This window comes from Scomber japonicus, chromosome 13, assembly GCF_027409825.1.
Source record: "Scomber japonicus isolate fScoJap1 chromosome 13, fScoJap1.pri, whole genome shotgun sequence".
Taxonomy (NCBI): Eukaryota; Metazoa; Chordata; class Actinopteri; order Scombriformes; family Scombridae; genus Scomber; species Scomber japonicus.
In genome coordinates, this window is record NC_070590.1 from 20,439,081 (window position 1) to 20,563,505 (window position 124,425).

Below are 124,425 nucleotides of genomic sequence, written 5' to 3' on the forward strand. Positions count from 1 at the left end.
GACCAGTAGTGTATGTGTACATGTTTTATCTGTATATTTCTATCCAGATGAGTGACAAATTAAAGAAAAAACCAACAAAGTGTGTTAGTAAGGTATGGTGCCACTACATGCCATCAGAACAGCTTCAGTGCAGCTTGGCATTATCTGATGCCTTCAGGTCCATGTCCATATATAAGCATTTTCTGATTCAACACCTCTATGGGCTGGACGGCCTTGCTCATTCAAAAATACGGTGTGACAGCACTGTGGTTGAGGGTTGGTTACGTTTAGACACAAAAATGTCTTGGTTATGGTTAAGGAAACATGGTGGTTTGGATTAAAAATATGATTTTGTTAAAATTAAGTTACCCTTGTCATCATAGTTTTGGTGATAACAACTTGGTTATGGTTAGTGAACGACTGCATGGGTTAGACCAACAATGACTATTGTAAGGAAATTGGAATCTGAAAACTTCAGTCTCCTATATTAAAACCCAACATTTTGTTGATGCATCCTGACCTCCTCACCCTGCAGAAAATGTGGCTATATAATCATGTCACTCTGTTTCCTCTTTTGCTCCCAGTGGAAAACTGTCAAACTTTCGATGGCTGCTAGAGGGCTTTGTCACTATAACTTAAACTCATGTTGTTTTGGGGGTTTTGCTGAAATGACTGATACTCTTGTTTTCCTTGAGAGAAGAGTCTCACTCACAGAAGAGCCCTAACCAACTGATTGGAGTGCAACAAAAAGGACATGATCTCTCACTGGCTTCCCACCATCAGTCCATAATGTCAATAGACTGAGCTAAAAATATTGCAGCTGTTGATTTTGCCTAGGTCTATGTGATTGTTGATGACTGTTTTTAATGAATTTTCAAACATCCGATTTGTTTTCATGCAGAAAAAACAATTGGATAATGTGAGTTTACCACAGATAGAGCTATGCTGCATTCATTTCTCTAAATACTCCTAAATAATCCACAATGTGAATACAACATAAGCCACTATTAAATCCATTCAACACAATGGCTGCGTTGACAATAATTCCTCTGTTTCTCCTCCCAATCCTTTGGGCACTAATCACCTCTCATAGCCACCACTGTTTCCTCCTGTCGTCTTTGTCGCTGTTCACGCCTCCGTCACACAAAGCGCAGTGTAGTGGAAACGACGGTAACCAACGAGACAGGGATGCTGACATGCGCCTCGTTTTTCTCATCTATGGTGAAACAGCTTCATGTTTTAAGCCTATTTTAATAGCTATAGAGCAAATATTACATTTAAATTTAATGTCATATCACATATTGATACAAAATAAATAAATATAAGGAGTTACATTCAGACTTTCAACATATGCTCATTATCCTATAGCGGCTATAGGATAATAGGATAGGATAATATAGCCTATAGCCTTGAGACACATATTTCCCATTTTTTTTCAAGTAGGAATTATTTTGTTTTATGTATTTTTGCCATTTTTACCGTATATTTGTCAACAGGACCAACAACTCATCAATAATTTGATTTAAGTTGATTTAATTCTAACAGCACAAATAGATCTCTCTGGAGGTCGTGTAAGAAGCAATAATGTGACAAAAACAAGACAAGACATGCCTGCCAACAATAATATTCTGACGTGCTGCCTATTAAACAAGCAGATACATGAGAACAGTGGCAGAAACAGAGTCTCTGACATTCAAGATAATCAATAATCATAAATGAATAGAGTGGCAGGAAACTATGTGTGGCTCCTGATGATGTGACTGGAATTCATGGAAATTAAGATAATGAAACAATAATGACATTCAGTAACGCTCTTATATAAGCTACACAAGCTGTAATTGCTTTTTTTTTACCTTTATGAGTCATATTTTGCAATAGCTACCTGCCAGAACAAAATCCAAGCATTATGCTTGATATGCTCACATCGTGCACGCTACAATACAGTTTCAGCCTGTTTAAAAGCAGGGATATAAAAAAGTTAAATCATTATATTTAAAAAATGTTTTGTTGAGGGATGCAATAAATATGCCATTCAATTAAAATGACAAAATCATACTGAAAAAACCCATTAGAATACTTTCCCCTCATGTTGAAAACACTGAATCTTTATTAATTTACAATAAGTCCAATTAAAAAGAGACAGTTTGGTCATCATTCAGACCTGATTTGGGTCTAATGGTATTTATCCTAAATGTATTGTGCAACTTGAAAAACATTATTTGTTCATGTTGTTGTTTACAGTCATTAACATTAGGCCTATTTTCTATATTTAAAACAAATCAAATGAATGGATGAGAAGTAGAAAGTGATTATTGGAACCATGTGCAGTGTTAAACATGAATGTTGTTATTAGATGAACTGTGCGAGAGTATAAACACATGAATTTACATGCTGTCCACATGATGTTCTTACAGGCCAACAAAAGACACAGGTATCACTAATAGGTATCACATTAATGATGGCTATGTAGTATTAAAGTATCCAAATAAGATATTGCGGTGTGACAATATTCATACTCAAAAATGAAGCAGCTAAAAGGGAATAAAGATATGATTGATTTTACTATTTAAAACCTGCGCTTTACTGAGACAAAAAGCAATGAAAAAACAAAACAAATGTGAAAAACATCTATTGCTGTTAATGTTCACAGTTATTGTGGACCTCACATACATTATTTAACCATTTAGATTAAACATTTAGAATATAAGGAAAACAATTGCACTTTTAAACTAAGCAAGCATGGTCATTTCCATCATTATAAACTAAATAATGAGATTCATTTACTGAAGCGCTGTACTTCAAATATACAATATCTCATTGGTTCATAGAATACGTGGCATGATTATAAAATAATAGCTCCTTCGCTTCAGAGATAACATTAAAATCCTGCTTATACATAAAGTCACCACTAATATTCTGACAATTCTGGCAAAACACAATGCATGTTATTTTCCTGGTCACCTAAGAGCATCCAGCCCACTACAAACATCAAAACCAAGGTTCACCTATTGAATGTATTGATTGTTATAAATACTTAGGACTCTGGTTCACTTTTTAAAGTCCATGTGGAAAAACTATCAAGCAAACTAAAAGTTAAATTAGGATTTCTGTATAGAAATAAATGCTGTTTCTCTTTTGCTGGTCGCAAAACAATAGTGCAATGTACAATCTCTGCCTTTGCTTGATTATGGTGATATTGTATGCATGCTTCTCCCTCCACCCTAAAGCATCGTGATTCTGTGTATCATAGTGCACTTCGCTTTATAGCAGGTGTTATAAAATTAAATTCCTTATACACCACTTCTTACTTTATGAGAAGGTGGGTTGGTCTGCCTTAACAGACAGAAGGGTGCAGCATTGTACAGTGTGCTGTTTATCTACAAAGCCTTATTGGAAAAACTTCACCTTTGCTCATTGATTATATGATCTGTACCACTCCCACACACAAAACTTGGTAAATGTGGTTTCAAATATGTTGCTGCACAAATGGAACGAGTTTTAGGGTTAGGGTTTGTAAAAGGTTGTATTTGCCTGCTGTCAATCATGTTTCTTGATGTTTCTCTTGATGTGTAATATATGTTTGACTTGTTCATTGTCGTGTGAATTGTGTATTATTGTACGTGTGAATTTCTTGTACACAGGTATCTCTTGAAAAAGAGATTCATATATCATTGAGACTGCCTGTTTTAAATAAATGATTAAATAAATAAATAATAATAAATAAATAAAACAACAGCATAATAATTAAGCATGCAATGTACTTTTTAAATGCAGAACTTTGACTGTTATATTTTTAACTTCTCTAACTGTACTTCACTCTCCAAGCCTGTAGGTGGCAGTATGCAATTTCTTTATAATATTTGAAACTCATTTGACAAGAAGAAGACACTTTTAATCACATGACGTAGACATTAGATAAAAGTTGTTGCGCATTTTAGGTGATTGGGGTAAATAACTATTTTCAGACTTTTATAAACACAGGACTTATTTTGGATAATTGAATGTACTGTATTATATAAGCCATTTTGATCCGCACTTCAATCCAGATGGTGGCGGTAATGCGGCTATAAACTACCGCCAACAAACTACCAAAGAAGAGGAGGAGGAAGAAGAAGAGAAAGAGCAGGAGGTGGAGCAGGAAAAACTTCTTCCTGAATCCAACAGATACGAAGGTGAGTCTCTTCATGGCATAAATCATGAAATAGTAATCATTTATAAAAGCACTTGTGTAATTATTCATTTCACATTTTCTACCATTAAGGAAATGGTTTAACTTTGTGTAACCTTCGCGTTATATTCCTGTTTAAAGCCGTTTTGGTGTGCTTATCTTACTGTCGTAGTAGTGTTAACTATCAAAGTTCAAAGTTTAAAAAGTTACAGTCGTAAACTTCAACGATATTACTGACATTATTCTTGCTAATGACACGTGGAGAGAGGCTGTGAGATATTAGACACATTGTTCATGACGTTTTACCACAAAGCGGAAGAGAGAAGACAGACAAGACACCATAAATCTCATTGTTAGGCCGCGTGAAGGTAAAGTTGGGCTTTATAGGGCCTGAGTTCTAATTTTGGACCACAGAGGCACACATTGCAGCTAAACACATAGAGGTTGACGCGCTTCACCTCCAGAGAGAGAAACCTTTCATTTTCGCGAGGCATTGTATTACAACTGGAGAGGAAACCCATTACTAGATAACTTACATTTCACCTGCTCACCATAACCGGAAGCTAGATTATTATCCTGTGTTCCAACACCTTGAGATCAATACCCTCAGGAGCCATAAGATACATATGACTAGAAAAACAAATATGTCAGCAATTTTCCTTCTCTGCTTTACCTCATATTTCAGTCCCTCGCTAGATTAAATAATCCAAAATCCAGAAAGCTAATATAGTAATGCAGAACAGCATAAAATAACATCTACTAACAGAAGCTCAGCACATTATAACATTTTACAGTGATAAGGGCAAGAAAAGGCATGGTAGTGGTGATTGGAGTGATACTTGCATGCATTAAAATAAGTTTGCAAATACATGTTGAACAGGTTTGGTGATCTGGGTGTTGACTGAGTCTTTTGCTTATATTAGGTGGCTGAGGATGTCATTGTGCATATGTTGAGAATTGATATGCTGTTTTGTTTTGTTTTATTTTTTCCCATGTTCTTCTGCAGGTCCAGACAGGCCACTGTTCAGATACCACGCCAGGTGGAAAGAAAAGTGATCACTGTGCTTGTCATGTTACCTGTTAGCTGACTCTTTCTATGACATCATGGACGACAGTGACTTAATGGATAGGGTCACGCCCTCGGGCAGCTCCCTTGGGGATGCAGTGTCTGCTGGAGGCCAGAGTGAATACGTTGAAGAGGAGGAAGATGAAGATCTCTACTACATCCCTGAAAGAAGACCTTCTCTTGACCTGGGGACAAGTCCGATGGATACTAGCCAATGGTAACGAGAGATTATTTTATGTACTAATCCCACTTTACAGTAGCAACTTAATGCTACTGCAAATTCTGAACAATGGGTCTAGTAACTAATTAAATGTATCTATTTCATCCTCTAAATGTTTCCATCATCAGTACGTTTATTTTTGTTATGCCCTGAAATATGTACATACAACAGCAGCAGGGTTATTGTGTATTTTTTATACGTACGTATGTATGTATGTATGTATGTATGTATGTATGTATATACATACATACATACATACATACATACTTGGTCTAAGCAGAGTCGATCCATTAAAAGAAAATGGGAAAATGTTTTATAAAAATACAAAAAAACAAAACAAAACGAGAGGGTAGAGTGTGGCTGCTTATCTGGTACATGGAATAGAAGCTTGTGATTGCTTGTTGTGTGGCCACAAAGCAATCGAAAAACTGATTTTCTGTTTTTCTTTCTTTCTTTCTTTTTTGGCAGGCATTATGTGGATCAGGCCAACTCCCCAGTTCTCAGCTACAGCTCAATGTCAAGTGAGAAATCAGAAAAAATGGAAAAAATCGATGAATCTTTGACAAGGTATGAACAGAGAAGCTAAAATCCATCTGTAAATTTAGGCATTCATCACAGTCAGCAAGTAGCTATGCTCATAATATGCATGTTTTAATACATTGCGCCTTGTTGTACTTTCTAACTCAGGGGTGTCAAACATACAGCCTGCGGGCCAGAACAGGTCCGTGAAAGGGTCCAATCCAGCCCACTGGATAACTTTGAAAAGTATGAAAATTACAGAAAAGTAATTCCAGTATTTCCACCCTGACCAGAAAACAATTATCTTAAACAATGAATACATATTTTAGTCATATTTATATAATTCATATATTGAACATCAATCAGCAGCTTCTGTGCAAAATAATCTGAAAAAACCTCTCAGGCTGTTCATCTGTTTTTATAAATAGTTTTATAGTAAAGTTGTAACATATATTCTATGTTATTATGTAATGGTTTTACTGGTCTGGCCCACCTGAGATGCCTGTATGTGGCTCCTGAACTAAGATGAGTTTGACCCCCCTGTCCCAACTAATGACATCTTATAACTACACTGAATATAATTCAAACACTTTTGTCATCTTGGTTTTAGCATCCAGCTGGTGAGAGCAGACTCATACTCTAGCTGCTACACCTTGGACAGTGATGACTGTGAAAACAGAATCCCCAAGTAAGAAATACATCCATGGCAAGCAACTTACACATTTTAGTGTGTGTGATTAGAAGGGTTGACACTAAAGTATGCTCATATCTCACCAGGGTTAGAAACAAAGAGGATACCGTCCCAGAGTCTCCTGACGCCCTTGTGTTAATACATGACCCAAATGAGATTAGGCATCCTTCCCTGACAGTGGAATTTACTTTCAAGGTCAGTTGAAATTAAGAAAGAAATTAAGTTTTAAAATGCACTCCCTCTAAGAAGGAGTATCATTGAATTGTATCCCTCTTTTGGAATCAGGCTATTTGTAAAACCCTTGGGATGCTGTCTGATGGAGAAATGCATTACTTCAAGAGGATTCTGTGGAGGCGTTACCCACAGTCATTCAATACTCCTCCCCAAAGCATGGACTTGTTGGACCTTGTGGACAGGTTGCTTGAGTGTTACAACTTGGAGATTTCTTTGAAGTTGACCAAATATGTGCTTGAGGAAATAGGGAAAAAGAAGATGGTTGATTATCTCCAGTCTTTATGTATCAGAAGTGAGTATGCCGCTGCATGTCTTAATGGTTTATAACTCTTAAATTGAACCAAAGGGCTGGTCGATGTATTTACACAAGTTCATTTTCTTTTTTCAGATGAAGTAAGATACGATTTACGTCAATCTCTGAAGAAGATATACGGTGAAATGGGAGGTGATTGCAGCAAGCAGGGAGAGATGAGGTCCTTTGATGATGTCTTTACCAATCTCAACATAAAGTCAACAAGTGATAATGGCCCAAATCTTGAACATGAGGTCTTGACAATAGGTAAGCTTGACAGCAACCGAAAGGAAGGGAAACAGCTTTCTGTCCAAGATCTCATGAGTAAAGAATGGTTGGACAAAACAAACCTAAGGTTTCTTTTGCTCACTGGAGGGGCCGGCTCAGGGAAGACGATGGCGATCAAAAAGTTAATCCTCGATTGGGTTGAAGAAAAGTCTCACCAACACGTGTCATTTTTGGTTCCTCTGCCGTTCAGGGAACTCAAAAAGTTTGAGGATAAGCAGACCTCCCTGTTGGAGATAGTAAATGAACTCTACCCAGAAACAAAACAATTGAGGGAAGAGGACTATAGAAGTGACGAGTGCTTAATACTGTTCGTCTTTGATGGCCTTGACGAGTTCTGCGAGAAGCTTGACTTTCACAACACCGAGCTTCTTGGTGACCCCACAGAAATCACTAGCCTGAACATCATCATGGTCAACCTCCTCAGAGGAAGGCTGCTGTTCCGCGACGTCTTCATGTTCACTTCTCGGCCACTGGTAAGGCGCTGCATCCCTTGGGACACGCATTATGATGAGCTTGACTTGCGAGGTTTCGGCGAATCTGATAAGGATGAGTACTTTAAGAAGAGGTTTATTAACCCAGATCATGCAGATCGAGTTATTGCATACACCAAGTCTTTCAAAACCCTCCGCATCATGTGTTACTTGCCCCTGTTTTGCTCACTGGTGGCAGACGAGTGTGAGAATATCTTTCGGGCAAAGGGTCTACAGGCAGAGCTACCCAGGAGCCTCACCTACATGTACACAAAGCTGGTACTGGCGCTCACGCGGCAGTATCGTGTAGATGGAGCTCCAGCTCTTAGCCCAGATGAAGAGAGAGACTGTCTGATGAAACTAGGAAAGACGGCCCTCACCATGATTGAAAAAGGCCAGTTCAAGTTGACCAGGTGTGAATGGAAAGAGGTTGGAGTCAGTGATGATGAGGCAGTGGTAAATAGCGGACTGTGCACACAATATGTCACAAAGCCATTCATCTTGTTTCAAGAGAGAGTCATAAGCTTTATCCACCCCACCATGCAGGAGTACCTGGCCGCCCTTTATGTGTTTCTCTCCTTCAGAAACCATGGGAAGAACATTTTTGAGCAGCAGCTGAAAGACAGGTTCTCACGGATGTTCAAGGGACACAAAGCGATGGAGATGTACAAGAGCGCTGTGGACAAAAGCTTCACTTATGAGGATGGCAAACTGGACATGTTCCTGCGTTTCCTGTTTGGAATGGTGCTTCACATTAACGTGGACCTTCTCAAACCGTTCTGCACCAACTCTGCGAAGTGGCCAAATATGGTCGATGATGCTGCCTCCCTGATCAAGAAGAAGATCAAAGAAAATCAGTTTCCTGGCAGGAATGAAAACCTACGGCGCTGCTTGGAGGAGCTGGGTGTGAGTACCTGAGAGGCAACGTCGCTTTAAAACAATGAACACTGTACAAAATCATTGTGCAAGTATCAAGCTTTCACTTGAAATCCAATCATAGAATAAACAAATGCACTAATGAAGCCTTAAACCATTTAACAGCTAAACATGCATACACTGATGTACCAAAGATGTGAAAGAAAAAGGGATGTTTGTGTAGATTTACAGAATCCATAAGATATAAGTGGCCTTTATGTTTTTCCTCTTATACACAATCACAGATTTTTGATTGACATTTATGACTGCTTTCCTTTCCAGCCAGTCTACTCTGGTGCCTAAACTGTCTTAGTCTTAAAATTATTAGGGTTAGGGTTTATTTTTTTATGTACATATTTAGGGGAGAAGATGATTATTGCAATGGTGTATTTTAAAGTTTGTCAATTACTGTTAAGTTTTGTTAATCAGATATTGCTGCTTGTTGCTTTAATGTTGAGCATAGTGTAACATGTTAATCACATTGAATAACTTTTGAAAAGCATTTGTGATCCCTGTAGTCTCTGCCATACATTCACCCATGGTTATACAGGATATGAAAATACTCTATTGAAAAAAGAAAATGAACCAGTTTGTGAGTGGATTAATGGAATGATTGGTTTTTGTGTCATTATGGAGTATATTTGTAGTTTAGTAGTGTACACGTTTTAAGATAGCTAATGGCCAGCAAACACAGACACTGGATTGATACACAAGCATATCAAGTAGCGTAGCAATTTATTGTTACATTATTCTATATATATGTATATCAAGCAAGCCATTGTGCGGTACAGCCATGTAAATAATAGTAATTCAGGTAGTTTAGTACAGTTTTAACAAGCATTCAGTCCCACATAAAATGTTTCCTCTTGAGTCAAAGAAACAATCAGATTCACATTAAGAGGGTGATATTATCCTTCAGTTGCTGTTCAAGCTCAACTTTTTTTGTTTCCTTGTCTGTATTCTCTCCTAAAAGATCAGAAGGGCTCAATTTTTACATCACATTTTATCACCACTGGTCTCACTGAAGGAAAACAATGTGGTTTTCTGGAGCCCAGATTTAATACATTTAATGCATTAGAGCTCCTGCTGCTTCCATCTCAAGTGCATATCACACAATAGTAAAATTACAGATAATAACTCATGTCAAGCTTGCAATATAAACATGGCTCAGATATGCTTTTTTGTTTTTGTTTTTTTTGTTTTAACAGCAGTAACATAATTCAGGATCTTCTCCTTTTTCTTATACCACAATTGCTTTTCGATAGTGTGATAGACTTCTGCACCATCCCGATGGAGTTTGTCACTAAGCAGGTGAAGTTGGATGTGAGGTCTTCTGATGTGACATTTTTCAGCAGCAGGCTTCTCTGCAGGATTGTACCGTCCTCAATGGTTGATCTTTAACAGATGTCAATTATTATTCATTCACACATCTTTCTAAGAACCGTCTGCAACAACAGTACATTCCAACGCACGATGGATAACTGTGCTTTAATGGGTGTGTTAAATAAATTTCTATTTAGACTCATACTCACTCCTTTAATTCTGTTATTCTCCCATCTTCTTCAGGGAACAAGCCATTGACAAGCCAGTAGATTAGTGTTATATCTTCAGAGTCTACACAGGCATCACAGTGAAGCAACAGCTGCTCTCCTGTAAGGCAGAACACATCCAGACCCATCAAACACATTAACACTGGTCTCCCTTAAAAACAACTTTATAATAAAAAAAAAAACCCTGAGCAGTCACCCAATAACTGGGCCTGTCAGCTGTTAAAAGTGTTACCTGGTTTAGCTTTGACATGGATGTTGCGTGACCCAATGATCTGTGGAGCTCCATTTAAAACTGAAGGAGAAAATGTAGGTCAGCACTAAAACTACTAGATTATAGAAAAATCAAACTTTGTCACCATAAAACACAACGTACCTGGAGATCCATCTGCAAGCAAAAGGCACAGAGATCCTAAAACTGTTGCAAACATACAAATTAACAACCAATGTCATAATAATACAATGAAAACAACTTTTTAATTACCTTTGATAACGGATGACAGCTTCATACTGAGTCTTCCAGTGAGTGCTGATGACTGATGTTGGTGTGGTCCTTTATACTGTACATGTGTAGTCACAATTCACTTCCCTACACCCACTCACACTATAATTCTGCTTGGACATCCAGTTAGTGGGGATTTCCTCATGAACTGGGCCACTCATGTTTTTATAAATTGTTGACGCATACTTCATGGTTACACGTACATAAATCAAGCATTGTGACTAATTTACACCTTTCTGTCTTGTGATTTCAATTGTGTCTATATATAAATACAATGGGGGAAATAAGTATTGAACGCATTAACTGTTTTGTCATTACATTTATTTCCAAAGATGCAATTCATGTGACATTTCTTCCAGACACTGGTATTAACTCAAATAATCCACACATGAAAAGAAATCACAACATTCAAATCCATAAATAGTGATTATGTGGAATTAAGTGCAATAACACCGGAAGTATTGAACACACCATGGGAAAGCTGTATAGTTTGGCAAGGAAAGGCATCATCACCCAAATAGGGCACATCACCCAAATAACACTATGCCAACAGTGAAGTTTGGTGGTGGAAACATCATGGCATGGGGTTGTTTCTCATCTCAGGGTACTGGCAGACTTCATATAATTGAAGGAGCAATGAATGGAAACATCTATCGGCAAATTCTTGAGATGAACCTGCTGCCATCCACCAGGATGATGAAGATGAGACGTGGCTGGACCTTTCAACAGGACAACGATCCGAAGCACACGGCAAAGTTGACTCTCGAATGGTTTAAAAAAAAGAAAATCAATGTGTTAGAATGGCCCAGTCAATCACCTGACTTAAATCCGATTGAACATTTGTGGAAAGAACTAAAGATAAGGGTTCACCAGAGGGCACCAAAGAATATTCCAGATTTGAAGACAATCTGTGCGGAGGAATGGGCAAAAATCACACCTGAGCAGTGTGGGCGATTAGTTCATACATACAAGAAGCGTCTGGAAGCAGTCATTGCAAACAAAGGCTTCTCCACAAAGTATTAAACGAGTCTCAGATAGTGTATTCAATATTGAATCTTGTGATTTCTTTTCATGTGTGGATTATTTGAGTTAATACCAGTGTCTGGAAGAAATGTCACATGAATGGCATCTTTGGAAATAAATATAATGAGAAAAAAGTTGACGTGTCCAATACTTATTTCCCCCATTGTATGTGTGTATTTCATAGCTTGGCTTTACATAATGGAAACAGAAACTTGAAATAACAGGTACACAGAATCTAAACCATTTTGATGTTTATTAATGGATCTTTATCGTAACATTGACAACAACAAAAAAAAATGATCTCAGTAGCCTAGTCCCTTAAACAATGTGAGGGTCCCAGCAAAGAGACTGCATCCCTTTCAGGAAGTTGGCATTATGAGGCATGTACTGTGGTCAGTAACTTGCAAAAGACCGTCAACCATCACCTTCAAGCAAATCTGCATATAAAGGGACCTCATATTGAATAGATCACATGAAATTAAGACCATCATCATTTTCATACAGTTAAATCTTCATTCTAGTATGTTTTAACAGTGTTGACAGGGGTGTTAACAGTCACTGGTTTCATTTTATGTTTTGGTTTGTGATCACTGGGTCACTCCAATTTCAGAATTGTTGACCCAAACTGCAAAAACATATGTTTTCTCTTTTACTTATTGTGGTATTTAACCATACAGAGTTTCAGTTTTCTTTGGCCAGGCTTTATGATATCCATCTCTTACGATTTCTGTTGCCACTCCAGTACAGTGGAGATGAGTTTAAGTTTGTTATTAGGGCGCACAGCACTGAAAAATTAGATTAATATATTTTAACAGCAATGTATCTTTACAAAAACTGTGTGCACATTACCCTGAGTAACCCACACAACACTGTCATCAAATATGAGAACTATCTGCAAGGCTAGATACAACTGGAGGTAAATGAGGAAATCTTTCTTTCTGTAATTTGGGTGAATTGATGTTTAAAAAAGAAGAAAGTCGGTTGAGTGAGTGAAAACAGAAGACCATGTTTTGTGGACAGTGACATCCTAACTCACGTACAGATTTAATGAAGTGAGACATTGTGTAAGGGGTGAAGGTCAAAGCAAACATGACTGACTTGACTAATACGGATGAATACCCACAACGACATTTTAAAATCCAGCAACACTGAAAGTTCCATCCTTATGAGTACAGTATGAGGAATCCACCATTTACATAACACCCCCCCCCCCCCCCCCCCCCTCCGTGATGACAACGCTTCAACTCACATGGAGCATGATTTCAAGCGTATGGGAAACTCTCAATCATGTCACTTCAGTTCAACATATGGAATAAATGTTAACAACTATGACATGATCACATTTCATGACAGTGGCAGGATGATTCCAGAGGAGATCTTTGGATACTGAGTTCATGTATTTAGGAGGCACGGGAGAAAGTAATAATGATGATTTCCATTCAGTATTTATTAATCAGGTCTGATTGCCATCAGACTATAGGAGAAAAACTCCAGCAAGATCTTTCAACTAAGTATTAACAAACATTTAAGACATAATTAGTAAAAAAGCACCTCTAATGATTTCGAGAACCGCTTTACTAGGCCGTAAGATGGACAAACCAATTATTAAAAGGTGTAATGTTGTGTGAAACAAATCCTGGGAAATTGACAGACACCAAAATTCTGATTACTAATAAAATTCAAATAAACTGTGAATACAGATAATACAGTATGTGCCTATAAATATATACAAAAAGTATAGACACTTTTTTTTTAATTGACGTTTTAGTTCAATGTTAGGCCCCAAGTCTTTTGAGCCAGTGCATTATCTTCTCCGTACGGCATCACGTCCATGATGGGTCACTCCAGACCCAGTGCGTAGTTGATACCTTGCACAAATCCAATAATAACGGGCTGCCAGGCAACCAAGTACCGAAGCCAGTCTAATAGTTGTCCATACATGACATGTGGCCTCTCCCAGCTGTAAAAAAATAGGTTAAGTAAACAAACTTTTAACTGGGAAATTATGAAATGGGTGCAATATAGAACTGATGACACATGACCGAGATAAGCTATAAACTGTTTTTAGTTTGTTACCGGCATTATATATTGCATACAGTAGTTACGTGAAGTTTACGATCTGAACCACAAAAAAGGAACAGGAACTTGTTGAACAACCTATAAATGTTTCTTCATGTTACAAATAGCCTGCAATGAACCAACTGATAAATCAACCTAAATGTTACTGCCAACACTTCCTCTCAGTTACAAGGAAGACATTGGTTAGATGTCACCTGAGACCAAAAATGCCTGTTTTCAGTTTGAATGTGATGGTACTGATGGTTTGTGTGTGTCATCTGCTTTCTATACAGTCTGTGCATGTATATTACTCTATATGAGTGTGTGAATCGTTAAGATATTCAGTGGAAAACAAACAAACAATGCAGAAGACAAACAACAGGCAAAGCTTATATGCATAAAAAAGGATACGGGTTGCTAAACATCCTCTTCAGATCCACCTTCTCTTTGCAGTAGGGGCACATCTGCTTCTTTCCCACAATGCACCATCCTCTTATGCAGAACTCATGGAACCTGGATTTGGAGTTAAGGCTCAACAACCAAAAGTTGTTAACGTGAAAAATCTATTTCAATCAAGAAGTAATAACAGTTGACTTACCTTATAAAGACAGAAAATAACTTTTTTTAATGGTTTACAGGCAGTTTTGGTTTGTCTGATGGGTTTGCTCTCCACACTAGCAGACAAGGCATGTTTCAATGTGAAACTCTGAACTAATATTTGCAAAATTCAACTAGAAGATGATTATTGGAACTCAACCAATTTTGTATTTGTCGGATGTCAATATCCATATTTCAGAGGAGATAAAATACATAAGTTTTAATAACAATGCTGGTGAGGATGCCCAAAAGTGGTTCCATAACTGGCAGGACATTTAGCAGATTACCAATTAATATAATATTTAATTTAATAGTTAATAGTAAAAGTGAATTCAAGATTAACTGTAATTTCAAATATAAAGAATAAATAATCAAATATCAGACCAGATATCAAACTACATACTGCCTAATATGCTGGATCTGGTATCAATGAGTACGCGAGTCTGTGTAACCAATCTGAAACTCTGGAAGTTATTAATAAACTTTAAAGTAGTTTCACACCTGGATAAAATGGCATGTTTCCCAGAACTTTTTTTTTTTTTTTTAGAGCTGCAAAGAATGATTCACCTCCAGTAAATACCGCAACATTAGCCATAAGCTAAATGTTTTGTTATTTGGCAATATTTTACACTGGAATGTTCCACCAATACACAACATGCAGTTCTACTTGTCTGTAAACAACAAATTCTCTTTTGATTCATTTGATGAGATTCAGTTCAACTGTGCAAGAGGTTTGAAAGCACCAAAGAAAACATCTCCAAGTTTAACAAAATGTTGTAATTAAAAATAAAACTGCAAATCTGGGTATGAAAAAATATCTAAATAAGACTAGATAAGGTTTGCGTGTTGTTTACAATGTACAAGCAGCACATGTTAATCATTAGGGAAGTAATGTAAGTCCAGACAAACAGACTGACAGATATGATCATTCACATAAAGGTCAAGCTAAGTCTGTCAATTCCCCTTTGGGTCTCTATATACCTGTGTTAAAACACTCAACCACGCACCTGAACTTCTCTTTCACTGATAAAAGATATAGCAGCGTGAAAAATGTCAGCATTTCACACAAAGGATACACATGATTGCAGGATAATCTATAAGTGTTCTCAATTATCCCTTCCTCACTGACATCTACAAGGATGGGCTGACCGCACACAGCACAGATATTATCAGAGAGGTGCTTAGTTGGCATGCCGGATGCGCTGTAATACTGAAGGAAAGAGAAAGAGAGAGAAAAAATTGTCAAAATTACATTATAGATTACATCCAGGGAACAGAATCAGAGCGCCTGGAGCCTCTCTACTTACCCCAACAGTTGAAGCCATGAAGTCTGCACACATCTCTGCAAAGTCCCTTCCTAAGACCCCGTAGTACAGACCATAGAATAGCAAAGAAACACCAAAGTCCATTGCATCCTCTGGCTTTATCCTGGACAGAGAGGACAATGTGTGGATATCATGAATCACATTCATCTTAAATGTCCATAAAACACACATAGTATGTCTGATGTATATTTTTGGTCTACAAAACTAATATTATAAGTGGTTTCTCCAAATTCAACATTCAAATGCCACTTTTAATGACTACTGCAGTGTCAAAATTATTCAACCCCTTCATGACAAGCATCTTTAGTACTTTAGCACTCTTTTGCTGTTATGACCTGCTGCAAACGTGATGCATGGCCACACACCAGCCTCTGACAACGTTCCTGAGGGATCTCGGCCCCTTCCTCATGGGCAAAGGCTAGTATCTTCCAGGACTACTTCTGAAACCAAGCCTTAGTGGACTTTGAGGTATGCTTGGGATCATTGTCCTGTTGGAAGGTCCAATGGCGTCCAAGCTTCAGCTTCCTCACAGACGGCATGACATTTTCTCCCAGGATTACCTGATACTTGATTGAATCCATCTTGCCCTCCACATGCTGCAGGTTCCCAGTGCCAGAGGAAGCAAAGCAGAGCATCACTGAGCCACTGCCGTGCTTCACTATAGGCAGGGAGTTCTTTTCAGCGTATGCTTCATTCTTCCTCCTCCAGACATACCACTGATCCATAGGCCCCAAAAGTTCCAGTTTTGTTTCATCGCTCCACAGAACAGAATCCCAAAACCTCTTTGGCTTATTTATATAGTTTTGAGCAAATTGGAGCCGACTGTTCTTGTGCTTTTGGGTCAGTAGTGGTGTACGTCTTGGAATACAGGCATGGAGCCCTTCAGCGTTTAGTATGCACCTTACTGTGGAAACTGACACCTCAGTGCCTGCTGCCACCAAGTCACACTGCAGGTCTTTTGCAGTCAGTAGAGGGTTTTTGACCACCTGCCTCCTCAGGAATCTGGTGGCAGCCATTGATAGCTTCCTTTTTCTTCCACATACAGGTAGTGTAGCCACTGTTCCTTTAACTTTAAATTTGCAAACTATGCTTCCAACTGTATCTCTAGGAACATTCAGTGCCTTTGCTATTTTTTTGTATCCTTTTCCTTGTTTGTGCAAGGCAATGATATTTTCTCTGAATGTTTTGGACAACTCTCTTGACTTAGCCATATTTCTAACATGCAATGAAACGTCACCATCAACAGTCCAGGTATTTGAAGGGTTCTATCTCAAGCACACCTGATGCAACTAATGAAGCTTTATACCACACCTGATTGGCAAATGTGTGCTCTTATGAGGAATTCTATTCAGGGGGTTGAATATTTTTGAGACTGCAGTAGTCATTGAAAGTAGGATTTAGTGTTGAATTTGGATAAAATCCTTGTAATATTAGATCTATCTATCTATCTATCTTTATATATTTTTAATTATAGTGTGTTTGATGTCAAGCTAAAATCATTTTTTATAGATGGAAACACCTTGAAACTATTTTTAAGGTTCTTTTTTAATGTAATTTAAATCTCCATTTTTGTTAAGGCCAAAGGTTATGTATGCAAGGAAGTATCTTATCTAGGTGGCCTTTTTAGGTAGGAAGTGGAAAACCTTTGGCCCATCTCATTCAGGAAGAGAAGTCACTGTCTTTTTTTTCAAAGCATGCAGGGATTCCCTAGGCAATCCCATGATGAGAGATCATGATATTCAATGAGATCATCTGCTAAATGAGTGGTGGACAGATTCCTGTTTCTAAAAAAAAAACAAAAAACTGTTTTCCGGAAATTAATTTACAACTGAAAAATAAGACTTACAGGAAGACACCCCCTTCCCTCCCTTCCCCATTTCTAGTATAAATTGTCAACAATTATGTTTAGAAGCAGTAAGTCATGTTTGAAAAGGCATTTATAATAGTTGTGTGGCAGAATCACTTCAGTGCATCCTGTTATAAGACTTCAATTAACTGACTACTCAGGATCAACACAATCTATACAGAATCACACACACACACACACACACCAAAATTATTAGTAAAACGATTTTCCGATAGTGTCATTTGGACATAGAACTTTTTTTTAGTTTCACTTCCTTCAGTAGATTACTTTTCTGAAGCAGAAAACGTATGTACCCTTATTCTTGTACTAGCATTAGGAACAGACGGAGACAACATTTCCATTTTGCTGTTAAAAAGGAAGTTTCCGTAATGACTGTTCATGTTTGTATGTCACTGTGAATGATAACATTGTCTAGTGGCGATGTATTTTTTGACTTTTTAACACTCAACCTTTACACACAAACACCTGACCAGCTGTAGATGATACACCATAAGGTATGTTGATAATCCAATAATCATTTTAGTCATTTTTAAGTAGAAATTACTGCTTTCTAAAATGTGAAGAATTGATGAAACTTTGTGAGAAGTTATAAATTGAATTTTTGACTGTTTTTATATTATTATTATTATTATTATTCATGTTCTGTCATCCTGGTGGCTGCTGTGTAATGTACAGCTTGTCACATGTAGTGCTTCAATGCATAAATACACAACCAACTGCAGAGACAGACAGATTAAAAACAAAGGCTTGGGGATTCAGGTGAATGGTGGCTGTTGTGGGAGCAGTGATGATCAAAAGGTCGGTCAATATGGCAAAACAACATCATCTAGTGGCAACAAAGTACTACATGCAGGATCTGAAATTAATATGAAAGGATAGGCTGGAAAAGATGTAGTCTACAGTTGGAAGGGTTTTGTTTTCTGTTGTGTAACAGCCACTCTACAAATGTTTATGGAGTTTAATTGAGGGGGGAAATAACCACTACTGAAAATACTTACCTGAATATCAAGTTAATACCAAAAAGTGTAAACATGACGACAGTGTAGCCAACGATTCCTGTGGCATAGCTGATCTTGTAGAGGAGGAGGAACCACTTATACACCAACCTGCAGTAGGAAGAGAAGGCGATCTCATCAAATCTAAACAGGTAAGATATCTTCATTTCTAAAGTGGTGTAAGGTGTAAACCAGGCTTTTACCTCGGTGTGGTGCAGGCCAGCGGCTTGCGAGTGGCACGGTAGGAGACGTATGCTGTGATGACAGAGAAGATAAACCATGTGGTCAGGAACCTCCACCAGTGAAGTTTGGTAGTAAAGTAGAGAGGAACTACCCACATCTGGAACAGAGTCACCAGCTACAAGACAGCAGAGCAAGGATGTTAGAAGATGTGCACCAAGAACTTAAAAAAACAAACTGACACTGTGTGAACATGAAGTCAGAGACGCTACGTAACATTTTATATGTGGGATAGGTTGGAACAAAAAGGAAAATATCACATTTGAGGAATAAGTATTGATCCAATAATGTGCTGCCACACAGGAGTTAAAAAAACATAGAAAAAGCAAACTGATAAGGGACAACACTGTTAGTACATGTTCTCTTTGAATCTTACATTGTATGACTTTGGATGTCTCTGTTTCCACTGCACAAGGACTAGTTGGGCAATGACCAGGGTGACTATGAGGATCAGCACCATCTCTGCGTGCATGGCTTCATGGCCTTTATGTTTCGCGTGCATTCTTGCATGCTCCACCCTGTGGAAAAAAGAAGCACATACTCAACTAATGTTATGCAGCTAGGAGGCACATTCGTTGTTGATTCATAACAACACAGGGCAGGTGTGCCCTTAAAGCTGCAACTGGACAGCTTTGTAGACTGGAGTTGCTGATAGCAATGACTGAGAACTGATCAGCCTGGTCACATTATTATACCAAACACATAAAAGAGACTGAGACAGACAAACTATTGAATCTACAGTTGGTAGATTGTGTGTAAATCCATCTCCTTGAGTGCAATAACTGCATTTTGTTGTACACTTTTGTGGACTTTCCATCTAAATTCATTACAATAATCATACAAATCAATTAATAAATGGCAACAATAAATGCATGATCCATTAGAAGTGTTTCAAAGAGACAAACCTCCACTTCTCCTCTGGTGAGAGCTTGGACACATCAAACTAAAGAAAGAGAGAGGCAAATAATGATTAGTGTTGACACAATAAGCAGTGGTGAAAACTCATAATAGAGCTACACGCCAAAGCATCACTTTATTTTGAAGAAAATTACACACTTCACACTATAGGGGGGGAGGGGAGAGACCAATAATATAATCTGTGTGGATCCTGTGGTAATTTGAATTCTGTTTATGTGCTTAAACTACTAAATAACAAGACAAACAGTTTGTCACAAACTGGCTGAGCATCACACAGTTTACTTTGAACCCCAGAGAAAACACAAACACACCTAACTGTGTTAAACAGTTTTAGACCCTCCCAAGTTGTTGGGCTTGTTAAACTACTTTAGACTTAACCTAGAATGAAATTAACAGCAAGAGCCGATGCAATGTTATCTTGGTATTAGAGCTTCTTATCTGATAAAAAAAACACAATGATTGTTGGCTGTGGCTCCGTGACCACGTATCCAGCTAAGGGTTCACACCCATTTCTTGCCATCCTGCTGTGTATGCTGGCATTTCCCTGTTTGAGTAATCATTTACCCCTTTTTTACATTTTAACTGCTGTTTCTAAATGAAAACACTGTTAGAAGTAAAAACAACTGACATGAATGAAAAGCACACTTTCCCATTTCCTTCATATCAGATTAAAACATTTTGAAAGACTTATATGTCCTTTTTTGTAGCACTTTACAAACAGATGCAGGCAACAAGGAACATTTTCATTCATCACTATTTTGTCTACTGATTCTGTCTCTGCTGCAAATGAGGTAACTGCAGCCACATAACAGGTTGTAATAACCTTTAACAAACTCTCAGTTACTGTGGCATGTATTGAAATGCCACCGGAAGTAGTTGAGTTGCTTCCCTTGACTTGACACTGATAACCACTTCAGCACAGAGAAGGTAAAAAGGTGTGACCTTTGACCCTCATCAGCCACATCAGCTTTAGGTGCAGATATCATTAATAAAGCTGTCACAGCGTTTCTTGATGTTAACGTGGACATTGTGGTGGAAATACTTAAGAAAACTGTGCCTTTTAGGTCTCATTTCGCCTAATGACAACTAACAACACGGTTTGAACGTTAACTAGTTATCTTATCATGCTGAAAAGCTGTTGTTTTGTCGACTGAAGCTCATTCATTTGCCTTCAGTGATGAAATCACTTTATCCGCATACTTGAGCTAGGTAGCAGATGGCTAAATGGATGCTAGCTGCTGGCGCTAACTAAACTAAACCAGAGGAGCTAAAGCTAACACAGAGTTCCAATGTATCTGTTTAATCTGTCCCGGGGCTGTTACTCTCACCTGGATCGCTTCATCGTGATGCTCCAGTCCATGGTCGTGCTCTACACCATCAACCTCCACCTCAAACACCCCGGCCATTTTCGGAGTGCTGCTGCTTTACCGTTCCGGGGCCATTAGCGTTAGCAACTAAACTAAGACGGTCACTACCGGTGTTGGTGTACTGCTGGGCTTCAAAATAAAAGCTCGGGCATTTCTTTTTTCGGTTTTACTGGTTGAACTCATAGACTGTTGTACTAGAGTCCAATGGTGGCTCAATATGTTTGTCATTTGTGGAGCCCGACCTATACTGTTTTTTGGAGCTGATGCAGATGCCAATATTAGGAAGTTAAAAAAAATCCGATATCGATTCATCTTAAATGTACAGAATATATAGAAAAATGTATAGTGATCCCTTAAATGTAATGAAGGTGTGATATTTTACAGTTTAACAATAAACTTTATTGTATAAAATGACATCAGTGCACTGAAACAGTAAACTTATCTGGGAATTTAATAATTAGAGTTTGCTATGGATAAAAAAAACATCATATGCATACATTAACAATGAATTAAGAAAAAGGATCAAATATACATAAAATGACATGTGCATGTCTGAGATGTTTTTGTCTGAGACTGCAATGTTTATTGACCACTTAGTGAATGTTTTTTATACAAACTTGATGATAATTCTATCTTAGGTGTCTGTGTTTTCTTCTCTACCCCTAGCTCATCTATTATTTGATGTCTTACTTGTATACTAGTCACTCTATACTGTCTGTATGCTCTTTTTTTCAATTAAAAAAAGTGTGTTTTCTTCAGTTGTTTTTAATGTGATTATGTTGTTTTGTCCAATATAAATTCCTCCTGTGGGGGGCAATGAAAGGTGATCTTTACCCTCTTGTTGTCACTTGTTTATTGTTGTATTTTCCTAAATGATAAGTTTACTTGATTTTAATTTTTATTCCTTCCTTCTTTTGTTATTGTTTGTTTTCCTCTAGGTTGAAGGGAGGTCTGTTGTATAACCTGTGGATGTACATGTCAGACATGTTATTTTTTTAATCTGGATTTTATGAAGTATTATGTATACAAATAAAATACAATAACATCTAAACTGGGCTAATTATCATCATTCAAACCAGTATAATCTAGTCAAAACATCCTGACACTGAAACACTGCACACACACATCATGAATAGCCTACTTGTCTGTGATATTTGACTACTAAGACATTATCATACTTACTGTTCAGCAGTGTTGGGGAGTAACTACATGTAACGTACCCATGAAAAAACACAGGAATTTAGATTTTGTTTGGCTTAATAGCTACACTTACCCTAACAGCTGAAAAGATTCATTAGACAATTTGAAAAGTAATCAAATGGTAATTAGTAAGACTACTTAAGTAATTGAAATATTTACATTACTGAATTTTTGAATTTTGAATAGAGGAGCTAGAAATCTGTAACCTATTGCATTAACAAAATAGCCTTTCCAACCCTGCTGTTCAGTCATTTTTAAAATATACTTTACTTGAAAGTGCACATTTGTTTTTGAGAACTGCTACTGAAATGGATGAGTATAATTATAAAGGCTGTCATCCTAGCGTCACTGTATCCATTCACTGATTTACAGGCTTATTTATGATGCTGATTTTGAGGATTAAACTAATATCAACATTTATTACAGCAGTGAGTTAATGAAAGGAAGCAGACCCCTACTGTGTAACACTTTGCTCACAACTTAAGAGACATTCATATGTGTTAGTGGGAGCGTCATTATCATATGTAAGTTGATCAAAGTGCACAGATGAGGCAATCATGTCGCTGCGCCGCTAAAATCATTTAATAATTACAAGTTGAACCTGTTATTTGGAAATAATCCCGCCAGTTTTCACCCGGAAAAGACGACCGGAAACGACAAAGTGACAGAGTGCTGGGCTCTGATTGGTTGAGGAGTCTGCCGGCGTCGTCTCTGATTGGCTGAGCGCCTGACACAATGCAGTGTAACTGGCCTGCCCGCGTTGGCGCTCTCAGTTTGAGATTCAACTGTTTGTGTCGGCTGATTGTTCCCACTGTCACATCCAGCTGAAACATTGGCTCACTGTTATCTTTGAAGTTTCAAGCTTCCAGCTGAGAAGATTAAACAAAAAAGAAGAACCCAGCTGCTTCACTGCCAACATGCACGTAGTTAAGCGAGGTAAGTTAACTCACTTTAATATTCCTACTGTCTAACACAAAGTGATGCAATGTTGGGCTGCGGGGATTTGCAGATCCTTCAACTGTCTTAAAATGTATTGATGCTGTCATAAATGTTAATAATTCAAAGAAACACCATATTTATAAGGGTTCAGCTCAATTTCAGTGATGTTAAAATGTATTTCTATTTTTTTATGCGGTGAGTTTCCGTTGAGAAGCCAAACAAAGACCACAGTAATGACAGAACAAAGACACAGTTTATGTTTTAGGTTTTGTCTTCATCTTTAATACTCTTAAACTTTGAGCATATACACATTAGTTTATGCTTTGAATTGATTTGAAGTCTTTGTTAATCTGATATTGATTTCTAGTCCTTCTTCTTCCTCTCAAATGAACGTGTAACAGACTTATTATCGACATTTGTTGTTTGGCGCGAAGTAGCAAGTTGTCTTCCTTTTGTTGTCATTGTACTTATGTACACAGTACATGACTGAAGATTATGAATAAAAAAAAGGTCAGAATATATTTTGTATAAACCTAAACTGAGAACGTCCAAAGTGATTAAAGTGCATTTACCAACAGGTTGCTCTTTATATAGACATTTTGGTCAAACATTCATCCAAACATATTTTACTGCAGATCTTTCTTTTTGGGATGTTTTCTGTGGTATGTTTGGCTTTAAGATGGGAAATATCTTTTTTTTAAATTTTGTAATAAATCTTTAATTTTTACTTGCTTAACCATTATTTCCTGTGTGAAGAATGAATGTGGATACCATAAGAACTTAAGCTGTAAAGACTATTATTACACACTGATATAGTCATCATCATCTGTGGCTGAAGTTGATGCTATGATTTAGACTTTTTAATGAAGAGGCTTTTTGTCCTGGGGTTATTGCCTGGACCCTGTGTTGTTTTGATGTGTCCTATATGTAATGTGTATTATATGTCTTTGATAGTGTTTTTTAAAGAGCTCTGTCTGTTGTGAGATGTTGTGCATCTGTAGCAGTGTAAACCACAAACAAAGGAGAACAGAAAGTGTCACCTGTGTAATCTGGCAGAGGTTGAAAAGGAAATGCACTTTTTGTTCCATTGTCCATTTATATCACAATTTTAGATACTGTGTAGGCTTTTTCTTAAAATATGAATGCAGACTTCAGTACTTGTTTGCAGACAAAGTGTTTTATATAGCTCAGTCAAGTGTATGAGTGTGTTATGTTACAGCTGTAATATCTAGGGAGGAGCACTGCTCATATTTAGTTTGACATATGTTGAAGTGTATTCTCTTATCATGTTAGATTATTGCTCTTGTCTGGTGCGTGTGTAGTGTCTCCTAAGTCTGTGTGGGCTGGGCACCTTTTTGACAGTTTGAAAATAAATGACCTACTTAACAGTAACTGGTTAGACAGGTGTTCAGTGCTAGATTTGAGTTAATTGATCAGAGGAGGGAATCTAACTAAAAGCATATGTATTGATTGCCTCAATTATATTCAGGAATTACACAGAGAATTTAATTTAGAAATTAACCAAATAACAAAGCTGGAGGACTAATAATGTTGTCTTTTTGTATTCCAGATGGACGGCAGGAGGGAGTTACTTTTGATAAAATCACATCTCGCATCCAGAAACTTTGCTATGGGCTCAATTCTGACTTTGTGGACCCTGTAAGTTCAATCCACGTTAAAAAAAAAAGTCCACCGAGTTAAAGAAAACAAATAAACAACATCAAGTTCTGGATTGATGTTTCAGGCTCTATACTGTATGTATTCTATAAATCTCTATCCCTGTTTCTGTCAGACTCAGATTACAATGAAGGTGATCCAGGGTCTGTACAGTGGAGTCACCACCGTGGAGCTGGACACTCTGGCAGCCGAGACCGCCGCCACCCTCACCACCAAACATCCTGACTATGCGATCCTGGCTGCAAGAATCGCTGTGTCTAACCTGCACAAAGAGACCAAGAAAGTCTTCAGTGGTGGGTACAAGTTTTAACATCTCAAATGTACTGCTCCAGTGTAAGATGCCTGTTATGATACACGTCTTTCTGTTTTGCTGTTGTAGATGTGATGGAGGACCTGTACAACTATGTCAACCCCTTAAATAAGCGTCACTCACCTATGATCTCCAAGGAGACGCTCGACATTGTCCTTGAGAACAAAGCTGTAAGTCACATTTCAGTGTTATATTGTATTCAAGTCTTCACTGCAGTTATGTTTTGAGCTTCTTAACATCATGTCCTTAATTTTCACAGCGCCTCAACTCTGCCATCATTTTCGACAGAGACTTTTCTTACAACTTCTTTGGCTTTAAGGTAATTTCACTGGCCAGTTATATTCAACACTTCACGCAGATCCTTAGAGTATATGAATCTCATTTATTCTTTTGCTCTATAGACTCTGGAACGGTCGTACTTATTGAAGATTAATGGCAAAGGTAAGGGTTGCTTTTTCTAAAACTTATTGAGAAGCATACTTATGGCTGCACAGACTTCTTATTTTGACATTTTAATAGTTTGTTTTTTTGTTAACTAACCTGTTTTGTTTTATTGTTTGTTTTTTTCTGTAGTTGCTGAGAGACCCCAGCACATGTTAATGAGAGTGGCCGTCGGGATTCACAAAGGAGACATTGATGCAGCCATTGAGACCTACAACTTGCTGTCAGAGAAATGGTTCACCCATGCCTCACCTACTCTGTTTAATGCTGGCACCAACAAGCCACAGCTGTCCAGGTAAACACTGCAGACAATTCCAACGCTTGGTAGACTATGAGTGAGGTTAGGAAGGTAAGGAACTCCTTGATGCTTTATGTTAAACTTGATTTTTGGGTTTGGGTTTTTGCAGTTGTTTCTTGCTCGCCATGAAGGACGACAGCATCGAGGGCATTTATGACACACTGAAGCAGTGTGCCCTCATCTCTAAATCAGCTGGTGGTATTGGATTGGCTGTTAGCTGTATCAGATCAACAGGCAGCTATATTGCTGGGGTGAGTATAATGACAACTACAGAGAGTAAATCAAGCAGATATAGAGGAACTCTTTTGTATTTTGAAACATGTGTTTCTTGTTTTTCAGACTAACGGCAATTCCAACGGGCTGGTTCCTATGCTTAGAGTCTACAACAACACAGCACGTTATGTTGACCAGGGTGGCAACAAAGTAAGGTCCTTATTGTCTGTATGATGTGTAATAATACTCTAAATTGTTGTTCTAGAGACATTTGTAGTGGTACATTTAATCACCTGACTCTGTGTTTGCTTATTCAGAGACCCGGGGCCTTCGCTATGTACCTGGAGCCGTGGCATTTCGATGTGTTTGACTTCTTGGAGTTGAAGAAAAACACAGGTAAAGAGGAGCAGAGGGCCAGAGATCTGTTCTTCGCAATGTGGATCCCAGACCTCTTTATGAAACGAGTGGAAAGCAATCAGGTGAATATTGGAGGAAATTTTCTCCCAGTTTCAGATCCCACATAAGTTTCTGTTTGAACTTGGCAATATATTTTATAATCTACTATATACTATATCCTGCTCTTGTAGGACTGGTCCCTGATGTGTCCTAGTGAATGTCCTGATTTAGATGAGTGCTGGGGAGAAGAGTTCGAGGAGCTCTACACTCGGTAAGAGCAGCACATTAAATTCTGCTCTTAACAAACAGCTCATTTCTTCGCTTCTAACCTGTTCCATTAATCCTTTGTCTTCAGCTATGAGAAGGAGGGCAGGGTTAAGCGTGTGGTGAAGGCTCAGCAGCTGTGGCACGCCATCATCGAGTCACAGACAGAAACCGGCACACCATACATGCTCTACAAGGACGCCTGCAACAGGAAGAGCAACCAGCAGAATCTGGGCACCATCAAATCCAGCAATCTGTGCACAGAGATTGTAGAGTACACAAGCAAAGACGAGGTGAGGGGCAGACAATATTACAGGATATCTGAGCATTTAGCTGTTGTTGCTTTTGTAAACTTAATTTGAGCTGTTGCAGTGTTAAAATGTGTTTTTTTTTTTTTTTTTTTTTTTTTTTACCCCCTTCTATATAGGTTGCAGTGTGTAACCTGGCATCCATTGCCCTCAACATGTATGTCACCCCAGAGAGGACGTTTGACTTTAAGAAGCTTCTATCTGTCACCAAAGTCATCGTCAGGAATCTGAACAAGATTATTGACATCAACTACTACCCAGTTCCTGAAGTATGCTTTTTGTCTACAGTTGACTCTCTTTCAACCATGGAGCCAAGTTTTATGTGTTTAAATATTAAAAGATGCATCCTCTGAACCTCTGTCTTTACAGGCTGAAAGGTCTAACATGCGCCACAGGCCGATTGGTATCGGAGTGCAAGGTCTGGCTGATGCCTTCATCCTTATGCGTTACCCATTCGAAAGCCAGGAGGCCCAGCTTCTCAACATCCAGATCTTTGAGACCATCTACTATGGTGCCCTGGAGGCCAGCTGTGAGCTGGCAGCTGAGCTCGGTCCTTATGAAACTTACGTTGGCTCCCCTGTCAGCAAGGGAGTGAGTAGTTTCCACAATGTCTCAAATCTGTCCCAGGAGACACTTCATCAGTGTGTGCTCACATCCTGACTAATTTTGTTTTCCAGATCCTTCAGTATGACATGTGGGGCCAGACCCCGACAGATTTGTGGGACTGGAAAGCATTGAAGGGGAAAATTGCCAAGTAAGTCTTCCTGAATGTCAGCCTTGTTTCTGTCATCACTCATGTCACATCTACTGTATGTGGAGGCTGTAGATCATCTCTGATTCAGCTCTTTCCCCCGCCCCTGTGTGTCCTCAGGCATGGTGTGAGGAACAGTCTGCTTCTGGCCCCCATGCCCACAGCCTCCACTGCCCAGATCCTCGGCAACAATGAATCCATTGAGCCCTACACCAGCAACATCTACACCCGTAGGGTGCTCTCAGGAGAGTTTCAGGTCAGCACACTGTATTTGCTGTATTTGCAGTTTGTCTCCAAACTCATGTGTCCACAGCAGGACAGGTTTCTATATTTAATCTCTTCTTCTCCCACAGATTGTGAATCCTCACTTGCTGAAGGATTTAACAGAAAAAGGATTGTGGAACGATGAAATGAAGAACCAGCTGATTGCTCAGAACGGCTCCATCCAGGTGAAGGCTCATACTAAAATTTTAATTAAGTCATATCTGATTAGATTATTCAACATCACTGTTCTAAATTATCCTGTGGTTTAATCTGACTTCTAATATTTTAAAAATGTCTGACTTGTTCACAGGATATTGAAGAGATCCCTGATGATCTGAAGCAGCTGTATAAAACTGTGTGGGAAATCTCCCAGAAGACTGTCCTCAAGATGGCAGCAGATCGTGGCGCCTACATTGACCAGAGTCAGTCCCTCAACATCCACATTGCTGAGCCAAACTATGGCAAACTGACCAGCATGCATTTCTACGGCTGGAAGTTGGTAAGTCAGGACAGGGGAAACGCATGCTTTAGAAACTGAGGGGTAAGAGATGCTGCTTCTTAAATCCTTACATTACATTACATTTTCTTTTCTCCACAGGGCCTGAAAACTGGCATGTACTACCTGCGGACAAAGCCCGCTGCCAACCCCATTCAGTTCACCCTGAACAAAGAGAAATTAAAGGAGGCTCAGTCAGCCAAGAGCGAGGAGGAGGAGACCAAAGAACGTAACACTGCCGCCATGGTTTGTTCACTAGCAAATAAAGACGAGTGCCTGATGTGTGGCTCTTAATTAAAGTGTGGTTTACTGACACATAGTTGCATTCTTCTATTTTCATACATGTTTTATATACACCACTGTCTTCAGGTTTATAAATCTTTGCAGTTTTTATTTAAAGTTTGTTGGATTTTCATCATGATGTGTGTTATATGCTTGTTCTGTATAGAATTAATAGGATGAATTAATATTTACCAGTAGGTTTTTTTAAAATCAACTGTTTTGTATGTTTTGTAATATGTTGGTGGCAGCAATGAAATAACTAATGATATGGTCTGTATTTTAGATAAAATAAACTGTTTTAATTTAAATGAAGTCTTATTAGTTATTACATTATTGTAAAGAATATGTGAGCCTGCACCATGTACTATGTTTTCTAGTTCAGAGGTTCCCAACCTTGTCTGGCCTGTGACTACTTCAACTTTTCTCTTAAAACAATGCTCTCTCTATTTGTGACACATTGTCAAAGATGTATTTGTTTTCATAAGCCTGAATAGGTGTTACAAAAATCAGTAATTCACAAAAAAAGGAGCAAAAAACAACACAAACATAATATTGTGTTGTAAAAATATGTTTCCCCTCTACTTTCCTATTTAGTTAGTCCTTAAGATTTATCTTGTGACTCCCTAGTTCTACTTCAGACCATCATTGTTTGGGTTTCAACATTCAGGGAGAGAAATAATAAAAGGAGAATGGACAAGTTGGCTCTTTTACTAATTGAAGGTGTTGAGGACACTACACACAATAGTTCCCATTTGATAATATCTATAATACTAAAAAAAATGTTTTTTTATACAATTCTATGACAACACTTTCATAAAATTGGATAGAAATCATTTCACTTGTAGGTTTCCATTGTTGCAATGCATTCTGGGTAGTGATGTCAAATCAAGTCTTTGGTCCCAGTCTGTTTACGTCACAGTGAGACAAACATGTCTGTTCAGTCTTTTCAATTTGAACTCAAGCACAATGTCAGATAGGAGAACGACAGAGCTCCAAACAGCCTTCAAAATAACCATACAGTTGATTTAAAGTGAGGATTTACTGCTGGGCTGTTGTATTAGACTACAATACTTTTAGCAAGGATGATGATGATGATTTACTGGCAACTACTGGCAACAACTAATTTATGGCAGTTAGTATTTGTATTTCATCGACGTTTACAAGAAGCTATCTGGCAGACACCACACACACACATAGCAGACAGAGGAGCTCTGTTAGTACTGTTTCAGCCAAATAATCCAGCTCATTCCAGAGATACCATGGTGACCCCGGTTTGTTGGGGTTTTTTTCACAACGTTGAAGGTGATAAAAGTATGTGGCGATGATGATGATGATGATAACTGCAAAAACAGATGGTGGCTCAGGATAATTAGAAGCAGAAATTCACATTGCTACGGGGTGTACATGGGGGTGCACATGGAGGTCAGGAGGCCAGGGATTACTTCACTGCCCATTAGTTGAGTATACTCAAAAACCCTTTGCAACATTGCCATACTTTTTAATCAATTAAAAATGTACACAAGTTTTGTTGTGGAAAACTCAATAGTAAAAGATGACAAAAAGTCTGCAAGCAAATCATTATTATTATTATTAAAAATGTTTAATAAGAACAAGAACATTTGCTTCTGTTCCTCAATAAAAAGGCCAATGCTTCTTGTTGTTGGACTTGAGTATTAATACCATGGTACACCTTTATTATTTCTGGTGTCCTTAGGCCTTTATTGATAAATAACAGAATAGAGGATTAATAGGAATGTTGTATCAATGTGAAGTCTTTTTTACGTCAGGTATTTAATTCTCTGGATCAGCCAAAAGGTTTGTCTATAAACATTTTTCCATTCATTTCGAGAACATGTCATATATCTGGATAAATATTGATATTGTGATAGAAGAATTACATACAGTATACAGCCATAGAAGATTACATACCATATACACACATACACCAGAAGCATCCGCATGTGTTTTTAGCCTGGGGGGGGGCGGGGGGGGGGGGGGGGGGGAGTGAAACTGTGTGTCGTCAATGCATCCTGTCATTAAAACAAACATGTCAGACAGGTGGAGAAGTGATAACATCATCATATAGACAATACTGCAACAATGCCTCGATGTTTTTCCAGTGGCAGACTTTGGATGTGGCATGCCTTGGGGACAGGTGATGAATTAATGAACTGGTGTGTTCTTGCATGCGATCTCGTGGGACCAGTATGTGTAAAGCAAGCTGAGACCTGTACTGTCACACTATAGCATCAGGTGTAGGTCTGCCACAGAGGAGAAACACTAAAGCAACACTAATTCACACCCTCAGCCGTGTTTATGATAATAAAATGACATGACAGAGAAGTATTGTATTTTCAAGTCTTTTAATGGTTATTTCTTTTGTGATACATTGAAAATGAGAGCGCCCTATGGAGGCTCCTTGCTATTGAAACATGACAGTGAAGAAAGGGACACTCAGCACAAATGAACAGTGAATTCTGAATGTGATACAATTCTACCCAGTCAACTGACCAAAAATAAAAGACCCATTCTACCTTTTTAAGTGGTCTAATTGGTATATATATATTTCCTAATGGCACTGTAACCCTACTTTACTGCCACCAATGCTCATCAAAGTGTACCAGTGTAAATAGATTGTTATGGTAAACCGATCCCTTCTTAACATGTGATGAGAGGATTGTCAACTAAATGATCTCTGTCTTTCTCCAACACATGACATTAGTAATAATGAGGAAAAAGAAGCATTATTTCTAAAAATCTAATTTGTAATAGACTTATGACTGACTGAATGTTAATGACTAAATCTGACACATTAAGATGACTGAGAAGAAGAAATAAAAGATTTGACAAAATGAGAAGAAAGCAGAATGTCTCTCTCTCTCTCTCTCTCTCTCTCTCTCTCTCTCTCTCTCTCTCTCTCTCTCTCTCTCTCTCTCTCTCTCTCTCTCTCTCTCTCTCTCTCTCTCTCTCTCTCTCTCTCTCTCTCTCTCTCTCTCTCTCTCTCTCTCTCTCTCTCTCTCTCTCTCTCTCGACCTTTTGTTTACCTTATCACAGACCTAGTGTTGCTCAAGGAGGGCGCTATAGCAGATATCACTGTAATCTGGCCTGTAGCAATATGCATATTTATACCAAATGACTCTGAAGAAAGTGTGGTCCTTTCAGTGGAGAATCACTAAGTTTACGGGCTCACTAGCATCCCATCAATCGATCCCTCCCCCTCTTGGGAACCAAAGCCTGTATCTTGCGAGCTGCTGCTGCCTGTTGGTGAAGGAATAATCTTCTTGGTTCCAGGTCTCTCGTGGCTCTCCTTGACCCCAGACCTCTCTGTTATATTGCGCTCGAACTTCCTGCCTTTCACCCACCTTGCTTCCACTTTTTTCTCTTGCAGCTCTATGTCTTTGAAGCTGTTCATGACTTTATTTGTGTCAGTGTGTTCATCATCGACTTTCATGTTTTCAGTTTGTTCGGGGCTCATGCCTGTGTGTTTTTCATCCACCTTCTCCCCCGTGAGGGTCTCTCCTTCCTTTCTTGTTTCTGCCTCATCTTGTGTGCCCTCGACCTTTTCTTCTACGTTATTAAAACTTGCACCTGCTGCTATCTCCCCTTTCACTTCGCTGTCACTATTGTCATTTTTGTCTGTTTCCGCCTGTTCTTTTTTCTCTGTTTCCTTCTTATCTCCTTGCTCTACGTTAGCTCTGCCTTCCTCCATCTTCACTACATCACAGTCAGTTACCCGCTTTGATCCCTCTGCTGCGGGTTCGCCCACCTGATTCTGTTGGGCTCCTGACTCCTGCTTTATATCAACCTTTTCTTGATCCTCCTCTTCCTCTCCGTTATGCACTGTCACGTTAAGCAATGTATTTTTATCATCTTGTTTGCTATTAAAACCTCTGAAATTGTTCTTGGCACCAATGATGTATTTCCCCAGAAAAGAGGAGCTGTCCTTGGTCATTGCAGGGTTTCCATCTTCCACCAGATACTGATGCAGTAGCTTTATATCACTGTGCATCCTGCATATGGCTTTGTTCAGCTCAGTGATCCGATTACCAATATCTGAGGGAAAAATGCACATAAATGCATTTTAATGATAAATGATACCATGAAACAATGTTTTATTTTATGAGACAACTCGTTTATACTTTTGAAAATCTGACTGTGGCTTTAAAGCATACAAGCAGGTTTAGACACTGTGCAAATGATCAACTTATTTTTTTCTTTTCTTGATTCATTATGTCTTATTTATACATTTGAATCTTAAAAATCAAAGTAATTTTCCTCTCCTTTTTCCCCCTGTAAAGTTTCCAAAATTACTCTGACACTCTCAAGCTCCAAATAAAGTGTTTTTTTGATTGTATTTCCGACCTTTTAGACTTTTTATCTTATAGCCAGAAGTAGAGCGAGAGAGAGAGAAGAAGGACAGAAGAGAGAAGGGGGCTATGAGCAACAGGCCAACAGGTGTCTTTAAGTCATGACTCTCTGATGGATTGGTGTTAAAGTCACAGTTACCTTTCCTCTTGGTCTCCTTGAACTCCCTGCGAGCTGACTCGATGTAGCGCTGCACCAGAGCTCTGATCACTTGCTGCCGGTAAGGTAACTGGCTCTCATTAGATCCCTTTTCATTGGACTTAATATAAAACAAAACATAAAACACATATTTAACATCACATACTCAAGGGTATTTAGAATATTTTTTTATGAACTCCTGTATGTGAGCTAACTTACCATTGAGGTTATGGGAGGGTATTTTGTCTCAGAATTACAACAGCAGCAGCAGCAGATTCGTCTACAGATACCCCTGAAACAGAATTTGAAATTAGTAAATAAAAACAGAGAAAGACAATGAAGTCACACTGAAGGTGAAGATGCTTTGAAGCATTTAGAGGTCACCTTATAATGTAAAAGAAGGCTTTGGGTGAAGGGATGATGTTGAAGGGAACAGGCATGGTGAGACCCTCTCTGAAGTAACTGAGATACAGCTTTGACCGTGCAAATTTCCACTCTACATCTGCATCATCCTGAAATAAAAATGTATAGGTGTAAGTACCGGGTTTTGGTTCCTATACTTACATTGGAATGCTGACATTATATTTTCTCTTTACCTCAATTTTCTGAAAAGAGTTGGTGATCATAGCAATAAGCATGTTGAGGAGGACGATCACAATGACGAGTGTGAAGATGCCATACAGAATCCTTCCAACAAACTCTGCTAACACAAACTGTGGCATATCCACATAGTCCTGGTTGGCCACGCCAAACATGGTCCAGAACAGGAAGTGGAATGTCTCATTAAACCTGTGCAATGAGGAGTGTTATCATAATGAGACCCTTATGTACCATTATTTAATTAACAGTGGTGGTGTATATTATTTTCATGACCAAAACTCCTAATTAAAAAACTTTCAACATTATATTTTACAATTTGTACATCTGTAATAAAAATAACTATATATGCATTACTAATTAGCATATAGTATAGAGCCAGAGTGATACTGTTGTTTTTTAATGGCAATATGGAGATATTGCCACGGCTCGATGTCCCTCCACCAGATCACCACATGTCCTCAGACTATGTCTCTGTTTGTTGAACTGGAGATTATTTAAAAGGACCACTTGAGATAGTGTTGCTCTTTGCAATGACCTTTGTTAGGCTATTGGAAGAGCACGCAGAACTTTGTATGAATGTTTTAGCTGATTGTTTTATGAATGTGTTTCAGACACTCAGCAATTCAAATGGCAAGTGTTTATGTTCAGTTTCTAAAAAATGGAACAGATCTTTTTTTTGGACTTTGAGTTTACATGTCTCTCAGATTACCTTGTAGCACACTAAGCTCAGTAGCACAGTGTTTTTTTTTTGTTTGGTTTACATTTGACCTGCTGGCATTAAAGACTTTCTTTAACCTACTGAATGTGTTTTCTGGACTTTACATTGTGTGTTTGCTTTGTGTTTCCCTACTGTGTTCCTGTGCTTGCTTTTCCCTCCACACCCACCCTGTATTCAGTCTCTCTTTATCCCTGCCCTGCTGTGTGTGTCTTATCTAGCCATTCAGCGCCCCGCCTGCCCTTGTATCTTGCCACCTGTTCCTTATTGTTTCACTGGTTCAGTTTGTATTTAAGTCCTGGTTTTCAGTTCAGTTTTGTGTTGAGTTTTTGACACTTTGTTCTGTTTTTGTTCTTCTCTGCTTGCGCTGACCTGCCAGCCTTGTTTTGCCTGCATGAGACTTTTATAAAGTTTCTTTAGCCTTACTCAGCTTGCAGTCTCCTGCATTTAGGCCCACCTGCTCTGTTCCCCATAACAGATATTTATTTTTGAAAATTACAAAAATCGGATAATGAAATGTTGGCTGATATTACATTTTTGTACATAAAAACAAAACATACAAACTTTTTTGATAAGTGTCACCTAAAGAAAATATTAACTCTGGTAACTGACATTTCTTGTAACATTTCAGCGGACATACACTAATGCGATACATCTGTTATATATGCTAACCTTAACCAAATCACCCCCAGGCCCTAGCTTCATATTTAATGTACAGACATAAGAGTGGTATCACTCCGCTCATCTAACTCTCAGCAAAAGTATATTCCCAAAATATCAAACTATTCCTTTGAAAATGTTTCTGCATCTGTCCCTGTTCAGTCCATGTGAACACATACATTTGTAGGATCACAGCAGTCAGCACAAATAAGGACTAATTAGATAAGACTATTATCTTCTGGCTTACGAGAAACTGTATCAAAGCAGCTGGTCATGGCCGGATCTACCATACGGGCAATCTGGGCAAGTGCCCGGGGGCCATTGAGCAGAATGGGCCCTCAATAATGAGAAAAAAATGTGTAAAAATGTGTGTGCTTTTCTTTTTCTTTCTTTTTTTAGTTCTACAGAAACGCAACACAATCATTCTCTTGATGTTGACAATTATGGTCACTGTTTTTCACCCGACAGCAGCGTTATCCAATCAGAATAAAATAAAAGTTGTTTGGGGGAGATGAGCTTCAGTGCCCAGGGGCCCTTGATAATACTAATGCAACCTTGCAGAATTCAAATCAGAAAGCTTGTGTTGGTGTGTGCTAACCGGTGCAGTTTCATATTGACAACCACTGAGCTGAAACAATGATATGTAAGAAGCTTAAAATCTCGTATTCTTACCTGCCAAGGTGTGGAGAGATGACATACGGAACATAAACATTGTTGATGCCACAGAGGAAGGCTGTTCCAATGATCATCAGTATAAACATGAATCTGAAAAAGAACAAATGCCATGTGTACAATGTACCCTGAATTGTAGAAATGTGCAGGTGTATAATGCAGGGGGCAAAATGAAAAGGGCTCTTACCTCATCATATCATCAATCATCTTCCCTATGGAGATTTGCAGAGTTCCCAGAGACTCGTGGGCTGGCAGAATGTACGCCAGCCGTGTGAAACTCAACATGCTAGTCACTGCAAACAGCACCTCTGAAATCAGCTGGGGGTCCTCCTGATGCCAGTCTTTACGTACTGTGGGACAGTTTCACATGACAGACATCCTTTAACAGCCTTTAACACATCCAACAACCATTATGGATTAATGATCTGGCATTATTTTCTTACCAGTCTGAGTGAAGTAGACACACTCCTCTGTACTGTTAGCATCAGGACAGAGGACGTAACCTTTGAGCATGATGAGCACACGTAATGTAAAGGACGCCAGGTACATGCTGAGCACCATCATGTCCAAGCAGTTCCACCAGTCAAGGAAGTAACTCCGCAGCCCTTCAATCCACACTTCCTTACACTCATACCAGAAGAATCCTACATGAGACAGCAGAGTATGAACCTTTTATCCAGCATGAATTTCCTATATGTGGAGTTAGAAACAGACTACAGAGTACACCTACCGACCACCCACACCATGTGGAAGGAACTGTGCAAGATGTTCTGCTGCCTTGAAGCAAATATGTCTCGATACATCTCCATGGTTATTGATTCTCCGAGTAATGTGATGAGGAACCACAGGTAGGAGGCTGAGTGAAGGAGAAACTTGATCACAGGTATCTTTAGCAGCTTTCCTACCTGGTGAAACAACAAAAGACACCAATGCCTTCCTATCAAATGTCTTTTAGGATAGTCCATATTCCTAATTAGGGGAGCATTATACTTGCTATTATAATTTTGCCATCCCAGATCAGGACAGGATCAGAAACCTCTACATTTAGCGATTTTTTGTGATGTGACCTTTGACTTTGGTGCAATCCAGTATACAAGGCAGAGGAGGGGCATGGTGAGGAAAATGCAGACAGACACAAACAGCTTCCAGGCTGTCCTGCTGCCTCGCCAGCCGGCCAGGTTCCCACACCAGATTGATGACAGCACCTGCTGGCAGATTGGATGGGCTACAAACTGCGCAAAAACAAATACAGAGGGAGAGAAAAATTATGAACCTGACTGTGCAGGATCAAGTATAGTCTTCTACTCATTTCTGAACCTAACCACCTGCTTCTGGTTGTAGTTGACAGCGAGGCGCAGACGTGAAAGGTTGGGTATTCCCTCCTCAAAGGCCTGTTGGTCGAAGGAGTCCTGGCTCTGTTCTCCACAGCTGTTCAGAATAGTGGTCACCTCACTCTGGTTGCGACACATTCCCAGCAACTCAACGGCAAACTCCTGACAAAGCTCCTCAAGGCTCAGGTACTGAGGCTGCAGGAGAGAAGGCACCACAGCATACAATAAAGAACAACAGCAGCAGAGACACCCAACATGAATGTTGAAGAGGACGAGATCTGTCAATGTCCTCACACCTTGAACTCTGGCTCTTTTTGTGAGAGCTTGCGGAGCTCTCTGCTGAGGCTGAAAGCGCTGAGCATGGCGTCCTCAGAGGTGATGGACAGGTAGGCACGGCTGGCAATGCCGCGATAGGTGTTGATGCGAGACAAGGAGAACTTCAAGAGGTCATACTGCCGGCCGTTACGGCACTCCAGACAGGCACAGGACATCTTGTGTGGCCATGGGATGCCGTGACCTTTTAGGCTGAGCATGGTGACTATATCATACAGGTCTTTCTGGCAGGCTAAGGTCAGAGGAGTCACACCAGGGGCAAACTGGGAGTTATCAATAGAGTGGTCAAAGATGGCCTGAGAGAAAGAGCGCACGTCCATCTTGTTGCCTTTCTCCTGGTCCAGGCGGTCCAGCAGGCGCTTTACCACATGAGGTTGGTTGGTGTCTACGGCAACCAGCAGGGCCTCGTGAATCTGCCGGAAGTCAAACTTGACCCCTTGCAGAAGGGCATCCATGACATCCTCGCCTCCCAGGCGGATGGACAAGTTGAGGGCCTCCCTCCACAGGCGATCCTCTGAGTCATCCAGCTGTCGGATGATGCCATCACCGGTCTTCAACAGTCCACATACCAGTTCTGTTTTCCCTTCCTGAATAGCACCGATGAGCTCCGGCGGGAACTGCATCTTTTTGTTCATAATCTCGCGCCATTGTTCTGGCTGAGAGATGGAAAAGGGATGTTAGCAGCAGCATTAGATGTCACATATTTTTATAAATGCATGCCAGACCGCCAGGAAAAATAATAATATAATGAAAGTGTTGATAAAGACTTCAGATTTTTTAGGAGAATTTAGGGATACACAAAAAAATGTGTGACTAAAGACACATGTTCATTGACATCAAAGAAAACACAACAGATTAATAAATATAGGTATGTGTGATAAAATAAAACTGCTCAGAGGATCTTGCAGCATATTTTTGGATTTTGCCTCATTGGAAACACACCAAAAAAAGTTTGAATCAACTTAATGAATGACAAATTCAAAAATCATGCGTAAATAAAACTCTCCTTACCGTGAGGTTTTCCATCCCAGATGAAAAAGAGCACAACTTTGAGCAGCAGTCCCAGTGAAAAATGTGAAAATCCAATCACATTCTCCAAAGACATGAAATATATCCTGCCAGCTATTTAGAGTCTCAGAGATGAAGGTGAGAGATATCAGTAGACTGCACAGGCAGCTCCAATAGGGAGAGAACTGAGCACTTTGGTGTCCTGCGATCATGTGCTACCGGCTGACTGCATGGAATCAGCACCCACAAACTCAATAACACACTTCAAGTCCCCCATGGGACAAGGCCAATTAAAATGTAACCCGTTCAAAGTGTTTCATGCTTGGCTGAGTCCAAACCAAACTGTTTCTGCATTTAAACAGGAATTAACTCTGCTGTCCCCATTGGAAACAGTGCCATGGTACAATTACAGTAGCTCTTACTAAACAGGCAGCAGCTGTCATCGTTTTCCCAGAGGGGCTGGAGGGAGTTCACAGCAGTGGAAAAACAAGCCGCAAGTAAAAGATAGACTGATTATTTTCACTAGTATCTCTTTATATGCAGTTCTCCTCTTGGAGGTCCATTTCAGTACTGTTACTAAAATTTGTGTTGCACATTTGAATGTTTGTGTTAAATCTTGCTTTGAGCATTACAATTTCTTAATATTCTCTCTGCTTGGATCACAATTTTTATCTTCTATGGCTTTGAGAGTCTTCAGGCACATCAGGAATATCTGGCCATGTACTGCATGTGTGTTGAGAGTGTTTCCACCCCACACATTTAGCAGTTATTTTAACATAGAGACTGTGCCATCATCAGCAGTTTACTGTAAAATACAAATGTTGTGAAATGTTTGTCAATCAGATTGTTGATACCAGGCTCACCAAATGAGTAAATGTTACATTCAAAAGATTCCCAAATACATTTTAAATGCAGCAGTCTTTTTTTTTTTTTTAAGTCAACCCCCTCATAAATCCAGTTACCAGTCCAGAGACGTGTTTATCAGTCATCCTTCTCAACTGTAATTTTCTGGAAGTGAAGCCTGACTGGCTTCTTGTGAGCATAACTTTGCACAGCAGAGGGAGAAAAGGGACTGCGGGTAAGCTCTGTGTTGTGCTGAAATTCTTTTGGAGATACAGGAGGAAAATAAATATGTCGGTTTTATTCATGGATGCCAAATTCAGTTCCAAAGTTAATTTCCTCTCTTTTATTGGTTTGTAATCAGTCTTAAAGTATTTGGGGATAACAACAGGACTGTTCTGGTTTTTAACACAATGAGATGTCTAAACTGTCACTGCTTTGTAAACTCCTCTAAGTTATCATGAACATATTAGCCTTAAACATAGAGTAATAAATACAATTTGTCATCTTTGTGGTTTTCAAATAGTATTTTTTCCCATAATGCTCTCTATAAATCTTGTTGAAAACTCAAACCAAACAACATATTAATATAAAATTAGAACAAAACAGCAGTGTTTAATTACAACAGCAAAAAAGAAGATACCTACATGTTGTGACCTTTATGCAAAAAATCAAAGAAGAAAATATTTTCAAAAGGAATATTTACTACATTTTAAAAGAAATACTTCAATAAAGTACAATATAAACACATTTTAATTTAAAAACTCTGGAGTGAAGTCCACATATTCATTTTCTTTATGTGGTGTGAATTCATCCCCTTAAATGTTTTTCCCTGTTTCTAGGAATACTCAACTTAACAACTTCAATTCAAAAAAACTAAAATTAAACAGCATCATGTTTTGAAAAATGTCTGATAATATCTTAAAAATCCTTTAGCTGAACCACATTATGAGGTGTTTGCATTTGCTTTGAACACCTAGAGGTAAAAAACTATATACACATTACACCAAAAAAAAAACCCAACTTGCAACCAAACCCTCTGAAACCACATTAATTTTGTGCAAACCATGTAGTGTATGATTTTTCCTTTAAGTGATATTTCATTTTATTTTACACTTCTCAGTCAGTAGCACAAACTAAACCATCCCAAGACGCTAATGCAAATTCCAGAGTAAAATATCACTTAAGAAGTAAAACCACTGCATGGAGAGACGTATTGATTCCCCTCAGATCCTCACATTTCCTCCTTGGTGAAGCGAGTGATCATGATTTAACACTTGAACTATTGCATCATGATTGAAACATTTGAAATGTCTCTACCAAAAAGAAACAGGCCAACATACAAGCCAGTGAAACAACAACAAAACCACTGATGTATCTCAACACTTTTGGTAACTAAGTATGTGTGGAACATGTATGAGAGTGAAAACAATGATTTGTTATCAACAAATTAACACCACTCTTAAAAACAAACTAAAATTTGATCTGCAAATTCAAATGAAATTCAATGATGTCAATCATTATTCAGTTAAAACACTCAGTTAAAGCATTAACAAAAAAAGAGGAGAGAGTCCTCTATATTCACATATTACTCCTCAAAGACAAAGTTAAATACAATCAAATCCAATACTAAATGTAAAGAGAAACTCATGTTTCTCTGTGTATGTGAACAAAAAGTAGTGTTCACATTGTGACAAACAGTGCAGGTCAGTTCAGTAGGTTTTAGAGTTACTCCTTCCTTGATTCTGCATCCTCCTTCATCTTCTGCTCCTGCATGCGACTCCGGGTGGAGCCTAAGAGAAAGAAAAACATCATCACCATATTAGAGGAACTTACATCCACCTGCTACAAGCAACACGACAGACCGCAAGAAAACCTGTAGTACAATAATAAGGAATATCAGGCAAACATACAACTTTATATAAAAAACTGTTTTCACTTACTCATCTCTGCAAGCTTCTGTATCAGTGTAGAGTCTCCACCAGATTTGCTGTAAAATAAAATAAATAAAACTTAGTTGCTATATATGTATACACTACTGTAATATACATATTTACTAAAATTATATATGTTTAATTTTTAGAGAAAAATAAATGAGGCTCTTTGCTGTTTTAGAGCAACCAAGAAAATACAACAAAGCTGAAGGGTTATTGTTCTTTAAATAACACAGTATTTGACCAACCTGCCATCAGCTTCATCTTGCCCGTCGACATCGAATCGTAACCTCTTCAGAGGCTTTGGAGTGGTGCCGAGATCCAGGGTTCTCTTAAAGGAGCGTTCACTGCTGTTGACCATTTGATTGATCTTCTGGAACCGATTGGATGGCTGCAGATGAAAACCAAGCAAAAGAAAAAGGGTGAGCGAGGAAGAAATCACTGCCATGGCAGTTGTCAGATTGAGATGATCTTTTTAAATAGGCCTCAGAGTAAACTAAAGAGTCACATACCCCAAAAGATTCACCAATGGATACCAGCATTCTGTAAAAGCAAAAAACAAACATGAGAAAACTCATTTTCAAGATCTCTTTAAAATGATGAAATGAATGTGCATTTTATTGGTCTTTAAAACAGTGAAACAAGTTGTCATCAGTCTGCTGAGAATATGGAGAACTCACCTGGAGCGAGGAGTCATGATTCCAGGGGACATGCGTGCACTCTTCAGAGGGGAAATGTACACGTTGTTGCTCCCAGGCACACGTAGTGGCGAATTGGGGAATTTATAAGGGCTGCGTGGTATTTGTGGGATTGGAGAGAGGGTAGGCGGCTAGAGAAAAAAAACAAAACAATAATGAGAAGGTATAGTATACATAATCATTGCTCTGATGTATCAAAATCAAAGTGTGGCCTCTGACTGGGAAGGTTTCTCACCCTGGTAGATGCATACTGCAGGATGTTGGTTTTCAACTTCTGCATGAACACCTGGTTGTAGAAGACGATGATGGAGTCGTAGTGGCCCTCAGTGATTAACACATGCTTAAAAGTCTGCAACAATGACACAAAGAGACACATAGTTCAAGAATTACTTTATGCAATAATACAACATAGAGCCTGATTACATCAGATGGACAAATGGATGACTAAGTCAAGGATGTTTTTGAATCGTTGCATCACCTCTTGGCTGGCGTTGGGCATGTTCTTGTATGCCGTGACGATAGTCTTGAAACGCAGATCAACACTCTTCACTTTACATATGGCGTACATGGCTGACATCATCAACTAAAAAGTCAAGAAGGAGAGGTTGTGAGAAAAAATACAATAAAAACAGGAGGAGAGAACAAAGCGAGAGAGTGGTAGAAAAGAAAACTTATGTCTGATTACCTGGTCGAGGTGACGGTCTCTCATCAGGTCATATTCATGCTGCAGAGTGTGCTGGAACAGGGTCCATATTATGGGCTCCAGTTCAGGATGGGAGGACAGCAGGTAGGAGCAGAGCATCTTCAGCCTTGTGTAGGCCAGGCGGTACACTGCAGAGACAGAGAGCACCACAGACACAATTAGACACAGACAGCAACGGAAATAAAGAAAACACCTGAAGAATATGTGTAAAACAAGCAGAACAAATATTAGTTGTTGTTTTTTGTTTCTTCAGAATTTTACAAATGTAATGATTCATGTTAGTATTGTAGTCTTTTCAAGTTTATTAGATGGTCAAATTGGAAATCCATCAGTGACAAAAACGATGATTACTGAATTTTAGCTTATAAAATTCCATCATATTTGGAGAGTGGAAGTGGTCATTTTTCTGCTCATCTTTATTATATATAATAAGTTCAATTTTGTACAGTGTGTCTTGTGGCAACTATAAATAAACCAACAAATAAACTATGTGTCAGAGCTTGGACATAATCTTACATTTTTTATAGAAGAGGCTAAGAGAGTTAGACTTTGTGTGTCGTGGAGGCTGGCCAGCAGTCTGGGCGGCCGGCTGCGTCGGAGGCTGAGAGGCAGCTTGAGAGCTGGGGGACTCGGGGGCCAAGATACGAATGCCCGGGCGCACAGGGGACAGATATCTGTAAGGACACAGACACCAGTGTTGACAATGGAAAATATACTTTAAATGTGAACCACAAACCAAAGATAATTAGATAGTCCAGAATGTAATAAAAGAAGAGGTTCAAAAGTACAGACAGGATGTCTCGTAGTGAGGATGAGTCATTCACTTTATAACTACGTTTACTTTACTGTATTTTTCCCCTTGCAACATAAGAGATCTGACAATCAAATAGACAATCTCTTGTACTTCTGACTCATATGGTTTCGCAACAGCTAAATAAGATTTTAGGGTTCAAGGTCCCTGAAAGACAGAAAGACAGAAAGACAGAAAGATTTAGGGGGGGGGGGGGACTCACAGGTCAGCTGCGGTGTGGTTGTGCTGCAGTGGTTGGCTGTAACTAGCCGGGGTCTCCAGCTGTTCTGCTGCGCCGCCCGCATGCTCCTGTTTGAGCAGCTCAAACAGAGGGGAGCCCTGTGGAGACACAATCACAATAATTTACACTTAACAAGGCAGTTAAAGTGCATCCAAATCAGAATAAATCAATGTCAATTATCAATGTGTGTTTTGCTCCTTCACTGTAAATTATGTCAAAAAATAAGATTTGAACAATGCTGATATTAGAGAAAATTTCTTCCTAAAACAACTTTTATTACTGTACACCTAAAAGCCCTTCAAAAATCTTTCCAAACCTTTTAAAAAATGAAATACCAAAACAGAAATTGACATTAGTTACTGTAAATCAAAAGCACAAACTGATTTAAACTGAAGTTAAATTAGAGGAAAGGTCAGTTAATCCCCACAGTCTTAATGACAAGAAAGTAAGAGGGTTATGAAGGAACTTTCTATATTTATTTAAATGTATGTGTATGAAAAAATCACTTGTTCATAAAAAGAGAAAATAGGCTATTTTAATACTAGCATTTCCATAAGAATAAATTAATTAATTGCAACTAGTGTATATTATCTCATTAACTTCATGAAGAGTGGATCTGTTTGGTTTTGCTGTGAGCAACACAGAATCAGCACAAACAAGAAGTCATTTTACCAGAAGCCAACAGTTAAACGATAACAAGGGAGAAACACTGATAACGTTCTTCATTTTCTGTTGACCTAAACACACTCCCTACAGTACCTTATTTGAACAAATAGTCATGGAAAGTGAACCTAAACAATGATTTGACTTAGACATATATATCCAGCCTACACACAAAGTAATCCTTGGCAGCTATGCAACAACATTTAAATCCAGATTAGTAGACATTCAGTTAACGGTGAACGTGAATATCAGTGTGTACACACCAGGAAAAAGATGAGATCACATGAGAAAGTTGGTGTGATTTCCCACCAAGTGATGCAGGTACAGACTTGCTTATAGCACATTCTTCATGTCATGTTTGCCACTCCCTGCTGACGTCGCTGACAAGTTTCAAAACTATACCTGGTATTTGGCTGCTTTAACAGTGTTCGGTGACGTACGCAGGAATAGCTACCAATACTACAACTATTGATTGGTTTGTTTGCAATCTCAGTGTTCATTGTAGATTCATACTTAATTATCAGTTTAATAAATTAAAGATTATTTGTTTGTAAACTGAAAGAGAAACCCCTCAGACATATAAAATGTAATAAAGCCATGCAGTATACAGTATTGGCAGGCAGAAAATGACATTTCCTGCCAAATATATAAATTAGTTTCATGTCTTGAGAGGTTGGTATAAATACAGAAAAGAGAAATCCCCAATTAAATTCGTAATTTCAAAAGAAAATCCAATAATTATGTGCCACACAAACTTCTGATAGAGTCCTACTATTCATATTTCAGATAGGTGCAATAACAAAGCAATGGGAGGACTCTGGCCCTGGCAGAGGCTCCTCCCTTTGTTTCAACAGTCCAGTGAGTTCTTTGTGTTGGAGTAGTCTGACATGCAGCCTGCTCCACTGTCTCTCATACACAGTCAGGAGCAGAGTACAGCCTCTCGAGCAAAAGATCACCATGCACCCTCAGGCCTGCTGTAGGAACAAACAGTAGAACAAGAGACAGGAAGAACCACTCGACTGTTCAGAGAGCTGAAGAAAGGCGTGTGACTCAACGGTAATAAACATTTGAACTGTGGAGGACAACTGAAAAGGCAGTTATCTTCACCTGTCTGAGGATTACAGGACGTGCAGGAGAATTGCACAACTTTGGATACTGACGCGAGTATTTTGTGGAGCCGTTTTTAACTTAAAACCAAACAAACTGAGCATTCTTTAGCATTTCGAGGGATCCATTTTTCCCAACCAAATGACATGTAAATTTTCCCTGCCCGTTGCACATGATTAGAGAAACAAGATGGGATTTTTATGACTGACAAAAGGTGCACGACTGAGAAGAACTATTTATCACTGTAAATATTCAAAAATTACCAGCGTGATTTAAAGATGTCTAACACCAGCACACTCGCTGTCACCTGCAACAAGAGTGATGACTTCAAGTACCCTCTGTACAGCACGGTTTTCAGTCTGGTGTTTATTTTCGGACTTTTCTTCAACTTGTTGGCTGTGTACATTTTTAGCTGCACGCTGAAGCTGCGGAACGAGACCACCACATACATGATGAACCTTGTTGTTTCAGACTCTCTGTTTGTCCTCAGCCTGCCTTTTCGGATTGTTTACTTCATTAAACGTGAATGGATGTTTGGGAGTGAGCTCTGCAAGATCTCTGTGGCCCTGTTCTACACCAACATGTACGGCAGCATCCTCTTCCTGACCTGCATCAGCATTGACCGTTTCTTGGCCATTGTGCACCCGTTTCGGTCCCAGGCCATTCGTACTAAGAGGAATGCCAAACTGGCCTGCTGCACAGTGTGGGTGATGGTTCTTTCTGGAAGTATACCCACGGGGTTCCTCTTGGACACCACTTCACCCAGTCCCAACCACACACAGTACTGCTTTGAAAACTACTCTAAAAAACAGTGGAAGTCTGAGCTGTCCAAGGTGGTGGTGTTTATTGAGACTGTGGGCTTTATCATCCCAATGCTGCTAAATGTCTTCTGCTCGGTCATGGTGTTGCGGACACTGAAGAATCCCAAAACCATCAGCCGTGGAAGCAACCTCAACAAGGCTAAAATCTTGAGGATGATCATTGTGCATCTGCTCATTTTCTGTTTCTGTTTCATCCCCTACAACGTCAATCTCATTTTCTATGCTCTGGTCCGTTCAAATGTCCTAAAGGGATGCGACGCAGAACACGTGGTGAGAACCATCTACCCCATCGCTCTGTGCATAGCAGTGACCAACTGTTGCTTTGATCCAGTCATTTACTACTTCACCTCAGAGACCATTCAGAGCTCCATTAAACGCAAGTCCACAGTGTGGAACAAGGGAGTTAAGATTTTGGACCGACTACACACAAATAGCACGCAAGGCAGTCCAACTGTAACACCCAAAACCATAAACATGAGGACTATGAGAGCCAAAATCCTTGACAACGAGTCCACAGTCTAATGACAACTTTATTCTGTGACATGATAAATAATTCAGTGAGAATTGCTGGTGAAACTAAGGTGGAAGCAGAGTGGAGATTATAACAACAAACAAACACAATGGTTTCTAAGGAGTCACTTTCATATCTAATGGAAAGCACAGAGACTTTTGACTGGGACTTAAGACACTGATCCCTCTTCAGTGAATAAAAAGGGTGGATCCCGTCAAAGAGGGAAGATTTGAGAATAATAAACTGTGTTGTGGCATGAATACCCTTTGTCAGGGTAAGAAAACTCTTTGTCCTATTGAGGAAAGACTTTGTATTTATAATGTGTATTAATGGAAATGACAGACATGTAAGCCATAGTCATGTGCATGGTGCTGCAAATACTGTACATACCACCTTTTGCACATAACATGTCATTGTCATTTCAGTCTTATTTATCTGGAGAAGATTCTCCTTGAGGAAACTTCTGCTTTGGCAAAGCTGAAACAGTATTACAGCTCTTTTTAATGTACTGTGCCATTTGTAAGTATTTGAGGCCTTTTCTAAGGCTTTTAAGCACTTTATAGAGCACCATGTTCTGTAACAGCTTTACCCCTTATTACTAAAGTAAATAAAAGAATTATTAACTTGAATAAAAGGTTTGTTTTATGGAGTATGAAATGAACTAGTTGTTTGATTGAGTGGGGTGTTGTGAAATGTTTGACATTAGCAGGGTATTAATTGTCCAAATGTCACTTTGGTGTTATTCATTTTGTGTGCTACCAAATCATTTGTATACGCCAATTACTCACACAGGCTCCAAAAACACATAGCAGTTACTATGGGTGCCCACTGCTGTGAATGCACAATGACTCAGTACATTTCAAATGCAGATTACAGGTGTGGTCAATAACTGACAGCTGTATAACACCGGCAAACTGCAATAACACTACCAATGGCCTTATCTTAAATGGTGACTTATTGAAGTGTAGGAAGGGTGAAAAACATGTACATGGAGTGTGTGGAAGCTACATTTCTAGGTGAATTAAACAAGAGGAATTTTACATAAAAGTCCTAATCACACACCACATTTTGCGGGCTATTAAGGTTTAAGAATCACAACAAAAAACAACGCAGCATGTCAGCTCTCAGACTGACTACATGTTTGCAAGTGTTTTTCCAATGAACTAGCTTGAATGCATTTGAAATATTTGTTCCTTCCTGTAAAAGCTGTGAGCTGCAAGACCAAGCGCTACTACATTCCTGTTGAGAGGCTTTGCCCGAGGGTCCGCACTGACAAGGCTAGACTCATCACCTCCACTGCACTGAGGAGAAAGATTGTGAAACTAAAGCATGCGAGCAACAACATGTCTCTTTAGGGTGAGGTGCATTTACAACAAAGCAATGTGGTGATTTCTGCAATCTTAAAACAAATCCAGTGAGTAGTGGATAATATAAACTACATACAAGCATCCTGGAGACAAACTAAACTACCAGTGCTTTCTAATTTGCCATGTCTGGACATGTAATACAACCAGGCTTATTGTACCTTCAGTAAACAGATGGACGTTCTCACCTGAGCTCAAAATTAATCATTTGTCCAGTAACGATTTTATGAAGCAGAAGTAAAGCTCCACCTTTTTATAGCATGAGCATTTGGCTCAAACCTACTATTTAAATGTGAACACACAAAAACTTGATCAAGGTCACACAGATTATACATTACATGAATGTCAATTTAGAATACCGGTATATGTACACAATTATTGCTAGAATTGCTGAATTAAATTAAATGTATATATTATTTTGCTTTGCTCTGCTGAGGAGAATAAACCTTACCTGATTACTTTTGCTATCTATCTCCTTTGTTTACTAGATTTCATTTTAACATCCTATTACTCTTCATCAGTGTAAAGACTTGTTTTTAAGCTCTGAGCTTAATGTCTGTTTTAAGGAGTATGGTCTAGACCTGCTCTATGTGCCTTGAGATAACTTTTATTGTGATTTGGTGTTATATAAATAATGATTGATTGATGTCTGACTGATTAAGACACAGGCTTGTTCTTCTCTGAGAGTGCCGGTCCCAGATTTGACACATAAAATGACTTCATCCTGATCCTGTGACTACAACACCTTCTTTCAGTGAATTATCAACAGGCAGACAACAAGAGTTAATGATTAACGCCAGTCTCTCATGTACGTTTATAACAAGCAGCCATAAACAAGATTTCTGCCATGAAGGTAATCAGACCACCTGTGCTCCATTTAACGGCTGAATTCAGTTTAAATGAGGTGATCTGTATTTATATAGTTCAACATTTGTTCACATTTTCATGAGCTGAAATAAAAAAAACTACAACATGTGTGTAGTATAGAACAGAAGAAAAAGGGGGACAGGGAGTGAGAGAGATCCTGGTTTGTGTGTGTGTGTGTGTGTGTGTGTGTGCGTGTGTGTGTGTGTGTGTGTGCGTGTGTGTGTGTGTGTGTGGGCGTGAGCCACACCAATCATACGCAGGAACACCGTTTCAGCATCCTGACAAGTTAACCTGCTGCTGAACATCAGTGGACTGGAAACATAACTTCATCACAGGGTCACTGCATTGATGAGCTCCATATACTGGTGAGTGATGAAGTTACAACTTATCTGTTTCAATATTTTCTCCAGTAGAGCTTTGAAATGTGAGGTTTTTGTATATATGTATATATATTTGATTAAAAAAAACAGCAATTAACTGCATCAACATATCAAGGTTTGATAGAAATTTATAATTTCAAATGAAAAATGTTGAATTATTTTTTGAAGATCAGGAATAATATGTTTGTGTGTGATGTTTGTGCATGACTTTGTGTCTTTGACAGCAAGCCAATATTATACGGCTTTAAAAAAAATAGGGGTTAGGAAAGAGAAAATGTCATTTTAAATGCACTATAATGTCATAAACATAAAAAACTTCAAATGTATCAAATATTTTATTTTATGATATGTGTAATATTATTATTATTATTGAGAATGAAAAATGTTTTTATTCAGACTATGTGAAGGTTAACATAAAATGATGATAATGGGGATAATTTAATAGTATTGTTTAAATAATTCAAAGTATCATTAGGTTCATGGGAGCTCTAATGAGCTCCTCAGTGGTATTGATTCAACTCACACTTGAATTAGTCACAAAAAAGCCAATTTAGGTCAAACGACTAATAAAGAAACTGTAAAGATGACTTAACATTAGACCCTTCTTGATGAAAACAGAACAAAAGATTACTATCAGGTTTAAAAAACCAAACACCTTTGACAATCTCAACGAAAATGAAATGTGTATTTACAGCAGGGTAATATTATCACACTATAAGGTGTCTTTTTTTCCAACTCTGTAAAAACTGATGTTTGCCTGTTTTACAAGATCAGGATGTAAGGCAGTTAAAACTTGATTGAGAAAATCTGTCTTACTGTCGTCCTGCATAGCAAATATTAATTCAGCTGTGTCCGTAGCAGCAGTGTATTCATGTCATCTGTGCAAATTTACATTATTTAAGACAACGCTATTTTGAGTTCATGAAGTCTGTACTTGCCACTGGTTTAACTGTCCTGACTTAATTTCCTCCAGATATGAAAGCGACACAGTGAATTACAAGTCCTTTTGAGACATGGAGCTGTGGAATATGACCGATGTGCCAGCCAAGCCGGACTCGCCTCTGTCTAACTGCACTGTGGACACCAGCTACCGCTTTACCTTCTACCAGGTGTCCTACAGTGTCATCTTCCTGCTGGGGTTGGCCACCAACAGCCTGGCTCTGCGCAGACTGTGTCTATCTCGCTGCACCATGAACAGCACAGCCATCTACCTCATCAGTCTGTCAGCTGCCGACATGTTTTTTGTCATCTCTCTTCCCCTCAGGATTTACTATTACCACCAAAAGGCCCGAGCCTTGTCTTCCAAGACAGCAGACTCGTCCATTTGGACTCCCGAGGCAGCATACTGCCAGCTAACTTTCACCCTAAAATACATCAGCCTGTATGGAGGCATCTTCTTCCTGGTGTGTATCGCTGTGGACCGTTACTTTGCTGTAGTCCACCCGCTCGCATCCACACTCCGCAGGCTCCGTGTTGCACAGCTGGTCAGTGGTGGGATCTGGTGCCTGGTGCTGGGGCTCAGTGTGAGTCTGCCTTTGCTGCGCTCTGCAGCTGCCCGTCAACACCAGCCCTGTCTGCTGGACCCATCCTCGCAACGTCACCGCACTATCATCCTGGTGGCCTTGTGCTTAGTGCTAGGGTCATTTCTGCTGCCCACTCTGCTGCTTCTCTACAGCTACTGCCGAGTGCTGAGTGTGCTTCGCCAGCCGAGACATCGCTCCCGCAGCCAGCGCCGCAGCCGCCAGCACACTCTCACAGTCATTTACTGGGTGCTAGGCATCTTTCTGCTCTGCTTTGTGCCCTATCACATCAACCTGCTGGGATACACTCTGACACATGTGGGGCTGCTGCCCAGCTGTGTCCTAGCGAAGGTGACCAAGACTCTGCACCCTGTAGTGATGTCTCTGGCCAGCTCCAACTGCTGCCTCAACCCGTTAATCTACTACTTATCCAGGAGCCTGGTACACAAAGACGCTCCCAGTGGTGGAGGCAGTGGCAGCCAGTGACACTGATCATCATTTCACACCACTGCAGGCCATTTAAAGAGGACAATCTTATGATCACTTTATTGGGATGATTTGTGCATGGTGATGTGTCTTTATTGATCCACGTACAAATACTGCAGCGAACTCTGTATGTTTTAAATATATAATCTGTATTTTTGCATGAATTGCAATAGATTGAACCAGTTTTGTTTATTAATTTTTAAATCACACTGCTGAGTGCAGTATCTAGAGCATTGTGTCAATTATAACTGACTTAGTTATTTTGTTCAGTATATTTTATCAATGCAATGCAAGAAGAAGCTTATATGTTCATCTTAAATGGAATTTGTGTTACTCCTAGACTGTAGTAATATTTCATAACCAAAGATTTTATCTTCTCATGAACCAATAAAAGCTACATAAAGGTGGATATATTTACAGTATCTATGTGTCTTTATGACTCTTATTAAAATGCTACGGTCTTATTACCAGCATACTGTTGTAGTGCTTAGAGATAAAAACTGACCGTCCTCCATGCAATCCTCTCCATGATGAGGTTCTCGCACGTTTCCAGATGTTTGACGATGTCTTTGTTCATAGTGTGGTCGGCCTTGATGAAGCTCTCTATGACTTTGTAGAAGTCAAAGGCGGGGAGGCGGAACACATCCAGTATCCAGGGGAAACACAGGTCTGTCTCAGCCGAGTCAACACCTCCGCTCTTGTATCTACTCTCTAATCGTGAGACACACAACATTATCACAATGTGTTGCACAACAAAGATATTTAGTTATTAGTGTGCGATAACGTCCATTATTAACTTGTAAGCAAAATACGGGACACACCTCCATACGTTGCCATGACGACCTCCAAAGCGCAGGCCAAAAGTGATGAGTGGAATGTGGAGTCGTTGAGGAGTTTACTGGAATGAAAATCATGTGACTTAGCTCGAGTCAAATAACGCTTCACTACATATTAAAAACAACAGAGAGCATGTATGCACTTCCAATGTTCAGCTGAAGTGTAAGAAAGTACAGAGCAGCGTTGACTATCATTATTACCCGCCAGTTACATGAAAATTGAGGAAAACTTACCTGAAATTTTGCACAGACAGTCGCTGCTCTTCCTACAAAATAAAAACAGTATGATCGATTACAGGAAAGACAATATTAATATAAATTATTCACTTTATGTGAAGTGTGAGCTCTGGTGCTCTACTGTCAACAGAAAATTAAAAATGTTGAATAAACAAATTAAACAAGTCACTGTACCATTTTGAGCATTTCCTCCATGACTTGGTAATACAGCCTGACACCGAGGTTAAATCTCTGACAAGCATAAGAAATATATAAGTTAGACACACAATCATTCGAGCACAGCATGTATTGCCATTTTTGCTCACTTTCTTTTTGAGTGTTAGTTCTTACCTGCATGCCGAGAACTGTGCTCCGTGGGCCGACTGCCTGACCAAACCTCTGGCTGTAAACATGTCCGAGAGTCTCCAAACGCTTCAGCACATCCTGCGTTGGGTCCACTGTGCAATTCTGACCACGGGAGAGAAGGAAACCAGAAATCAGTGAAATGAAGGTCTAGAGATGACGTTTCATGAGACATTTTAATTAGCCGTGACAGACTAAAGACCCACTTTGAAATATGTAGCCAGGTTAGTAGATGGTTGGTCCCCACTCGAGATGAGATCACCCCTCAATTGCTGGATGGAGGTCATGGCAGCTCTGATGAGATATAACAAAAATCAGACGGTGCTGGAGGACAGACTAGGACATGAATACACAACAATTTACACAATTAAATATGTCCAAGGAGCAAAAAATTCTGAGAGCAATGTCAAAAATGTGGTTTTTCATTTGTGGACATATATAATTGTAAAGCATGGTTTTAACCCTCCATACTGTCTATAGATCTGTCTGTCTCTAGCTACCATGAACGTTTACTTCAGCAACTCCCACATGCACCAGTTGACAGCTGAGCAGCCGACAATGTGTACCAACGTGAGAAGGTTTGAGCTGTATAACAATGAATAACAGGTGAGTTTGCTCACCTGATTGGAGTCTGGGGAGGGATGAGAACAGCATCTTCTTCATCCAGGTTCTTCTTTGGTGTTCTCTCCACCTGCGCTCTGAATGCAGGAGAAAAATTATTAAAAACTTTTTATCTCAAATATTTTAACACATCAACCAGACCAACATGAAAATACTGGTGAAGAAAAAGAAGAAGTTACATTTCAATTTTAGGTGCAAGAACAGTCTCATCTCCATCAAAAAATAGCCGCCCATCAAAGTCTCTAGTCTTGAGGTAGTGCTCTTCATATTGTTGGTTGAGGTCATTCACCTGGGGTCAAAATGAAAGCTCAGGGTTAATCATAGTAAGATGTCTCCCCACATACAAAATTAAACATAAGCATCATGCTCCAAAATCAGTCATACACACACCACTGTCAAACTTCTATTTGTGGACATGTTGCTACGCTGTTTGTATGTGAATGACTCAAACTTGCATGTGTGACGTCATTCCCTGCTCCGACTTTCAAGGAAAAAGGAAAATAGTTTTTGTGAGCTTGTTTTTGTGAGGTCTCAACTTTCACTCCATGATAGGAACTGTGCCAGAGTTCATGTGTATCTGATAAGATTTGAATCTAAATAAAATAAACATCAATAAGGCACAGTTCTGACTGGAATAGATTAGAATCTTAGGAAAATCTGTTGTTAACTATCTGGACCACAATCTCATTCAAACTGTCTGCAAACAATTATAGCAACAAAAGAATTTGAATGGGAAACGATTTACTTTTATGCTAACACGGATATATGTGCTAAAACGTGTATTCTATTATAAATTGAACTTGTCCATCCTCTCACAAGTCAAACCAATAAGCTGAGACTCATATTTATTTACATAAGACACTTAAATAACGCACATCACCTGTCCGTTACTGGGGTAGTTTAACAGTAAACTAAATATGTTCAGTATCCTTCAGCGGAGTGTCTTAGCTGTATTCATACCTGCCTCTGTAATATATGACGCTCACACACTACAACGGATCCCACACTTAAGCACACATTTACCTGACACCACGTATGTGAAAACAAACATGTAAGAGCAGCAAAGAGAACTACAAGCAGCTTTCAGGCACTCGAATGATCGACAATGACATCAGCAAGCAGGGAGATAACTAATGGAAAAAGTAAGTGTGGTGCAGATGGAGCGAAACCAAACAGTCAGGCACATGTTGTGACAAAGTCCACTGCCTACCTGAGGAAAATCTGGCCATCTTGAAAGATCCAATGAGTCCAGGAAAGCAGAGAAACTGGTCTGATATACATTCTTCACCTGTTAACACAATTGTCATAGAAAATGAAGCTAAAAACCGACAACAGGAAGAGAAATGTGTTTATATGATGTATGTAAAGGGATCTGACCTCTTCAGTGTTGCATTCGTTCTCTTTGCACAAGGTTTCAAGAAGCTGCACATCCATCTCCGGCTCAGGAGGTCGAGTTTTGGCTTTGCTCTGATTGCGACGAGATGTTCTTGTCGGAGGACTGTGAACTTTGCTGATGGCTGATTCTGAGAGAAAGATGTTACAATAAATCACATACAATAAGAAATCTTTTTATAACACAAGAATATCCAAAGTTGAGATTCAGACACATTTTCCGTGTCAGGGCAACATGACTCACAGGCATATTACTAGATTATGCATATACTTTTTAAACAAATATATACTTTCGGTCACATTGGGTGCACATCAATATAAAATGTGCAGTCGTGTTAACATTTGGACTGGTCTAGTCTTTGGTGAATAGTCTTCAACTTGACATGACATTTCAGACTTTCAGACCTGGGTGTACATTGACACATTATAAAGGTTTATTAAACAAAGCTGTGCGCATTAGTATATGAGACTGAAGCTTACGGTATAGAGGCAGTAGAAGGTCTGGAGGGCAGCGCTTGATGAATAACTCTAGCGTACAAAGCAATAACTGGAATGATATGACCAGGTCATCCTCCATCTGCAAGGCCCTTCCTGCAGACAGCAGAGATGCAGCACATGAGAAGCATCATCACAATACTATTGCTGCCGACTAGAAACTACAGAACTGTATCCACGAGGAGAGAAAACTTTCCAATCAATTTGAGCTTGGAGGAGGAAGGAAGGAGGGGAAGAAGAAGAAGGAGCAACATGGAAACTTTTCCGTTTGGTGTGTTAACAGCTTGATTCTATTGTTTTTTTTGATGATGCCAGTTAGTGTGTTTGTTGAAGATGTTTAACCTACCTTTGGCCAAAAGAAACGTTGTCCAGCAGTTCCGCATGGTCTCCCTCTCCCTTAAAAACGAGACACTGAAACTATTAACCATGCACCAGCAACACATCTATTATAACAATCATGCAATTATCAAACACAACACCACAAAAAACAGATTTCAATCATGTTTTAGATAAATCTTCTACTTACTTGCCATCAGAAACTAAGATTTTCTTGCATGTTCTGAAACAAAACAAATATTTTGATCAATTATGATTTTGCAACAAACACCTCTGAATCAATCAAGCACCTCAACTGTATGTTACTCACTTCTCAAACCTCTGGTAGAGAGCCAGCATCACATCATATTTCTTCTCCAGCCGTGACAGTGCTGAATTCACCTTGGTGCTTATCGTATCCAAGTTCACATCCAACTTCCTCACCAGAGCCATGAACTGCTTTACACTGCAAAAGAAAGGATGAATTTGTGTGAAGGGTAAAATAAACAGCAATTAAATGAAGGATAAAATTGTAAACCACACCAAGGGTGCAGATATCATTTTTAAAATAATGGTGATGAAATTTGTCAAAACTGGTTAAACAATTATCCAAAATACCAATGGCTGAAGTGCTTGTCTTATCAGGAAAAGACCTCACATCCTTTTACAGTCTCTTGTTTCTACTCCACAGAAGGGAAAAAATACATTTAACCTGACATCAGTTTTATGTTGCAGAAAGCTTCCTGAACAAGGTGCTCTTGTGATGAGGACGTTTCAAACTACAGAAATCCTCAGCTCTTACTTGTGTACAATTAGAACTGGAGAGCAGCCATTTGTTATCTGTTTACAGAACTTCTTTTCAAATGACTGCATTGCATGCACTGATATGGTATAGAGAGTAAGTACTTACTTCAGACTGACTGCTTTCAGAGCCTGAGTTAAGGTGAAACAGGTGGCATCCGTGTCCGTCACAGTCACAAACAGACAAGCACCCCACAGTCTTTTCTGAGTGTCCTGAAATTAAATGGAAAAATAAAAGATTTTGAATTATATATATCATATTCTTTCATTATGGACATCAACGAACACGGAGACATGGTTGGGTAAGTTGACATTATTAATTAAAGCCAGAATACAATAGATCTATTACAACAAAGCAACACCTGCCTGTACATTAAGTACATACTTTTATCAAAAACACTTCCTCCTTTTTCTTAAAGTCATCACATATACAATCAAAGCAATGCACCACATCGCCCACCAACTAAAACAATTTTAGGAGTTTGTTAATATATTCTAATTGTCATAACAGACACATGACAGTCTGATATGAGACATCTGTCTGTTCCTTGTAGTCTATATTGTGTGCATCCTTATCAGCTATCCTTTAACCAGGACAGACAGGTGTCTATTTGCAACAACTACAATTGAGTAGACTTTTTCATTTATTATTACATGTAGCATAATGATTGATACTGTACTCAGCTGCTCATAGAAAGACAAAAATGACACAGTAGTAGTAGTACATTTTGTTTGGCCTTTATGCCACAATTAACAAGATAAAATACTTAAGGAACCATGTCCACTTTAATGGTTACTTTAGTGTTGCTTTTATTTTGTGATTTTCATTCATGTCCTTTGCTTCAATATGTCAGCCAACAGGATCACAACATTACATATTTACTGTCACATGAATAGAAAACTATTTAAATACACACAGTGATTTCATCCATGGACTCCTGCACAGTTTTCCACAGCGTCCAGGCTCGGTCACACACCAGGTCTGTCACATGAAGGCTCTTGCACAGGGTGATGAACTCTGCATCTTTGTCTCTGTGCCTAGAGGATGGACAGAGGACACAAATAAACATCATGGAGGACACAAACACATAGTGAGCACAGGTGACAATAACCTCCCTGTGTGTTAGCCACAGTCTGTGTCAGACAGGAGCTGTATGAATGTGTTATTACAGATGGTAACTCGTGTGTTACTGAATAGTCGCACACTGTGGTCAGCTGTGTGGGTTTGATAGACTGGCTGGTATTAGCTGTAAATACAGGCCTGGCTTCGTTTGAAGCAGCTAAGTTAGTCAGCCTGACGTTTAGTCACATATGTTAGCTAGCAGGAGTTCAACACCTGCATTACCATACATTCGGACTCAATTAAGTCAACATAACTTCTCTTACTTTTTCACAGATAACTCTGGACTTTCTTTCTTCTCTGTTGAGGAACTTTCAGCACCGGGTTTCAGCTCCTTGCTCTGTGTTGTCCCGGTGTTGCGCTTCTTAGGTGGCATCTTGGTATCCGGTTAGCTGACGGTTAAATAGTATGATTTAAAAAAAACTTTTTTTTGTTGTTGAAGACAACAAATAATGTTGACTAAGTTTAAAGCCCACTACACGAGTTCCGTGGCTACAATACAACAAAACCTCACTGACTTCCTGGAACCGTGTTGAAGTGGGGTGTTCGTTTTGTGTCTCGGAAGGGACCGCCGGTGTCTTCACCACAGTCGGCGCTCACAGCCTCATAAATGTGAACCTTTTCGCTGAGCTGTTTTTTGTGGTCGTATGCCTTCAAACTCGATGCTTTCCACGCTAACATTAAATAACAACGATAAGGCGTTTTCTATTGACTGCCGTCGGTCTACGAGGATAGCTACACCGCAGTGTGCGTTCACCGAGATCACGTGACAATACCGCAAACAAGCGAACCCAAACTGAGCAGAAGAAAACGCGGGAAAGTGTGTACGCAACATCCGCTCATTTGCATATATCGCGCCACCCAGACAAATCACAAAGGGTTTCTCATGCAGGACTGTCACTGAATAAAGTGCTGAAGCGCTCATCATAGCCGATGTAATGTAATTGTATGATTATGACGAGTCCATTTGGGTTACACCGCCCCTGTTTCACTTCATTTACATAGCCTAATGTTTGTGTGTTTTGACTACTTTTATGGCATTATTCACTGATGTCTCATATAGGGAATGTTTTTTCCACTTGTTCCACAAGTTGTTGTTTTTTGTTTTTTTGGGGTTATTTTTAAAGTAAACTCAAAACCAACCAGATCACTCTGGCTTTTGATTGATAATTGTTTATAGTCTTTTTTTTTATTCTGTTTTATTGTATTTATTGTGATGTTTTAAAATGTTCTACTTCATTTTATGCTATATTATAGTTTTATCTTATCGATTTTATACATGTTTCTCGTCTTTTCTCCTTTTTTTTAACCCAGTTTCAGTCTAGCCTTTATTAAACTTTGTTCTTTGTTTTTGTTTCTCATCGTTTTTATTACTTTTCTTTATGTTGTCACTAGTTCCGTCTTATTATCAGTCTGTCAATCAACTGTAAGCACTTTGAACTTCACACGCTTGTATGAAAGGTGTAATGGTTTGATTGATTGATTGATTGATTGATTGAAAAAGTAAAAGTAATATTCATTTTTGCATTGACTTATGGAGTATGCTGCAATTACTTCTCTGTCGATGCAAAAACTTCTCTTGTATTTTACAGGCTAGATTTGAAGGGCCGGGGGATTTGAATTTCTCTCGCGAGATGACCATAAATTTAACCTAACCCCGCGAGAGTCCGTCCCTCCTGTTTTATCGTTTACCATATCACAGGCAGTAGATATAAAATGTTATCTTTGTGCAACTATTGCCCTCTTGCGGTAAAGTCCAAATATTGTAACACACTATAATTTGTCGTGGCCAGACAGTTGATGCATTTGAATCCTAAAGTAATGTGTTTAAAATAATGTCTGTCTTGTTTTTAGACTGGATGTATGTATCCCAGCAGGCCATCACTGTTCAAACCACTATTAGTTTAATACATTTTGTCAACAAATATATTCTTCAGTGAATTCTGGCCATTTCAGTTTAGTGATCATTCAACATCTTACAAAGGAAATCATTCACAACAAAAAGGAATGGATGATCATATAAAGATATGAAGACAACAATTTAATCATTATGCACAATTATATACAAGAGAACGGCAACAAAAGGCGGACAAAGGCAGAGTCAAGAGTCAACAGTGAGTGTCACATTTAGCTATATGACATAAAATCCTAAAACAAAGGATAGAAAAATGTTCAGAATCAAAGGTTTTTAAAGGTAATTATTCTGCTTGAAAATCCCTTTAAAAAGACACAAACCAGTGATCCTAAATCCTAAACATTTAATTTTACTGAAAGGGTTTTATCTACTAATTTACAACTGTGACAGAAATTGCAACAATGCCCTGTGAAAAACAGCCAGAGAAAATGTTACCCCAAATAAGGCTAATAGGACAATATTAAAGCTCAGTCCACTAAGAGAGAAGTGTAACTACAGTAGTGGATCACTAATATCAATCTAGGACAGTTTATTTCAGTCAATCACTTCATGTAATGAACAAAACAGAGATATGACCGGTGTGTTGAAATATGCCGATCAAACTGGATGAGGTCTTTTTGTAATTCTTCATATTAATCTTTCTAAAGTTGAACATCTTTACAATTCTAGCAAAAAATACATTAATCAGATTCTCCAATAACATGTATAAATTACTTAAGGCAGTAAAGCCAATTTGCCAATAAATAACAGATTTGAGTTACTTCCCCAAGTAACTCAAATCAGAGTAAAACTTATGTGCTTGGACAGTTGTAAGAAAAGTTAGACTGATAATATGACAATAATGATGTGGGTGATGTGGGTGAACTGGTTTGGGAAAGTAAGGACAATACAGTGCGTATACCAAACCAGAGGGAGAATGGCTTGAAGGGGAATAATACATTCAATGAGAGGGGACATCCACACTGAAGGATCGCCACAAGCAAAAATCCAGTAAACTTAAAAATAAGAACATTTGTGTTTCTGTTGATACATTGACCAGCTGACTCTATTCAGTGTTTTTCTTCTTAAAAGTTACAACAACAGTGGTAATATTAATGTATTCTGAGTAACATCATTTTCATTATGAGAGAAATAATTTGTACATTTTCTGCAGGAACTGGCTATTTGAAATGTACATTATAAGACATCTGTGTGTGTATACTGTCCATTTGGCAAGTTGTTTTTATTTATTTATATATTCTAAAAATAACTTTAGCAATCATTAAATTGCAGATGGAGTCAAATGGATTAAAAGCTGGGTGTCATTAACACCATTTAGTCTGGCAGGCTGATGATTTGTGATTTTTTGTCTCATTCCTCCTGATATATTTTTTGTCTCATTCCTCCTGATACTGCCATCAGTATAAAACCACTGTACCTTGTTACTACGGGAATAAATCAGATCAACAGACACACTACAAGTTCATCATCATCCAAATGGCCTGGTGGGATGCTAGTATGCTACCTTAGGTGAACATGATTCATTGTAACTTTTATATTCTACACAATGTAAAAAAAACCTTAAAAAAACATACATGGTTTAAAACAGACATTACAGTATAAATAAAACCATTAATACACACTGCCCTGCAGGACCCACAGTCTGTTCAGCCACCAGAACCTCGCTGGAGCGAATTACATAATAAATTCCTTTGTTGCTTGACGACATAGTTTGCTCTACTCTTTTGTGTTTTCTGCTGCTCTCCATACTGTCACGCCTGGCTTCCCATCTCCCACCTCCTCGCAGTAAAGTCCATGTCTGTGAGAGTGACAGTGAATGGACCCTCCACATGCTCCTCCGCTCTCTCAGCACTGTTCAAGTTTACCCTCCAGGAATTCAGAGGTCGAATTGATTTCTGGAAACGCTGAAAAAAAAGAAGAAGCCAGAGACAATTACTAACCCTCCAAAGCAGGAGATTTCATTTCATCTACCAGCTACTTTATGTAATCAGGTGCAGCAGTGATCAGTATTGTTATGTGTGAGCGTGGCAGAGGTGTAACTGGACCTCACACACACAGAATGACATGAGAGGTGGTACTGACATCTTTCAGTGTTCCAGTTTCCTTGCTGATGGCTACAATGGCCCAGATGAGGATCTGTAGACAGCAGGTCGCACCCATGCACACGCCCAACGCTTTGCCCCACCGCGGATACACATAGGAGCCGTAGCGCAGTGGTGTGTTGTACATCTCAATGAAGATGTAGGTCAAGATGAACTACAGCCACAAGGGGAAAGACACATAGTTAGCAGAGGAATGTTACCTCCAAACAAAAAAAAAAAAAAAGCCACAATTGCAACTGAAGAAGAGCTAGCAGAGAAATGCTGCAGGGGGGGCTCAGATTGAATGTCAGTTTCTCCTCTTGAATTATTCACAGCTGTTGTTGTGAAGATTTCAGCACATTTGGCTACATTTCAAATTTCAAGTTATTCCTTTTAGCAACTGTCTCTATTTATACAACTGATCTGTCTTTTCTCTCCCTCAGTTTCCAATAAACTCTGCATATATTTGATGGGATATTTTTAACTCTATTAGACCGGAACAGCACAGCATCTCACCCCTCATCAAATTACCCCTCTGACGGAAAGTGCAACAATGCCTCACAACAAACGGGTATTTGTACATCAAACAGTTTTTTTGTGCATAGTAACTCTACTTCAGGTCACATACAAAAGAAAGTAGCATTAATAAGAGAGGGAGTGATGTAACATGGGCTGCACAACTGACACAAAACAGATATAGCTGATAGTGGAGGTCATTACTAGATATATCCTTAACGGTCACAATTGTTCATTTGGAAAAATAATCTGATTGTTTTAAACCTCATAATAAAAACTGACTGCCAGATAAACAGAATCTAAAAAGTAATGTTCCTTATTCCTTATTTTTAGTTTCAGTGCTCCGTAGAAGCTGTAGTCAACAATACTGAAACTATGTGAAAGGAGGTTTGACACATAAAAAGAAAATACATTTTTGCTGGATCAAAAAAAAGTAAGAATTGCTATGAAATAAAGGAGAACAGCGGTCATAAACTAGTGACCCCTAGATGAATTCATGCCTTTAAAATCACTAAACATTGTGCTGTAAAAGACAACAAACTGAATTTGTTTATCTCTGATCAATCTAATTAAATGTCAAATCACAGAAGGTAAAGACAGTCATAAACTCTTCCCCATTTTATCACTTGCTGGGTTTGTCTAGCGGCTGCATAAAGAGGGCATATCAAGAAGGTTTTGGGAGTTTCATTCATTAGTTAGTTAGTTAGTAGCTAACGTGTTGACTCACCAGCAGAAGAAATGGCGTGAAGAAGACCCAGCATGCTTTGAAGTAAATCAGCAATTTGGTGCACCAGGGAGGGCAGTGGCAAATCATGTCGATGATGTCTTGACAAAACTGGTTGACTCCTAATAGCAAAATGAATTCAAGAGACACACATTAGGACTCAAGACATTATTGGGACAACAGACAATAACATATTCAATATGAGAGAAAGGGGGAAAAAAGTGAAAACAAGGAAAAGGTGTGACAAAATCTTTTACATCTTGCTAAACATCACATGTGCTGGATGATTGAAACTGAATGATGTGGTGTTACAGGAGTGTGATGTGAAGGTTAGGGGTGTGAGATGGGCTACCATAGAAGAAGGAGATGCCAATGCACATGAAGAGGGTGATGATGATGAGGCCGAAACTAGTGCTGAAGGAGTCAATGAGAGTGAACCAGTAAATCCCTCCCTATGAAGACAAAGACAACATTGGAAATGTGACCCTGATCGCACAAGGGATGCAAATTTAGCCACTTCAAACAGTTCTTTAAACACACACTCACATCAGTGACTAACAGGAGACCCATCAGGTAGAAGCAAAAGCACAAAGCACCCAGGAACAAGGACTTGTGCAACGCGTTCCCTCTGAGCTGCGGAAACTCATCCAGCACGGCAGTAGTGATGCCCTCCATGTTGCCAAACTGTGAGGCAGCAGAGCAGAAGATATCATCCATGTGGAAGGGGACTCATGAGCTTTTGTCTCTGCCAATCAAGCATTATAGAGTGTGAGGCCTTACCAGTGTATCTACCCCCAGCATGAAGAGCATGAGGAAGAAGAGAATTGACCAGAACACGGAGCCTGGCAGCAGAGCAAGCGCTTCTGGGTAAGCAACGAAGGCCAAACCAGGACCTGAGGCAGAAAAAGAAAATATCAAGCTCAGAATGCAATAATAGTAAAGTTTAACACAATCTATTAACATAAGTGATAGGCTTTTTTAAAGATATTATTACCAAGAAAGGACACAAAATCCTACTAAACCTACTGTGCAAAATGAGAAAAGTACCCACCTGTATCTGCCACCTTGTCAACAGGCACTCCCTTCCTCCATGCCATGTGACCCAGAATTGAGAAAATGGCAAATCCTGCAAAGAAGCTGGTACTGCAGTTTCCTATTGTGATAATTATAGTGTCCCTGAAAGCAAAGGAACCTTGATTTAAGAGAGTGAAAACATCACATCTGCAACAGAGCAACTGTTGTGGTGAAGCGCGCACTCACCTGATGACGTTGTTGTCGAACTTATTATAAGAGGCCATAGAAAGCAGACCTCCAACTCCAATACCTAATGAGTAGAAGATCTGTGAGGCTGCATCGTTCCACACCTGGAATGTTTCAGAGGGAAATACATTTTAAACATTGAAAATATCTACAAAAAAGCACTTTGTTCATAGACTCATGAGCCTCATGTGCCAGTCCATCAGACGTCAAGTCAAATCAAGTCAAAATGTATTTGCATAGCACATTTAAAAACAACCACAGTCTCTCTCACAGTGCTGGAGAGGTAAAATACCAAAATAAATAAATATACAACTAAATAACACATAGAAATAGAAGAAGTGTGGCACAATAAAAGATAAAGTTAACGTGTTAAGCTCAACTAAAAAATAGAGGGTCTTGTGGGTCAAGAATGGGTCCTCAGCAGCGACTTAAGTTTTTAGGGTCAGAGCAGTTCTTCTCTGAACAGGTAAGCTGTTCCAGAGATTTGAGGCAGCCGCTGCAAAGGCTTGGTCGCCTCTATTTTTGTGCCTGGATATCAGAACATCTGAGAGCATCTGGTTGGTCGACCTTGCTCTAACTGGAGTCTGAAGATACAAGAGTTCTGTTAGATAAGGTGGCGTCAGCCCATTTAAAACCTTAAAAGCCAGGAATAAAATCAATCCTAAAAAAGGACAGGGAGCCAGTGGAGAAAGGCAAATACTGGTGTTATAAGATCACACTTTCCTTTACTGGTTAAAAGACAAGCAGCTGCATAGAAGTACCTACCTGTGCATTGGCTAATCGGCTCCACTGTGGTGTGAGGTAGAAAGTTATACCCTGAAGAGAGCCCTCCAGTGTGGCACCTCTGATGATCAAAACAATGAGGACAAAGTATGGGAAGGTAGCTGTTACATAAACCACCTGAAAACACAGTCAGCACAAACACGTATTAGGCCGACAGTTTGTTAGGATTTATTGTGGGTGGGTGTGTGTGTTCTATGGGAGCTGACAATGCCAACATTGTGTTGATTCACCTTGCCAGAGCTGCGGATGCCCTTGAGCATACACAGGAAGATGATGATCCAGGCTGCCAGGAGGCAGAGGGCCAGTTGCCACCGGATAGGGCCCGGGTCATTAAGGCCCTTACTGTTTACAACACCCAATACTTGCTCACTACAAGACACACAAGTCAAACACAAATATGTGTGAGTACAACAGCACACTTATTACCACACCTCTAGCCACACCTTTTACACACTAACTGACGCTAAATAAACGACACATCGCTGTTGGACTGGACTTCAGAGAGTCTTTGAAGATATTTGTCCGAGGATAAATTATTAATTCTTTTAAAAGGTTTTTTCTTCATCATTTTACATCACTATTACTCATAGCAGATACAACAAATTGCTTTATCCATTTTGCATGAAAGATCATAAAGTCTTGTGAACATGGTGCTCTTTGTTACTGTTTTGTTGCATGCTGCCATACCTAAAATAACAGCTTACTGTTGCTTTGCTTTAAAATACTACGCCACCTATTTAGCATCACACTAACAACCTTTAACATTGTTGAACTACCCATGGACAGGTTTTGAAGATCAAAGTTGATGGAGCAGAACCAGAAGTATCTTTTTATTATTACATGTGTTCTTCTTCCTTGTCAAATCCTGATGCCTACATTACCCACAATGCTACTAAACTGGAATCACTTGAGACAGATACGAGGTGTGGTCTGATGACCTCACTTCTTCTTTGTAACTCCACACCCCAGCTTTAACTTTCATCTTTGAACTTAAAATGTAATTTTTTTCTCTAAACACCTGCCATGCTCTTTTGAAAGGGGACTCTGGTTTTTAGGGTCAACAAACAGTCTCACATAGAAATTGTATGTTGTTCCAGTCTGAGTCCTTTGGTTTATTTGCTGTACATAAACCTTTACTTTGCAGGCAGTCTTCAGCTGTCTGTTATAACTGTTGTTATAAAACATCATACTACTTTATACTGTATATACTGTAGGCCAAAGGCAAGTCTTATGCATTATTTAGTTTTATACATTTTACATTTTAGTGTTAGAATGTATCATCATACATGAAGTTTATCAAATCATATTAGCTGAAAAGGTGTCAGTTTAACCATTTTGACGTCATAAACAATAGCAGTGTTTGCTGTATAAAGACAGATTATTTGAACAAGGCTTGCAGGCTGTATACAAGGGGTGGGGGGAAAATCAATACAGCATAGTATCACGATATTTTGCATTGCAATATTGTATTGATACACGGATGCCAAGTATCAATCTTTCATTATATAATTTGCAATTGAAAATTCAAGTTTTTAGTACTAAAATAATAAAATCAACTACTTTTCAGTCCACTAGATGGCTTTGGTTTGTTTTTTGGTGAGGTCAGCAAAGGTGACAGTCAGCGTGCAGGAGGAAGTTTTCCTTTGGGGGCTAATGCATACCTTCAGATCAATTTACAAATCTGTCAGAAAAGAATGGCAATGTATTTGACCTGAAAATAGCACTTGATATGAACATAAGTATTATGAAGCTGCATCAAGATGTGCAATTATACAGCCCATTTACAGTCTGAGGTAATGAAACACTAGGTCACAGATAGAGAAATGAATGATTGCTCTTACTTCCAGAAGTGCTCTGTGGGGCTGAGGACTTTACCAGTGGAGCTATTGACAGAGGTGCCATTACCACAGAGAGCAGCATTGGATATAGCATCACAGGACCAAGGCAGAGGGCTCTGGAACGAGCTGCCCAGGTAGTAAAACGTCCACGCTATAATGACGTTATAATAGAGACACACCAGCGTGGACACACACAACATCCCGATGCCGATACCTGTGAGAAAACACACAACCTTAAGCACCTAAAAAACAGGACAGACTACTGTGTGGGGCATATTGTATGAGATATGCTTTGGATTATTTCATGAACACATTTGATTATCTTGATTATTGGATACATTTAATTAGCAAGTAAAGAGGTGGGTTTACTCCCTAAAATAAAAATATATATGATTTAATAAACAGTTCAGAGTCTATCATACCTTAATGTAAAGCTTGTTAGCCTGAAACTGCTCATTGACCTTCTGTAACACTTAAAAGGATCATCTCGACTGTCTCTTAAATTAGCTTGCTAACCTGCTGCTGAGCTAAAATCCTTAACTGGTATTCCCAGTTTAAAAATAAAAACTTCTCTTACAATTGGATCTGATTTTAGCCCTGTAACACTTCCTTTAAGTTTCTTTATCAGATGTGTATTTTAAGCACCTGAGCTGACTTTCCAGACGAGCCACATGACGTATGGTAGTGAGGTGACAAGCTGCTGTGAGTCAGCAAGTTGCTTTCTTGGAAGACAATGCTAGACTGGGTTTACAGGTGACACAGGCATTTTGATGTCAACTTGAGATACTCCTTACTCTGATCAAGATTCCTGTAGACAGATATTTTTTTTACTACTTAACATCCTCCAACTAGTTAGATTCAAGTGTCAATCAGATTTCTTTTGTAAATATGAAGCCACCATTCTAACATAATGATGATATAAAGTGTCTGTCAGTGTGTAATTATTGGATTACAAAGCACAATGGAGGAGTTCATCACCTTTGAGCAGAGGGCAGCATTTCCACACGGTGATGGGGCCAGCTGCTCCATACTGTCCTAAACTCAGCTCCATGAGGAAGAGTGGGACGCCCGTAACAAACAGCATAATGAAGTAGGGGATGAGAAACACACCTGTAGAAATTAGAAATAGGTCAGCTGGGGTGCTGGCGGAAGACATACACAGCAATGACTTGTTTTGTGCAGGTACAAGTAGACTGTAGAAGCAGGTTACAGCCTTTATCTACAGTAGATGGCAGCTTCAGACAGATGTTATTCCGCTTTACTGTTCTTCAAGCTCCAACATGTTTGATCTCAGATGAAGGTGCATAGTTCGTAAAGCTGTGCTGCGCAGGCATACCACATGTCTGATGTTTAATCGAGGGAAACACTGTCTCTACTTAGAGGATTAGCGAATGCTTTGTGTTCTAGCTTCCAGCACTGAAGGCTTTTACGGACAACGCTGGACTGAAAGTACAAAATAAGCCAGCGTGATCTGGAGGACAGTGCACACACAAGGGCATGGCAAGGAGTGCCTCTTGCTCACATGGGTGGAACAAATGATTACAGACATACACCCAGGCATTTAAAGCATGTGAGGCCTTCAGGGGCAGCTCTTGTAGACCACTCACCTCCTCCATTGCGGTAACAAAGGTACGGGAAGCGCCACACGTTCCCCAATCCCACGCAGTATCCAATACAGGGCAGCAGGAACTCGTACTTCCCACCCCACTGCTCCCTTGGGATGGTCATAGTTGGAGTGGAGCCCCGGGGTGGCGATTCAGACTGCGGCTGTGGTGCAGGTGTAACTGTTTGGTTGTGGCCATTTTCAGTGACAGTATGTCCGTTCAAATGTAGCGAATTCTAGAAAATAAATTACAACAAAGAAATCAGACCAAGAGAGGAAATACACAGTAATACAGACATGAATCAAAATCCAGACCTGACCAATTTTTTTTGCTTGTTTTTCTTAATAAAGCACTCAAAATAGTTCTATGTGGATTATTTAGAGCTTAAATTGTTTTTTAATTAGTCAAGAAACAGAAAATAAATCAATGAAAATGTCAAATTGTTTTTCTGTTATGAGTCACTTCCATGTCAACTGTAAAACAAGTTTTGTGTCAGGTTTTAGTAACTAAGGTGTTGAATCACCAACTGGACCATTTCTTCCTCTTCCTTCCTATACCTCTAAACAAGAGGGGAAGTTTTTCTCATGTCATTTACCAGGGAGGAAGTCGGACCAAGATAACAACTCAGCTTCTGCTTTAGGTGACGCTACTGTCACTGTTGTTATCTCTAAACATGAATCATAATCTGCTATTCCATTATAATAAAGATAGTTTCATTAAGGATTGAGCTTTGTGTGACTTTGACATATGAAACTGGCAGGATTGAAGAGAGTTACAGAATATACTGAATGTTTAAAGTATATGTAAACATGTGAAGGCAAAATAGCATCCAGGAAGTTGAGATATTGCACAAGGTATTGAACTGCAACTGAGGTTATGTCCTTAAAAACAGACTCATAACTTTATGATCCTCATTGAGAACAAGAATCTATATTACATAAGTGTCATTGCCAAGACAGCAGCAACACATAAAATTGAAATTTAAAAAAATGAATGAATTTGAGATCGTGTGAAAAGAATAATCAAGGATCACAAACAGGCCCACTCTCCTACAGTCTAAATTTAAGTCTCAATAGCTTGTTTTGTCTGATCCTCATAAATTATAACAATAGAGAAGGTGGAACTAGTAATGTTTGTATATTTGCTTTTAAATGACTGGGACTAAGAGATTATGTTAAAAAAAATGTTGATTATTTATGGAGATTTTTAGACTTTGAATAGTAGCTGTTACTACTGTTACCCAAATTGGTGAGAAAACAACAGTCCTATATATTTCAGAAGGGAGGTAAATGTTTACACTACCTCATAAGTTTGGTCAGCTTTGAATGAATTAGTTTAATGTGGGACAGATACATTCAAGTACATCTATCTCTTCTTCTAACAAATGCTTTGAAAGTTTATCTGAAGTCTTACAGACCTACATGATATACCTCATGACCCCTAACCATCTAACTACTAATGCCCAAACATAACAATGTAGATGTGTCATGTAAGTAAAGTGGGTGCATCACATAGATATTGTCAGTCCACACACAGACCCACTTGCAAAGGTTAGTGGCATAAGATTAAAACTAATTTAATGTTACAGATATAAATTTGTCATAAATAAAGCAATGTTGCTGATTGTTATTAGATGGTGTTGGATCATCTCACTTTAGAAAATGTGGGACAGCATAGTTTGACTAATACAGGAGAGTCATTTAAGTAGTTCAATTGTTGAAATATGCATTTTAGCACATTCAATTTCTAGTTCTGGACATATTGCAAAAAATGAACATGATATAGATGTTTCAGTGGGTGTCCCAGATTTCTACCAGAATTGTCCCACATTAGGAAACACAAATAACCTGGGACAGTTTAGCACAAGGAACGCTTCTTCTCCGAGTGTGATATCTGTATTCTCTTTTCTGATATTATTCGAAAATACTTTAGGGATTTCAGAATGGTGTTGGGTGTGGATTATAGTGTGTTGGCTTCAATTCGAAATGTATTGCTGAAGAGCCATTGCAAAATTGTCCCACCTTACTCTAATTCACCCTCATCTAAACAGCACACACCTGAATAATGTCAATATGACACCAACTGAGAACTACAAAAAAACAGCTTAGTCACAGCTGTGTGTATGAGAAAAGTCTGGGCAAACACATCTGCTGAATGAGCACTGCAGGTGATCAAGTTTTATCTCTAGTATTTACAGAAATGGGTTCAGGGACCCTCAGGAATCCTTGAAGGGTCTACAAAATTTTGTTTCACTATAACTGAATCTATAATTAACACAATAAAAACATGTATGTCTATTTATGTATATTTTCTGATTAATGTGGGACAATTAGACTCCAGTGCATTTATATTTTTTTCTATTCAGTTATTTTAAAACTAACACATGAGAAAGCAAAAAAAACAAAACAAAAAAAAACATACAGCAGAAAGTTCAGAATCAGAAAGTTTTGGCAGATAAGGCTACTTTGTATAAATGCCTAAAAAAATAGAGTCCCAGCTTACAAAATCTACCAATTCTGAAATGATTTGACACAAGGAACATTAATATATGTGCCATTTTCCTTTTCAGTACAATATCTAAAAACTGTCTTCTGATTAAATAAGGAAACAGCTCAGGGGTTTCATAATGATATTAAGTCTTGATGTAATGTATTGGATTCATATTTAAATATGGTGAACAAGCCAGAATTGCAAAAAGTCTCCCACATTACCCTAATCCACCCTATAAAACACCTTTTAATCGTATCAGATGGAGGACCCGGGGATAACGTGTTATCAAATGGGGTCCGTGGTCTGGTTTTGTCAGTTCAGGGGTCCTTGACGTGAAAAAGTTGGTGGACATGGTCTTCGGTGTGTCTGTATTCACTGTAGCTGAAGACAAGCAATGTGGACGGACAGGTTAGACTGCTTTATCTGAAGACATTTTATCTTTCCTGCTTAGACGAAAACACCTAAGGGTGTTGTCGTAAACGGGTCCCACATTACTTTCAGAGTAATGACTTGGGCGTTAAACCCGTTATTTGTTTAAAGTGGAGCCTGGACGAAACCACCCTCCTCCGCTCCTACCTGCACGGTGTTTGCGGGGCTCCCGGCTGCTGCTTTGCCGGTTTCGTCCTGCATTTCCCCGCCCGACACAGGTGGCGCTTCACTGTCTACTCTGTCGCTCGGTAGTCCACATTTTACACGGGGAAAGTCCTCGTTTAAGTCCGCTGTGCCGCTGTAGTTTGGGTCGCAGTTGAAGATGTGCCGTGGGCGCTGAGGATGAGGAAGCAGCGGCCGGTGGTGGGTGGTGAGGTGAAGGGCAGGGAGGCAGGGAGGCAGGGCGCAGGTGCAGTACAGACACCTCCTCCTCTTCTAAACCTGCTTTTGTCATGTAGAGGAGATGTGTAGGGAGGAGCAAAGAAGTCAAGGTGGAGCTTTCATCTGAAGAACATTCCAATGAGTCTACTATTAAACTGAAATGTTTACAAAGAAAGTAAAAGTAAAGTGCATGGAGCCTGGGTTACAGCCAACAACAGACATAGTACTAAATGTCATTAAAGTTGAACAGTTGCATGAACATACTCAGTACATATATAGTATAGCATTATATAATCAGGCTATTTTGGTAATGATAGTTTAAAATAGTACTTTTTCAAGCTACTTGGTAGACCTTGAGTTGTAGGCTATATTATCTTTTCTATCAAAACTTGTCCACCACTGTCAGTATTTAATATGGAAAAACACCTGCGCTATAGGGTGGATTAGGGTAATGTGGGACACTTTTTGCAATTCTGACTTGTTCATCATATTTACATAATAACCCAATACATTATATCAACATCAACAAGCATTAATCCCTGAGATGTTTCATTGTTAAATCAGAAGACAGTTTTTAGATATTGTACTGAAAAGGAAAATGGCTCATATATTAATGTTCCTTGTGTCAAATCATTTCAGAATTGGTATATTTTGTAAGCTGGGACACTATTTTTTTAGGCTTAGAAATACTTTGATTTATACAAAGCAGCCTTATCTGCCAAAACTTTTGGCCTATATGTTTTGTTTTGCTTTCTCATCAGAAAGGTTAAAAAACTAGTAGCCTGTATGTTCACATGTGTAATGTTAAACAATATAACTTACACAGTTTGCATATACTAGTTAGCTTTAAAATAACTGAATAGAAAAAGTGATAAATACACTGGTCTAGTTGTCCCACATTAGTCAGTGTCCCACATTATCCTAATCCACCCTAGTTAATGTGCTCACTTTGTTTATGTTTACATTTGTTTATTGTTATTACTACTAACATGTTTCTTCTTCTTCTTGTATCTCAAAAGGGTAAGGAAACAAATAGCCACTGTATGAGGATAAATTGTGAATCCTAGAGGTGAGGTTTTTACTATAAACTCTTTGGGGTTTCTTACCTCACCCGCACAGTACCTGCTATGATTGTTTTATAGCCTATACTTTTGCTTTTATCACTTCCTATGTGTTAATAAATTACAAAACTTATTATAATTTATCTGAAAGTTCATTTTCTATGGTTTCTGTTCATGTTGGAATATATATGTCTTTGGGAAAGAGTTAGATGAGAAGATTGATACCATTCTCCGAAGATGATTAGCTTAGCATAGCATAAAGTATAAGTGTGTGTGTGTGTGTGTGTGTGTGTGTGTGTGTGTGTGCGTGTGCGTGTGCGTGTGTGTGACAGATAGAAAGAGGCAGTTCTGACCACACTTCCTCACATGCAATGACTGAGTGAGTATGGCATTTAATATGAGAACCAAAGACAACTGATAGTGACGCCCAACGGTGACACAAACTGATGTGTTAACCGACATAAAGATGAGGCAACACATCTTTTCCCCCAGTAAACATTTCAGTAAGATTCCTTGTTAGTACTTGAATGTAACAAATTCAAACATGCACAAACAAACAGCCCCATAGATAAAAGTAACTCCAGCCAGAAAGCAAACTAATATTTTCAACAACTAATACTGTGACACGCCTATACAGAAACTGTTATATTAGCCCTCATGGTGTGATGTTGATTGGCTCTTTATCTGTTAGCAGCAACACACAAACTCTTTAATCCACATAAGCTCATGATGGCTCTCTAAATCCATCCAATCTGTTGAGTGTCTATACTTAACAGCCCCACTCAACAAATGTGGGTCAATAGATGGTCTGGTGAAGCCACACTGTTGCTGGGTGTACAGAGCAATATTATTACAATTTAACATTTTAAGGAATCGCATTGAGCCCAGTTTCTGGTTTGGCAATGGCTGCCATCCTCATGATGGAGGCGATGGAATAGACGGATGAGAGCTTGAAGAAGTGACAAGATTTGAGGATACAATTGAAAAAATGGAGCTCCAAGACCAAATGACAAGTGACTGGAGCCGCTATTTTTGCAATCAGTCACCAGTGGAGTATGGTACAAGTTCAAACCATCATCTTTTTCAGAATGATGATTTGATGAGCAGCTCTGTCAGGCTGGAGGGCAACTCAGCCCTCATCTGGAGGACTGACACTGAACCGACAAGAGCTAAGAGTTGTAATGGTCGATCATTTGCCATGGATGCTAGAATAAGACTAGATAATTTGAAGTCTCGGTCAAATTCGCCGTCTCCTTCCTGTGCCATGGATGGGACATTGTACAGCTATCAAAAAGACCTCTGGGACAGTCAGCCACAAGAAGTGCAGTCTGCTTTGGACTCTGTGGAGCTCCTTGAGGTGGAGGACAATGTGGAAGATGAAGAGAGCTGGTAGGTGCCATCAAGCCTTTAAGTTTAATACATTGCTCAAGTCATCATACATTTTATAAGACATGTTGAGGTGGATGCAGATCAAGAGAGCATTGACTCTTTGTGAAAAGGCAGAGCAGGAGTAGGACATGATCTCAATGAATAAAATGAATGTGCTGTGTTATTCCTCACAGGTTATATGAGCCTCTAAAGAAGCAGGAGTTTGTGGAGGAGTCTGCTCTCAGATGGTGTCGACACGTCCTGGATAACCCCAGTCCTAAGATGGAGGCAGCACGACGTCTGCTCATAAACAGACTGGATCAAAGTAAGTAAGCAGCAAAGAAGCCCTGTATATAAGACAGCTGCAGCGGCTCACTAGTTCCATCTTAGGGGACAGGTCTCACCCCCTCTATAGTGACTTCCTGCTCCTCCCATCTGGCCGCAGGTACACCGTACCTAGGACCAAAACTAAAAGGCATAGGTCTAGCTTTGTCCCTGCAGCCATCATACATCTTAATAAGAACTAGTGATCCCTTGATGATGGTTGGGGAGTTGTGGAGTTGTTGATGATGATGATGTTGATGTTGATGTTGACGATGATTGTGTTGATGATGGCGATGATGATATGATGATGAGTGCACTTATGCACTGTATGCCATGCACTTTTTTGCACTGTTTTCATTTTATTGTATTGTTTTGTATGAATGTCTCTCACTGCGAGACAAATTTACCTGCGGGTACAAATAAAGAAATCTAATCTAATCTAAGACTCATTCGTTGTCCCGCAAACATTTTGTGACTGATCCCTTCTGTCTGCTCTCTCTACTGTCAGGATCAAGCACCTCTAGCAGCGCTCGCTTCTACAGATGTCCTGGAGTTTTCAATCAAACTGGGGATGCATCTGGAGGATTTTCTATGGGCAAAACATCTGTCAACACAACACACAACAACTCTGACTGTTTAGGTAATATAATAACAAGTGCCATAATAGCCTCTTTACATTGTCACCCTTTAAGTTCATTCACAGAACTGTCTTTACTATCATAGATTTCAGCAGCATCTCTTGCATTTAATCTGCACAGATAACAATGAGCTGAGTATCTCCAGTGAGTCCACAACCACAAGCTACAGACTGCAGGACATCACAGACGTTCACTTTCTGGCCCGTATGCAGGAAGCCAGTGAGTATAGTTAGTTTTTTAAAATCTAGTGTAAACTGCATGTTCAATAAATGCTGAGTAAAGATAACTTTGGTCTACATCTTTCAGGTTTACGTCGGGATTATGTTTCCACGCCTGCCAATACCTCAACAAGAAGTCCTGAGCCACAAGCGACGTTTCCGTCTTATTTTAAAAAGGCAGATGTTGATGACTTCACTCCAGGAAATACAACTGAGAGCTCATTCTCCTCTTGTTGGCAGCCTCGTCTGTCATCCCCCTTCCAGTCACCAACACCATCAGCTAAGCAGAGCTGCCGAAATCCAAAATTGGCCAGACTTCAACAGCAAGTCACTCAGTTCAAGCTGCTGAAACTTGCTCAGAATCAAAGTACGCAGTAACAATTTTTCTACATATGTGTGTTTGATCTGACATCTATTAACAATTCACATCCCCCTGTATCATCAGATGCCACTTTAGGTTGGTATATTATCTACATATTCTTGTGTGATGGAAGAATTTCAGCGTGTGGTGGGAGAGTTCTCAATCAGAATACCAACATGCCAGTTAAATGCTCCTCTTTTGAATGATGTTTAAAACAATTCACTACCTTTTTTTAGATATTTTTATACTCTGTCTCCTTTTGAAGAAAACGACGCTCTCTGTTCTTCCACAGTACATGAAAATAGATCAGAGAACAGAGATGCTGAATTATTTTTAAGGACAGGATATTAAATGAAAGGGGGAAAAAAATGAATATTTCTACAAATTATTGTGAGGTGTTATTCATGTACATGTCAAATGATCTCTATTGATTATAATATACTTTTAAAAGGACTTTTCAGTGAAGTAGGAGACACCTTGAGGAAAAAAGTATATATTATTAAAGAAGTTTAAAACTAGGTTCTTGAGTGCAGTAAAAAGCATATCAGAAACAAATTATGAATTGTGGGGTTATTGGCATTAAAACATCACTGGAAAGAATCTATAAGATCAATCTCGCTTGACATTGCACAAACTTGACTTTCCGTGTAAACTGGATATGATCCTGATGTGTTTTGCAGCAACATCACCAAGCAGGACCGATTCGCCTCTGCGGACCAGCCTCCGCTCCCTCCAGGCTGTCAGGAACAGCCGAAGTTTAGAAATCGATGACTACCAGCCTGATGATCAAATGACTTACCCTCCACCAGGTTTGGATCTGTTTCCTCACATTTAAAAAAAGTAAAATGCCAACAAAACACATACAGTAGTGCAGATAGACATCATTCTGTATCATTAAAAGCATCAAATACTTAAAAACAAAAAAAAAAAAATCTTAAAAATCTTATAGCTCACATTTTTGTCAATTTTTGTGAAATTGCCATCTGTGTATTCCTTTCACTAATAGAGAGACACACAAAGCAATAACAATGCTCTCTTTGTGTCTCAGGTGTATCATCTGCTAAAATGGGGATGAGTTGCTGGTCATCTTCACTCTCTATAGCATCTATAAACTCCAATGGCTCGTTGCACTCAGTGAGAGACTCCTCAAACCGGGTGACGGCCATGAAGAAGCTGCAGAGGTCTCAGTCTCTCAGCCCCTCCAGGATCCCTCACAGGGGACATCTGTCTGCTAATGGACGTGTCTTTGCCGCACACCTTTTGCCAAAAGCTACCACTGTAGCTTGGGGCAGAGATACACAATCGACCCAAAGGTGAAAGATATCACTAATGAATTCCTGGTGAAAGATGTAAACATAAAGAAATTCTCTTCCATATCTAATATAATTCACTTGTTTGATTACTGGCATAATCATAAAAATGGCTTTAGATTATGAAGGAATTGCTCTTTTAGAATAATTTAAGTTAAAAAGCATGTTGCTCTGAGTGAGGACACTGTATGCATTGTGTCTGTGCAAAGTTTCCATCAAGAAGGGTCTGATTCATCTTTCTTTGAAAATATAGATAAATACAGGCAACCATTATAACAGCAGACAGAAGCATCCTGAAGAGCTGAATCTTATATTTTCAATACATCCTGTTCAGAGAAATTGCACTGTTATGTTTATCTGTACAGAAACTGAAATAATGTGGCTTATGATAAGAAAAAAATTAATTTTTAAGTTAAAAGAATGCAGAAATGTCTGGAGATGTTTTCTTGCTTGCTGGTGAATTGACTGGTGTGAGAGAGACCCCCTTGAAATAGAATAATGCTGTACGTGTTGTAACACTTGTGGTTTTGCTGTGCGCCACACCGCTCAAGACTTCCTGGCATTGAACACAATATGCTCGAATAGAGGTAATGGCACAGCCCATTATTGAATTCAAAGTATATCAGCAAAGGTCACAAAGTGATTTGTGTAGATTTTACTACTTATTTGAATGTGGAAGTGCAACTGAACTTCATTTCTGTGTGGCTGATTGCAGAATTGGCTGTTTTTTTGCAGAGTTGTTGCAACAGGAAGTGTGCAGTTTACCAGCATGTAACAAAAACCGAAATAACAGGTGACCTCCCCATAATAGGAAGCCAGCTTCATTCAAAGAAAGAGGTGTGGCTACTGCTTTGATCATTTTGCAGATGTTTTTCTGTTGATGACATGATTTAATTCAACCTCTAACCCATGAAGTTCACTTTGTTATTGGCTAAATATCCCAGTTTCACAATTTGAACTCTAAACACAGGATTATCCTAAAATCACCTACTGAAATGTGACATCTAAACTTTAAGCCTTTAGATGCTTAAATTGCTGCAGCACTGGTCTAGTTGATGTTGTAATTTCTCTCTGGGAATTTCTCTTATTGTGTTGTCAACTGAGGTCTAATGTTGTGTTTACATTGCTGTTGCCACCAATCTTCTTTTATTGGTAGCAATAGATCATAAAAGCTTGTCTGCTTTGTGTAGCCAAGCAATATGAATATTTAATGAATGAGGTCATAGTACAAATGTTACAGTGGGTGGCTTATATTACTTCAGATGATGTATGTGACAAAACAGAAGTTGAAGTTGTTGCATCTCAAATACCAATCTTTCCAACATACAATATGTGGAACAGATATAAAGTATCATTTAGCATTGGAGTACCCTCTGCTGTTCATACTGGTTTTTTTTAATTAAGTTTTATTTATTAATTTACTGACTGTAGCTTAGGAGGTCAAACTGAACTCATTCAACATGATCTTCTCCATAAAACAGGTCACTGATAAAAATTTAGTTAAATAGAAAATAAAAACTAAATACCTACATATCTGTTTTTCTTCATATTGATAATACCTTAACTTTTTATAAGAGAGTAGCAAAGTAGTAAGTGTAACCAGAACACAAGCAGTATGAGCTCTCACACAGGTGTACTAAATGACATTAATGACGACTCAGTTCATTAAAGTAAGCCAGCATTACAACTCATCACCTCACTATTGTAATAAAGGACCATTTCAGTCATTTCTGGAGCACAAAAGCCAAACATTCACTGTTCAAGTAATCAGAAATGAGGGTTAACTACTTCTCTCTGTTTAATATCATAATAAAAGAATATGCTTGGATTCTGGACTTTTGGTCAGATAAAAAAGACAATAAGTATTTCTGATCATTCCTTTATGACATTATTAATTACACCTGTGCTTTTCCTGTGATTAAAAACATGTTATTTCTTTTGCTAAGATACTGTGAGCCTTTTGTTTATTACATTTTGCTTTTATGAACTAAACTTGTCTTAAAGTGGTGTGTGTCTTTTTATTGAAATGTGACCACAAATGATCTGAAATTCTATGTCCTTTAAAGAGAGACCTGTTTGTCATTGTTCAGTATGTTTATTCTGTTTTTGAAGCAGACACTTGTTGACAAACAACAGCGGTGTTTAACTAGGAGGTGAATTAGGTAAAATAGTACAAAAGAACTGAACCCAATTGCATTTCAAGGTACATAATGGCATGAGATATTCATTCAACGTGTAAAAAGCAAACTGAAATTTACAATGTGTTGCTTTGTACTCTGAAGGTACAGCTTACCTAACAGTGCATGAGGAAGCTATAAACATTAACCATCATTTACAAACTAAAACCAATGTACAATATATTCATCTGAGAAATCTTACATTTTAAAACTGAGATTACAAACAGTTTTCTTGATACTGTGTAAAAAAAAAAGAGACTAGTTGTCAGAGTCCATGTCGCTGTCTCCCCCAATAGATCTGAACTCTTCACTCTCATCATCCTCACTGAGCTGGACCTGAGAGAGTACCGCTGGGCCTCTCCTTCGTGCTTCATCTTCTTCATCTTCCTCCTCTTCTTCGCTGATGCCGTAGTCTTCTCCGTTGCCCATGCCCATGGGCTGCATCTGACTGCGGCTCTCTGTTTCCTCGTAGCTGCCGTAACTGAAACGGAAGAGAGTGACGGAAGTGTTAAAGTACCACATCAGTTCAAACCATGTGATTCAAGTAAAGCAATGTGAAAACTATGAATTTGATCTAGAAATGATCCTTTAACTTAAGTGTGAATAAAGGTCTACTGTAATTATTTTTAAATGCTTGCTTAAATACTTTTGGCTTTTCAGAGGCTTTAATTATCTAAATACTTCAATATTAAATTGTGAAGTGGGAGGGGCCACTGGTCCCACAAGTGTACTTGCCCATTCTGTATTCCTAATTCAAAATGCTCTATAAGTGATCTCATTGATCTCATCTCATCCAAAAGGTTTATATTGACCACCAGTTTTAATTATTTCTTCTTCATTTCTGAGAAATGCGCGAAGGCAAATGGCTACAAATATTACAATACCCATGAACCTCAGTTGCTGTTACTATGGAATGATTTCAAAATGCTTTATTGCTGAAGTTGTAAACAAAAGCCACAGCAACTGACTACACTCAAAAATATAAAGTAATGTGATTCACTCTGTAGGTTGTAAAATGAGTTTTCTCAGCACTGTATTTTTGGCTTCTGCCCGACGTCAACCTCCACCCTGCTGTACCTGACATTGCTGTCCTCCATGTGAGGCTCGTCAGGCACGTCCCCTTCGTATGACATCATGCTCTCGTCGTGCTCCATGCCCATGCGCGCCGTCTCCTGGGCTCTCCGTGGAGGTGGAGGTCGCACGTCCACCTCTCTGTCAGAGTCACTGCCACTCTCTGACAGTTGAATGGCTGGAGGAGAAACACACAGTGCATCACGACAAAATGTCACATATTCTGCCACAGTTTGATCGTTCTAGTGCTGACATATGACCGTTATCTGTGACTAAAGACTGAATTTCCATTCCAGCAGAGCAGGTGGACTTACAGGAGAAAGGATTGTCCCCCTCTTCTTCGCTGGCATCGTCCTCTCCGTCAGACATGAGCAGATCCTGATACAGGACGCTGGCTTGTGCCGGGCGGTTAGAGCTTCCATCCTCTCCCTCTTCTTCCTCCTCTTCTTCTTCCTCCTGGTTGTGCATCCGTCGACGAGGTGGCAGTAACATATCCTCTTCGTCATCTTCGTCCTCCAGATCTCCTTCTGCATCCTCCGCCTAGAGTGACAACACGGAGAAATGAGTCGAAGATACGTAACTTAACTAACTAAATTGCTTTTTAATAAGTCTGTCTTTCTTACAGGAGCAGGGGTCTTGGGTTTGCCATCGTCATCCTCCTCAAAGCCTTCAATGTCCACATCTGACTCCTCTTCCCCGGGTCTTCTGCCGTGGCGACCCTGAGGGGCAGCACGGTAAAAGGTCAAGTCTGAGAAGCACTTAAAGACAAGAAGCAAAAGAACATATGTTATTTCTAATGTTCTAGCATGAGAAACTTTTACATGGAGTAGGTAAAACAAAAGCATTTAATCCTAGTGAAGCTGCATGCTCTGAGGATGGTTTGAGGAGAGGTGGCGTGTGGTTTGCGAGCCTTATTTCTGTCTCTCTCCATACCTGCCCCCCTCTCTTCTCTGGAGCAACCACTAGAGGTCCCTCAGAGAAAAGGCTGCTGGTCTCTCTGGGCAGACTTCCTGAAGCCCCGCTGTCAAACAGATCAGCAGGCTGGCCAACACCACCACACAGAGCGGTGAACACAAACGTAGAAACGGGACAAGACGACAGGAGCGAAGGAGAAAAACACAAGTTGGGAGACACTAAAGTGAAGAAACTACAGTAGAACTGTTACATGAGAAGTCTAGAAAGGAGAGTTAGTGCAGAGAACGAGTGAAGAAACACCAAGGTCAGGAGGAAAACTACAAAGTGTGAGGGAGGAGACTACTGCACGCAGAATAGTTTAGACTACCAGGTGTGACCTTTTACAAACAGTAGGAGATGTGAAGTCTATTATCAGAGTGATTCAGCATCTGCAACACTAGTTAATAAAACTACGGCTCTGACTGCTCCCCTACCTGTGGTGTGTATGGTCCAGGGGTCATTGGGTCCAAACTCTCCAAGTCTGCTGCATCCAGAGCAGCCTCTTTAGCTGTGGAGATGTCCTTTTCTAGTTGGGTCAAGTGCTCATCATACTAGAGGCACACAAGCAGGAAATTATTACAACACTGATTACCAATGTTTTATCTGTTCTAATTCATTTCCCAGTTTGACTTTAAAGGTTTGACTCTAAAGGGATAAATGTCTTCCTGAAGTAGAGTTAATATATGTTGTCATATTCTGAATCAAATGTTGAGATTGCCTCGTTTGATTTTCCCGAATCGAATTCATGATTTTATGGTAACGATATCAGGAACAGGCAGCAATTATTTTATTAAACTACTCTGAGTTAAAGAAAGTTAGACAATACATGCAAAATTAAGCCAATATCACCAATTTTTGTTTGGACTTGTGTGTAAAACTGGTGCAATGTCTAATCGTTACATCAAGATTTATGTTCATTTAGGTAGTTTTTTTTTCTAAATATCTCACTTAAATCACTTTAGCAATCCTGGCATTGCAGCTGTTCTGATATTATGGTTTAACACAGCCCAGTTTAATTTACTACATAAATACTCATGACCTTTCCCCTGCCAAGTCTCAACAAACCTCTGCCAAGGTCTGCTTGCACACGTTAACAATATCCAGTGCTGTCTTGGTGTAAGGACTGTCTGGGCCTTTGAGAGACAAAGACAAAAGAGAAACAATGCTTTAAACAACATTATTCTAAATGATAGAGCTCTAAGTGATCCACATAGTTTTAATGAGATGGTGATTGTAGAGAAAACACGCATGTCGACACCTTTACCATTGTACTTGATACTGTTGGTGTGGATGAGACTGACGTCTGAGAGGAAAGCATCTCGGTTCTGGTATTTGTGCTTGGAGATGTTCTGTTGAAGCATGAAATACAGACAAAGACAGGCATTTATTCAAGGTCTTTGTATTGTTTGTGTTAAAACATCAAATGGATTTGTGTTTCAAATGTCACATCTTAGTATGGCCCTCACCTTGCGGATTGACTCCAGATCCATGGGGTTTACGATCACCTTATAGTAATCTGGCACAAACTTTTTGTTGACAGGATGGTGGAACGGCCATGACTGCAGAGGATGGAGGAATTATGGAAAGGTGAGTTGCAGACTATGACTTTTGATGAATGCTATCTGTTCATCTCACCTATACAGATAAAACAACTGTGGTCAGGAAAGTGATGACTTACATCAGGAACAACCATCATTTTCTGGGTCACAATGTTGTCCAGGATGAAGGAGAAGGCCACCTGATCATCATCATCCAGCAGGGGGTTGATGGCTTTCTCTAGTCTTACCAGTCGGTCCTCCTTCTACACACACACAGACACACAGACAGACACACACACACACACAGACACACACAGACACACACACACACACACACACACACACACACAAGTTTCATGGTTAAAGTGGAAATGAATAAAACCACAGACAGATGTGTCAATGTAAGATAAAACACTTGTTTTCACACTCACCTCTTTCAATTTGTTATCACACAGGTCGAGCATGGACTGTGCTACCTGTGTTATTGGATGTTTTGCACCTAGAAGAACAAAAACAGAACAAAGTGCCATCTGAATACACTGATGTGGCTTTAAATTAAGAGCCTAAATGGACCCAGAGTAAGTAAGACGTGTTATTGTTAAACTTATAGCTTTACCGTTGTAGGTAGCGCTGTTTTTGACGATTAGCTCCACTGCTTCCCGGAACTCATCCCTTGATGGGTACATTCGTTTGCGCACATTCTCCCTCAGGGTCTGCAGGTCCATTGGCCGAGTGATGATCTTGTAGTAGTCCTTCACAACCTTGGCGTTGACTGGTGTGTGGAATGGGTAGGTCTATGTGGAAGAGGCAAAGGTAGTAAGAGTCTGAGTCTGTAGAGCAGTAGAGGAGCAATGAAATGTTGTTGATGTGGATGACAGATCTTACATTGGGGTGATCTCGCATATCATTGATAATGCTTTCTAGCACAGAAGACAAGGTCACCATGGGGTCTGTCCGTCTACGGTGAATGGCCTTGTGCGGTTTCTGTGAATTTAAATGAAAACAAAAAGATCAGCTGAAGGATTTCTCGGCTTCAAAAGCGTTAAAACAAGCTGTAAAGTATCACTGCTTACATTGAGGTAGTCACAGTGCACGGCGCTGCCTACACGTCTCTTCTTCTTTGGTGGGAGCTGTTGCTTGGGGAACTTAAGCACTAAAGACTTCCTTCGCACCTCATCGGCACTGTAGGAGATACAAATGTTAAAAGATACATTATACACTGAATGGAAGAGTGATTATACAAATCTGGCCCCAGATCAACAACTTGTTAAAACTGTATTTTAAGGCATTCATGTTTAGGAAAACTTGCACATACAAAATGGGTTCGGATCAGAGAATTAAATTACTATTAAAACATCTTTTCAATGGTATGTTGAACAAGGAGCAGAGACCTTTCGATGAGCTGTTTGCCCAGCACGATCTTCGTTCCCTCCACCTTGATCAATTCCTCGTTGTCATTGTGGATGACGGTCTTTTCCAGCTCCTCCTCCTGCTCTTCTGTCATGGCAACCGGGTTAGAAGGTGGGGCGTTGGTTTGATAGTACAGTGGGCAGAACTTGTTGGTCCTCATGTGCCCAATGGCTCCACATGCTCCGCACTTTAGCTAGGGACGAGAGAAAAACATTAAGGAACACGACACACAATCTGCCTGTGAAAATATTATATTCATGTTGAAAGAAGTTAATATGATATCTATGTAACATTACAAAAACAAAACTGATGAGGAAAAAGTGAAAGCGAGAAGTATAGTACTGAATCAGCAAGCTTACTTTTACCTTGAGGTCTGGTCTCTCTTTGACCTTCTTGGCCTTCTTCTCTGGAGGTCCCTTGATCTTGTCCTTCTCCTGATTTCGCTTCAACCTCCTCAGCTGCTCCTGAATACGCCGGCGCTCCTTCCGCATTTCTTCTCTGTGCTGCTCATCGAAGAGGGCAAACTTTCGTCTGCAGCAACAAAGACAGGCTGTTTAACATTCGCTCGCTCATTTGTGATGACAGCTCGGGGCTAATTAACTGGCAGTTCATGTTAATTTGTTGTGAACTCTCTGGGTTTGTCCTTAATGAACTCCATTCATCTCCAGTATGGAGAATAGAGCAGCATTACTCTGACCCCCTTCTGGTTATGCTTCACTATTCACTATTAACAAGCAAACACTTGCCATTTTTCATAAATATAAAAAAAACACTGCAGGTGATAAATGTTTGTTTTCAATTGAAAGATAATGTGCAGCTGCATCAAAGCTAATTTGCATACTCATTATAGACATTTTGTGTACAGTTGTAGCCAAGATGTGAATATTATCATTGCTTTCTTTCATTAATTAGACGCTGCTCGGCTAAATAAAGAGCAGACTTTGTTTGTACACAATATTTTTGAAATTCTGATCTTAGTCTGATGTGGCACTGTGGTTATTAACAGGCTTAGAATCAAATATCGAGAAGGCTCACAGTCTGAATACAAAGACTCACATGAATTCATCATCCTTGGTTGTTCTGATCCTGGTGTAGGCGTCGATGACTGAAGCCTTGCGCACTGTCTCGCAGCGGACATATTCCTTGCCGTCCTCGTCCCTGAAGGTGCGATAAATCTTGAGTCTCCGTCCCGTGGCTGAGGAGTTGAGGCTGGTGACGGAAGATGTGTCGTCATCCTTGTGGGAGCCGGTGGACATAGAACTTGCTGTGGAGTGAAGGGAAGAAAAGCTTACAGTTAGAGACACAAACAACATTTTTCATCAGTACACTGCTATCTGAATATCAGAAATGCAAGCTCACACAAGCCCTTGCGCCGCTCCTTGCGTCCCTTGTTGTCACGGTCGCTCTCATCACCCATCAACATCCTCTGCAGCTCCTTTCTCTCCTGCTCCTCCCTCTCGCGGGACAGCTGGGAACTGGTCTTTTTGTTCTGCAGCATGTTCTCAATGTTCTTTCCCATCTCCTCAAAATCACTGTCCTCTGCTGAGCTGCTGTCTGTGTCTGTGGAGAGCACTTCTGTTGACTCCAACACCCTGTGGAGGAGGTGTGACAAGGAAATGAACTTAACATATCCACAGACAGAATCCTGACTAACATACTATATATAATGCTGAATAAGTCTTACTTGTTCTGCAGGTCAAAGATCCTCTGGCATTCTTCCTTGTAACGCTCCTGGTGTTCAGCAACGGAGAAACGAGAGCCTCTGGCAAACTTGCTCATGGGTCCCTCTCCAGAACGAGCCTGCTCTGTGGACATGGTTCTCACCACGTCAATCACTTCCCAGCGGGAGAGCTTCTTGATCTAACACACACACAAACATGCAATAAGCGATGAGGTGGGAAAAAAAACCCTCAATAAAAGTGTGATGATATGTTAATTAAGAGTGAATAAAAGACTGAAGAATGGGTCGTTTAAGTTCTCTACTACTTTGATGGACACTGGTTATTGCAGAGATCAAACCTTGGTTCTTCTCATTAGGGGACAGTCTCATAATCAGTAGATTTTTACATCAGTTTCACGTGTTTGCATATCACCAAGATCTTACTTCTTCCTCTGGAACACCAAACTTGCGCAGCAGCTGCTTGGCATTCTTCAGTGAGAGTCTCCTCAGATCAGCGTCTGTCCCTGTCACAGTCTTCTTGGCAGGCTGTGGCTCCTTGTCATCCTAACAAAAATGCACAGGACAAAAGTTTTAACCCTTTCTATCTACACAGAACATCTACAGAGAATACTGCTGTGGCAGACTTTTGCCTCAGATAGTCAGACCTTCTGCTGGGTGGGCTTGTTGGGCACTTTGACGTAGGAGAAACCTTCTCCACAGCCTGTAGGATCAGCCACACCTGTCACCTCCAATAGGCATTTCCCCTTCATGGCAGAGATGAAGGCTCTTGTTGTGTTCCATGGAGCTGTCCGCACCTAGGATGTGTAAGACAGAGTCAGCAAAGCATCAATCTGACTTTTTTTTTTTCAATTTTTAATTTGAAGTCACTGAAACAATCATGAGCAAGCACATTGAGCATTACCTCATCATCAATCTTCATTTGAAAGTCTTCTTCATTCTCTTCCTCCGGAGCAAAGAATGATTTCTCACCGTATCCAGCATCCTGAAGAGGTAAAACAAATATTTATCATAAAGCTTTTTACATAACGGTCACTTGTAAGCACCATCTGAATAAAGATATTTAGAAGCAGACACTGTTACCTTGAGTCTCTGCTCTGCCACCAGCATGCTGTAATAAGCGCAACACTGCTCTGGAGACACCATGGCTCTGATCTCTTCCTCTGTAGGCAACCTGAAGTCAGGCTTCAGAACCCACCAGTTTGAGTCCATCCCTGGCATGAGGACAAAACACTGTCCATTATATGCTCACCTACTGTACATACTGTACATTTGAACCCTGTGTGCTATACTGTCCTTAGACTACATCTTACCTCTTGGCTAAAATCCATAGTAGGTGTAAAAAGCTCTTTCCCTGTTCAGATTCTTGTCTGTCAATTCAAGGCATACACACACACACACACACACACACACACACACACTGCTGAGCCTCACAGCACAGCATCTCTCTATAACATGGGTATCAAACTCATGCTATAGATGGGGCCACATACTGCCCAATTTAAGGGAGGGGAGGGAGGAAAGAAGAACAGAAGGAAGGAAGAAAGGGGGATGGAGGAAGGAAAGAAGGAAGGGAGGAAAGAGAGAGGAAGGAATGAAGGAAGGGAGGAAAGAGAGAGGAAGGAAAGAAGGAAGGGAGGAAGGTAGGGGGGAGGAAATAAAGAGAGAAGGAGGAAGGAAGGAAGGAAGGAAAGAAAGATGGAAGGAAGGAAGGACAGATAGAAGGAAAGAAAGATGGAAAGGAAGGAAAAGAAGGAGGAGAAGGAAGAGTAGACAAGAATGAAAGACGGAAGGAAGGAAGGAAGACAGGAAGGAAGACAGGAAGACAGGAAGGAAGGAAGAAAATAAGACAGGAAAGAAGGAAGAAAAAGAAGACAGGAAAGAAGGAATGAAGGAAGAAAAAGAAGACAGAAAGGAAGGAAGGGAAGATGGAAGGAAGGGAAGATTTAAGGAAGGGAGGAATAATTAAAGTGGGCCGGACTGGACCCCTTGGCGGGCAGGATCTGGCCCACGGGCCACATGTTTGACACCCCTGCTCTATAACCTCAACACTACTCTGATAAAACGTGACTGGGTTAGGTTAAACCAATAAATGATTAACTAAGCGGTGATCAGATTAATCAAAACATGAGATATACCTGTACGTTTGAAGTCGGCACAGAGTTTTAGTCGTTTTCTGATGCTGCTCTCTGAGTGTGATGGGAAAGCTTTTTTTATATCCTCCATGCGGATCCGGCGGGGCCGATCCTTGCTCTTCCAGAACAAGCGGTAAATGAACACCTAGAGAATAGAGATGTGACAAGATTAGTATTCGCAGCTACTAGCTCAAGTTTCCAGGAGAGGTCAGGCAACATAAAAACATACTTGAAGGAAGTCTCTGATGTGGGTATTGGCTCGTTTGGAGTTGGGCCCTGGAACTTCATACAAGGGGCACTCCTGACCGACTACAATAATGTCCACAATCTCTCTGATGTAGTAGCCGTGTCGTGTTCGTAGAACCAAGAAATCTGTCTCTGGCATCTTGTGCAGGTAGATTGGGGAGCGGAAAAGGTTGTTTTCAAACGCCTAAAAGAAAAAGACACACCATCTCACAATTTGCCACAATAACAGACTAGTGATGCTTCATATATTCAATCTTTGACTGTGCTGACCTGTAGCAGCTGTCCAGGATGCAGAGAACCCAGGAAAGGCGATGTATGGCAGTATACAGTCTCTCCATATTTACAGTCTGGTGCTCCAGGATCCTTTCCAGGTTTCTGAAGAATAAATGAACAGAAATATATTATGATTGTAACAGCCATGGGTTTGTATTTCTCAGCTAATTCCTCACTAGAACTAAATTGATGTTTTACTATTTCAGGTTTTTAAATGTACACATCTAGGCATAATCATGAGTGGAAAACAAACACCATACCCACCCTTTTGTAGTAGTTTTTGATCTTAGTGGCCATGCCAACTTGCATGATGAGAGGGGCGTATTCTTCACTGTACTCTGCCAGGATCAGATCTCCATCTTTGCCTGTCAAGTCCTGAGGGGTTCGCATGAAGAACATGTCTCCTCCTCCTGATGCCTGACGCTCTTGCTCTCGCATCTACACGAAATATTTGAACATGAAGATCATCAATGTTATTACAAAAATAGCAAACTATTACAAGGTTATCTGTAAATTCACATAGTACTAATGCTCATTTTGAACAGGGCTCCACCTTGGCCTTCTTCTTAATGTGTTTGAGCAGTGGCTGGACGGGGTGGGGGCCCGGCTGAGCCAACGCTCCAAAAGAGTACTTCTTCAGGGTCGATCGATGGAACTGGCGCAGCTTCATAGGTCCCATATGAGTGGGGAAGAAGGGCTGTCTCAGCTCCAGTGCCGGGATGGAGTGCTGTGAAGACACAAAATGTATTCAGTCAAATTATATAACATTGTACATTTCACTTAATGGCTCTGTATCTACTTTATTAAATTACAATTTAAAGCATCCCCATGTTGACCATAGTGTGCCATTTGTGTGCCACTGCTAACCTGAATGATGTTGCCACCGAACGTGCCCCTCAGGCCCTGCTGTTTGGGATAGTAGAACTCATCATTGGAGAGGTTCCAGGGGTCCTTCATCTCAGGCTGGGACATATTCTGAGTTGAGAGAAAACATATTTCTGTCAAATTCATTTAATCATATTAGCACCTTCACTATGCAGCCTTCATTTCCTTTTTCGAGCTGCATTTAAATGAAAACTGTTTTAGACCCAAATCTGAAGAAGTACATTTTTTCTGCTGTTCTCATAATCAAACAGGCTTTTGCTCGTCCTGGTGAGACAGTGTACTGTACCTGCTGTGGCTCATCTTTTATCACTCCAGTCTTCCCCAGCAGAATGCGGCTCTTTTTGATTGCTGATTCCTTCTTATTCTCTTTTGATGGGGAGTGGGAAGTCATCTCCTCCTTTTCATCAGGAATTTCTACAAGAAAGCACAGGTGGTTTCAAAATGAGTGAATTAAAAAGGCATTATTATAGAATTAAAAGTAACGGTGCACGCTCACAAGTTTCCACTTTTTCATTTCCAGTGAGACAATCATATCCTTCTAAACTAATATTAAATGATACGTGGTGTATTATTTTGATCATGATCTGTATGTGTAGAGCATGTTTTTTGTTTGAACATGACAAAACAATCCCATCTGCTGTAATATTTTACATTAAATCATTTTGAAAGATGAATCACAACAGAAGTAAACATGTCACCTAACAGGATAATATTTTTGAATATACCTAGAATGATATTCTCATCATTGGGATCTAGTGTAAGAACAGGTGGCATAAGCAGGTGATCCATCTCTTGGTCATCCCAGATAATGTTGTCTTCCCATCGTCCATACACCAACTCCTCACTGTCAATGGGGAAAATGGAGAACCAGGGAGAGTCTTCTTCCAGAGAGGCTGCGGAGGAAGAAAAAAACGAAAGAAAATAGATATTGATAAATCAGGCGGTGATTTTTAAAAAAAAGCTCTGTATTCACTAAAAATTATGTAAAAAAAAATAAACTTACCATGATTATCATGGCTGTTTTTTTCCCGCTTGGAGCCTGTGATTGAGGAAGCTTTGGGCATTGGTGGAGGTGTGGGTGGTACCAACTGGGAATTACTTCTAGTCAGTCCTGTAAGATTAAAAGAGATTATCATATTTCCTTCACAGGCATGAAATATTATAACATGATACCTCATCGTCAATAAACATGTAACATCACCCTGATAAAATATCCTGTCACAGCAAGATTCAATTGTGTATTTTTTTCCTTCTTTCTCACCCTGTTGTGCATTGTAAGCATTGGCGTTGCGTGTCATGCTAGACGGCAGCCATCCCGCCAGGCTGGCTCGCTGTGTCTTGGTGCCCTTGTGTTTTACATCTTCTCCATTCCAAATAATATCATCCTCCCATTGCAGCTGAGTGACCATCAGGAAGAGCTCATTCTCAAGGGCCTGTCTGTCCTTGTTTCTCTCTTCATCATCATCGCCATCACCATCAGTATCAGCGTCAGCATTAGCATCAGCGTCATTGTGTAACAGCTGAACCTAGAGATCCATAATAAGCAATATCAATAACACAGTAATTATACTTTTTCAGTGTGGCTACAGGTGTCCATGTCTACATACCTCTTGTACAGTCTCTATTATTTCTTTAGGCGGATCCTGCTTCTCGGGCTCACTCAAGTCCAGTTCTTTTAGTTTGAACCCATAGTTGAAGTTACTTCCATCCTCAGGGACGCCTAGCATGTCGTACCAGAGCTGAGCAGGACCGTATCTCCATTCTGCCACTTTAGGTCGAGATTCTGCTTCCTTGTCACCATCGCCACAAGCTTGGGAAAACTTTGATTCTACCGGAGCCATCATGGTTATCTGGATGGCAATAAAAGTATTAGGTATTGTGAAGTGCAGGATAAAATGACATATTACCAACTGACATAATGAGAATTTACAGCTGCAATATTTACCTCATCATCAGAGAGACACTGCTCTGGGGCTGGAGGGTGTGCGTACTCATAATCCCATCCAGACTTCTTCTCCTGGCCTTGCTCAGTGGGCTCTCCCTCTGGAGGAGGTGTCCCCGGCTGAGGGTCTCGGTGCTTCCTCTTCTTCTTCCTGCGGGCACTCCTCCAAACTGACGGCATGTTCTTTCCAGGACCAAAGAGTCGTAAGAACCTAAGCACCTGGTAGGACATCAGAAACAGTTAGTGTCAGAGCACTTCTTGATTTTGAAAATAAACCTTTGGCATGATGTCCTGACCTACCTCATATCATATCATATTATTATATTATATTGTCTCCTGGGTCTGTGCAATATACCTGTGCAATATATACTGCTCTCACTTTCCCTTTATATAGGGTTTTATGCACTTTTTTTTATTCTAGAAAAATTATGTTTTATAGATTTATGTGTCTTTCTTGTGTGTCTTTTTAACTTGACAACTTGACTCTTTGAACAAACGATTGCACAAGAGTCCCTATGTATGCATGCATAAATGGCAATTAAAGTTCTTGAATTGTGCTGTGCCTTTACAGATGTGTTACCTTTCCAGGTCTAAACTCTGGGAAGAGCTCTGTAACACCTGGCAGTGCTTTGGCAGCATCTTTCTGCATGATGCCAGCGAGAGGGAGGCAGAGCCTGTCTGGAACACCCCCAGACCCCGAGCCCTGGCAGGGACGATCAGCCTCACTTTCTGAGTCTGACGAACTGCTGAAGTCAACTTTATCAGCAGTAGAGGATGGTGCAATGATGGAGGGCAGTATGATGCCATCACCCTCTTCTCCAGCTGTGAGGAGACACAGTGACAGACCAGGAAATAACACTTAGATATTTCTGATCCGAAATACTTGAACCAAGCACAAACTGCTCTTAAAATGACATTATGACCACATGTACCATCAGTTCTTTGAAGGCAATCTCAACCTTTGATAGTAACGTATAACCTCATGGAAGTAGCAAATTCACTCCCTCACAAACTCCAGTTGTTCACAGCTCAAATCCCTGTGGAGGAGGGTGAGCCAAGCACAGTTTCCCTACAGGGACTAATTATGAGTACACACATCCTTACCGTTTGTGCTCTGAGAGGTGGGCTCCTCTTTCTTTGCAGCTGTAGGAACACTTGGTGGTGGCGGAGGAGGCATGAGCTTTGAATCAATATCTTCGCAGTCAGCATCATAGTCGTCCTCATCATCTAGAATTAATATGAATTTTTTTTTAAATACATTAAATAAATAATAAGTGAAAATCAAAACTAAGAGAAAGTCCAACAACATATTGGAATGCTTAGTGTAGGTGACTTACATTGTGTTATAAAAATAAAATGTAATAAAGGTGAAAAAATACAATGTTGTGCAAAATCTTGTAAGATTAAGTCAACAAACTTTTGGATTTTCAGGATAATCTTTATATATTCAAATACATTTCTATCTCTTTAAAGAGATAGCTAAAAAGAGAGGAGATAGAAAGTGTGAATATGACTCTAGGGAGCTGTAAGATGATCACCTGTTTTCCTGCTGGGCTGCAAAGACCCCATGGCCTGGCGGTACTTCTTTGTCTCATCCTCAGCAACCTCACTGATGTCAGAATAATCAACGGCATCTTCCGTGCTTTTCACCCAACCTGGATGAGGTAACGTAATGAAAATGTCACTCCATCCTGTTCCTTGCTGAACTACAGTAATGCTCCTTTAAAAATTTACCCTCACCTTCTGAATCCACACTTCCAGAGTCTCTGTTTTCCTCTTGATCTCCCTCCTCATTAGCAGTGATCTCTGTAATGAGGGAGCCCAGGCCCAGAGTACCCAACCCAGCCAGATGCTTTTTGGACTCCTGGGACAAGAAGAACAGGCACAAAATTAACATAAAGTCACAATAAGCAGTAACGACATGATTTAAATAATTTTAACAGTTTAGCACAGAAGAACATTTTACTGATTATTAATCTTAATTTGCATTCTATGTGCAATGACACTATTAAAAAAATGTGACTCTTGCATGATGCTAAAGGCTGAACTGTTTGAAATACTCACATTGTCCAGAACACTGTCATCTTCCAGCTGCCCGTCCTCATTTATGTTTCCAAAGAGGAAGCCAGTTAGAGAGAAAGGGCGATCTTGGTCCTCGTCACTGTCTGAGTCCGACATCCTGAGAGGATATGGAATAACAATAACAATCATAGTTGATTGAAACGTTAATGAGACAAATCCCTGAATAATCATGCATAACTGACGCATACATCCTGAATTTGATTCATTTCTTAATTTTCTCATACTATTACAATTAAAATGTTTCTAGTTATTATTTTTAACTGTACATATATCAATCAGTCTGACAAAGTAAATTATTAAATCATTGCTTACAAAACGTTGCATGTAATAGTAATTTCATTTTACCATTTATATCAAAAGAAAACACCATCTAAGCATCTAATTTCAACAATAATTTAGTTTCTGCTCTGTGAGTTTGTGAGTGTGTGTGTGTATGGATCTTTTGAGGGGGGCTGCTCTTGTTTTTAAGCTGGTGATTTTTAGTCAGGTTTACTGTTCTCCACTACAGCATCTTCACTGGACCGACTGGAGTCTCTGCAGTCTTGTGTTTACCTTTACTTACTTTCAAATAAACTGATCTAACCTGGACTGTCCAGTGAAATGTCACTTCATTCTCTATGCATGCAGTTATTGAAATGCACATGTTTGTATTTCCAAACGTTAATTAACATTTTCTGCAAAACAATTAGTTTATTTCCTTTTTAATCATTATTGGGTTGGAATATATGTTTTGGTAGTGATATAGAGCGGGCATGGTAGCTACTACTAACACTGCAACGTTAGCGAATATTTCTTTAACTTTAGTCGTTCATACTCTAACTTTTCACAATTATAAAAACATACAAACTGGTCAAACTGGAAAATAAACAGCTTTACTGTCCAGTTTTGCTATAAACACACATGAAAACCTTAGGCTAAGTTACGTTAGCTGTGCTGCACAGACACGTAGCTAGCTGGCTAACGTTATATGATAAAAACAAAACAAGACACGCCATAAATGCAGTTTAGTACTTACCTTTCGTGAACTCGCTTCAGATTTAGTACATTTAGGTTGAATCCAGCTTGATATGAATGCTGAATGTTTAGCACAGACAGCTATATATTTGCTAACTTATTTCATATTGGCTAAGTTAACTTTTCACAAAATAACTAAAAACTATGCAAACATTTCCCCCCTGTCCCTGCACCAGTTTTATGGAGTCAAAAGAGAAAAAAACTCAAATGCATGTAATACAGTCTAAGACTGCCAGATTATTAAACTTTTGTTTTTATTTATGTGCGTTTCAGACTGCAAACAGCACCGCCAAACTACGCTAAGCTAACAGTGACCCGGATGGACGGTGAGGCGTTCAGGTACTCCCCGTAACGTTACAAACAAACAGATTATTGTTATAATATTCAAGTGTGCATAACAGAGTGTGCTTGCCTTATTTGTCAAATATTAGATTATGTTTAAGTCAAATCAATTTTATTTGTACAACACAACATCACACATTTGCATCAGGAGGGCTTTACAGCAATACACCATCCTCTGTCCTTAAACCGGGTGTGTTTTTCGAAAAAGGAAACATTCTTACTTTCGCCATCTGCTGGACTGGAGTGCTGAAAAGGCAGACAACAAAGAAAAAAAAAAGAAAAAAGGATCAACTTCTCTGTACTAAACCTGTTTATATATTTGCTATAATGCTGCCCCAGTGAGATTATCTAATGTGATTTTATACTTTACTTCTTTTAATGCTGTTACCAGTTTTACACATACACTCCAGTAGCACATGTTGAACAGATTCAGGTTTGTTATAATGAATGCATGATCCAGCTGAGAGTTTACCAATGTTATGAAGTGTTTTCATTAAGTCCTCTGTGCCCTGTCCTTTAGATGGCTAATAACAGTTCCTGCAGCTTTGCACCAGTAACAACATGTTTTTGTATGGTAAATATCTTACAGTGTCATTGATATCACAGTAAGACTTTTTGCATTGACTTTTAATTACAGTTTTGATTTTAGTTGTACTTAAAAGAAACTGCATAATAAGGAAAAACTGCCTCCTATTAAATAGAATTACAAAAATATAGAATAACTATAATACATTTATATGAAGAATGTGAGCAAGAGGACGTTGATGGACAGGACATTATTCACAACTGCCAATAACTTCCTGTCTGGAACGCTGATTGATCAGCATGAGAGGACAGCTTCAAGTATGCTAAACTAGCATAGTGAAGTTAACTTAACTATGGAAAAAAATAGAACATTACACAGAGACACTCTTTTCTTCTTTCTTTCTTTCTTTAAAAAATAAAAATAAAAATAAAAATAATAATAATAATAATGTTTTTTTCTGGACTGAAATATCATTCACAGTCAACCCCCTGCAAGTGCCACAATTATACTGGATGTGAGGATGTAAAATGCTGTATCCAAGTCATATCACATCTGTTAAGGCCCCTAAAAATTTCATTTCCTAAGAGTCATCTGAAGACAAGCATTGCAGATTTTATAGTAACAGAAAATGGCAAAGTAAAGACAAATCTATCTCTGTGAAATGTGCATGGGAAGCAAATTTCACAGAAGCCTTCATACATACAAAAATGAATGGAAATAGCAATGGAAGAAAAGTTCTGTCAATGAAGATGGAGACACAATCTGCCCAATGTTGACCATTAATGTTCATCATAATGGTGCAACCACGGTCTGCCTGCCAATATAGTGGGGGCAGAAAAGAAAGTAAAGGACAGCTAAGCACATTTAGAAGTAAACAGAACAAACAAGATTGGTGTATCAGGCTTCACCCGATACACCAATCCATCTATTACTCTATCTCCTGAGAAGGAGAGAGCTAGAGGAGAATAATCAGTCTCTGAGGATGATGCTCCAGACAATGAGAAAGGAAATCACCAGCATCAACCAAAGGCAAACCAGCACTACAGGAAAAGGATCATCACCAACACCCTACAACACAATACACCTCCCTTCTAACTCCCCAACCTCCTTAACATCCTTTACCACTCTGATTCCAGGCCCACCCACCTCTCTAAAGCCCTTTAAAACAGACACACACACACACACACACACACACACACACACACACACATACACAATGGGAAATACATCAACATGGCTGTTCCCTGAGGAAAGAATGGTGAAACTCTGGAGCCCCACTCGAGGACTCCGTGGATCACCTGTCCAGTGTAGAATTTGTAGGTTTATATCCCCATCCATAGTGGATCAAATGGCCTCACTGAAAGAAACAGTGATATACGCACTGCACTATGGTAGCTGGCAAAAAGACACATTGAGGACTTCCCAACTGCAAAAGTAACAATATCCTCAATCAGACATTCCCCAAAACATTATCTACACTATTATCTCAAGAGATATTCAGGAGCTGCACTTATCTACCTGATGTGAGTGTGGCACACCACAGCATAATATGTTACTAACACCTGTGTGATCACATCCATCTCAGTGCCAGGCAAGTAAGACTTTTTGCCAAAAGCATCGAAAAGACAGGTCTAAACAGACAATCTCAACACCAGTCCTGAATTTAGAGATAGGGTAAACAACATCAATCTACTTGTCTTTCATGAAACATGGAGACACCCATTCAAACTGCCCAAATAACTATACTGAACTAAGTTAACCTAAGTTAACTCCTTAAAATATTCTCACATTAAAAAAAAGGAAAATAATCAGTCAAAAATATTATACCTTCAATAATATTCAGAAGAATAATAAATGGACTGTATAATAGACTGTACTTATATAGCGCCTTTCTAGTCTGTGCGACCACTCAAAGCGCTTTACATGACATGTCATTCACCCTTTCACACACACACACACACATTCGTACACTGATGGCAGGGGCTACCACGCAGGGTGCCAACCTGCTCATCAGGGGAGTCTAACCATTCATGTCACAGCAACGGGAGCAATTTGGGGTTAAATGTCTTGCCCAAGGACACATGTGGACTGGAGGAGCCGGGAATCGAACCACCAATCTTCCAACTGAAGGACGACTGCTCTACCTCCTGAGCCACAGCCGCCCCAGAATAGCTTAATGAACTCCAGAAAGAAATACTTTACTTTCAGTTGCTTGGTTCTGTACTGTTCTGTTAGGATTTTACAGAGAATTCTTTTATTTAAGATGGTAATAATCATTTAGATGTATCTACTGTATCTCCTCTACCAGCCCCCTTACAATACACAACACACAAACAGATAACACTGTACTTGCAAAAACATAAATCATAGCCAGACACAAACCCATGATGACAACCTGTTACCCCTCCAAAAACATTACTAATGGATAGAGGAAAGTCTTAATTAATTACGCCAATCGATTTAACAACACTAACACCTGTGTGAATGACAGGACATCATTCACACAGTAGAGAGAGCTGCTCACATAGCGTGGATACTCATGTGCTTGTGAACAACAGCCCTCTAGTTTGAGATGCAGAGGTGATCAGAACAGGCTTTTAAGTAGCAGAGCTTGATAAATTCATTCATTCAGAAACCAACCAGCCGTACAGTACAAGGTCAATCATTCATGTTTTGTTTTCCCTGTTATTCTTGATAGTTGTTGCTTTTACTTGATAATACATTATATATTTTGTAGCTCATTGAATAGTTCATCTTCAGTGTTCAATACATTAGTACATCTATTTTTAAATAATTACAGACATTATGCTTCATGTAGGGACTTTCTCATCTCAGGGTCAGGGTCTGTCTGTGGTCAGAGTTGTCCATGCAAACATCTCCAAAACCTGTTTCTAGTTTAACTTTAACTTCTCACCCGTGCCTATTGAGGCCCATTAAAACTAAAAATTCAACCATCACTCCCCAGTTTATTATGGGTTTCCTTTTTCTATCCTAAATACACACTGAACACTTTCTCATTGGTTGCAGACCTCTCTGAGAACAGAAACTGCTGTGGAGAGACTCATAGTTTTCCAATCCACATAAGTTTCCAGTGTTTCTTTTAGGAATGGGATTTTCCTCTTGTAGAAAATAACTCAATACATCCAGCTACTAAAAAAGATTGTATGTGTAAATCCTCTTGTGGGTAATTTGTATGTAGAATGCATCCCTTTAGAAAGACTATTCATTGATTCAGTACCATGTCACATGTATAAGAGATTAGATCCTTTCTACTCCAAAGTTTCTCACAGGTTTCAGTATGAACATAAAGTCACTGTAATCTGAATTTTATCTGGGTGGATATTTACCAAAGGAACAGCATTCACAAGACATAGTGCAATGTGAAATGATCAATGTCAAGTACAGTAAGTAATGGCAAAAATGTGTTCTATGGAAACATGTTGCTAATTTTTGAGGTTATGACATAACGATGGAGGTCCTAAACATCTAAAAAGATACATTTTAAATAGTGAATAGGTACAAAGCCAATAAAAAAAACCAAACAACAGTAACAGTTTAGCCAGTTTTAATAGTTTTAAAACACTTGGTTTGGAAAAAAGTACAAAAGTGATCTTGGACGCCACAGTATGAAACCAGTCCAATAATGCAAGGTGAAAGGTGTGTTTCCTTTAAAAAGCATTTTCTACAGACATGTTTAATTTCAACTGGCCTCACCATACATATACTGTACTCACTAAAACAGATACAAGCAATAGTTTAAATACAATGGCTGATCCCAGGAATACATTTACAAGTGATTCTTAAAAAACTAATTAAAAAGGGGGGAAAATAAAGAAGTCTGACCACAACGCCAACCGGTATCTGGCAGTAAAATCATGCAGTATTACAATCGTTCCACTAAAGAGAAACAGCAAAGCACTACAGCTGTCACACAGTGAGAAAGAGGGCAGCTGAGAAGTGTCTCTTTATCAGACCGCCTTTCCAAATGTTCATTGGTTGTTTTATGAATTGTTACTGAGAGTTCTCTAGCGTCGAGCAGCGGCTCAGTGGTCACCCTTCCCACATTTGCATACATTGTAAAGTTGCGCAGGATCTCCGTTAAGAGAACGTGTCTTCCACAATCTCATCCATTTAGAAAAATATAACTAATTGCTATTGAAGAAAACCCCCAAAATGTGGGATGTTCTCTTAGTATGTTGTGAGGAAATAAAAAAAGCTAAGAAATACAGTTGAATAAATAAATTGCATGACATCCATAAAAGTTAAGTGGATACATCGAGTCGACAGAATGTTATCCACATATGCACACCATGCTGTTTGTTTGGCCCGGCAGTGTTAAAAACGAGGGCTCCATCCTCCGTCCAAAGTCAAACCCTATGATCCAGTGGAAAAGTTGTCATAAAATATCTAAATATGTTGACATTTAGAGAAAGGTTTCTTGTTCTTGGATTGATTCCCCAGGGACAACATGGTCTCTGGCTTTACCAATTAAGAAGTAATCAATGCTGATGGCAATGAGGAAACACAGGAGGGAGACTTTCACAGTGTTACAACAATGAAGCCGCTCTGTGTTGTTACCCGCTGGCTGGGCCTATTGTTAGGGCAACAGCAGTGAACTTCCTGTCCGGTCGAACTTTTTTCCTTTCGAGAGGGCAGCCACTTGTTTCATCAACTCCCTGTTCTTGGACTGTGGAAATAAATGATTAAAAGTGTTAGAAATGTAAAAATACTTTAGTGGAAGTTTTTGTAAAATCACAATGCACACACACACTACATGTTGTGCTGCCACACATACACGAACTAACATACACATACACTAGATGACTTAAGGAAATTGCAGTTAATGAGCATTTATTTTTACTGCTTGCGATTCATTCATCTGATGCTAGAAGCTAAAGGCTTTTAACCCATCGTGGCTTCAAACACACAAAGCGCACTTACAAAGCAACAACCACATTAAAAAGGTAAAACTGGCTCAAGTGATGCATCTAGTGTATCCATAACAAAACCTCAACATATGCAACAAGTGAATCATACATAATGACACACCTTGCACAATTTTCATAAAGGAAAGATGTAATTTTAAGTAGTTCTTTCCTAATAGTTATAGGATTTATGTTGATATAAAACATGCGCCTCCAGTTGCCAAAAAAAAAAAAAAAAAAAAAAAAAAAGGAAAAGAAAATCTGAAGATCACATGGGTATTTCTGAAAACGTTCAGCCTGCAGAGCTTTTTATAGTACAGCCACAGTCTGGACGCTGTGTGCAAAAACTGTGGCTGTTGACAAAAATCTACAGGAGAAGAGATCTGAAAAGATATTTAAATCAGGTTCAATGATGTAAAAGATAAGGATTGTTGTACAGTGCTATAACAATGTAACATGCATAGTGTTATGTAACCTTGTAAACTAAAAATCATATCTTGAGCAATAGTCAGATAGACATGGTGTCCAGAACACTGTGTGCTGAACAAAGTTAACACAAGACATCTGTAATGCTAATTGTTTCTCCTTTACGGATCATCGATCAGTAACTAATTACAGATAATAGAATCAGTCAACTTTCTCTGTGTCATTAACACACAGAGAAAGCTGTGTCTATTCTCAGGATTAATGACTTCCAGTAAGGAGATTTGCATATATCAACAATAATAATCCCATATGATTATATGTACAAATTAAAGGTATGGCTATTTAGATGGGACCAGTTCAGCGTGAGCTTATTTCTACATCATTCTTCCAAAAGATTTATTGTTTTGATGATGGTGGTGGAGGGTGATGTCTAACACGGTGGTCCAAAATCTGTCATAGATATTGAGATCTGGTGACTGTAAAGGCCATATTATATGATTCACATCATTTTCATACCCATCAATCCATTCAGTGACCCCTTGTGCCCTATCGATGGGGGCATTGTCATGCTGGAAGAGAGCACTCCCATCAGGATACAAATGTTTCATCATAAGATAAAAGGTGATCACTCAGAACTACTTTGTATTGATTTACAGTGACTCCTCTCTAAGAGGACAAGTGGACCCAAACCATGCCAGCAAAATGTCCTCGACAGCATAACAGAGCCACTACATCCCCTCACTGTAGGGGCATTCAGGCCTGTATTGTTCTCTTGGTTTACACCACACATTCAGTCACCCAGTTGTTGAGTACATGGTGAAGATGACTCATCTGACCATATCACTTTTTCCCCACATCTCTGTAAACTACTGCCTATGGTTCCACACTAGTGAACTCTCAAAAGTTTTGTTCATATTAATAATAGTGCTAAAAGCTACTCAGCTCTACATATACTTCATGGTCTTGTCATGAATGCAAATAATTGTGCTTATAATTTCAGAAGCACACATTCGTCATGTATGGTTGATATTCTTGATGTGTGTGATTAGCTATTGTGTGTAACTCTATATTTTGTATTGTGTCCTGTGTGTTTTTTGCTTTGTAGTGTTCGTTAGTGTGCTGTTATACGTTTTAATTGCCTTGTAAGGTGTCCTTGAGAGCTTTGAAAGGCGCCTTTAAATAAAATGCATTATTATTATTATTATTATTATTATTATTATTACTTGTGAACTGCTGACTGCAGATGAGAATACGCTATTAGCTAACCCTATTTATGTCTTTCCCATAGGTCTCACTGCAGTAGCTGTTCCAACTGAAACACAAGCCAGTTGAGCTTCAGTCTTTGAGACTGAAGCTACTAGCATCCATGGCCAAACAATGAACCCTCTATCAAAGTCACAGATCTTTTCCTCTTGCTATTTTGATACAAAACCAGAATCAACCAGACCTGTGTGGAAGCATCTGCATGTGTTATGTTTCCCCACAATCACATAGATAGGACAGATAGATAGATATAGCTTAGAGGTAATGAGATGCTGAGAAGTTTTGGAGCATCCATTAGTTATCTGTGGAATGTTTTACAGTGATAAATAAAACACAACTCAAGAGCCTCTTCACAAAATATTCTAGAACAAACATTTAATGGAAACCAATTATGCTGTGTGATCAGTTGAACACATGATGTTGCACAAATGAGCATTAGTGACACAACAGGTGTGTGAATGTAGTCTCTTACCTGCTGTTGTTCCATAGACTCTTTGTGTGATTTCTCCATTTGGTTCATCTTGACCCTCATATTGGATTCCTGGTACTGAAAGTCTGCTTTGAGCTCTGTGAGCTGGAGTAGAATTCAGTAAATCAATACTTCAAACAAACACAAGCAAGTGACAGCGATGCATCTTCGATTCATTAGAGGTGGAGGTCAGATGATGATGATGAACCTACCTTACGGTCTTTCTCTAGAATGGTCTGATCCCTTTGCTGCAGGAGTCTCTTCAGTGACATTACTTCCTCTTTCAGTTGGCTGATGAGAATGAAGTTGTCGGTTCCTCCTGAATCCATGGACTGGGTGATGGAACTACTGATGAAATAAGAAGAAAGAGCATGAAGCCAGTAATGTAGTCAACATGTGGAGGACAGATTACAGGAGACAGGATTAAGCTAAAAGAAATGACTCTTTGTGTACCAGCAATGTAATTTAAGTCAGGATTGCATCGGATGCTTTCCCAAACAAACAGTTATCATACCTGTCCCCGTTGGATGGCTTCATCTCCAGTTTTGGTTTCTTCTTTGGAGTCTCCTTCTGGATTGAAGACGATTTATGGCTGCAAAGACACATCAAAGTGTCAACCTGGGCCCAAAATTTCCATCGACACATTTTTTACTGATGTACACACTGCAGGTTAAATGAGGAAAGAAAGTTTCACCTCTGCTTCCACAGTCCCTGCTCCTGCTCAGGACTCAAGCTCCCACTCAGCCTGTGATGGATAATTTAGCTTAATAAATATCAGCACACACAAATCTTTTCACTATTCTGTGTTAAAACTTAACAGTCTGACTGAGCAGGAGAAGTGACACAACAGGGGACATACTTGTGGTGAGAACTGCTGTGTCTGTGTTGGTGATGGTGGTGATGATGGTGCGATCTGGAGTGGTGGTCTTTCTCGTTCAGGGACGAGGAGTTGGAGGAGCCAAAGCCCTTCCGCTGCTCCTTGGTCTTCTGCAGGACACGGCGGTAGGACAGAGTGCAGAGCCAGCACAGCAGTTTCCCATCCACCTGTAAGACAACAACGGTAACTCATAAAAACTTGCTGTTACACACCGACTGCTAAAATAGACAGCATGCAGTCTTTGCAGAGTTTATACCTTTCTCCTGCCTTCCTCCTTACGGTCAAAGGCGCACTGCTGTTTGCACTGCTCACACGTCTGCGGAGGCCCATATTTCTTTTCTGAATTAGTACAACGCTGGCACTTTGTCCCAATAAAAGCTGCGATGATGTTACAGTACTGGCAGGGTTTGGGCTGTAAAGGCAGACAAAAGACAATGTTATAAGTCCAACGTACACCAAAGCGCCTTAAGTGGAAGCAACAAATACAACTAGAGTCAAAGTGCTTCAGGAGAAACTTACTGTTCCAAACTGTTTGACATTCTGGGCACATTTCTTGCAGATCGTATTGGTTTTACTGCACAGAATAAAGAAGGATTTACATGAAAAAGCAAATTACAAAAAAACACAATGTTAGAACAAGTGAAATCTGAAATTCATCTTAAATCACATGTGGCTCACCTTTCCTGCTGAAACTCAGATCTGCAGAATGTGCACTTTACTATGGGGTGTGCAATGCGACACTCCTATGGTGACAAAATCATATGTTCATAAATTGTGTTATTACATGATGCCCAATAGACACATCAGAATCAAGACTGCCTCATAAGTTGTTGTTTCTGTCAACACAGCTTAATGTTTGTTATGTAACACCTTCTAGGGCTAAAACATCTGTGCAAATGCCAGCACCTGACAATTTGCTTCTGTGTCAGCCAACCTAACACATTATGGGCAATGTGTGGGGAAAAAATAAGTAAATAAAAAGGAATCTGTAACCTTAGCTGCCATTCTCAAATGTTTATAATTTCTTGGCAGATAAATTGATCTATATAACTCTGTTATAGTGTTCATCAGCTGATGCTGTACTTTCACTGAAAAACCTGAATTATCAGGGGAAAAAAGGCCTCTCTAATGTGTTGGAAGAGATAAGACTGTCCTTCCTGATGAAAAAAAAAGAATCAGTGCAGATTGAGTGAAGTAAAGAAAGAGAAGAGAAGATTTCTCTATTAATACACTTTCCTCTAGTTAAAAAAAAAGTATGTATATTTGAAGCTTTGAGCAACAAGTTGGCAAATATTAAAAGTATAATTAATGTCTCATGGATAAATATTCCGCTGGTAATTACACAGGATGAAAGCGTTATTACTCCTCAACAAACAGCTCAGTGTTTACAGGTTGGAAAATATATAAGCTGTTACATAATCTAAGCCCGGCTGCTTGTAACAACATGACACCCAGTCGACATTAACAGTCGCACACTTTAAAATACTTAAAAGTCAGAATTGTTTGCGGTCATATACACATATACAGAGACAGGCTCCCAAACCTTGCACAGCTGCTGGCCCTGCGACAGCTCCTCGAAAGGATACCGCTGGTTACACTTCGTACAGGCGTACAGAGCCGACGTTGCCATTCTCGCCCAAATAAATGTCAGTGAGCTAGAAGAGGTTAGCGGAGTCCAGCTGCAAACTGAACGGATTAACGGCGCTATTTCCTCTCAAGCCGCTTGCTAATTTAGCACACACACAGAGACACTCACTCACACAGACACACACAGTAGCTTGCTCGGCTAGGTAGCGTCGGGCAGCACAGAAATAGCTTAGGAAGCTGGAGGGAGCTGAGCAGCAAGCGAGGAACAATAAACTCCAAATATCTGTGATCTCCCTCCGCTCACACGATATCCGACCAGGCTAACTTCAGGTCGATCGTTAGCTGCGCCGCAACATAAGCAATCCGCCAATACTAATCTGGCTATTTCTATTAAGTTTCCACTGTTCTCGTCCAAGAAAGGGTATTTTCCTGTTTTCCTTCTCTCTTTTTTGTATCAACGCCGTCGTCGTAGTCGTCATGTAACCGGAAGTGACCGACGAAGGCTGATCGCGACATAATATCCGTCCGCGGGATTCACATATTTGAAAAGCTGAGGGCCAATCACATGACAGGATTCATTCAACAGGGTCAGTAACTAGCACGGCTTTAACAAAAGGTCTTTATATTCACTATTATTACTACAATAAATACACAAATTGGAGTTTTGTAAAAAATAAAAAATAAAAAATGACATAACCAAACATGTATTTAAAAAAATATCATGATACACCAGGATTGGTTTTGTCACTCAAACTAACCATTCAATTAAACTGAGGCCAAGACTAAATTTTCAATATTTTTAGGTAGAGTAAGGTTGCCACCATATTTGTTAATCTGATTAGGTCAGTCTGTCCGGTCAGAGCGGCCCGGTGTCAGAGACACGTGATTATTAATCACATACACCTCCCACTCCCTTTAAAAAAGACTGAAGCTGTCCTTCCTTACTATGTACATTTGCACGAATGTATATAATCTCAGGAACTTCTGCATATTGCACATTTATATATTGCAGATTTATTTACACAGCTTGTTTCCTGTATATAATATTTTATTTTATTTGATCACTTTCACCCTTATGCTGCTACTTTACTGTACTGATGTCAATTTGAGTTTCTTCTAATGGGGATCAATAAAGATACATCTTATCTTATTTTAGATAAGATCAACCCCTAATAGGCACATGTGGCTACCTTACGACTAAGTGCCAAAGCTGCAGTTCATCGAGTGGCCACTTGAAGCAGCAGAAACACGGTTCTTTTATACAGTCTATGGTTACAGCCAAAGGTAACAGCCTGATTTAAAAAACGGGTTTGATGTTTGATGTCTTTAGCTAATTTCCTGAACTGTAGTGGGGGGTTAGGGTTGTTTTTTTCACTCACTCGTTTAGACTTTATTAGGGCATAGGTTATGCATAATTAAGGTAATGGTTGCTTTGAGTGACAGGTGGTAGGTCAAGGGCTTGTAGCTGGCTGCTTGCTGTCTGCTAGGTGTCACCTCAGCTAATTCAAGTCCATGTTGGAGTCACCGAACCTGACTTCTTGGCTGTGTTTGTGGTGTCGGCGCCTTTTGGAGAATTTTCCAAGCAAATATCAGACAAATAATATGGCTTGCTCTGCAGTGGATTGTACAGACGTCCAAGAAGTATGTGCTCCAGGTTTATTCAGTGGGTGATATTCTAGTATTATGTTATTAATATGTTAGCACTAATGAGCAGGTATCGATCACTGGCTTATTAGTTTAGCTCGTTCACCAGCTCACTAGCCAGCTAATGCATTTAGACTTGGAGATAGGCCATGATCCTCCTAGTGGCACTGGTAAGTAGTGGCACATACAATTTGCACTTAACTTGATTGAACAATTCTTGGGTGCTATAAAAGGTTTGCCTCCCCTCCTAACACAGGAACAGACCCCTGCTTGGCTTTTTTTCTGTCACCAACACGAACAGCATTTTCCCGCCACAGCCATTAACAAATGTAGTTCAGTCTTTGTCATGTGCTGTCCAGCCGTTTAATGCACACTTTTATTCCAGCATGATCATCCACACCCTCTGATAGAGGTGAGTCAACAGGTCTCTCAGGTACTTCCCTATGAGTGTCCACAGGGAGATAGAGACCCTCCCCCACATTTCCTTTCTGCAATAATATGCTGGAAAAACAAAACAGAAAGCTCAACAAACCGTCAGTTTATTCATTTTAATGCATTGTTTGAACTTTTCACAATTGAAGTTAGAGTGAGTCAGTATGCTCCAAAAAAAAATCAGATTTTATTTCCTACCTTTTCTGTTAGATTAATAGATTAAGTAATTAATTTATCTAATTATTATTATTATTTTTTACTCTCTGTCCCTGTTACCATGTTGACTGTATCAACAAACTGAAAGTGAAGTCATGTCCTTCATGTTATCTTTAGTTCATTATAATAACCGATTGTTTTCTGGTATTGTATTATTGTCAAACATGCTGTAAGTGATGCTTTCTAAAAAATAAAGCGATGAAAAAGTCACTAAAGTAATTCACAGGGGGAGGAATAAATAATAAATAATATTATGTTTTAAAAAATGTTTTCTATTGGTACATTTCATTTTATGTGGATTTCCCAAAATGATAAATAGTTGGTTTAAAAAGCTAACATTCTTGTCTATTGAGTTATTTCTAAATAATTAAAACATCACTACCATAAAGCATGACTATTTGACCAGTTTCACAAGATAAAGGTTTTGCATATCAATGTAAAATATTTTGGAATACATATAATGGAATTGATTGTCTTGGCACTTTGTTTTCCATTTTTGTTCTTCATAGTTTGTTAGTTTTTAATTATTTTTTGTTGACAGTAATGGCTAAAGAAAATGTAAATCAATAAATAAGTAAAACAAACACAGGGACACTAATGTTATTAACTGTTTTGTAATTGTTCGATCGTTTCATATGTAATTATTGAGTCATTAATATGGTTACATTTTTTTCCTCATGGAAACCATGCCTATTCTTTTGAAGTCTGATATTTCACTGTATATCTCAATTTTAAGAAATGTTTTCATCAAAGGCATCTCTCAAATTTTATAGTATGTGGCCATGAGAGTAAAGTTATCATTATTAACAGAATTAAAGAATTAAAAGAACCTTCAAACAATAAGTGAAACTCTTATTACAGTGGTTGGTTATACCTGTACTGTATTTGATTCATAATTATAGACCATGTTATATTTTAAAGGGTGTTAGTGCAATTAAACTTATAATTGTGTCAGTGTATAGTAGTGCTTCTGTCAATCTCAGTTTTTTCCTACAAGGTCCTGTTAAGAGAGTGTGATTTATATGACAACCAACAGTGTCATGATATAGTATGATCATCATTCAGTGCTTATTCCAAGTGATTAGATCTCAATTTGTGTGAAATTCAACTAACATGATCAGAATTAGGCGATTGGAGGGTTAAGTCATTTCTAATAGGCCCTATTGTTTTCTACACTGTATCCAGTGACGGGGGAGAGGTGGAGGGCTAATTCTGTGTGGCATCTACTTAAAGTCTCATTCTGTTATTTTTAGAAATAGCCTGAACAGATCACAATGAAATCTGGAAAGAAATCAGTGCAAAACTGTTTAAAAAGCTTCAATTATTACAAAAAAAAGACTACACAGTATCAGCACTTTTATTAATTCTTTTATTACATTTTGACATTACAGCCTGACACCTGAAGTACACTAATTTCAAAACAATTTAAAGTAATGAAGAGAAAAAGAATTTTGTAGCCTCACTGTTACCTTGTGGAAAAATGGTATTGTACATTTTAAAGGTTACTTAAGAGTGCTTAAATTCAGTGGTGATACCATCAAGTGAAAGTAAAATTTAACTTGTGGAAGCAAGTATGATAATGGATAAAGGATGCCTTAAAGATGAGTTATGGTCAGTCATCTAACATATAAGTATGAGAATAAAACAGACTTAATAAGGCCATGCTAATATTTTTAGAGCATTGGAGTTTAATATTTATCTCCAGCAGAGTCTTACTGTAAATTTCAGACTTTTAAATCACTTTAATATTTCTTCATTGATAATAAAAGGCACTCTATCTTATTTGTTATGGCAAGCTCATAATCATAGCCAGACAATTAATAATGCTGTCTTTGCGGTTCTGCTATTATGTGAAACACTTAACAGCTTAACACAAAAAAATTGACCTTAGGGTCTTGTGTTCACACCAAAGCTAATGTAACACACTGACTACTTCAAGTCCAGTCCTAGGTTTATTGCAAGTATTCACATGCGCAGTGGAAATACTAATGAACACTGTATTCACAGTTGGCGATTACGAACTGTGCACACTTCTTTTCTCAGCCTTCTTTGATTATTCTCTTCATCATCCAGAACAAGGCACAGATGTTCATTCAGGTTCATTAAACTGAAAAAACTATTCAAAGCTAATAATTAGTTGTGTTACACACTCTGCTGACTATAAAAACAATATTGGCTGCTACAAGCTTTAAAATAGCATGTGCAAAAAAATCTTCACACGTTGACATTTTGAGTAAACGACTATTAAGTGGGACAAAGGAACTATTGCATATCTGTGCAACTTATTAATATTGCATGGGCATATCTCTAATCAGTTTATGACTGAGACAGAACATGTTTGAGTGTCATAAGTACAAGTCTGAACTAAAGGATAATAAATAATGTTAACTAGTTAGAAAAATGAACCTTACAAAAACTCAAATCACTCAATGATAGGAATGTCATACATGACACATTATGTAGTCATAAAAAAACAATGATATTTGGTCACATTAATCTAAAAGCACTGACTTGTGAGGACAACCACTCGCTCTTTATGCACTCAATGACTACTTTTTTCTTCACTATTAGAAGAAGCTAACACTCCAGCCCTTTAGCTACATTTTTGAACAAACAAAAACAACTCATGAGGCATTTAGTAGGTTTTAGTGCTCAAAATATCTTTGCAACAGGACATCTTAAAACTGCTTCAGCAGCACTCAAACCAAAGACCGAACCAACTATTGCAAAATGGAGGAATGAAGTGAGTGTTTCTATGAAGTGTGGCATAAGGCATAAATATTTTACCCGAGTAATATTTTAGTGTACATCAAAAACTATCAACACTGAGTGAAGGTAGGTTGATATGCTAAACAGTACTCGCTATTCTGGTTAAGTGTCCACTCAACCCTGGAGAAAGAGTACAATATGGCTGTAGTCAAGTAGTCTGAGAAAGACACTCTTCTGTTGGAAGCAGACATGACCTGTGATAGATGCATTACAGTAATCTCCTTAATCAGACATTTGGTAGTGGTTTACTAATATGATGTGCCACCAAAAGAGGCAATTCAACACTCAGAACCTTCCTGGTGCCGATTTTGTCCTACTGATTATGACTGTATAGTGCCTTCTCATACGTAGGATTCAGCTTCTGTGACCGTCATGAGGATCAAGTAGTATCAAACAAAGGTCTGCACTGGTGTGATGGAGCGTGTTGGGGAACCTGCCCGTTCAGAGGAAGACGAAGCTGAGCGATTGGTCACCTCTCGCTGTAACTCGTCCACTCGCTTCTGCAGCTCTGCACGCTTCGCCAGTAGCTCCTTGTAGCGTTGGTGAACAGGTTCCTGGCAAAATAAAGGCATTGTGTAAAGCTAAAAGTTCAACCACTTAAATGTACTGCTTGTGAAGTGCTAACAATTTCCTTTGAAGGACACTGAAGTCAGTAGCCAATAAACAAGAGGCCGGCTTCTTGACATACCTGAGGTCTCATGCGAGGGTTCCAGCGGATGTAGTAGCCAACCCAAAGCTCCAGGTGGCGTAAGCTGACTACAGGGAACAGCACATGGTTGGAGTAGTTGACATATAAAGGATTGGTAAACTCCTCCAGCTGGCTGTTAATGTAAGACCACAATGATACCGTCCTCTTTGGAATCTCCTGTTGGGTAGAAATTCACTTGTTATAACACTAAATGTGTGACAAATCTTCTTACAAGTAATTGTCTCTCTACTCTGCTTTTTCCTTGGCTGGATTTTTTGGATTTTTTAAGCCATTTGGCAAACTGTATTTCTCCATCTCAAACTTAAAAAACAATGACACTAAGTCACACATAATATTAAGAAATGCACACTTTTCCATCAGCAACCAAATGAAGAGAACAGTTGGACAAACAAAATGCTCTTACTTCCTTCAACCTCTGCTGTTCGCTGTTACACAAGAACGTCCCGAATAGGCAGCTGTACAGGTGGTCCAGGATGGTCACCAGGAAGTATTCGTTAAACTCAAAAGCTGCGGGAAACTTCAATAAAAACAGCTTTGTTAACATCCATGAGAGACCATTTTATTTTGAGGATTTTTCTGACATTTCAGTACTGCTTACCTGGCGAGTCAACTGCCAGACGCAGTCAATGAACTGAATAAAAACAGGTGAACGATCTGCATCTGTGTGGTTCTTATCGCCATGGCCGATACGCTGAAAGAAACAGAGGAAAGAGGAAGGGTAATACAACTGGAAGGGCCACCTGTCTTGAAGCAGGAATTTTTGAAACTGCAAAAGTGTACGACAGATTGTTTACCAGCTGAAAGCGATGACCGAAGCTCAGCCATTCTTTCTCGAGCAGCACCTCGAAGCCGCGAATGGTGCGGTAGTAACTGTCCAGCATGAGCATCGCCAAAGAGGTGAGCTGGCCTGTGCGGTCCCAGCCATCGCTGCAGTGCACCACCACTGATGTCTTCCCAGACTCGACCTTGTCTGCAATACGCAGGGCTCCCGCCAGGATCAGCTACACACACACACACACACACACAACTTGGTCAAGAAGCTTGGAATTGGTTTATCTTCATTTTTTTCTTCATACTCCCTCAGCTCACAATTACAGAAACACATCAGTATGCTCACTTTGATGTGCTCAAGCCAATGAGTGGACTCCAGATTGGAGAGCCAGTGGGAGTCTGCGATGTTGGGGTAGACCACATCCTTCAGTTTGCGGAGTGACTCTCTCATCACATGGATATTGTGAATATCCAAGAACACCAGCTCAGCATTTTGATAAGCATCCTCACTTTCATATCCACCCCCTTTCATCTGAAAGAAAGAAGAAACAGTGAAGATAGGTTCACCCATAGCTATCAGACACTCGCAAACAAGACTTTCTGCAACTGAAATAATCTCTAGACAGTAATCCCTTGCTCTCCTTTAAAGAAATATTGCTTAAACTTAAGAAGAAAAAAAAAACCTTGTTGGCAGCAGCGTTGACACTGGGCCTGGCATCAAAAATAAAGAGTTTATGGGACTGAGCATTGGCATCCATGATAGCCTGGAGGTATTTCTCATCCTCTTTGCTCCGCTTCCCGTTCACCCCAACCATAGGCTGACTGCAGCGTGTCACTGTCGCTTGGCTCTCTGGGTGGATCCATGACAGCACCTACACATAGAGTACAGCAGCATATTACCACAAACTGTTCCACAAACCCAGCTTCATGGGTGAGGATCACTTCACCCATGCTGAAGAGTGAAGCATGGTTACTCACAGGTATCCTCCCTTTCGCCCGAAAGGCAGCTACTCTTTTCAGATCCTCGTCTGGGATGTTGACAGGCACTGCCAGAGTAGACGGGTAGGTGTCGCACAGCTCGTAGTGGTCGTTAACTTTTGTGATCCTCCAGCTTTCATTGGGTATTCCCTTCCAACAAACACACAACCTGATAAGCCTTCTTTGACATTTAGTTTAGCAATCGTGCTGTGAAACTTGTTTAAAAAATACCTGTCTTTTGTATTCAGAGATACTGTCATACACCTTCCATCCATTTTCAGGAAACACTTGCCCGTACTCAAAGGAAAAGATTTGCTGCAGAGAGTGTGAGGAACATGTATTAGTTGGTGGCCAGCGCAGAGCTACAATGTGAGAGGCAGTAAGGCTGAGATTTACTCACCAGCCCGTTGGAAACAGGAAACGCAAATTTCATCAGCACTTCGAAAATGGACTTCCTGAGTGTGTCCTCCATCTGCTTGTGTGCAAATCGTAGATTACGCATATCCTGCAAAGAGGAAGAGCAGCAGGCCATGGTTAGGCACAGGGATTACCAGCACTATGTGGATATAAAGCGCCATGTCTGATAACAGGTTATTACCTAGTAGGCTATTATTGACATATTGGTTTACTGCGGCTAGAGATTCATACTCAGTGCTGATTGAATTACTGTATCAAACAAATATAAGTCCATTTTGGGGCTCACCTTGCAAACGAGCCCATAGGACACATCACCACGGCTTGATGCACTTCCAATCTTTTCCACACGACTCACCACCCCGAGGGGCAGGTCCAGCACAAATGCTGGCTCCTAGAGAACAACTACGTGTTAACAAAAACAAATAGATTATTCTAAATATCCACTGGCTTTTTAAGCATTGCAAAACATACCCTGTCCATGCATTTGAAGAAAAGTCTGTAGTTGGTAACTATCACTGTTCCCCTCAGGGCTCCAATGAAAGGACAGAAGTAGGTGACATCTTGGGCTGGGGAATAAAACAAGGAAAATGTATTGATTTTGGCACTTTTTACACCTGCCATGTACGACACATATATTACAAGTTACTTTAATGTGGGGAAAAGGCTACTTTGCATTTAATGTGTTTCAGCTATTTGTACAGCAAAGAGAGTCCCTACCCATATCCTGCACAGTTTCGTTTGGAAGTAACTGTGGTTCCTCTTTGTCTGACTCTCTGAGCACCTGATGGAAACAGTAGATACAAATTAGACTTTAATGTGGCTTAAGGTCTTGATTTAATCCCAGATAATCACCACTTAACATCATTCAAAGATATGTGTTGGGTAGTATGTTATTTATAAGATGAAATACCTTGGTGGGGATTTTGGGCTTGACCTGAAGGGAACAGAAAAGAGGAGTGTCATGCTTCAGTTGTTATCATTAGTTTTAATGAAGAACAAGGGTCTCAGTGAACTACATGCAGGCAACCAACCCGGAGTTCTGGAGAAAACTCAGAAGTGGACACAGAGTCAGAGGACATGGCAGACGGTGGCTTGGCCTGAGCAGACCGGTCAGAGCGAGAGGTGGAGGTGCTGTTGAGAGTTAAAGACAGACTGTATAATGAAAGGAAATACTTTCTGTAGGTTTAACCACAAACTCTTTTCTTCTTATGTCACTTTCGATTTTGTGGTTATGAAACCATTATTTGATTAAATAATAATAGTAATGATTAGATATTTAGCAAATAAAGCTACTGTCCATTTATTGCTTGCTTTGACACACGCATGCAATGATAGTTTACTCATGATTAGACTAAGTAAACAAATGTATGATGGTGCTGCAGGCTAGTGTTGAATTAATGATCAAAAGTGGGCTGAAAATGTATCATCAACACTTTTCATATTTGATGATTAGTGTTAACTAATTGATCAAATAAAAAGGTCAAACACTCTCTAGTAACAGCTAAAACTGAAAAAGGTTTAGACAGTTGTTTGGACAAAACAGCTCATTAGCAGATGTGAACTAAGGCTCTGAGAAATCCTGACAAAAGCAAAGCAAAATTATATTTATACAGCATATTTCATTCCAGATAGAGTACAATGTGCTTCATAGAGATGTGAACAGTGTGCAAGACAAAACAGACACATGTAAACAATTAAAACAAAAACATGCTATTTAAAAATCATTAAGATGATAGGAAAAAAATAAAATAATAAAGCCCAGCAACCGACCAGTAAACAATAATAAGACGTGAAATAAAACCATTAAAAAATAATAATAATAAAATAATTATTTAGACAGGAAAACTAGACTCCTGAAAGACGCAGCTAAATTTTATGTTTATGATTTATGTTTTCAGTCCAGTTTTAAAAGACTGCTGGAGTACATGAAGCATGATTGGGAAGAATATTCCAGCGATTTATCAGCATAAAAGCTAAAAGCTGTTTCACCCATTTTCATGGAGATCTGGGAAAAAGCAGACAGCCTCTTCCGGAAGGCCTGAGGGGTCAGGTTCATAGCTCACAAACATGTCAGATAGATATTAGCTTGCCAGACCACATAGGGCCTTAAAATGAGCGTTAAAAGTTTCAAATCAATTCAGAAAATGTGCTGGTAGGCATGATGGGATGGGACGGAGATACAGTCTTTGGGTCACTGGGGTAGGGGATTTCACTCACGCAACGTTTCCTCACAATACATCATAGGGACTGCAAATGGAGGAAAAGGTTTTTGGTGAGCAGCCTGGTGGCTCTGTGGCTCTTGTACAGGTCATTTCAGGTGCAGAAATAGTCATAATTATTAACAATCCCAATTCCAGTGGCGATATAAAAGTTCAATAGCTATTTGTGATTGCTGGGGAGACGACAGAACCTCTCACAACTTTTCCTGTGAGAGGGAACTGAGCCTGATTGAAAACAGACCTGAATAACACCAGCTAGTGTCTCATACCTGTTGGAGCTTAATTAACAGTAATAGTATAGAGTTGGGGTTTTAACAGTATGAACAGTGATTCATCGATTATTTGAAGAAAAATCAACAGATCACGCCATAATGTCAAGTTAAGTGATAAAGATCAAATATGAATGACTATAACACAGTATTTAAACTGTTTGTCACACAGATTAGACAGACAGGTTATTATGACCATAAACTGTATATAAGGTTATGATATATTGGCTCTGGTAACTTCTGATGGGCATTAACGCAATCCTAACACATGTGTGTAAAACAAGTATATTCTATTAAAACGATACTAGCCAACAATAATTACAATTTAGCTCCTGTGTTCATTGCAAGGCAGTTTGTTAATCGGATGACATTATTTGACGTTTATCAGCTAGTTACAAAAACTGCTTTATAATTAGACGCGTTGACTTAAGTGATATACAACATAAATGTACAGCTAACCTTGTGTTAGCTTTAAACTTTGAGCCAGCTGGTAAAGAGAAGTGTTGGTTTTAGCTACCTGGACAATGAATCAACACTTGGCTGTCGGGACGAGGAGCGCTTCGAGCCCAGACTGTCGGTGCTCCCACTCTTCTCCATGTTCTCCGCCCCAAACTGCTCGATGTCTGCTGCTCTGAACCCCGAGAATGTGACGGAGGGCCGTATATCTACCAAAGAATGTCTTTAAATCCCCCCTCAGAGTGCAGCAAATCCCCACAAACAAAAGGAAGCTGCCATGTTTTCCCAGCAGCCTCCCAATCCCCGGCTGTCACCAGGAGGAGACTGTTGGAGATGGTGCCCCCTGCAGGCCACCTGCTGCACTGCAGACGATCTACAGCCAACATGCAGCCCATGGGTGTATTGTAAGATCTTATTAAACAATCTACAGACAACATGCAGCCAGTATGTAGCCTATGGATGTATAATAAGATCCAATACATCCAAAATGCTGCCCTCACTTCTGTTCATACATTAATGTTGTTTTTGTATTGAAACAGCTGTTACCTACCTATTAATGCCACACTGAGAGGAAAAGTCCTCTCTAAAAAATAAAAAAAAAGTCATACTATTACAAGAAAAATGTAAAGTCACAATATTTAGAGAATGAATTATTTTTTAAAACTTGTAATGTAGTAACATTAAAGTTGTAATATACTTTAGGTCTCACAAAAAACAATTGTTTCATCATGCATATCAGCATCGCATTACTGTCAGGAATTGGGAACGATTGTGTCTATTCTGAAGGATTTTGTGGAAAAGGAGATAATTGAAATTGATGGACTGGAAGACTACTATCCTATAACCTGTCTTAGTTACCAGCATTGTTTTCCATTTTTTAAATGGAAAACAATGATTTCCCACTATCTCATTTTTCCAGTAAATATCTTCCATATATTTATTTGTACATCTTCATACAATCTCCAAGTTTCCCATCTCTGTAACTTCATTGTCCCAATTAATCAACTAGCAAATTTCTGAAAAAAATACTAATTTTGTCAAGAAAACTTTGTTGACATTGGCTGGATCATCAGAAAAATGTCACTCACTGAAACATAGTTTAATGATGTTTCATGCTGCTTTGCCTCCAAAACATTTATATTTCCTTCATATTCAAATATAAATGATGGATGTGTGCATTATAACAGAAATGTCTCTTTTGTTATTTTAATTAAACTTTTTCATCCATAAAACATTTGAGTATAGATAGTACTCTGTGTGAGTAAACAGGGCTAAAAAGTGAAGATCGTCTTTTGTGAGAAGATGCACCAAATTCCCCTCAATGTATTTCTTTTTTCATTTTGCTTGGCATGTTGTTGAGTACAATGAGTAAAACAATCTATCAGGGCAAATAGACATCCTCATGCATCTTTCCAATATCATCACGCAAATGCACTTCAGGTGATTTCTGAAATGCGTACCACACCCAGACACACACAAAACACAAGGAATAGCACCTGCACCCATTTTTACAATGTGAATGTTACCTTGTTATTTACATGTAATCTGCAACAGTCCACTTTATATTTTGAATATCATGTTTACTCCCAAATCTAGAAAACCTTAAATACTTAAAAATGAAATTAAGCCTTTAAACTATGTGGGATATATAGAATCCTTTGTATTTTATATCAAATTTTGATATTCAAAATACTTAAAGAAGTGTATCATTAACTAATTCAGTAAGAAGGAAAAACTTGAAAAAACAAAGCTGTAAACGTGTCATTCTTGATGTCCATCCTTCTTGGAGAAACTTCTGAGTCATTTTAAACACAAGTCTTTGTTTATTGAAGAGTAAAAAAAAGAAGCAAGCAAAAAACCTACAGAAAGAAAACGTGATCAATTACGTTCAACTATTTACGAGCTTTATTGAAAGGATGTAACTCACCAACTCATTTATGTACATTTTATGTGTTGACTGTATAAACACTAATGCATCAAATACAGAATGCATTTGAATGACAATGTATCATTCTTGGGACAAAGGGAAAGAGGAGAGAAGAGCGCAAACAAGATTAAAAAAAAACCCCAAACAAATCACATAAAATTAACACGTAAGTCCTTTACTTGACATATTTTTCCATAAATTTCTTGTGGAACTCAGAGCGCAGCGTATCATTGACAAAGCGTTTCTCCTTGCGTGCTTCGTCCACTCCTTTAGCACAGTTCTTAAACACAACGTCATCATCCCACCTAGGAAGACATTAAATTAATTATTGATGATTAAGTAGCAAGTACAGAAAACGGAATTTCTTAAAATACAACACTCATGTTATGCACACAAATGTGTTTGTGTGAAATACCTTCTCTTGACTCTGAATGTATTCTGAGTCTGTGTCATCTGTTGTTGTTGCTGCTGCTGCTGCTGCTGCCCTGCCAAATTAATCAACGGATTGCCACTCAATATATTCTCCATGCGAATCCTCTCCTCTTCTGCCTTCTGCTCCCGCTCCTAAAATGGGAAAAAAATAACATTTGTCCTTTCTTAAGCATAATCCATGTCGTCATTTGCTGACTGTACTTTCGTCTGGGTTCTTGTCAGACAGAAAGTACTAACAAATCAGTCTGAAATGATACTTTACCTTGCGTTCTTGCTCTTCAGCCCGCTCCTTCTTGATCTTCTCCAGTTCTGCCAAAAGGGCTGCAGTATCGTCATCATCACTGTCCTCCTCAGAATCCTCATCCTCATCATCCTATAAGCAATCAAGAATCATTGGTGAGGGAGCTTAATGAGTGCTAATCATCTTTATGTGCCCAGTAGATCTTGCAGTGCAAGTACTTACATCAGTGAGAGGATCATCAGCATCAAGATTGGCTGCTGGGATCTGATCCAGTCTGGGCCTCTTTGAGGAGGAGGATGAAGATGATGTGGTGTGCTCTAAAAAATGAGGGTCAATTAAGTATTTTAAGAGGCTTTTTTCATCAGAAATGTACACTAAAAGACCTTTTTAACAAACATTGGGTTTAATATCTACAGACAGACCAACCTCTGGGTCCCCTTTCTCTGGTCTTTTCACGAACAGCTACACGCTCCCTCTCCTCCAGCTCCCTGCGGAAGTCACGGGCACGCACCTCCTCTGCGTTATCCTGGGTAGGTTGCCTGAAGACAAGACAACAGATGAAGAGGGAAAAAAAACATCACTGATGAATTGGCGTGTTTTAGTACAAATTTGGACATATGTTTCTGGTCTGACTGTTTTTTGCACTATTAAAGACAGGTGAAGTGTTTTCAATGTTAAAAAGCAGCTCATGAAACAATTCCTTGGATATTTTGTTTCCAGTATATATCCACCTTTTGAGTGAGCAAAGAGAGGATGTAGTAGGAAGAGTTCAAAAGGTATCTCACTGGGTGTACTGTGCTTCACAGACTGGATAACCAGCCAGCGTTAGACTGATTACAACCCAAAACCTCATTCATGTTCAATCTGCTGACCTGTATTTGATCTTGGTGTGACCTGGAAGATCTCGACTGGAGTACTGCTTTGACAGCGCACTCAGATCACCCTCTCCTTTACCCCTTCCTCCTCTCGCCGGCTCAAACGTTGGTCTTGCAGCTGTAGTCATCTTGGATGGCTTTGCTGTAGCAAACACATGAAAGAAGAACAAGCATGAAATGAAAACTGAGTAATGTTCTAAACAGTGCAAGACTGTAGAATTACTCAGGGTGGGGAAAATAGAAGCAGGCAGATCCTGAAACAAATATCAAGCCAACCTGACCATGACAAAGCAGCAATCCCCTGCTATAAGTCTAACAACTCAAACTGCCAGCAGTGGAAGGGAGTAAAATCTCATATAATTATATGTATTACATGTATATGAATATGATTAAGAAGTAAATTACTAATGCTGAGGGAAATTTAAGTGTCACGAAAGCTGTCCTGCACACACAACTAAAGGATAAAATAAAATAGCTATATACTACAATTGAAAAGGTTATCATCATACATTGTGCAAAATATATATACACATAGTATATAATAAAAGACTGGTGAAATAGATAAATAGTTATCCATTGTGCAGTATACATAATTACATAATATATAATGAAATAGGTCACTAAAATAAAATTAGAGAATATATATATATATATTACAGAGGATTTGGTTGAGGTACTGGGTATGAGGTCAACAGTTTATTTTCTTTAAGGATTTTATCATTACAGTTTGGAGACTTTAAGATGCGTTGTTTTGCTGCTAGCACTGAATAGATAACTGAAGAGCATTCAACAAAAAACTAAAGCAACACATTCAATCTGTAAGTAAGCAGTATGTCTAAAGACAAAAAAACTAGAACACTCAAGTTATTTCTGCCTTATCATTAGGAGACATATAAGCTGTTTGTTTGTTTATTAACAAACAAACTAAACACAAGCCAAGCATCCCACCAGTTAGCCATTACAGCTAATGAGTTGCTAGCAGGCTAACAAGGTTTAATAATTAAGTTTATGAGGAAATAATGCTAATGTTCCTTTCCAGCCGACTGTGTATCACCACAGATATACATATATTTATTTATTAAAATAACCCTTGAACTCAACTCACAGGTATTTTAGAAGATAATTTAAAAGTAAAAACACTTACAAGCTGCTCCCACACGACAAAAAGGAAACCCCGATACAACGAGGAACGTAACTTCCTGTAGAGATTTGATGCATTCAAGAACACTCGGACTGGAGAAAACTCCCGTATGTACATCTACCAAACGATTATCAGTTAATCACACATTTGTCTAAATAGTATTCTGCGCAAAAATGTGTTTCGGGTATGTACGTCTTACTTAATAAACTTCAACAGTTTCTAAATTTTATCAGGTATTCCAACCTTTGCTGCGAGACAAGCTCAGACAATTCAGGGCGATACATGAAGTGTTCTCATAATAAGATAGTGTAATGTGGTAGTGGAGAAGGTAGGGGGCAGAAACCAGCACAGCTATAAGAGATGTACATCAAACAGATTAATATTAACCAACCAATACACTATTTATGAACTCTCATACTTTAAAATTCAGTAATCTGATTGACTTTAAAACTGCAAAAATAATGTACGTCATAAAAATAATTTTCTTCTTGACTGCCTACAAAAGATGTTTAAAATTGTAGAGAGTCAGTATGGATTTAGGAGAATATGTATGTTTGTTTTTTTTAAAACAGGGGCAAAACAAATATAAAGAATAAATGTATAACATTTAAAGGAATGTATAATATTTATGGAATGTATAGTAAAAATGTGAAGTACACTTTGTGATTTTAATATAATGTAAAAAATACAAAACAAAAACTAATATATGAACATAATGGTTTTGTATTGATTGTTTTTGTATGAGGTTAAAAAGGCAGACCTTTGTAACACTGTAAAACAAGGACTAAATAAATTAAACTTATATATACACACAGTTTAGTATTATGTGTTATGTGTATTACATGATCATATCAGGATTGTGTAATTTGACTGCCCTGGAAGTCACTAGTTGCATTTTGGCTGCAATGCAGTAATTACTAGGTGTTAAAGCTTGTATAGTAATTTCTATTCTACATAATGTGTAAGTCATGAAATGCAGGTACACAACACATATGCGTAACACAGTGAGATGGTGAAAGACCAGGGAAAGGTAAACCACATTTCTAAAACATCCTTTTGAACCATTGTATTTTCAGGCCAGTGACATCTTAAAGATAACATAGTAATGAGATACAGTGTAAACAACAGCTACAGGAAGACAATGTCAAGCTGTCAGTAACTTTAAACTTTAACATTGTGTCCCTGAGTCCCTGTCTTGCAGCCAAGTAAAACACAGAACACATGCATACCTGAACATGTACATAAATCTTTGTAAAATATGTTGAAGAAAAACATTTTAAGAATGAAAGTTATTCAAAACACACATACTGCTACATTTAATGTTTATAGGTTTATTCATCTGTGTAGATACAATAACACATTACGATTTACAGAAAGGGTTTTTTAAAAATAATTTCCTCTGTTCATTATGCATTTTAATGATATAAAAACAAAAAAAAAGTAGATTCCACCATTTCTGTACATGCTGTTCATGAACATGTCATATATCACTTTAACAACCTCTGTTTTGTGTTGGTACTGTGCAGTGACAATACAAGGAATCTTTCCTGAAGATGTTGGCTGAGGTTCAAGATAAACCACCGCAGGAGGTTCTGCTGGTTTCCTCTTGGCATTCAGATCTTCTGTGTCTAAAAGGTCTTATTTATGTCAAGTGTTTCAACATGAGAATAAAACTCCAAAAAGTGGAGACAAAATACAAATCCCTGCAAACAAATTATTTACAGTGTTTCCTGCAAGCTATAGTGTGACTGCTTTGTTTGATGTAATCTTATGCATAATATGCACATCTGTCTTTTTGTCAGACCTGGACTGAATGAGAACAAAAGATACATTAAGTGTCAGTAGCAGCAACATCTGTTTACAGACACTGTGCCCTGGATATGCTTATCAGTCCACAGACCTAACTGTGAACCCTCCACTTTATGAAAATACAAAATTATTTAACATAAGAGGTGAAGCTTGTTCATGTGCCTGTGATTTAAGTTTCATTGGAGAGAATGCACATTTCATTTGGGTGCATTTAAGTGTAAATGATGTTGAAAGGTTTTAATGAGGCAGCTGATTAAAGTCAAAGGAGCTGCAGTTTGAGATCAGGTCTCTCTTGATTCCTGGCATCCCTCTGACTGGAACAACACGTTTGTGAAGGAATATCCTTATTTGGAGCTGAGAGTAAATCAACACTAAAAGGTCTCTGATGAAATGTCTTCTGCTACTCAGATGTGGGTTTTCTGTGTAGTTAGGATAAAGTACAATACTAAAAGCGGTATATGAAAAAAAAATCTGTTAAGTACTAAATTGTAGGGTTGATTAAATGGTGTAAGGAGATTTACACAAGGCAGGAAAAACCTTTGATTAGAAGCTTATAAAATTATTTTCATTCTGCTCTCAGGAAAGAGAGAGGTTGTCAAAATCTGGCAGGAAAACAACACTGGAATATGACAAAACACATTTGAAACCAGAAATGTGAAACTATTAAGCAATAGAACCTGTCTGCACACACTGTGGGTGACATGAATAACAATCCACCCACCCACTCGATCAACCTGCGTAGCAGCATCCAGGTATGGCCCCTCACTAAAAGGGGGTGGAATCTGAATGACGGCGAGGGGGGGGGGGGGGGCAGGAGTTGACTCTACCTGCCTGCCTGCTAGACAGAGAGCCAGAGGAGGCTCAACAGTGCTCTGCTCTGACAGCGCTCACACAGCTGACCTGAACAGGTGAGAACACAACATGGTGCAAGACTGAACTTCACACCACTTATGATTTCACATTCATTGGCTATGCTGGTTAAGAGCTCATTACAAAGTCAGAATTGCTTTAATTTTCTGAGCATAATGAATTTGATCTGGTTAATTGGCACTGGCTCATCTCCAGAGAGATTCATCATAGGAGATTAAAACACTGAGTGCAGGTCAAAATGTTAACAGGAGCTCAAAGAGAATACAGACAGGCTGCACAGTGAGACATGAAACTGTAAACACAGGGCAGGAGTTAACATTCAGAGTGAGAGAAAGGACAGTGACTGAATGTGGAGTTTATTTTATTAATCCTGTCAGGCTGACATAGTTCACACCACTCAGGTTGTATTTGAACAGGAAATGTAAAGAGTGTTTTATAAAGTATGTCAGTTCAGCTTTCATCACTGCTCTGAATTCTGATTCAACAGAACGTAGTTGTCCAGAATGGTTGGTAAGAGATGTTTAAATGCTTAAATGTCACTTTCATATTCTGAGTCATGCAGAGTTTTGGTGCAGAGGGCAGTATTTGGGGTTTTGTATGAGATGCTGTGTCATTAAACAAGCCCCAAGTAAGCAGTGACAAAGTGGAAAGAAGACAGAAAGACATGTTTGCTGTATTTCTGTATCACAATTTTGTACAGTTTTATTAAATATATGAAAATCTGTATTTTTACCCTTTAGATCTTGAAATAATTTCATCAGGTTGAACCTCTGAGAAAATATCAGCATCATGTCAAAAGGTATGTTTGCATCCCCTTTTGCTCCCTTTAAAGAGTTTTAGTACCCAGATCTGACAGAAAGTGTGTGTGTGTGTGTTGTAGATGTTGACAGAGACCGGGTGTTTCAAACCACCAGGGTGCGGACTTTGCTGAAAAATGATGGCAGTTGGATCCACAGATCCAAAGGGGCGAAGGAAGAGCAAAAGGAAGCAAGGTATTCTGACAAAAGCCATGTACAGTAGATAATGATATAGATACAATGTCAAAAATGAAGTCTTAATTTGAAGCAATTCGTCAAATAATTACATGAATGCAAATTTGCTTT

The 124,425-nt window shown here is 39.2% G+C and overlaps 11 protein-coding genes across 20 annotated transcripts; 3 read left to right on the forward strand and 8 right to left on the reverse strand.

The window, feature by feature from the left end:
• The first annotated feature begins 3,895 nt into the window (after positions 1-3,895).
• nlrc3l1 (NLR family, CARD domain containing 3-like 1) lies at positions 3,896-9,433 on the forward strand. The gene is made up of 8 exons (XM_053332087.1): positions 3,896-4,151; positions 5,154-5,430; positions 5,902-6,000; positions 6,121-6,198; positions 6,563-6,640; positions 6,730-6,838; positions 6,929-7,169; positions 7,266-9,433. The coding sequence occupies exons 2-8, from the start codon at positions 5,252-5,254 to the stop codon at positions 8,843-8,845; spliced, it is 2,364 nt and encodes a 787-aa protein (XP_053188062.1). The 5' UTR covers positions 3,896-4,151; positions 5,154-5,251; the 3' UTR covers positions 8,846-9,433.
• Positions 9,434-12,151: 2,718 nt separating this feature from the next.
• On the reverse strand, positions 12,152-21,366 carry rnf121 (ring finger protein 121). Its single transcript, XM_053331734.1, has 9 exons — positions 21,243-21,366; positions 19,902-19,939; positions 19,373-19,514; positions 18,960-19,114; positions 18,760-18,867; positions 15,877-15,997; positions 15,646-15,779; positions 14,384-14,485; positions 12,152-13,874 (listed from the first exon to the last, which is right to left on the reverse strand). The coding sequence occupies exons 1-9, from the start codon at positions 21,318-21,320 to the stop codon at positions 13,754-13,756; spliced, it is 999 nt and encodes a 332-aa protein (XP_053187709.1). The 5' UTR covers positions 21,321-21,366; the 3' UTR covers positions 12,152-13,753.
• A 3,852-nt stretch (positions 21,367-25,218) lies between these two features.
• LOC128371111 (ribonucleoside-diphosphate reductase large subunit-like) lies at positions 25,219-29,651 on the forward strand. Its single transcript, XM_053331331.1, has 17 exons — positions 25,219-25,390; positions 25,477-25,577; positions 25,667-25,726; positions 25,809-25,848; positions 25,981-26,143; positions 26,256-26,397; positions 26,486-26,569; positions 26,677-26,838; positions 26,947-27,026; positions 27,111-27,312; positions 27,447-27,596; positions 27,697-27,918; positions 28,005-28,081; positions 28,199-28,334; positions 28,432-28,527; positions 28,653-28,841; positions 28,941-29,651. The coding sequence occupies exons 1-17, from the start codon at positions 25,225-25,227 to the stop codon at positions 29,130-29,132; spliced, it is 2,262 nt and encodes a 753-aa protein (XP_053187306.1). The 5' UTR covers positions 25,219-25,224; the 3' UTR covers positions 29,133-29,651.
• A 2,647-nt stretch (positions 29,652-32,298) lies between these two features.
• On the reverse strand, positions 32,299-38,963 carry LOC128371539 (short transient receptor potential channel 2-like). Its single transcript, XM_053331885.1, has 13 exons — positions 38,946-38,963; positions 37,898-38,590; positions 37,596-37,796; positions 37,338-37,502; positions 37,001-37,175; positions 36,714-36,914; positions 36,458-36,620; positions 36,271-36,363; positions 34,220-34,412; positions 34,008-34,135; positions 33,843-33,915; positions 33,627-33,744; positions 32,299-33,173 (listed from the first exon to the last, which is right to left on the reverse strand). The coding sequence occupies exons 1-13, from the start codon at positions 38,958-38,960 to the stop codon at positions 32,299-32,301; spliced, it is 3,093 nt and encodes a 1,030-aa protein (XP_053187860.1). The 5' UTR covers positions 38,961-38,963.
• A 1,433-nt stretch (positions 38,964-40,396) lies between these two features.
• On the reverse strand, positions 40,397-58,487 carry rb1 (retinoblastoma 1). The gene is made up of 27 exons (XM_053331182.1): positions 58,293-58,487; positions 57,824-57,944; positions 57,016-57,119; positions 56,437-56,571; positions 56,317-56,349; positions 56,137-56,186; positions 55,776-55,886; positions 55,281-55,426; positions 55,114-55,191; positions 54,083-54,192; positions 53,903-53,980; positions 53,489-53,576; positions 53,271-53,387; positions 53,115-53,171; positions 52,938-52,969; positions 52,689-52,765; positions 52,373-52,578; positions 44,131-44,246; positions 43,634-43,791; positions 43,100-43,245; positions 42,893-42,997; positions 42,650-42,763; positions 42,397-42,545; positions 42,229-42,259; positions 41,965-42,107; positions 41,726-41,772; positions 40,397-41,575 (listed from the first exon to the last, which is right to left on the reverse strand). Exons 1-27 carry the CDS (start codon positions 58,400-58,402, stop codon positions 41,511-41,513), a joined length of 2,727 nt encoding a protein of 908 aa, XP_053187157.1. The 5' UTR covers positions 58,403-58,487; the 3' UTR covers positions 40,397-41,510.
• Positions 46,073-47,261, forward strand: LOC128371662 (lysophosphatidic acid receptor 6-like). Its single transcript, XM_053332030.1, has one exon. It carries the CDS (start codon positions 46,197-46,199, stop codon positions 47,259-47,261), a length of 1,065 nt encoding a protein of 354 aa, XP_053188005.1. The 5' UTR covers positions 46,073-46,196.
• A 2,952-nt stretch (positions 58,488-61,439) lies between the features above and the next one.
• Positions 61,440-72,050, reverse strand: slc6a7 (solute carrier family 6 member 7). Its single transcript, XM_053331421.1, has 14 exons — positions 71,814-72,050; positions 68,751-68,982; positions 68,122-68,253; positions 67,147-67,357; positions 65,536-65,674; positions 65,288-65,422; positions 64,523-64,626; positions 64,314-64,438; positions 64,043-64,155; positions 63,809-63,946; positions 63,615-63,714; positions 63,266-63,384; positions 62,024-62,197; positions 61,440-61,845 (listed from the first exon to the last, which is right to left on the reverse strand). The coding sequence occupies exons 1-14, from the start codon at positions 71,865-71,867 to the stop codon at positions 61,693-61,695; spliced, it is 1,929 nt and encodes a 642-aa protein (XP_053187396.1). The 5' UTR covers positions 71,868-72,050; the 3' UTR covers positions 61,440-61,692.
• Positions 72,051-79,412: 7,362 nt separating this feature from the next.
• On the reverse strand, positions 79,413-95,005 carry taf1 (TAF1 RNA polymerase II, TATA box binding protein (TBP)-associated factor). Of its 10 annotated transcripts, none has more exons than XM_053331628.1 (41): positions 94,734-95,005; positions 93,701-93,815; positions 93,377-93,500; positions 93,175-93,291; positions 92,741-92,863; positions 92,217-92,458; positions 91,640-91,855; positions 91,302-91,544; positions 90,956-91,220; positions 90,698-90,805; positions 90,420-90,587; positions 89,981-90,108; positions 89,677-89,784; positions 89,363-89,536; positions 89,074-89,247; positions 88,807-88,911; positions 88,520-88,720; positions 88,294-88,435; positions 87,239-87,369; positions 87,060-87,140; positions 86,803-86,952; positions 86,582-86,701; positions 86,162-86,337; positions 85,837-86,069; positions 85,534-85,741; positions 84,843-85,008; positions 84,459-84,670; positions 84,141-84,249; positions 83,953-84,051; positions 83,684-83,861; positions 83,499-83,566; positions 83,208-83,330; positions 82,996-83,088; positions 82,794-82,878; positions 82,595-82,662; positions 81,964-82,080; positions 81,509-81,616; positions 81,199-81,294; positions 80,890-81,115; positions 80,582-80,753; positions 79,413-79,985 (listed from the first exon to the last, which is right to left on the reverse strand). In XM_053331628.1, the coding sequence occupies exons 2-41, from the start codon at positions 93,812-93,814 to the stop codon at positions 79,763-79,765; spliced, it is 5,994 nt and encodes a 1,997-aa protein (XP_053187603.1). In that variant the 5' UTR covers position 93,815; positions 94,734-95,005; the 3' UTR covers positions 79,413-79,762. The 10 variants fall into 10 exon arrangements, with proteins under 10 accessions (XP_053187603.1, XP_053187597.1, XP_053187595.1 ...); XM_053331622.1 differs by having other exon boundaries at positions 81,199-81,333; XM_053331620.1 differs by having other exon boundaries at positions 81,199-81,333; positions 82,788-82,878.
• A 4,143-nt stretch (positions 95,006-99,148) lies between these two features.
• On the reverse strand, positions 99,149-105,611 carry fam76b (family with sequence similarity 76 member B). The gene is made up of 10 exons (XM_053331441.1): positions 105,104-105,611; positions 104,239-104,303; positions 104,080-104,134; positions 103,817-103,972; positions 103,543-103,727; positions 103,378-103,428; positions 103,198-103,275; positions 102,896-103,031; positions 102,687-102,788; positions 99,149-100,287 (listed from the first exon to the last, which is right to left on the reverse strand). The coding sequence occupies exons 1-10, from the start codon at positions 105,188-105,190 to the stop codon at positions 100,198-100,200; spliced, it is 1,005 nt and encodes a 334-aa protein (XP_053187416.1). The 5' UTR covers positions 105,191-105,611; the 3' UTR covers positions 99,149-100,197.
• A 3,214-nt stretch (positions 105,612-108,825) lies between these two features.
• mtmr2 (myotubularin related protein 2) lies at positions 108,826-116,298 on the reverse strand. Its single transcript, XM_053331284.1, has 16 exons — positions 116,089-116,298; positions 114,115-114,214; positions 113,994-114,017; positions 113,801-113,864; positions 113,555-113,649; positions 113,370-113,474; positions 113,067-113,171; positions 112,898-112,981; positions 112,667-112,816; positions 112,372-112,560; positions 112,035-112,220; positions 111,712-111,918; positions 111,516-111,608; positions 111,321-111,434; positions 110,897-111,073; positions 108,826-110,762 (listed from the first exon to the last, which is right to left on the reverse strand). Exons 1-16 carry the CDS (start codon positions 116,166-116,168, stop codon positions 110,598-110,600), a joined length of 1,938 nt encoding a protein of 645 aa, XP_053187259.1. The 5' UTR covers positions 116,169-116,298; the 3' UTR covers positions 108,826-110,597.
• Positions 116,299-118,108: 1,810 nt separating this feature from the next.
• cwc15 (CWC15 spliceosome associated protein homolog) lies at positions 118,109-120,675 on the reverse strand. The gene is made up of 7 exons (XM_053331604.1): positions 120,647-120,675; positions 119,500-119,644; positions 119,054-119,166; positions 118,850-118,944; positions 118,649-118,759; positions 118,370-118,518; positions 118,109-118,259 (listed from the first exon to the last, which is right to left on the reverse strand). The coding sequence occupies exons 2-7, from the start codon at positions 119,628-119,630 to the stop codon at positions 118,130-118,132; spliced, it is 729 nt and encodes a 242-aa protein (XP_053187579.1). The 5' UTR covers positions 119,631-119,644; positions 120,647-120,675; the 3' UTR covers positions 118,109-118,129.
• Between the last annotated feature and the right edge of the window lie 3,750 nt (positions 120,676-124,425).

What these genes read in the sequence shown, in the direction of transcription:
- nlrc3l1 (XM_053332087.1), top strand. Translation starts at nt 5,252, where the DNA reads ATGGACGACAGTGACTTAATGGATAGGGTCACGCCCTCGGGCAGCTCC. An exon ending in CCGATGGATACTAGCCAATG is followed by an intron (nt 5,431 to 5,901) that starts GTAACGAGAGAT and finishes CTTTTTTGGCAG; the next exon opens with GCATTATGTGGATCAGGCCA. An exon ending in ATCGATGAATCTTTGACAAG is followed by an intron (nt 6,001 to 6,120) that starts GTATGAACAGAG and finishes TTTCTAACTCAG; the next exon opens with GGGTGTCAAACATACAGCCT.
- rnf121 (XM_053331734.1), bottom strand. Translation starts at nt 21,320, where the DNA reads ATGGCCGGGGTGTTTGAGGTGGAGGTTGATGGTGTAGAGCACGACCAT. An exon ending in AGATTATCCTGCAATCATGT is followed by an intron (nt 14,486 to 15,645) that starts GTATCCTTTGTG and finishes CTCCAAATCCAG; the next exon opens with GTTCCATGAGTTCTGCATAA. An exon ending in AAGAGGATGTTTAGCAACCC is followed by an intron (nt 13,875 to 14,383) that starts GTATCCTTTTTT and finishes ATTTTTTTACAG; the next exon opens with CTGGGAGAGGCCACATGTCA.
- LOC128371111 (XM_053331331.1), top strand. Translation starts at nt 25,225, where the DNA reads ATGAAGGTGATCCAGGGTCTGTACAGTGGAGTCACCACCGTGGAGCTG. An exon ending in GCTCCCCTGTCAGCAAGGGA is followed by an intron (nt 27,919 to 28,004) that starts GTGAGTAGTTTC and finishes TTTGTTTTCCAG; the next exon opens with ATCCTTCAGTATGACATGTG. An exon ending in TTGAAGGGGAAAATTGCCAA is followed by an intron (nt 28,082 to 28,198) that starts GTAAGTCTTCCT and finishes GTGTGTCCTCAG; the next exon opens with GCATGGTGTGAGGAACAGTC.
- LOC128371539 (XM_053331885.1), bottom strand. An exon ending in ACTCTTTTCAGAAAATTGAG is followed by an intron (nt 34,136 to 34,219) that starts GTAAAGAGAAAA and finishes TTTTTATTTCAG; the next exon opens with GATGATGCAGATGTAGAGTG. An exon ending in CAAGGAGACCAAGAGGAAAG is followed by an intron (nt 33,174 to 33,626) that starts GTAACTGTGACT and finishes TTTTTCCCTCAG; the next exon opens with ATATTGGTAATCGGATCACT.
- LOC128371662 (XM_053332030.1), top strand. Translation starts at nt 46,197, where the DNA reads ATGTCTAACACCAGCACACTCGCTGTCACCTGCAACAAGAGTGATGAC.
- rb1 (XM_053331182.1), bottom strand. Translation starts at nt 58,402, where the DNA reads ATGCCACCTAAGAAGCGCAACACCGGGACAACACAGAGCAAGGAGCTG. An exon ending in CCAGAGTTATCTGTGAAAAA is followed by an intron (nt 57,945 to 58,292) that starts GTAAGAGAAGTT and finishes TCCATCCTCTAG; the next exon opens with GCACAGAGACAAAGATGCAG. An exon ending in GAGACCGTCACCTCGACCAG is followed by an intron (nt 42,998 to 43,099) that starts GTAATCAGACAT and finishes TTGACTTTTTAG; the next exon opens with TTGATGATGTCAGCCATGTA.
- slc6a7 (XM_053331421.1), bottom strand. Translation starts at nt 71,867, where the DNA reads ATGCAGGACGAAACCGGCAAAGCAGCAGCCGGGAGCCCCGCAAACACC. An exon ending in CCCACAGAGCACTTCTGGAA is followed by an intron (nt 65,675 to 67,146) that starts GTAAGAGCAATC and finishes TGTGTCTTGTAG; the next exon opens with TGAGCAAGTATTGGGTGTTG. An exon ending in GTCTCCTGTTAGTCACTGAT is followed by an intron (nt 63,715 to 63,808) that starts GTGAGTGTGTGT and finishes TTGTCTTCATAG; the next exon opens with GGAGGGATTTACTGGTTCAC.
- taf1 (XM_053331619.1), bottom strand. Translation starts at nt 93,814, where the DNA reads ATGTCGGACTCAGACAGTGACGAGGACCAAGATCGCCCTTTCTCTCTA. An exon ending in TGCCGACTTCAAACGTACAG is followed by an intron (nt 87,370 to 88,293) that starts GTATATCTCATG and finishes TCCTCATGCCAG; the next exon opens with GGATGGACTCAAACTGGTGG. An exon ending in ATCTTTGACCTGCAGAACAA is followed by an intron (nt 86,070 to 86,161) that starts GTAAGACTTATT and finishes CCTCCTCCACAG; the next exon opens with GGTGTTGGAGTCAACAGAAG.
- fam76b (XM_053331441.1), bottom strand. Translation starts at nt 105,190, where the DNA reads ATGGCAACGTCGGCTCTGTACGCCTGTACGAAGTGTAACCAGCGGTAT. An exon ending in ATGTCAAACAGTTTGGAACA is followed by an intron (nt 103,973 to 104,079) that starts GTAAGTTTCTCC and finishes CTGCCTTTACAG; the next exon opens with CCCAAACCCTGCCAGTACTG. An exon ending in TTCTAGAGAAAGACCGTAAG is followed by an intron (nt 102,789 to 102,895) that starts GTAGGTTCATCA and finishes ATTCTACTCCAG; the next exon opens with CTCACAGAGCTCAAAGCAGA.
- mtmr2 (XM_053331284.1), bottom strand. Translation starts at nt 116,168, where the DNA reads ATGGAGAAGAGTGGGAGCACCGACAGTCTGGGCTCGAAGCGCTCCTCG. An exon ending in CGAAACTGTGCAGGATATGG is followed by an intron (nt 113,650 to 113,800) that starts GTAGGGACTCTC and finishes TTTATTCCCCAG; the next exon opens with CCCAAGATGTCACCTACTTC. An exon ending in AACAGCAGAGGTTGAAGGAA is followed by an intron (nt 111,074 to 111,320) that starts GTAAGAGCATTT and finishes TCTACCCAACAG; the next exon opens with GAGATTCCAAAGAGGACGGT.
- cwc15 (XM_053331604.1), bottom strand. Translation starts at nt 119,630, where the DNA reads ATGACTACAGCTGCAAGACCAACGTTTGAGCCGGCGAGAGGAGGAAGG. An exon ending in CAGAGAAAGGGGACCCAGAG is followed by an intron (nt 118,945 to 119,053) that starts GTTGGTCTGTCT and finishes CTCATTTTTTAG; the next exon opens with AGCACACCACATCATCTTCA. An exon ending in ACATTCAGAGTCAAGAGAAG is followed by an intron (nt 118,260 to 118,369) that starts GTATTTCACACA and finishes ATGTCTTCCTAG; the next exon opens with GTGGGATGATGACGTTGTGT.